Here is a 143,479-nt window from a genome sequence, read left to right as displayed (position 1 = left end):
TTATTCAATCTCATGGCCTCCAATATCATCTGTACGCCGATGATACACAACTATATCTGTCATCTCCGGAACTTTCTCCTGATGTTCACGATCGTATCTCGGCATGTCTTTCAGATATCTCAGCTTGGCTGCTTCATCGTCGCTTGAAGCTTAACATGGCAAAGACTGAATTGCTTGTTTTTCCTCCTAAACCTTCTCCTCATCTCTCATTCTCTCTTACTGTCAATGATGTTACGCTTACTCCGGTCAAGGAAGCTCGTAGCCTTGGCTTTATCTTCGACTCCTCGCTCTCCTTTATTCCTCATATTGAGGCAGTAGCTAAATCTTGTCGATTTTTCCTGTATAATATTGCCAGGATTCAATCATTTCTGTCTGTCTCTTCTGCCAAGACGCTTGTTCATGCACTGGTTATTTCACGGTTGGACTACTGCAACCTTCTTCTCTCTGGCCTTCCTTCTTCTCACATCAGTCCGTTGGTTTCTGTTCACCACTCTGCCGCAAAGATCATCTTCTTGGCTCGCCGCTCCGACCATGTTACTCCGCTTCTGAAATCTCTTCATTGGCTTCCAATTCACTTCAGAATCCAATATAAACTTCTCCTGTTAACCTTCAAAGCTTTTCACGGTCTAGCTCCTTCCTATCTCTCCTCTCTCATCTCACACTATTGCCCCGCTCGTGCTCTTCGCTCCTCTGATGCCATGTTTCTCGCCTGCCCAAGGGCCTCTACTTCCCTTGCTCGGCTTCGTCCATTTTCATCTGCTGCCCCTTACGCCTGGAACGCTCTTCCAGAACATTTGAGAACTACAAGTTCAACCACAGCTTTTAAAGCTCAACTAAAAACTTTTCTTTTTCCTAAAGCTTTTAAAACTTGATGTTGTGCAGACTTCTACTGTTACTTTCTACTGTTAGTTTTTCCCTACCCTGTGCCTGCTTACCCTACCCTGTACCTGTTTGCATTCTCTTCCCCTCCTTATTGTTTTACTATGATTTTATTAGATTGTAAGCCTATGCGGCAGGGTCTTGCTATTTACTGTTTTACTCTGTACAGCACCATGTACATTGATGGTGCTATATAAATAAATAATAATAATAATAATAATAATAATAATAATAATAATAATAATAGTCTGCGTCCATTTAGACCTAGCAGGGGACACGGGTGTCTCCTACTTAAAACAGCAGATCAGGGGCCTTGAAGTTGCCCATCCATGGACAGCAGACTGAGCAGACACACAGGTTGGCCTTGATGTTTGCACACAACATGCTTGCCCACACTCAGTGGTTGAGTGTAGGTTGTTGTTGAATTGTGGGTTATTTGCTGAACCTCGGATTAGCACATCGTCCAAACCCAAGGCATTTTCCGCAGGGTGGCTTGTTAACCACCCTGAACAACCCAACAACAAACTATGGGTCCTCAAGGTGGCTTGTTTGAGAAAAATAAGCCACACTGCAGGCTTAACAAGCCACTTTGTGGAAAATGTCCTGGGTTCTGAAAACATGCTAAACCACAGTTCAACAACCAACTCAGCCATTGAACGTGTTGTGTGAACCCAGCTAGAGTCTTCCCCACTCTGGGGAGTTGAACTGTTTTTCTGTTTAAGTGGCAGGAATTATTTCTAAAGTAGCATTTATACATATACATCAGCATACACATATTTGATGCAAATTAAGAGTCCTCCTTGGCCCTTTTTGGTGATGCATTTCCTCTTTTTTGCAGGTGCTTAAGTGGCCACCCTAATCAGATAGGTATTCCTATGGATATTACTTTATTTATTTATTTAAGCATTTTTATGCTTAAGCATTTTTAAGCATTGTACATTGATGGTGCTATATAAATAAATAATAATAATAATAATAATAATAATTTTATGCCGCCATTCAGCCAAAAAAAGCTCTCATGGTGGCTTACAAGACTTGTGGGGTGTAACGCCACATATTCCCCCCCCCTTTTTAAAAAAACCCGAGTATGGGGCTGGTTTAATACCTGGACCTGTACATAGGGTTTGGGGAAATAAAATGGTTAAACATTTATATATACAATTAATAACAATATATATACACATACAAACCTTTTGGAAAATCAAACACTAAAAGAACCACATTTTTATTTGTCTACTTTTTGGCTCCAATTTTAAAGTCCTGGAGCATCACAATGTCCACAACAAAGTCTCACTTTACCTTGAGTTCCATAGTAGAACAAGAGTGAAATACAAGTCAATAAATACATATTCCAGTAGTGAAGGTAATCGCTCTCACTCTGTGTAGCATTCCTACCCAGCCTTCATTTCCCACAATGCCCCAGAGTGATGCTACATCAGACAATGTGGAGCACTGTAGGGAATTTAAAATAGTAGCTCATATTATCCCCTGCCTGGTAAGCCATAGGCAGGGCCTCACAGAAGGGATTTTGTTGAGGGACCCTTCAGGCTTGGAGCTCGCTGCCCAGGTGCAAGTTATGCTCAGGAGGGAAGAGCACTTGTTTATTATGGGATTGTCTTTCTCATAGGAGAGAAATACTCCGATATGTTACCTCGAAAGTAGAAAGCTGCAGCAAGATCTTCCAGTTTACTTGGAGGGAAGGAATGGTAATGTGTGTAATAAACAATCCAGACAATAAAATAATAAATACAATTAAATAGTAAATAAATAAATATCCCTGGATGTTCAGGGATGTCTCCGATATGTGCCAACTTTTTTTTTTAAAGTTCTCCTTCTGTCCCTTATTCTTGGTGGAAAGTCTACGGCTCAACAGCTGTCCCTCAAATCTGTCTGAATTATTTGGAATTTGCTTGCAGCTGTGTCTAATAGCTGTTAGATAGAAACCATTGTAGCAACCACGAAACTTAACAGTGAAGGGGGCGGGGGTCTTCTCGGCTCAGCTGCATGGCTTGCTCAGATCTAGCGTGAGGAGCAGGGCTGAGAGAAATAGCGCTACTAGTCAAAAAATCACCAACAACAATGGTTTCATTAGCCTGATTCAGACAGTGCAAGACTCTGTGCTCGGTTCTCATTTTATTATGGATCAACCAGCCATCCCCCTCTCCTAATACTACACTGGGAGACACCATTGTATCCCTTGATTCAAGGTCATTAGTCTCCAACTGACCCTCATTTGGGCAGCTTTTTGTAGAGTCCAGAGTTTGAGAGCTAAGAGCACAGGCTCAGGATAGAAGACTATAGCATGGCTAACACAGGGATCACTTGTGGTCTAAGCAGAAGATTCTGAAAAGGAAGTAATAATCTATGCAAATTCTTGGAGGGGGGTATTTGCAATATAATGTAGGAGGTGGGGAACCTCCAGGCCATGGGCCAAATGTGGACCTCCCAGGCCTCTCCCACAGGACCTCTGAACCTCCCCAGGCCCCACCCCATTTTCCAAGCCCCTCCCCTCTAAGTTGCCGATATTAATTACTCAGGCCTACCCTGTCCCCCACCTGCAAAGCTGATGGAGGGTTCCTTGTACAAAATGGGGAAGAAGAATGCCTAGTTGAAAAGTCTCCCCACATCCCTGCATTGCATATTGAACAAAGGGAACAGAATCCTCAATAACTCCACCCACTTTGGGCTCTGGCCCCGCCTGCTTTTGGTTCTCGCCACACCTACTGCTGGAACATGGACCCTGAAAGATTTCAACTGCGGTTAGGCAGACCTCAACCAGAAAAATGTACTTTACCCGACATAAACCAACAATCATATCTGCCAACCGAAGTATTTATCAGGTACAGGACTCCCACAGTCATAGAATCATAGAATAGTAGAGTTGGAAGGGGCCTATAAGGCCATCGAGTCCAACCCCCTGCTCAATGCAGGAATCCACCCTAAAGCATCCCTGACAGATGGCTGTCCAGCTGCCTCTTGAAGGCCTCTAGTGTGGGAGAGCCCACGACCTCCCTAGGTCATTGGTTCCATTGTCGTACTGCTCTAACAGTCAGAAAGTTTTTCCTGCTGTCCAGCCGGAATCTGGCTTCCTGTAACTAGAGCCCGTTATTCCACATACTGCACTCTGGGATGATCGAGAAGAGATCCTGGCCTTCCTCTGTGTGACAACCTTTTAAGCATTTGAAGAGTGCTATCATGTCTCCCCTCAATCTTCTCTTCTCCAGTCCCTAATTTGTCTTTTGTGGACGCCTTTAAAAAATGTTTAGGATGAACTAGCTTTCTTTCCACTGTTTATTAATTCACCTTGTTTCAGAAGTTGGTACATAACAGCCTACTATTATAGGGTGCATGGTTTTTGGTTTTTTAAACTTTACATCCTGGGTTGCCAACAGCTCAGTTGACCCCTGAAGCTGCACCTTTAATAGTGACATGTTCTGCAGCAAGAATGAGCAGATCTCCATGGTTAAAAAAAAGTTGGCAATCCTACATATAGCATGCAGAGGTGAGCTTCCAGCACTTCATAATAGTGGAAGGCATGTTGGTGAGTGAGTAATCTTTGGTTGGAGATTAATAGGGGTGTCCCTTGTTTTTTCTGAGAAATGTTGGAGTATATGAAATTTCGAGCAATGGGTGCACAATCGTGACTTAGTAACTACAGGGCATCCAGGAAATGCCTCTCTTGTAGCCCCTCCATTGAGGGAAAGTCCCATTTTGCCCAAACCCATTCTATAATATTCTTCTCAGATTGGAGGGTTGGACAAGGCAGAGGCAATGGAACCAAGGATGGTGACTTCCTTTATAATCCTAGCACAGTTGCCAAGTACTTTCCTTTTGTTAGGGAGATTGGCTGATTGCCTGTGGTGTAGTGTAGCCATAATTCCCAGGGTTGGGAGTGCCAGTGCTGCCACTGCCACCACCCTCAGAATTCCCTGTTCCCTCTTCGCTTAGCTGCAATTCCTAGAGTAGTTGGAGGGGCAGCGAATGGATTTTTTTCCAGCAACAGTAGACTGCTGCCAACTCTCCCCCGTTGCAATGCAAAGTATTTTGGTCTTGAATGGGCAATTAAGACCCATTAGCTTCAGAAGCCTCCAGCAAAGGAGATCGTTACCTTGTCGTGGTGCTGGAGCTTGAGCACTTCAAGGATGCCATGAGCTAAACCGGGAAGGGACACCCAAGACGGGAAGGTCATGGCAGAGAGGTCAGACTAAATACGATCCCTGGGGAAGGTAATGGCAACCCACCGCAGTATTCTTGCCATGAAAACTAAATGGATCAGTACAACCAGAGATATGTCGGTATACCATCGGAAGATGGGACCCCCAGGTCGGAAGATGGTCAAAATGCTACTGGGGAGGAACAGAGGATAAGTTCAACTAGCCCCAGATGTGATGACACAGCTAGCTCAAAGCCGAAAGGACGGCTAGCGGCCGACGGTGCTGGTGGTGAACAACGAATTCGATGTTCTAAAGATCAACACACCATAGGAACCTGGAATGTAAGATCTATGAGCCAGGGCAAACTGGATGTGGTTATTGGTGAGATGTCAAGATTAAATATAGATATATTGGGTGTCAGTGAACTGAAATGGACTGGAATAGGCCACTTCACATCAGATCACCACCAGATCTACTACTGTGGACAAGAGGATCACAGAAGAAATGGAGTAGCCTTCATAATTAATAATAAAGTGGCTAAAGCAGGGCTTGGATACAATCCAAAAAATGATAGAATGATCTCAATTCGAATTCAGGGTAAGCCATTTAACATCACAGTGATCCAAATATATGCCCCAACCACAGATGCTGAAGAAGCAGAAGTAGATCAGTTCTATGAGGATCTGCAGCACCTACTGGATAATACACCAAAAAGAGATGTTATTTTCATTACAGGAGACTGAAACGCTAAGGTGGGCAGTCAAATGACATCTGGAATTACAGGTAAGCATGGTCTAGGAGAACAAAATGAAGCGGGACATAGGCTGATAGAATTCTGCCAGGGCAACTCACTGTGCATAACAAACACTCTCTTCCAACAACCGAAAAGACGGCTTTATACATGGACTTCACCAGATGGCCGACACCGAAATCAGATTGACTACATCCTTTGCAGCCAAAGGTGGCGGACATCTATACAGACGGTAAAAACAAGACCTGGAGCTGACTGTAGTTCAGATCACGAACTTCTTATTGCACAAATTAGAATCAAACTAAAGAGAATAGGGAAGACCCACAGATCAGTTAGATATGAGCTCACTAATATTCCTAATGAATATGCAGTGGAAGTGAAGAATAGATTTAAGGGACTAGATTTAGTAGATAGGGTCCCGGAAGAACTATGGACAGAAGTTTGCAACATTGTCCAAGAGGTGGCAACAAAAAACATCCCAAAGAAAAAGAAAACCAAGAAGGCAAGATGGCTGTCTGCTGAGACACTGGAAGTAGCCCAAGAAAGAAGGAAAGCAAAAGGCAACAGTGATAGGGGTAGATATGCCCAATTAAATGCAAAATTCCAGAGGTTAGCCAGAAGAGATAAGGAATTATTTTTAAACAAGCAATGTGCGGAAGTAGAAGAAGACAATAGAATAGGAAGGACAAGAGACCTCTTCCAGAAAATTAGAAACATCGGAGGTAAATTCCAGGCAAAAATGGGTATGATCAAAAACAAAGATGGCAAGGACCTAACAGAAACAGAAGAGATCAAGAAAAGGTGGCAAGAATATATGGAAGATCTGTATAGGAAGGATAATAATATCGGGGATAGGTCAGACGGTGTGGTCAGTGAGTTAGAGCCAGATATCCTGAAGAGTGAGGTTGAATGGGCCTTAAGAAGCATTGCTAATAACAAGGCAGCAGGAGACGACGGTATCCCAGCTGAACTGTTTAAAATATTGCAAGGTGATGCATGCCATATGCCAGCAAATTTGGAAAACACAAGAATGGCCATCAGACTGGAAAAAATCAACTTATATCTCCATACCAAAAAAGGGAAACACTAAAGAATGTTCCAACTATCGGACAGTGGCACTTACTTCACATGCCAGCAAGGAAATGCTCAAGATCCTGCAAGGTAGACTCCAGCAATTCATGGAGCGAGAATTGCCAGATGTACAAGCTGGGTTTAGAAAAGGCAGAGGAACTAGAGACCAAATTGCCAATATCCGCTGGATAATGGAGAAAGCCAGGGAGTTCCAGAAAAACATCTATTTCTGTTTTATTGACTATTCGAAAGCCTTTGACTGTGTGGATCACAACAAACTGTGGCAAGTTCTTGGTGGTATGGGGATACCAAGTCATCTTGTCTGCCTCCTGAGGAATCTGTATAACGAACAAGTTGCAACGGTAAGAACAGACCACGGAACAACGGCCTGGTTTAAGATTGGGAAAGGAGTAAGGCAGGGTTGTATACTCTCACCTTACCTATTCAACTTGTATGCAGAACACATCATGCGACGTGCTGGGCTTGACGAATCCAAGGCTGGAGTTAAAATCACAGGAAGAAACATTAACAATCTCAGATATGCAGATGACACCACTTTGACGGCTGAAAGCAAGGAGGAGCTGAGGAGCCTTATGACGAAGGTGAAAGAAGAAAGTGCAAAAGCTGGGTTGCAGTTAAACCTCAAAAAAAACCCAAGATTATGGCAACCAGCTTGATTGATAACTGGCAAATAGAGGGAGAAAACGTGGAGGCAGTGACAGACTTTGTATTTCTGGGCGCAAAGATTACTGCAGACGCTGACTGCAGCCAGGAAATCAGAAGACGTTTACTTCTTGGGAGGAGAGCAATGACAAATCTTGATAAAATAGTTAAGAGCAGAGACACCACACTGACAACAAAGGTCCGCATAGTTAAAGCAATGGTATTCCCCGTAGTAACCTATGGCTGCGAGAGCTGGACCATAAGGAAGGCTGAGCGAAGGAAGATAGATGCTTTTGAACTGTGGTGTTGGAGGAAAATTCTGAGAGTGCCATGGACTGCAAGAAGATCAAACCAGTCCATACTCCAGGAAATAAAGCCAGACTGCTCACTTGAGGGAAGGGTATTAAAGGCAAAACTGAAGTACTTTGGCCACATAATGAGAAGACAGGATACCCTGGAGAAGAGGCTGATGCTAGGGAAAGTGGAAGGCAAAAGGAAGAGGGGCCGACCAAGGGCAAGATGGAGGGATGATATTCTGGAGGTGACAGACTTGACCTTGGGGGAGCTAGGGGTGGCGACGGCCGACAGAAAGCTCTGGCGTGGGCTGGTCCATGAAGTCACGAAGAGTCGGAAGCGACTGAACGAATAAACAACAACAACAAAGTAGAGTTCGATAAATTCCTAGCTATTAATGAGTACTAGTCCTGACGGCTATGTGCTACCGCCAGTATCAGAGACAGTAAGTTTATGTACACTAGTTGCTGGGGAACATAGGCAGAAGAGTGCTGTTGCATTCATGTCCTATATATGAGCTTCCCATTTATGCATGGTGTGAAGAAAATGGAACACGGATAAGGAGACATTTTTCTCCCTCACCTATAATACTAGAACCCAATGGGGTCATCCCATGAAGTTGATTGGTGGTAGATTCAGGACAGATAAAAGGAAGTCCTTTTTCACACAGCACATACTTAAACTATGGAAATCACTTCCACAAGATGTAATAATGTCCACCACTTTGGAGGGTTTTAAAAGGGCATTGGACAAATTCCTGGAGGAGGAAGCCTATCAATGGGTACTTGTCTGATGGCTCTAGGGCTAGGCTACTTCCAGTGGTGTTTTGTTTTAACATTTTTACTGCATTGGGAACATTAGAATATGGCTTAGGTGCAACACACACACACACAGAGGTATTCTTCTAAAAGAAAACAGCACGAGATTATATGACCAACAGGGATTCTTTTTTATCTCCCAGATTCCTTCCCTCTCTGGTTGAAATAAAACAAAATAAGGAGAAGCAAAGTTGCTCAGTTTTTTAAAAAGCTAGGCCCTTGATTTAATTGCTTGACTGAGTTTTTTTTTTTAAGTGGTGGGGGGGGTATCCAGATGACTATGGAGGAAGAACCCTATTTAGAGTGTGCCAGGGCTGGAACCATTTCTCACTTGTCTATAGCATCATTTCCTTGGTTGCAAAGCTGCCAGCAACCCTTAGATTCTGGAGCCTTGAGAAATCCCTCTCTTCCCCCCCCCCACCCCGCAAGCCACTATCCTTTTCCAAGAAGTTGAGGTTAGACTGGTATGATCAACATGTGCTGAAGATATGTACTCCCACTTTGCTGCCCATATCTTATTGTCTTCCATTTTCCATTCCTAACCTGCCTTCCAAGATTCTAAAAAGGGGAAGGGGGGGCACAGAGGGGGAAAAACACAACACAAACTATTATTGCATTTGGAATATTGCTGTCTCAGATGTGTTCATATCCTGCCACCTCCATTACTTTGCTTTTAAACACTTTGGGATGTTCTTAAAAAAATAAAATAACAGTCTGCTTCATAATACAAGGCCCCAGCTGGTTCTTTACAAGTACATTAAAAAGAAGAAGTAATAATTCCCATAGAGGGGCATATTATTACCGAACAGACTACTTCTTCTTTAGAGGCATAACAGACTTAGGTGGAGGTGGGGGCAGCGAGGAAGGAGACCAGGTCACGCTGTTTTAGGTTTAGGAAGGCGACAGAGGTCCATGAAAAAACATACTGATTTGAGAATCTGCTGGAGAAAAAACTTGATTGGGAGACAACACAAAAAGCAGCAGGGGAGAATGGCTTGTTCAAAACTGGTTTCAAGACAAGTCACGGATCTTAAAAGGCTTTTAAAACGCACGGCCGCACGAGCCAGGCTCAGCTGAACCCATGAGCGTTGGAGGGAGACGGGGGAGGGGGAATATCATTCTCATTTCGAAAGCCAAGTTCGTGGCTTCTAACTGGCCTAAATCTGCAAGTGATAAATGATATTCACATTCTGTTATCTGATTTGAGAGAGAGAGAGAGGGGGGGGGATTTTTGGCTTTGGAGGGGGACGCATTCCCAGAAAATAAGTCCAGAAATGATTCTTCATGGCCCCAACGGATTGTCTAGGTTTTTGTTTTGTTTTTTTAAAGCAGCAAAAAATAAAATGAAACCCGTCTTCCCCACAAAGCACCAACCGTAGGCAAGATCCCCTCCCTCCTTCTCGCCCCATCTGAAGATCCCAACGCAAAGTTTCTTCTATTCCTCCCGCGAAGCCCCGCCCACGTCGACCCTGGAAGCCTCGCCCAGGCCTCTTCTCATTGGACGTCCGGCGAAGGTTCCCGCTCGGTGGCCATGGCGGCGGAAAGGTTGCCTTGGCCACGCATCCCTGTGTGAATGCATGACGTTCGCAAGGCTGGCGCCAGGCTGTCTGGAGCTGCGAGTTAGATCAACACAGCTGGAGGGACAGGGACACAGCTGGGCAAAGGGAGCAGATTCCTCAACAAAAAATAGGATTGTGAGAAAAGTACTTAAACAAAAACAGTTCAAACAAAAGCCTTAATGACATCCTTTCATAAAAAAGAAAAAAAGGGGGGGGATGCTAGCAGGACTGGGGGAAAAGGGAGCAGGCAGTGGGAACAGAAAGTTCAGAGATGGGCTGGAAACTGCTTTGCTAAACAGCCAAACAAGCGCTCTCGCTCTCTCTCTGTCTCTCTCTCTCACACACACAAACACACACACGAGATTAATCGGGGGGAGAGAGAAGTGTGTGTGAGTTCAGCCTCGGGGAAAGTTTAAGGCTGCGCAATCCGATGTACACACATGCTCGCGAGTAAGCCCATTGAACACAGTGGGACCTGTTTTCCCAGTAAAACATTGCCTACTCGGATTGGGGCTGTGTGTCGGCTTGCAATCCGATCCGCGCTGATTGGGCAGTGAGGCCTCATTGCTGCACGCAGCCTTACTTGCTTGCGAGTAAACATCTCTAGGACTGGGCTGTATTTTTATTTATTTTTAAATGGGAAAAGTTTGCCTGTGCGAAACCGTATTTTATGGATATTCCGAGTGGAATGTGGCTGTGGTGTGTTCATTAGCACATTCCTCTACAGGTCTACTCGGAAGTAAGTCCCATTGATTTCAATGGAATTTACTCCCGGATATAGGATTGCAGCCTAAGGGTAGATTGGGGCCTGGGGCAGGGTGTGTGCAACGAATAGTGATCTAGGATCATCCAGTTTGGATTTGGTTTTTGTTATTGTTTCTAAACTACCTTCTTTTGAAAAGCCCTAAGGCTTGAAATTCCACGTGCCCTTACTTGCGAGTAAGCCCCCGTTGAAATCTGTGGCACTTCCTTCCAAGGAAAGACGGTGGATCGTATTTGTGCCGGAAAAGATTTGCCTTCACAACAAGCAAGAGGGCGGGTAGAAGTCAGTTCTGTTAAAAGTTAACAAACCAAGCGAGAGCTTTTAGAACTGGCCGCTTATTTTCCCTGGAAAGGAACGGAGGGCACCTTGGAATCAATCTCGGATAAGGCTGGCTCTTTGGTTAGAAGTGAAAATGGGCATTGGTCTAAAGAGGAAAACGATGGAAGGAGGAACCGGGCGGGCTACCCCCAAACCATTCCCTACTTTGAATAACAAGTTTGCATGCTAAACATTCTTTGAGAAGGTTTTCGGTAACACAGACTGGAATAATTTAAGGAGTGTGTGTGTGTCTGTTTTCTACTGCACCAAAGCACCCACAAAGCAAAGCAAGATTTTTAAAACTGCAATGTAAACAGTGTAAATAGATGGAAATTGACAGTGATTAATTGTATACACAATGTGGTGAGTGAGTGAAAGACAGTGTAAGCCTAGCTAAAAGTGACGGGTGGGGCGTGTACAAAAAGAGGAAAAGGGGGCAAAAAAAGAGAGCTTTGGTTTTAAACACACACATATACCAGTGGGATTGGAGAGGAGTTGGGAAATTAAAATTGAACTTAGGTATTCTGGAGCGCACTGTATTTGTGGTCAAGGGTCATTTATACCTCTTCTTTCCCAGAATAAAACACCTTTTCTACATAGTCCTCCAAGAGCAAGCTACAGATCTGAGGAATGACCAATAAGCTGATCATGCAATTAAATGGCACACGTGAATGCGATCATCCATAACATCATAGACAAACCTTTGTAGGCATCATGCAATATAATTCTGTACATGTCTACTCAGAAGCAGGCCGCACTGAATTCAATGGGATTCACTCTCAGAATGATAGGATAGCAGCCTTATTTTCCTCATTTCACTCCCAGATAAGACAAACTCTAATACTTAAATTGTGGTTTGGGGGCAATAGCCATAACTTTTTGATGCCTTGTCTATTTCTTAGTTATAACTTGCCATTCAGTGTCTCCCTCCCCCTAGGAGTGTTTACAAAGTGACATTTCCTTGAATGCCCTCTTCTTCTGAATCCTGGAACCCCAAACTACTTTTAAATTGACTGGGGGATACTGGGAGGCAGACCTGTAGGACTTTCTTCTGTCTAAAAGTACAAAGGATTGCCCTCTTACCCATTCATGTTCTGGGGCCTCTTAAATCCTATCAACAGCACAGGCCCCCACAATCCCTGGTTTATTATGGTGTTCCTTCCTGCTGCCAGTTGGATACCATCCTGTTAGCTCTGGCTGCTGCTGTATAAGAAACCCCCCCACACACACACACCCTCAGCAGACATGAAAGAATTCTGGGAAGTGTGGTCCTTGAATGAGCAAGTTACATAGGGAGGCACATATATCATTGTCTCTCAAACTACAAGTCCTATAGTTTATTGCACCTGGGTCTTTCTCCCACACATTCTCCATGTCTAAATAGATGAGGACTTAGGCCAAGAACTGTTAACTGTGCAAAACCATGCTTGTTATGTTCTAATCATGTGGTTTATGCTATGTTACTTCTGATTAGGCCACCCATATAAACATAGGGAAATATATTTACATAAACATCCTTAACCATGACCTATGATTATTTAGCCTCATTCCTTGTCTACCACCACTCGTGATCGTGAGCACTAACTTGGAAGCAAGTCCCATTGGTCTCAATGGTGTCTAATTCTAAGTAAATATGTATAGGATTGGACTGCATTCCTCATGGATTCCAATGCGAGAAGTTAATATGCACCTGGTTGGATTGCACCTATTGCTTGAAAGTAAATCCCCACATGTTTCAGTGGATCTTCCCTTCAAGTAATGCAGTTATTGCAGTGTATGCAATATTACAATTTTTCATCAACAATTATTCTATCTCAAATAAGTCACACTCCTTGTGCTATAGTCAACATTAGAACCACAGCACTTACATGAATCCGTAACAGAATGTGCATGAGCTCTAAAAACGTGTACCAAGTGGTGGTGGTTCCAGTATGTCATGAGGTCTGTATTAAATGGCCACGTACCCTATCTTGATCACTCTTGCGTACATGTCCCATTTAATAGGTACATCAAATACACATTGGGACTTTGGCTTGGAATCCTTGGACCTAAATAGTTTGCCTAAGTTGAAGTAAATGATCGAAAGATTGCAGTTTATAGGGGTGAATTATTAAACAATACCCAGCAAATCAATTATGATGGAAAGTGGATCCAATTAAAGCCAATAAGATTAGCTGTTTAGGGATCAATGAATCTACATAGGTCTATTTGATAACAATTGTAGTTTCTTTAACACTCATATACAACTCCTAGATGATTTTTGGTGCCATTTGTATTAAAAAGAGATTGCCATCTGTTTGATTATTTTAACCCAGGCTGCCTTGATGGTGAATCAGAAATAGCACTAGGAATACTACTAACACATTTAATACCCCCATCCCAAAGCTGTGTTTTAAAAAGAGTAAAGAAGTCTTCAGCAATGGAGTCTTCACCTTCTCCTCCACCATGATCTGGAAGTCAAAGCTGTTGTCTTATCACATGCTATAATATTTCACGTGGTTCCCCTGCCTTCTAGGATGAATACCCTTCATCAGCTCACACAACTTAGAATTGCAATTATTGCGCTTTCCCATGTAGGCTGTATGTAACTATGAGCTTGATCCTGAACAGCTTTGTCACACTTAAGCCCAGTTAAAAACCCCATAGGACTTCATTTAGTCATGACTAAAGTCACATTGATTTCCAGGGTGGACCTAAGTTTAACTTACTTGCTCAGGATCCAACTCAGTATATTCACATGACTAACTGTGCATGCATTCACAACCATATCTATTATTATTTCATTTATTATTACATTTATATCCCATCTTTTTTCCTCTTGCAAGGGTTGGTGGTGACATCTAAAGCCTTGGGAAATTCTCTGCTGTGATGGGCAATTCATGCTTCTGAACATTTAAAGGCTGAGCAAAGGAGAAAAAGCTATAGTTGAAATTTTATTTTTTCCGCACGATTGCTTACATGGCTCCCCTCCTATTCATTTTATCCTCATAACAACCCTGTGAGGTAGGCTAGGCTGAAAGTCAGTGACTGGGCCAATATCATCCAGTCAGCCTCATGACCCAGTGGAGACTAGAACCAAGATTTCTAGAATCCCAGTCCAACACACCACTACGCCATACTGGCTCTTTTTATTCCGGTATATATGCCAGGGATCCAGATTGGCTCAAAGATCTTTGTATCACATTCTTTTTGTGCCACCAGGACATTTGTGAGTTTACTTTGCTTTACTCAGTGTCTTTTCAGGGAGAGAATAATCCTATAGTCCCTAAAGGTCTTATCAATTCCTTCATCTCTTTTTGTTGCTCGTTATTTACTGGCTTATCAAATAAAAGATGTTTTGTATCTAATTTCTACCCTCACTCCACTCCTAGGCACACACAAATTCATGTTTCCACTACCAGTGTTGGCTGGCCCAAATCTGTTTTCTCCATCATAACCTCAGCTTTCCCGCAATTAATTTTTTTTTTTTTAAAAAAAAAAACTTGGTCACAAGATAATTCCTGACGCCAGAAAGTCTGGAGGTCATATGAGTAGCAAATTGAGGAACAAGGCGGCACTAAGTCCATACAAGATTTCCCTCCCCCGCCAACCTTGAGGGGGAAAGAAAAAAAAATCTAAAACCTTGGGAAATTTCTCTGCCGTTATGGGGATTTATGGCTTGTGATCGTTTAAAGCTGAGCGAAGGGAGAAAGGCCGTAGTCGAAATTTCCTTTTTCTTTTCCCTACCCAAGACCTTTCCCCTCCCCAACTCAGAATCAGAATTATCAAAATTAAAATGGAAAAGGGTAAGAAAGAACGCGCCACCGATGTGTATTAGAGCTTGAATTTTAACTCGGCTGAATTGAATGGAAAGGGAGAAGGAGGGAAAGGAAGCGCCGTTTGATAGCTGAAGCCCCTCCCTCTCTCTGTAATCAGAGCTTCCTCATTCCTTTGATGTCCTCTGCAATTTGGTGTCAGCCGAAGCCAATAGAAACCTGTTTTGCCGTTTAACCATCTTGTAAACGTTCCATTCCAACATTTTCGCTGTCATCGGAGCGAGAGCGCGGGTGGGAGGGAGCGAGAGCGGGTGATTTGCATAAAGGGGTGCGGCCAGGCGCGCTGGTTCGCTCCGCTATATAAGGAGCGGAGGCGGCGACAGTGCTGGCTTTTTGCAAGAGAAAGGCCGGTGCGTGTGTGTGTGTGCGCGCGCGCAATAGCTCATCCACCCAGCACGTACTGTACCCATCTGTTCCTCGCCGGTCTTCTTTCTCTCCCTTTCAGAAATCGCTTTGTCTGTCGGTGAGTCTTTTTTTCTATTATTATTATTTATCGCCATCATTATTATTATTTGGGTCATCATGAAAGCCATCAGCCCGGTGAGATCGGTCAGGAGCTGCTACGAAGCCGTGTGCTGCCTCTCGGATCAGAGCCTCGCCATCGCCCGGGGAAGCAGCAAGAGCCCGGCGCTGGAGGAACCCATGAGCCTCCTCTACGACATGAACGACTGTTACTCCAAACTCCGCGAACTCGTGCCGGGCATCCCGCAAGGCAGCAAAGTGAGCCAGGTGGAGATCTTGCAGCACGTCATCGACTACATTTTCGACCTCCAGATCGTGTTGGAGGAGCAGGCGAAGAAGGGCCAAGAGCCGTCGGCGGAGGAGGCGTCGCTCCTCTCTTTCAAAGTAAGCGAGAGTCGGATCCGGGTGGGCGAGAGAACGTGGGGAAGGGAAGCGGATGCGGGTTGGACAGGCGGCGCTGCCGCGGCGGCGGCGCCCAGCAGCCAGCCCTCCTCGCGGACGCCAGTGGGGAGCCGCCGTGTCTCCTTGGAGGGCGGGACGCGGCGGCAGTGGTCGCGGGCTGGTGGCTGCCTTCCACGCCGTCCTTTGCGGTCTCTCGCCTTAAGCAACACCCGCGCCGCGAAGTCTGAAGCCGTCTTTCATGGACGGCTGCGAAATGCCGCGGGGGGAGCGGGGCCTTCCTCGGTTGCTCTAGAGTAAGAACGTAGATCTGAATTTGCCTAGAGCAGGGAGCAATCCCCACGCCACCTTGACCGAGGGGCAGAGATCCGGAGGCGCTTCTGGTGGTCCCCGTGGACTGCTCTGGCTTGGAATCCGGGTGTACGCCGCCGTCCTGAAAGGGGTTACCCGGAATTCAGATCCAATGAAGTCCAAACGTGATTTAAAAACACACACACACACAAAACAACCCCCACCCCCCGCAGAACTTCCAGTTCAGTGCTAGGATCGCGGTGTAAGGTTGGGATACAGCCAGAGCCCTACGTAGAGTAGATCCATTGAGATGAATGGGGCTGAAGTTGGTCATAAGCCCCATTCATTTCTATGGGTTTATAAGTAGGACTTTAATTGGATTCTACTTGTAGTCTCCACTGGGTCATGTCTCTGGGCTTATGTGCCTGTGTGTGAAGGGATTTGTTTTCGGTTTTGTTGGACTTCTGCTCAGGAAAGGAAGAGATCCACAAATCCACTACAGCTCTGGAGTGATCTTGGCGGTGGGTGGGCGTTGAAGCTGCCACTCTTAGGTTAAAGATCCGAAGCCAGTGTGGTGCATTGGTTAATGAGTTAGATTGGGACTCGAAGTCTTGATTAAAGTCCCCACTGGGACCTGAAGCCCACAGGATGACTTTGAGCCAGTCACTGACTCTTAACCTACCCTACCTCACAGGGTTGTTGTGGGGATAAAATGGAGAGGAGTAAACTGCCTTGGGTTACTTGCAAGGGAAGAAAAGAAGGCATATAAATGTAGCAATGCAATAAAAATCCATAATCCTAAACCCCTTAAAATTGAAAGGGGCTAAAAGCGAAACAAAAAAAAACCCCAACAACATTGAAAGTCAGTAAACCTATATTGGATGGGGCTGCATCTGAACTTCCTTGGAAGTTAAGCCCCAGGGAAATGAACAGAGGCTTGTTTCCAAGTAAAACTAATTACAGTGTACAGGTCTCCTTAAAAGTAAGCTCTATTGAGGTTAATGGGCCTTACTGCCAGGAAAGTGAATAGGTGTATGGGGGGGGGAGTCTTGTTGAACTAAATGGGGCTTACTTTTGTGTAAGCATGCATGGGGTAGGAGGATCCCCCCATTTTCTGTGGTGCAGTCCTAAAGAACTCTGTCTAGTTCTATTTAGTGAGCAAGGATTTCGGTTGCAAAGGGAGGGGGGAGGTTTTTGCAAACCAAATCCTAGGCATTTCTCAAAAAACATACCCACTGATTTCGGCAGGGCTTAATCTCAGGTAAATGCGCATAGGAGGATCGATTTAGTCTGTGTGGGGTGCAGCCACAACAAAACACCACTTAATGTTCTCTTCTATTGTGGGGTGGCTATGTGGGGCCTATATATCAAATCCGCAACTCATGATCTCCTTAACCTTTCTGTTCTCCCCCTTTTCTTTCCACAGGCGGCAGACCTTGCATCAGAACTCTGCTCAAAGGATGAGAGAAACCTCTGCCACTAACCTCTCAGGTATGGCTCCTTCTCATTCCCAAACCCCTATCCCGTCCTGCTCCTATGGAGTAACCCTATTCTGTTCCCCGCCCCTGTAACAGAATGTGGCTTGGAGCCCCTTGTCATTGCTGCCAATACAGCAGGAGCCTCGAATGCCTCTTTGCCTTTTGCCTGTAAATGGAGTCATTATTTTTACAATGTCATTCTTTTAATAGCTTTAAGTCTCTGCAGCTGCTTAAACAGCCCTGTTGAAATCAGTGAATCAAGAGGCACTCTTCTCTCTCCCTCCCTCTCTTCCCCCTCCCCTTTTTGAGTCAGGAAGACACCACTAAACAGTTGTGTGTGTGTGCCTGTGCGTGTGTGCATGTATTTGTATTCCCCCCACTTTAGAATCTGTAATTTTAGATCCATCTGCAGAGAGTTAGAAGCAGAAAGGCTTGCAACAGGGCCCAGCAAAAGCCCCAAACCCACCTTCCTTAGGGGATTCCTCCCCCACCCTTGTCTCCTGCCAATTAGCAAACCTCCAGCTTTCAGCGTTGGCTCCCGATTCCTTATCAGCTGGAGGTAAATAGAAGTTTCCTCTCTGGCGCCAGGTTGTCTGCAGACCAGCTTCTGATCTGTTGCTGTAACTGACATGTCTTTCTCTGCTGCTTCCCCTCCCTTGCCTTCCCTATTCAGACTGCAGGTGTGAGATCCTGACACTTCGCTCTCTCCAGTAAAAGAGAGAGAGAGACAGACAGAGAAGATAGAAGAAAAAGACCTTGACTGGAGAAAGGATCAGATGTTTAAACCCGGTGCATCCAGCAATGGAGGGGGCTACTGCCTTTATCTTCCAGATAAACCGTGTCTGTGGATTGTGGTCGCACAAGGCAATTTCAAATGCCTTGACCGGGACTTCCAAAAACAGTTTCTTCTTCTTCTTTGTGTTTTATCTTCCATCTGCCTGAAAACAAAACTCTGTGCAGGCCAGGAAAAAAAAAACTTTATCCATTCTCGAATTAACTGTCGGATTGCAGCATTGCAGGAGAAAAAACTTGGGTGCCTAAAGCAAGTTTTGGGGTGGCTATTTGGGGGGTGGGTGGGTAAAAGAAGATGCTAAAACACCCTCAGTTCTGAGCCATCAGATTTTGTACTGCGCATAGTTCATGGACAGGAGGTCTCCCAGTGAAATGTCGACTGCATACTTCCACCGTGGCAACAGTTCTATGAAAGTACGGGACAGATCTGTGTTTTGCTTTTTTAAAACGGAAAAGCAAAGAAAAAGCGGGGGCATGGCAAACAGAACTCTTGCAGATAATGCAGCCTGTGTGTATATTTTGGATTATAGTTTTTTAACATTGATTTGGGGCGGGGTGGAAAGTTCTTTTAAGATTTATGAAAACTGAACAGTCTTGGGGCTGTTTTGCCTCGTGGCTTTTATTGTTGAACTCTATAATAGAGCTGAACGTGTATTTTTGTTTTGTTTTGCAGGAAGGTGAATTTCTGCATCTATTAATTGTACTTGCTTTGTAAAAAAAACTTTTTATAAAAGTTTCTTACATAATAAATTTAAGCTGTTTTTTTTAATTTCCTGGGATCCTGTTTTGGGGGGGGGGGTTGGAAGAAAGAAAGGAATATTTCCCAGCACACATGCACACACATTCCATTCAAAACATACAAAAAGCTGCCTTCTATAGAGCCAGGCCATCATCCTCAGAAGTCACCATGATGCCTGGGGGTGATGGGAATTGCAGTTCTACACATCTGGATAGGTGTCAGGTTGGGGAAGACTGATCTAACAGTGTTTCTCCTGGTTTCCTAGCATACTTGGACATGTGCCAGGTACTGAACCTTGGCCCTTCCTGTGTACAGAGCAGGTGCTCTGCCATTGAGTGACAGCCCTCCTTCATGTATAGTCAAAGGAGTTATTTGTATGGTGCAATGATCTGGTCCAGCCTGATCCTAAAGAAGGGATCTTAAACCTCCTAACCCCCACAGAATATCAGAGGCTTCATTTCCTAGAATGCAGGTTCCTAGAATGGATACCACAATTGCAGAGTTTAATTTTAATTTTTTTTGGTTGGAGGTGGGGGGGAGTTCAATAGTTTTAACAAAATGTCATTCAAATGTGAATTTTTAAGTGACAGGACTAATGTCATCTTGATCAGGAAAGAAATGTTTAGAAGGCAGGTATACATGATGGTGAAATCACTTTGGTTGCATGCTGTAAGTACTTAGGCCAAACTAGCAGCCAGAATTTTGTAATGTTCCTATCTCAGTGTTGGGGCTTTCAACTCTTTTAAGTTTGCATTCTCCTTTACCAAAGCAACTGGTCCAGTATGTTAGAAATGCCAGCGTGCAGCTATTCGCCATCTTAGCAATGAAGGAAGCCACTGCGTTCCAGCCCATGGCCTTCTAATTGAAAGCCCTACTAGGTGTTTTGATCATCCATGCTTGGTTGGATGATAAAATATGTACTTTAGGATAAGGGCAGTGGTGGGTTGCACTACAACTCCCATCTCCCCCACCCACTGGCCAGTATGCAGGGATAATGGGAATTGTAGTCCAAAATAGGAGGATGCTGAGTTACCTACCCGTGGTACAAGGCTGGGCAGGGAGAAGGTGTATATCAGGAAACAATGTTTCTCTTGGCTGTTGGAATGTGTATTACAAACCAACAGCTAGTGGCCAGTGATACTGGGCTATTCTGTCCCCTCCATAACTAGGGGCTGATGTCTTTTTCTCCCCAGCCATTCTTAATGCTCCTGTTAAGTAGGACAGCAATGTTAGCTGGGTAAGTGCAAGCGAGGGTGGGAGTGAGGTGAGGAGAGCCGACTGCCTAAGGCCACCTACTGATTTTCCTGCTAAGGATTTATATACACGCTGCAGAAGCGCTCCAACTAGAGTAAAATATGTAAATGCATACCACACAAGAGGCAGGGCTGATATCGTATGCAGCTCTTAACCTATAAATCATCACATCACATGGAATGGAATGAAATACAACATCCAACTAACGTTGGATGTTGTATCAGGACTGTATATGTATCAGGTTGGGGGATGGGGGAAAATGCATTCAAAGCCTTGAAGGAAGTGCCCAGTAACCTTCATTTTTGTTTTGTGGCATTGCTATGGGTGGCTTTGCCTGTACCAACCATTTAAACAACGTCACTGCAAATGGCATCTCTGCGATACTTGCTTCTAAGTCTTACAGCCCCTGTGAAGGTGAACTGTACCCCAAATATCTAGGATTATGGTATAGACACCGTCGAAGCCCATACAGATGCCTCTTTAGTAGTGCTGCATGGAACCGGGACAAATTCAGGATTAGAGCAGCTGCAATATGCCACCCACAGAGTTGCTTACTGCACCAATGTTTTAGGGGTGCATTTATGGAGCAGTGTCTGATCCAGGAGCAGATCCCTGCAGATCATGGAGCAGTGGCTTGGGGCTAGCAAAATCTTTTGGACCAGCTCCAGGAACATTTCTTTGCTACAATTCAATCCAATCCAAAAATGTCTTCTCGATAGAACACCCAGATTAATTCAAGAATGTCAGTCACCAAGGCTGAGCTGAACGGGGGATTTTTTTTGGGGGGGGGAGTTTAAACAAGGGAAGCATGAAAAAGAAGCAACCTAGAACCTGGTGTAGGGTAATGGCTAAGAGAACAGGCTATGGGGCTGTTCACACAACATGCTAACTCACACTTAGTGGTTGAACCTGGGTAGTTTGTTAAAGCGCAGTTGAGTGAGTTGTCTGAACACAGCACGTTTCCCACAGGGTGGGTTATGTTCTCTGAATACAGCCAGGGTGGCTTATTTACCATGCAGTGTGGCTTGCTACCCACCCTAAACAACTCCGCAACAAACCACAGGTCCAGGGTTAACAAGCCACCCTGGCTGCATTCAGACATGCTAACCCAGGGTTCAACAAACAACCCACAGTTCAAGACAACCCACACACAACCTCTGAGTGTGGGTTTGTGTGTTGTATAAACAGCCTATGAATCAGGTAGTCCCCAGTCTGATTTTCATCTCTGCCATGAACTTGGTAGGTGGCCTTATGCAATCCACTCTCTCTTTGCCTCAGTTCCTCCATCTGCAGTGTGGAGGAGAATCCTACTAGGTCACTGTAATGATTATAACTAGACAGTGCACAGGAAGTGCTTGGAACACTTAAGAGCACCATCCTCAAGCCTTCCCCAACATAGCACCCTCCAGGCGTATTGGACAGCACCAGTTGCTGGGGAACATGGGCGGGAGGGTGCTGTTGCACCATGTCCTGTTTGTTCATCCCTGGCCGATGGCTGGTTGGCCACTGTGTGAACAGAGTGCTGAACTAGATGGACCCTTGGTCTGATCCAGCATGTTCTTATGTTCTTAACAACTCCCATTATCCCCAGCCAGCTTGACCAATGAGCAGGGGTGATGGGAGTTGTAGTCCAGCACACCTATCGGGCACCATGTTGGGGAAGGCTGTACTATACATATGTGAAATATTATTTTGTTTCTCTATATCATTTGCCTGTTGATACTGGGTAAAATTGAATTCAGGGGCTAGCATAAACACGATAAAAGAACGTAGTTTCCCTGGTTGGGTGTTTGTGTGTGTAGGTCTGAGTCTCCCACCTCACATTCTCACATGCTCAACACTAAAGCTGAGCAGGATCCCAAGGAGGCTGCCAGTCACCGGCTGGGCATCTTTGCACAGTTGAAAGTTGTTTAAAGAAGTTGGGAGCAGGCACTGATCTATTGCAGTCCTTCAGCCTCTCATCTGCCAGTCCCAGCCTGACTGCCTTGCTGGCACAAGCTGATGCACAGCGCTCCACTCTCTGCCTTTGCAACACTGTTTCGGTCATGAGAATGCCCAGTGAAGCAATCTTGAGAACAGCAAGGCAAACCTTTCCCTGCTGTCACAATGTGCATGATTGATTAATCCATCTGGGTTGATTGGTTTCTCCGTTCATCAAGCCGGTATTTGTACTTGATGGATTTATTGCTGAATCCCTGATATTGCAGAATACATCACCAAGGGAGGGGACTCTGTTGCGCTGACCGAGCTTGCTTCCAATCTCAGCTTGGCTTGGTTCAAATCTCTGCTCAGCTAACATTCTGTGAGCTTTGCTGGGCAAATCGCTAACTTCCTGTTTCAGTGGGGACTGTATACATCAGGGGTGGGTGGCTTTGAATGGTCAGAGGGCCAATTTCCACCTGCCCCCCACCAGAAACTACTGGGGTCCACAACCCCCTCACACTACCATTGGGTAGCATGCCCCTTTTTTAAATACAAAATTACACCCCTGAAACCTTGGGGTAGTGTGATTTTGCATTAAAACAAAGTGTGTGCTTTGCAAGTGGCATGATTTCAGGGGTGGCGAGGGCTACAGAAAAGGATGGGGGCTGCAGGTGATGCATGGGTCATGTGTTGCCCACCCCGGATGAAGCTGCTTTATGTTGAGTCAAATGGTTGCTCCATCTGATCCACTACTATCTATTCTGACTGGTCTAGATTATCTAAAATCACAGACAGAGGTTTTTTTTCCAGTTTTGCTGGCTGAGATCACTTAAATTGGAGATGCCCAGTGCTGAATCTGGGACTTCTCACATGCACAGTTGGCCTGTACCACTGAGCTATAACTCTTCTCCAGTCTAGTGGGAGTGCAGAGGATGTGAAGTACCATCAGTCTCTATCTCAATGGTGTCCCAAAACTTTGCTCTGCATGATGGCAGAGGGTCCATATTGGTAAAGAATGACCCTGTTCAGATGACATGGTAAACCATGGTGGTTAAGCATTTTGAGCTAAACATCATGGCTTAAAGTGTTGTGCAAATCATGACTTAGCGTGTTGTATGAACCACCATTCCTAACCATGATGGCTACCGAACCACAGTTTAAACACTCTCATTAACCTTTTGCTGCAAAAAGGTTAGCGGCCTAACCACGGCGTAGTGTATTGTCCAAACACGCTCAATGATACTTTTGCTACAGTGGAAGAAAGGCTAACTGTTCTTCTGGAACAAAGATGCACAGACCTAGAACTAGGGTGGATGCATGCCTATTTAACACATTTTAACCCCACTTGTCTGAATTGATGGTTCTTCTGAATCATCCAAAATGAAGAAATGCAAGGCCAAAGAAAGAGGACAAAAGAGAACACAGATTTGCATAAAATCTGGATGTGCTGATGTATATGTTAAGATGCAAATTGAGAAATACAGTATATCTCACTATCGTGTCCTGTGCACCTGCCTATTCAGTCTGCTGTCCAGGTGCTTACTGGCAATGGGAACAGAGGTCTAATGGGTCTGTCTTTAAAACCAGAATTGGACAGAGCAGTCTTTCCAATGGAGGATACCATCACCTAGAGGTTAGTCTTCCATTTGATGGATTGTCCTCTGTAAAAGAGGACACATGGCCACCCTATCTCCTGATATTTTGGACACAAAGTCCCATCAGCCCCAGCCTCCATGACCAATGGTCAAGAATGATGGGAGTTGTAGTCAAATCCTCTGGAAGGCTCAGGATTGGGAAGGACTGGGATAGGATGATGAAAAGGCTAAATTGGCACAATTCTGCCCAGGCTCCTCCATGTATCCTCTGTATGGTAATACAGGCAAATTGCTGATTTTTTCTTTTAACAGACTGCTTGCCCCATGACAAAGACAGAAAAGGCCAGGGCTGACTTAGGCGGGCCCTTCATCTCTTCGGAAGGACCCCTGTTGCAGAGGTCTGCAGAAGCAGAGGTTTCCTCCAGTCACCTGTTTGAGAGAAGAGATTTAAGAGCAATGTTCCCTTTCCAGCCCGGCAGGCATCCGACTGATGACAGGAAGAAAAAGTTCAAAGTTGCAAACATCTGCGCCCGAGAAACAAATGACAGCTTTCATGCCTCCGTTTGCGGGGCTGGGGAGCGGGTGTGGGGAGCGTGGGTGGAACAAGCCATCTCCACTACTCAAGTGAACTGCAGTTGCTTCAGCTTCAACCAGTTTGATTCTCAGCAGGCTTTGTTCCCACGTGGCTCTGTTCACATGTAATAGCATCAGAAGATCCCGGCTGGATCAGACCAAAAATCTGTCAAGTCCAGCATGTGGTTTCCCAACATGGCCAATAGCTTAAGCTATTGGGCGGTATTGAAATGCAATCAATCAATCAATCAATCAATCAAATAAACCAGATGACTTTGGCAAGCCCAGGAGCTGGGCGTGATGGCATCAGCCCTACGGTGCTGTTGCTTCACATCAGCTGGCTCTTCAGGGCAGATTGACTCCCACTGAACATGTCTCATAGAGTCATAGAATAGCAGAGTTGGAAGGCCATCGAGTCCAACCCCCTGCTCAATGCAGGAATCCACCCTAAAGCATCCCTGACAGATGTCCAGCTGTCTCTTGAAGGCCTCTAGTGTGGAAGAGCCTACAACCTCCCTAGGTAACTGATTCTATTGTTGTACTGCTCTAACAGTCAGGAAGTTTTTCCTGCTGTCCAGCTGGAATCTGGCTTCCTTTAACTTGAGCCCATTATTCCGTGTAGCTTGCAGATGGAGGGCTCCTAAGCGCTACCCATCAAAAGGGATTGTGCAGTTACTTTGCCTTTCCCTCCTTAACGGATTTTCAGAGGCATGGACAAAGACAGAAGAATCAGTGAGAAAACATGGGATGATTCCAAATGTCTGGACTCAGCATGAAATGTAGGCAGGGTGATTGCACAACAACAGCCTCATATGGAAGTACCCAGGATGCCATTGACAAAGTGGGCCCTGCAGTGAAGAAGTACTCCTGTTCTGTGTTCTGATCAGCCAGCCATGCCCTCCACCACTGTATTCCATTCCATTCCTTCTCCCATCTGGTGTTCCATTCCCCCCACCAACAGTGAGTTAGCATTCTGTTGCCTTTGACCATGTTCACTTGTCTTTGGGCTGTTGGGTTCCTCCTTAGGTTCCCCTCCCCTAAAGATTTTTTGTACTTCTGCAAATCATGTAGTTTTCCCCAGGCATCATCATCATCATCATCATCATCATCATCATCATCATCATCATCATCTAGCAAAGTGTCTCAGCTGTGGATTGGAAAAGTATGGCCTTAGCTAGACCAGCGTTTATCCTGGGGCGAACCCTGGGATCATCCCTGTGCGTCCAGATGAAGCACAGGGGATCCCGGGATCAGGCAGGGATCAACCTGCCCTGGTCCCGGGATACAGCCCTACACTTTGGGCCCACTTTTTCCACAGTCCCAGGCTCAGCCCGGGACCGTGGAAGGTGTGGCCCATTGCCGCAGCTTGTCCCGGCTCCGCGCGATTACTCAGGAGTGTTGCACCCATCGGGGGTAGGGTGGGGGAAGCAGAGAAATGAAGTTAAAAAAACTCCTTACCTTTGCGCATGAGCGTTCGTGCGCTCCGTTCCTTAAAAAAAATGGCGGGTGCGACATCTCTCTTCCTGAGGTCGTCGCACCTTACATGTAAACGAGGGCGAGATCTCGCATTAATCGCAGTGCGAGATCACCCCTCCTCCATCCAGGATTATCCGGTAGGTCTAGCTAAGGCCTATGTCAGAATGCACAGTCATGGTAGGGGAAAGGAAGCATCAGAAGTAAGGTTGCAAACTATCCTAGTTTGTCCCTCTTTTGACAGCTCTTTTTGAGCAGCTCTTTATATGAAAGACAACATATATCCTGACGGATTTTGAGGGTGATTTCTCAAAGAGGCATTCACCCTCCCCCCCTCCAAAAAAACCAAAAACAAATCAAGAGTGTAGCTTTGAATAGGGCTTTGGGGGGGGGGGAATGAATCATAACTGTGTGTGGCGGAGAAGCAGTCCTGACACTTTTTTTTAGAAAAGAAAACATGGGGGGGAGGAGGAGTTTGCAGGGAAGCAGCAGCAGGGGAAGATGCTTCACTTTTTCTCCACTAACTAATTCATTGCTTCTCCTTTCTAAATCCTCCCTCCCCAGCTCCTTTTCTCCCGGGGCCAGCCTAAGACATTTTGCTGCCTGAAGTGAAGAATGAGATGGTGCCCCCTTCCATCCCACGTATGAAAGGCCATGAATCTGACTTCGACACTGATGACGGGGCAGTGTCCTCCAGTGCCCCTGAAGGCAGCAGGCTAGCCTAGTAGATGCAGAGCAGATCATACGGTGCACAGTTCTCTCCTCCAACACCTGACCGCCACCTCCCGGCATGTACCGCCTGAGGTGACTGCCTCACTCTGCCTAATGGTAGGGCTGGTCCCATGGCAGGTCTCACCCACAGTTGAGATCCACAAGCTCCAGATCCATACCCACTGACCAAACTACACTATTACCCATTGCTGGAAGCTCATTGCTGTCAGATTTTTTTCACTTGCTCTTGCTACTGTGCCTTTCAGCATGGAGAGAAATATGATCACCTGCTTGTTGATGCAGGTCACTCCTGCCAAAGGCATAGGTACAGACAGGTGTACCTGAGCGGTAGGTGATAGATCTATTGGGAAACAGCCTGTTGCGCATTGGCGTTGGAAGCAAGGCCTCTTAGTAAACCAGCTGTAACGGTTCCCCCCTTTTTATGAACAGTTTGTTAATGCAGTGGGAAGAAAGATAGTGCATCTTTACATTTCAAGAACAGGCATCCCCCCCAATGGTTAAAGAAGGGCCATGATGAATGAGAACCGGAAGGAAGGGACTGTCCCCTGATGACTAAGGACAGTCAAGAGGTATGCAGATGACCCTTGTGGGTGAGATTCACAAGTCAAATGTGGTACTTTTCAATAAGGAGCATGACTCACCTGGGCTTCTGATTCATGCTAATAATTTCTTAGAAACCTGGGTCCAGAGACAGACAGCTGAACAGAGCATATGCTTCAACACAAAAACCAATAGGATGGCCTGTGGGCCACATAGACATGGTTCAAATTGGGTGCCATTTCAGAGGTTCTTTCAAAGATGTCTTCCATTGTGGCTTTTTTTTTTTTGAGGTAGGCAGGAACTGGCCTCCCTAAAAAAGACTTCAGAAGTTGGCTTTGTTTGGATGTTGATCAGGTTGGAGTGGGGACCATGCATCATTGCATCATGCTACTTGTTCAGTTGATTAATTGATGGTACATTGTAAGGTTAATGATGGAGACAAGGAGGGACACTTGGAAATTTTGTTAATGAATTAATAACTTATTTACAGCATTTTTATACTGTCCTTTTACAATATGTTCTCTGAAGAGTGTGCAGGAAAAACATAGAGAAAAAGATGGATGAAGTTTTTAATGGGTGGAAAGGTAGGGTGACCACTTATGAATTGCCAGAAAAAGAAGAAGCACATCACTAAAAAGGGGAAATGAAAGAGGTCACCAATTTGCATATATATGCAAATTTAGAAAAATATTAGAATTTAAATAGAAGTGCAGTCCATCTCACCATATTGTGGACTACTGTGACCAGGTGAACTGCATGACTGCCTGTTCAGCCTGCTGTCCAGGTACTAACAGGCGATGGAATGCAGTTCATATGGTTCTTTCTCTTTAAACCAGAATTGAAAAGGTCAGCCCTTCAAACGGAGGAATGTCTTCTGTAAACAAGGACACACGGCTACCCTATGGTAGGTCCAGAGAGATAGAATGATGCTTAGCTGTGTGTGTTGTTTTATGTAGAAAGCATTATAGGTAAGTCCTCCTTATGTACCTAACCAACAATTAATTGTACTCACCTGTCCTTTGCCATGCTTCCTGTGGCAGCCATTTTGTGGCGGTGCTCAGGACAGCTTCTCAAATGGCCAAATGTGCCCACAGCCCAGAAAAGTAGCCTACCCGTGGTCTTGAATCTCTTACAACTCAGTTTCATTGAATGACCCGAGGTTCCAGTATTATGGGTGAAGGAGAAAACGTTTTCCATCCATTTTCTAAACACTATGTATAATTCCATGTATTTCTATAGTGTCTCCCCTTTACTCACTTTTTGCTAAACTAAAGAGCCCCAAATGTTGTAACTCTTTTTTGGGTTGTGGGATGTGGGGGGGGGGGGCAGAGTTGATCCAGCACAGCCATTTCGGTTGTCCTTTTCCACACTTAACTCCGGATCCACAAGACCCTTTCTGAAGTGCGGCACTCAGAAGGACACCTGGTATTCCCAGTTTGGTGGTGCCGCTCCCTCTCGGTCGCCAGATGGATTGGGCCCAGAGGGCAGACAAAGGGGGGCAGCGAGAAGGAACGGAGGTGAGGAGAACCACTGTTGTAACTCGAAAGCCGACTGACTCCTACCCTGAAAGAATGTGGTTCAGGCGAAGACGTCACCTGGCCTGTTTTGTGTAACTTTAGCTTCCAGGCTTAAGTGACTTAGTCAAGGTGAGTCAGTGAGTCGGGTGCCCAGGTGGAACTAGAACCTCGAAGTCTTGGCTGGTCTCCTGCCAGAACCAGTATGGCTGGTCTTGGAATGGCCCCTCCTCCCGCAAAATAACCTGCCTTTAGCTAAGAGACTAAATCCGCCCACTGTGACTTTTAAATCACCTTCACCTCTGGTTTTTATGCTATCTGTGCAGGGAAGCTGGTGTGTGTGTGTGTGTGTTTGTGTGTGTGTATGTGTGTGTGTGTGTGTGGTGGGGGCAAGAGGTGTGTGCAACCCACTTTCTCTTTATAGGACAGCAGCCTCCCAAAGTGTGGGAGTGAAAAATGTGCGCAACGACGAAGCGGGGAGATGGGGTTGCGTGGGATGGCGCGTGCATCAGACGGCAGCGGTGACGCAAAGAGAATGCACGTCCTCTCTTTGCACTTGTGGCGGGGAAGGTGGGGAGAGTACAGGAACAGCGGTTACCTTGATCTCGTTTGCGCCGAGACAGCTTAGACCCCAGAGAGTAACAATAAATCATTTGCACCCTGCAGGATGGGGGCTGGTGAGGAGAGAGCTGCGTGAAGAACACAGTTGTGATTTCTGACAGGTTTACTTCCACCCCCCTGCCAAGGAGTTCAGGGCGGCAAACATGAGCCATCTCTTTAGTCTCACAACAACCCTGCAAGGTAGGTTTGGCTGAGTGGCCTGAGGTTTGTGGCTGAGCAGGGATTTAAACACTCGTCTCTCACCCTGCACACTCTGGTCTGCAGAGGAAGTTCTGTTGTTAGTCTCTCTGGAGCCGAGGCCAGGGTTTTGGGATTTGTTTTAGTGTTTTAGTGTTTTTGATATTTTGTTGATTATGGATTTCTGAGGATTGTTGATAGCACCAAGCAAGGTCCCTCTTTTAGGACAGATGAATACATATTGATTTAGAGGGCACACTCTAGCCACTACCCCACACTGACTTTTAGTAGATCTACTCCAGCTTCCAGAATTTCTCTCATCAAAGGGCCTGCAGAGGTAAATCTCTAGCTCAACACAAAGAACCACGAGATATTACAGGAACGTAGGACGTTGCATTATACTGAGTCAAATCATTGGTCCATCTAGCTCAATATTGTCTACATCTTGGGTTCACACAACACATTAACCCACACTCAGTGGTTGAGTGTGGGTTGTTGTTGAACTGTGTATTACTGTGTTGTCTGAATGCAGTTTGTTTCCCACACGATAGCTTGTTAACCATTCAGTGTGGGTTATTTTTCTCACCTTAAGAATCCATGGTTTGTTGTTGGGTTGTTCAGACAACATGATAACCCACCCTGCAGAAAATGTGCTGCTTTCAGACAACACAATAACCCACGGTTCAACAACAACCCACACTCAACCAGTGAGTGTGGGCTAGTGTGTTGTGTGAATCCAGTGAAGCTCTCCAGGGTTTCAGGCAGGATTCTGTGCTAGTCTTGCCTGTAGATGCCAGGGATTGAAGTGGGACCTTTGGTATGCATTAGCTCTGCCACTGAGCTACATTACTTTGAGTGAACCATAGGGCACTATATGCAGAGTTAACATAATTTGAGTATACCAGGGGTAGGAAATGTGTGGCCTTCCAGATGCAGTTGGATTGCCACTCCCATCAGCCCCAGCCAGCATGGACAATGGTGATGGATGATGGGAGTTTTAGTTCAACAACATCTGGAAGAAAAACCTGGATAGGTGAAATCTAGCAGATCCTGAGATCCTCTTCAGTGCAACTTTCCATTGCAAAACAAGCCGCAGCAGTTCCAAGTTTTGCAGCTCTGATGAGATCCTCAAGCAAAGTGAGCTGCAAGTTCAACATTCATTGAGGATGGAGCATTCCAATGGAACCTTCCTCCTTTGATAGTGTATGTAGCTTTCTCCAATCCCCCACCCCACCCTACACCACCCCCACCCCCATTTCAGGAAACAAAACTTTTTTCTTTTGGGGGGGGCATGTTACGAGCTGCATTAAATTCTTTCTCCAGCTTTGAGTTTGCATGACTGAAAAGAAACCGCAGGTCTTAGAATTACAGACTCATCTATGTGCCCTACTGTATGTTAAGGGGACACTGGTCCATCTGAAGAGCTGCCTGGTTTAAGTCCTGTTTAAAGATAAAGAACTGTGACGTGGTAGAGCAGCAGCAGGGGTCTTGAAGTGGCCCATCCATAGTTAGCACCTGGAGAGGGGACGGAGCAGGTACACAGATCACCTGGTCCCAGTCCTCTTCACTATAAGATGCATAGGATTTCTATATAAATTATAGTAATTACATTCGAATTTGCATCTATACAGATACATTAGTGCATGCAAATTTTATGCAAATCTCTGCCCTCATTTGTCCTCCTTTTTGTTTTTGTTTTTTGGTGCTTTGCATGTCTGTCAATGATAGGGTGACCATATGAAAAGGAGGACAGGACTCCTGTATCTTTAACAGTTGCACTGAAAAAGGGATTTTCAGCAGGTGTTATTTCTATGCATGCAGCACCTGGTGAAATTCCCTCTTCATCACAACAGTTAAAGCTGCAGGAGCCTTGCACTTTTAAGCTAGTGACCAGATATAAAAGAGGGCAGGGCTCCTGCAGCTTGAACTGTTGTGATGAAGAGGGAATTTCACCAGGTTCTCCATATATACAAATGATGACACCTGCTGAAATTCCTTTTTCAATACAACTGTTAAAGATACAGGAGCCCTGCCCTCCTTTTCATACGGTCACCCTAGTCAATGAGTGTTTATTTATTATTTATTTATTTAGAATATTTATATACCGCTCCTCATTGAAAAATTTCGGAGCGGTGTACAAGGTAAAATGAAAAAAAAAAAAAAACCAGAATAAAAACAGTTAAAACAAAATTTAAAAGAAGCAATAACAGTAATCCAAGGCTGCATGTTAAAGAAAGGCTTCTTGGAATAAAGATGTTTTTGGGAGGCGCCGAAAGGAGTGCAAGGTTGGCACCTGCCTGACCTCCAGAGGCAGGGACTTCCACGCTGAAGGCTCTTCCCCTGGTGGATTCCAATCGGAGGATGGATCTAGGTGGAACCACCAGGAGCAGGCCCTCGGATGACCTCAGTGACCGGGCAGGTTGGTAAGGGAGAAGGCGCTCTCTCAGGTATCCTGGTCCCAAGTTGTTTGCCATAGAGCCGTCAAGTGGAGCTCCTCTGAGGCTCCAAAGCCTCTGATATATCTAATGGACTTCAAGAGATTTGAGTTGAGTTCAAATGTGAGTTCAACAGCAAACTCTCCAGGTAGCCATTGTGCAAATCGCTGCCTCTCGGTCTCACCGGCCTATCTGTCACATGGAACTATTGACCTACCTCGCAGGGGAGAAACAAGAGATAAGAATTGTAAAAGAGCCCTGTGTAATTAATAAGCCCTATTCCCAGGAGCCAGCAGCGAAATGGCAGGAGTGAACTCAACCACCTACACACACCCAGCTGCACAGCTGCCTTGTGCTTGTTGTGAAACAATTCTTTATAGATGTCACAAGTCAGCCTCCGGCATCCTGAGACTGGGCAGTCATCTGCAATGCAAAAGAAACAACAGCAGGGATAAAGACATCAGAGCAGTATCTCAGATGATAAAGATTGGTGGTCTAATCAGCACCCAGTTTAATCCTGGTTAGCAAATACACATATATATGCTAATATGCACACACACACACATATGTGTGTGAAATATCCAACAAAATACATACAATAAATTTTGTTGAATGTGTACTTATGATTTAATGCACAATAAAAAAATGTGTGTGTGTGTTTGTGTATGCACATGCGCACGCACGCACACACACACACACACACACACACACACACACACACACAGAGTTTCCTTTACATGTATAATGACATGCACCAGCAGTTTCTTTTTAATAAATAAATAAATAAATCTAGGCATGTGGTTGATTGACTTTGCGGCCATCTAAAACTTACAGAATCTGTCTACCAAGATTTGTTTTAAAAATGTGCATCAGCCCTAATTTTTACATCCGTATTTTTCGTTGTGATGCTTTTTGACACATCTCTAAAGTGATCTAGATGTAAAAGTATGGCAATTACCTTGTTGGACCAGACTCATGCTGGGCCTTAAATGCCCATCTTCTTTTGTGGGGCCATCCGTCTTCCATGAGAATGTGTTTTGGGGGAGTCTTTTGGAAGGGAAGACCGTATTCTCCCTTATCTGAAAGACCATATTCTCCCTTACGAGCCTGCCCGTCCTTTGAGATCTTCAGGGCAGGCCCTTATCTCGGTCCCACCACCATCGCAGGCACGCCTAGTGGGAACACAGGAGAGGGCCTTCTCCGTGGCTGCCCCGGGGCTCTGGAATTCCCTTCCCAGGGAACCTAGACTGGCTCCCTCCTTGGTGTGTTTCCAGAGGCAAGCTAAAACTTGTTTTGTTCCAGCTGGCCTTTGGGGAGTAGTCTGGACCTCTGTTAAAGTGCTGTTTGTAGATTGGATTTTTTTTTTTTAAAAAATCATATTTTAAATGTTTTAATATTGTAGCTTGTTTATTTGTGGTTTACATTTTTGTATATCTCTATTTGTTTTAACTGTACATGTTTTAATTTGTAAAACCGCCTTCAGTCCCAGTTTTGGGAAAAAGACGGGAAATAATAATAATAATAATAATAATAATAATAATAATAATAATAATGGAAAGTGCAAAATTTCAAGTAATTTTCATGGGGGCAGGGGTGATACCTTGAGACAAGGCAGTGGAGTGTATCTACGGGCTCATCTACACCAAGCAGGATATTCCACTATAAAAGTGGTATGAAAGTGGTATATAAAAGGCAGGAGCCACACTACTGCTTTATAGAGGTATTGAAGTGCACTGTTGGGGCCCATTGACACATATCATAGACCACTTTCATACCACTTTCATAGTGGAATATCCTGCTTGGTGTAGATGTGTCATGGGCCACAACAGTTGTCAGTGCACTTTATTAGTACGATTATAAAGCAGTAGTGTGGCTCCTGCCTTTTATATACCACTTCCATAGTGGAATATCCTGCTCAGTGTAGATGAGCCCTAAGTTTTTCTCTCTCTCTCCTTTTCTAACAAAGCTTTGCCATTGGTACATTACAGAGGTTACTCTTGCATTTGAACAGCTGTCAGAGAACTGTCCTCTATTTGAAGGTGTCCTTTATTTGATGGGCTGCTTTGTTCAGATCTGATTTAAAGTGTAATAAGTGGGGGAAGACGGCTGCCCACACTGGCTTGTCATCCTCACATCTGGTTTCTTTAGACATTTTTCCGTCATCATCACCACCACTGCAGGCTCAACTGCCATCAGCCTTATGTGAACTCACAGGTTCCTATCAGGAAGTATAATAATAATAATAATAATAATAATAATAATAATAATAATAATAATATTTTAATTTACAAAACATATGAACTTCTGCATACATAGGGCATCTCGTGACATGAATATATAGAACTGCTACTTTATTTTTAGGTGGCCTCATTTTGCTTGTAAACAAACAGGCATTTAACCACCTGCTTTCCCTATTAGAGGGATCAAGTGGGACTTGAAATAAAGTGGTGCAGAAGGAGTGTTCCTGTTCAGGGTTCCAGCCAGCCATTCCCTCCAAGCAGAACATTCCATTTCATGGCTGCTGAGCATGCTCAATAGTCCTTGAGCTGCTTTCTTCCTTTCTTTCTTTTTTGCAGGGGGGTGGGAGAGCTGCCCCCTTAGGTGTTTTTAAAAAATGCACTTCTGAAAAACTCAGGGCTTCCTTGAGCATTCTGCCACCTCCTCTTTGTTTACAATCCTGTTGGCACTCAACCGTCGGAGTTTGCTATTGGAAGACATGTTCTTTGCCAAAATCCCATAAATCTCCATTGCTTTCTCCAATGAAGACAACCCAATCTGGGTGGTACGCTGCCCCTGGATCACTCCTCACTGTTCAGGAAAGTGGGGAAAAGAGCAGCAGCGTGTTGCCACGTTCTGCAGTTCTTCTTATACGGACGTTATCGTGGCTTTGGGAAAAGGTATGCCGAGAAGACGAGTGTTAAGGATGGCACTGCCTCCCATAAACTCTTGCGTGGGCCTTTCCCCAGCTTCAGAGAAACTCCCCATTAGAATACAACAGGAAGAACCCATGGGGATTCTCTTAGATTATCACACCCTCTCAGCTCATGGTAGTGATGTATGTGTACAGGTGTCTCTTTCTCAACTCCTATATAGCCAATTGAAGAGGAGTCTGGTTTAGCACAACATGTGGGAGATATTAACTGGGGCTATGGGGGGAGAGGGTCCTACAGGGATGCATGCCATGATGGCTGGGAAACTGAAGCCAAGCGAACGCAAAGGCCTCTCCTTCCCTGCCCCGCCACCACCAGCTCCAGGGCAGGAGCTGATCCTGCTTCTGTGTACATAATCGCTGGCTACAAGGCTCATGATTGATGGCAAACAGTAGAAACACTCCCTATAGTGCACCTGGCTTATCAGACAACTTCCAAGCATCTTCACTGAAAGCTGTGAGACTGTTTGGTGCACCAAGGTGTGAATGTTCAAGAGAGGAATGAGCAGGAGTGGCATGAATGCTTGGCTCGCTTCCCTTTTTGATGAACACCAGGTTTCCCACGAGGGATTACATTCCCACTGGTGATGTACCGTACCTGAACATGCCCGTCCCCCCCCTGCTTCACGCCAATTACATTTAACACCCCCAAACAGTCATACAATTTGTGAAGGACAGTTGCCAGATCTTCAACCGGAGACGGCACCTGTACCTTTCAATCCACTGAGGCACTGATTTGGAATGCGTGCTGTCATTGTACAGTCTGGAGGAAATGGCCTGACGAGATGGAGAAAGGGAGCTCTTCATTTTTTCATGGAAACAAAAAAGGCAGGTGAAGCAACAGGAGGGATACGAGTGGAAGACAGCAATGTCTGGACACCCTGAAATTCTGTGAAGGAGGCAGCGTGATGAATTCCATATGTGGAAGCATCCATCGGTCTCTTTACTCTGTATAGAGCAAGGCTGTTGAGCCTATCTCTGCCTGAGGGCCAACTTTAATTCTGAAGAAGCTCTTGGGATCTACCTTCCAGTGGTGGGTCCAAAGGGGTGGAGCCAAAATATCAATAATATTGGCATATTTGAGCTTCAGGCTCTTCCTGCCATTAACAAAGTCTTTGGAGAGGCATCTCAACCTTCTAGAATGGGAAACCGCACAAAAGACAGGAAACCACGAATTGGTGGCCAGTGGAAAGGAAATCCTCAGAGGGATGGATTTGGCTCACAGGCCTGAAATTCTGTACCCCTGGTGTAGAAGAACAATCTGACCTTATATTGTGTTTTAAATATTCCTGCAAACAATTTTCATAAGCTGCCTTCAGCCCCAGAATGGTAGCATAGAAACAGTGTTCAGGACATCATGGTTAAGAACCAGTGTAGTGTAGTGGTTATCATGTTGGACTGGGCCAACTTGGTCAATAGTCAGGGACAATAACAATAACAATAATAATAATAATAATAATTTTGTTACCCGCCACTTCCTCTGGATCAATGCGGGGTACAACACAAATACAGACACCATAAAATACATATAATTGATTAAAGCATTTAAAACTAATACATTATGAAAAGCAGCACATTATTAAAAAGGCATCTTAAAATTCAACTGGGTAGGCCTGCCGGAAGAGATCAGTCTTTATGGCTTTCTTAAATTCCGGAAGACTGTTAAGTTGACAAATCTCTCCCGGCAAGCCATTCCACAAACTGGGAGCGGCAGAAGAAAAGGTCCTCTGGGTAATAATTGTCAACCTTGTTTTTGTTGGCTGGAGTAAATTCTTCCCAGAGGACCTGAGTGTGCGGGGCAGATTGTACGGGAGAAGGCGATCCCGCAGGTAGCCTGGATCCAAACCATGTAGGGCTTTAAAGGTGATAATCTACACATTATGCTTCGCCTGGAAACTAATTGGCAGCCAGTGAAGAGATTTTAAAACTGGTGTAATGTGGTCACCCCTAGATGTACCGGTGACCAGCCTGGCTGCCATATTTTGAACTAGTTGAAGTTTCCGGACTAGGCACACAGGTAGCCCTGTGTAGAGCGTATTGCAGAATCGAGCCTCAAAGTTACCAGCGCGTGCACTACCGTCTTTAGATCTTCTGACTCTAGGAAGGGGCGCCGCAGCTGGCATATCAGCTGAAGCTGATAGTAGGCACTCCTACCAAGAATTGTAGTCCAAAACATCTGGAAGCCAGCTCTTGAGTGTGGTCTTTTCCCTGAGCTGCCATAGTTTAAAATTAATTGTGTGTGCATGTGCAGGGCACTTCTAGGGGTGGAATCAATGTCACTGAAGGCTCAATTGCTCCCTGTTCTCTCCTGCCTGGCATTTTTCCCATACCCACATTACTGTAGGGGTGAGGTCACTGTCATTTAAAAATGCACTGTGTCATTTTAAATGTGGCATTGTGGCAGGGGTTTGGGATTGTTGTTGTTTATTTTAAATCTCTCTCAATCTCTCTCTCTCTCTCTCTCTCTCCCTCTCTCTCTCTCTCTCTCTCTCTCTGAAGGATGGTGAGAAGGTAGGTTTGGTTTTGTATGCATGGATGACTCACATTTTGTGGCCAGCATTTCCTGTTGGTGCTCTGTTGGCTGGAATAAGACTGACCACACACACAAACACACACACACACACACACACTTTCCCCAGGTTGGAGCAATAACTTGTGACTCTTCTCTACTGCACTTACACAATGAAGCAGGGTTCTAAATGGCATCGCTGTTTACCATGTATCTCTCAGCATCCATTCAAAGCTTCCAGCTCACAAAACCTCTGAATGTAGATTGTGATTTCCTGCATTGTTGAGCTGGGAAACTGGATCCAGGCCCCAGTTGAGAGAACGGTTCACTAACCCGTAACATTGTGGAGAGAGAGAGAGAGAGAGAGAGAGAGAGAGAGAGAGAGAGAGAGAGAGAGAGAGAGAGAGAGATTGAGATTCTCTCTCTCTCCCCACCCCTCTCTGCCTCTGTGAATGATGCATGAAGCTTTGTAGCTCTCTGTCCTCTACAGTTACGGAGAAAGCAGACGTCCACCATAACAGCATCAATTGGCCTTTGTCGGAACAGCGGTACGGCTTTATGTTTAGAGGGATGGATGGTAGAGGTGGCCAGGATTTCTCTATTGAATAGGGAGACATTTTTCCTCCCTCTCCCATAATACTAGAGCACAATGGGGTCATCCCATGAAGTTGATGGGTGGGAGCTTCAGGAGAGATAAAAGCAAGGACTTCTTCACATAGCACATTGTTAAACTGTGGAATTCACTTCCACAAGGTTTAGCGATGGCCACCAATTTGGATGGATTAAAAAAGGGGATTGGACAAATTCCTGGAGACAGCTGTGAATGGCTACTAGTCCTGATGGCTTTGTGTTACCTCCAGTATCAGAGGTAGTATGCCTCTGTACACTAGATGCTGGGGAACATGGGTGGGAGGGTGCTGTTGCACTCTTGTCCTGCTGCTGGTCGACAGCTGGTTGGCCAGTGTGAACAGAATGCTGGACTAGATAGACCTTTAGTCTGATCCAGTACAGTTCTTCTTAAGCTATTAAGACTAATCAATTACATATGGCTTTTTGAAGCCTCAAGATGCAGGGTTAACATGAGGGCACACATTGATTGGTGGGGTAATGGTTAAGAGAATAGGCTTGGACTGAGAAATATGGATTCATAAGAATGTAAGAGGAGTTGTGCTAATCCCACCAAAGGCCTATCTGTAGTCCAGCATTCTGTTCATGTGGTGGCCAACTAGATGCGCCAATGGGAAGCCCACGAGCAGGACATGAGCACAATCGCACCCTACAGCTCATGTTTCCTAACAAATGGAATCCAGAGGCCTTTTCCCTCTGATCCTGGGGGTAATATATAGTCATCGTGACTAGCAGCCTTATCCTCCATAAATATATCTGATCCTCTTTTAAAGCCATCCAGGTTGGTGGCCGTCAAATCTTCTGGGAGCAAATTCTATAGTTTAACCACATGCTCCATAAAGAAATGCATACTTCCTTCAGTCTGTCAATTCTCTGGTCAGCCCTAAAGCTGAGTAGGGCTGACCATAAGGTCAAGCACTCTTTCTGCTCCAGGTGAGCAGAACCCTCACGTAAGCTGCCCTTCAGCCCTTTGGAGGAACAGCAGGATAGACACATGAGAAATAAATCAAAACGACAGCCATACTTTTAGGATTCAGTAATGATGCTCGTAAGTGGTTTGGCATTGGGGGAAGTTGGTTAAAGACGTGACAGATCTCTACAGCCAGATCCTATGGGTTCCTTCAAAGATTTGCAACATCAGCATTTGCTAGAGTGAACAACAGTCAGTATTGTCTTCCTGGTTAGCATCCAGTGCTTAATTCTGGGCTGTAGGCCTTGACGTTTGGCACAGTGAGAGTCTGACTCATGTTGTTTTCACTTGTAACACTGAATGGGTTTAAGAGTTTGGGTCAATCCTTTTCATATGGACAGGACGGCTTTTGGGGTTGCCTCTTTGCATATTTCAGGTCATGCTGGGATATGTTCTAGAATGCGCAGTCCAATGAGGGCACCAGTGAGGCCTGCTGATCTTCACTTTAGCCCCCATGTTAACTGAGATGGTACTCTATAATGTGCCCGGCATTCCCGTGCAACTCCAAATTGCAGAGGAAGACCAATAATGGAAGGATGACCATCAGTGGTGACCAACAGTCTTCTGTGACTCCAAATTGCAGGGCATGACCACTGGCACTATTGGGACAACCATTAATGGTGGGTAACTGTGGCACTCCGCCTTTATATCCTGATGTAATACAACAGTACCTGCTATGCCTGTACCAGCAGCATTTCCCTGCAACTCTGAATTGCAGGGCAAAACCAGAAATGGCTGGATAACTTGTGTTTATTTATATGTTTATATTTTATTGCACTTCAGGCCTTCCAGTTCACTGAAGTTCTCTGGGCAGTATACAGGTGAAATAACATAAAATACAACAACAAACAATGATAAAAACACATAATAAAACCAAGAAAAAACCTAACACAAAGGGTTAAAAATGTCACACATAAAACCAAAGTCAAACTGGCAGCATAAGAAAACAGTGTGAAGATCTAAAAACACTAAAAACAGTTTTTAAATTGTCTGGGACAATAAAAAGGTCTTCACCTGGTGTCAAAAACACGGTAGCAGATACACCAAGCAAATCTCTTCAGGGTGGGCATTCAACAGATGGTGCACCACCACTAAAAAGGGCTTCTCTCTTGTAGCCACTCTCCTTGCCTATGGTGGCAGGGGCACCTGGAAGAGGCAATGACCTTAGGGTCCAGGTACGTAGACATAGGAGGAAATGATCATTCAGGTAACCTGGCCCCAAGCTCTTTAGGGCTATAAAACCAGAGTGAGCAACTTGTGGCACTCCAGATGTTTTGGCCTAGAACTTCCATGAGCCCTGGTCCACATAGTCAGTGGTGAGGGCTGATGGGAGTTGTAGGCTAAAACATCTGGAGGGCCACAACTTGCCCACCCCTGCCTTAAAGGTTAAAACCAGCACTTTGAATTGGGTCCTGCTGGGTGACATTCCCTGCAACTCTGGATTGCAGGGCCAGCCCATAATGATGGGATGACTGGCAGTGGTGTGTGACACTCCCCCACAGCTCTGGATTGCAGGGCAAGACGAGTAGTGATGGCTAATAGAAGCACAGTAATGGCTGGAAACAATCCCCCTGCCACCCCAGGTTGCAGGAGAAGATCACCAGTCACAGGGAGAGACTTTCGGGGGGGGGGGGGAAGTGTTCACCCATTCCTGATCCTGATCTCTGAGGAACCCCTGATAAACTTCTAAAGAAGGACACCCCACCTTAAGTTCCCCCAAAATGCAGATTAACAACCACCACCCTACTTCTCAGAAAGAAGAAAAAAAGAAAGAAGCCTGTATTTCAAAAGTGTAAATGGAAGTTGGTACAAAGCGACAGTCTTTGTTTTCTCACTCATGGCTGGCTCCAGCTTGGGGGAAGGGGCATCAAAGCAAAATGAACTCTGATGGCTCCTCTCCACCAGCCACACCAGGTGTCTGACCCTTTGGACTACCAGCAGCACCAGGTGTCCGACCAGTTATTGTAGTGTCACTATTCAGGATTGAGACACATTTCCTGTCTTGTTTGGTCTGATTCTGGCCACCATTTTAATTTCCCACCATCCCCAGCAGCAATGCCATGCCAAGAGCATTGTGGGAAACTAATAGGGCAGCTGGGGGCCAGGCCGGTACACCCCTGCCCCCCCCACTTCAAACAGGCCAGATTTTCTTTCCTCTTTTTTTTTAAATGGGGGACCAGGACACGCATCAGCCCCGCTCATGGGCTTAGCTGACCCGACCCCTTCTTTCTCAGAACTTCTGCCCTGGAAATGAAGGCAGAGTATGAGGTGGGGGTTGGTTATGCCTTGGCTTTTATTCTTTCAGTTTGAGTCCCCAGGACTCTTAATCTGAAGCATCCCCCCACCTGTTTCCAACCCCTTCCTTTTCTGTGTGTCCTGAAAAGGAGGGGGGGGGAATTAATGCAAAGTTGCTTTAAATTAGCGCGCACACAAAATAATAATAATAATAATAATATATGAAAAAGAACTCCTGACACAGAGAGAACAACTCTGGCCGGCTGCTGCTGGTGGGTCTTGGCAGCCTCTGGAAACTGATGCAATCAGCCGTGATTAACAGTGGGGAGAGGCCTGGTTTGACAGCACTCCCCCACCTGTGTTTGCCATTGTGTTCCTGTTAGCTGTTTGCAGGTGTTTGCTGGCGCCAGGCTGTCTGAGCTCCCAGTCTCCGCTCCTTCCCCCGCCCCTCCCTGCCTGCTGATCTCTGCCTCTCCATTTCCAAGTCCATTCAATGCGTCTCTCTCTCTCTCTCTCTCTCTCTCTCTCTCTCTCGTCTGCAAACAAGGCTCAAACAGAAAGGCCGAGCGAGGAAGCCCCCCCACACACACCCCAACTCCCCCCTTCTCTCTCTCTCTAGCACTTAGTAGCTTCATTCCAAAGGCCATCAATTACTCTTGAAACACAAAATCCTTAGCAAATTCCTGCCTCTTTTGGTATTTGATTTCTCTGCAAGGGCTTTTTTTTTTTTTTTTTTTTGAGGAGGGGGGAATGCAGAGGCGTCTTCCCTTTGGTCTCCCCCTTCTTTCTTTCTTTCTTTCTTTCTTTCTTTCTTTCTTTCTTTCTTTCTTTCTTTCTTTCTTTCTTTCTTTCTTTCTCTATTGGGCAAAAGGAACTTTTTTGTGAACGTGAAATAATTGAAAGAATCTCATCTCCTTCCCCCCCCAACCCCCCCTCCAGTCGACATCCCACCCTTTTCCTTCTTCCTTTTCCCTTCCCATCAAATCTTTAGAGAGGAAGGGGGTGGGGGATCCAGTTTCCATGTGCATCAGGATCTGCTTAATCGCTCTTTAAAGGTTGCTGGAAGGAGGAGAAAGGGGTGGGGTGGGGGGATGTGACTGAGCCCAGCCCTTAAGTGATTTTAAATCATTTCCAAGAAAATCGAAAGGGGGGGGGTGCATGTAAAACAGTGTTGCTAATATGATTTCCCCCCCTTCTTGGCAGGGCTGCTGTGCCTTTAACAGCTGCAAAAGTGAACTTCCAACACATAAATGGCCTCCCCCCCATCATTACATCTCCACGTATGGCGTGTGTGGGTCACTTCTTAAGACTCTTGCTTGAAGGGGGAAGTAATGGCAACCCTTACTGAACAGAAACATTGACTGTAGTGGTTAGAAAGGGGCAAGTACCCTGATGTCTGGCAGATGTTTTGGACCACAAGTGCTATATAAATAAATAAATAATAATAATGATAATAATAATAATAATAAGAAGAAGAAGAAGAAGAAGAAGAAGAAGAAGTCCCATCAGCCCCAGCCAGTGCAGCCAGCGGGTAGGAGTTATTGGATTTGTAATCCAAAACATCTGGAGGGCATCAGATTCCCACTGAGTTAGAGCGTTGCACTTGGAATGCAGAGACCTGGGTTCAAATCTCCCAACGGGCCACAAAACACACTGGGTGACATTGGGCCATCACGTTCTCTCAGTTGAATCTATTTCATAGGGCTCTTGGCTGGATGGGGGTGGGAGGGGTGGGAGTGTCCTAATCACACTAGAGACACTCAAGAGGCAGCAGGAGAACCATCTGTCAGGTATGCTTTAGGGTGGATTCCTGCACTGAGCGGGGGTTGGACTCGATGGCCTTGTAGGCCCCTTCCAGCTCTACTATTCTATGATTCTATATAAAATTCCCAGGAGTTCCTTAGAGGAAAGTTGGGATAGAACCGCGAGTAATAATAAGAGAAAAATCGTTATCCCTGTCAACAGTCTGTCAAATACAAAAAATAAAAAATAAAAATTCTTTTGTTTCCAGAAGATACTGAGCCTCAGCAGACCGGTGTGTGTGTGTGCAGATGTGCCCAGTCTTCCTAGTTATTATCTTGCCGTCGCAAGCTATTCAAACTTTTATTTGTGTTAGCTTAACAGGAAACAATAGAAATCTTTAAAAACAATAATTTTACTAGTGCATTCCATCTGTCAAACTATTATTTAATAATAATAATAATAATAATAATAATAATAATAATAATAATAATAAATGTACCTTTTAAACAGATGCTTAATTCCTCAGTAATATGCTAGGTATTTGTGTGTTATGTGTTTTGTGACTTGATGTATAATCTGTGGGTGTGAATGAGATCATGTGCTTGAGTCATGGGATCTGGTTGTTTTAAACTCAGGTCTGCCTCAGTCAGATCTAAAGTGAGTTTCAGTGGTGGTGAGAGGTATGATATTGATTGATTGACTGATTTAAAATCAATAAGAAATGCTTGGGAAATAAACGGGGAATAAACAGGGAAATGTCATAATAATTTAGGACGTCTTCAGACATTATCTTTAGAGCAGAGATGTGTGTGGGTGCTAAATAGTCCTCCCACCTACAGCATATTCCTCCGTTTTATTCTGTCATTGTACACCCCCTTCACTGCCGACCACACACATACTCCAACCTGGGACCTTCCAAATGCAAAGCATGTACCTCTACTACTTTATGGTCCCTCCCCTTGACAGTCTTAGGTTGGAAAGATGGGAGATCAAGAGACCGATTCAACGAGGGGTGCAGAACTTGAGGCCTGTGGTTCCAATCCCGCCCTCGGAGGTTGTGCAGATGGTCACGCACTCTTCCCATGGCTCCACCCCATTTCAAGTCCATTCGGTTCCCCAGTTCAAACAGGCTCTGTACCCTTGGATCAAGTGGCGGCTGGTGCTCATTGGGGCTGGTGGGGCAGAGGTTAGGGCAGGAACTCGATATTCTGCTGAGATTGTCGGAGCAGGGCAGGAGAAGATCACGTGTGCAATTGGCAATTGCATGCCATGCACTGGAGCAAATGAATAAATGGTGGTAGTGGTGCCACAAGTGGATGGGGGAGATAGAATCATAGAATAGTAGAGTTGGAAGGGGCCTATAAGGCCATCGAGTCCAACCCCCCCCCCCCCGGCTCAGTACAGGAATCCACCCTAAAGCATCCCTGACAGATGGTTGTCCAGCTGCCTCTTGAATGCCTCTAGTGTGGGAGAGTCCACAACCTCCCTAGGTAACTGATTCCATTGTCGTACTGCTCTAACAGTCAGGAAGTTTTTCCTGATGTCCAGCTGGAATCTGGCTTCCTTTAACTTGAGCCCATTTCTCTGTGTCCTGCACTCTGGGAGGATTGAGAAGAGATCCTGGCCCTCCTCTGTGTGACAACCTTTTAAGTATTTGAAGAGTGCTCTCATGTCTCCCCTCAATCTTCTCTTGTCCAGGCTAAACATGCCCAGTTCTTTCAGTCTCTCTTCATAGGGCTTTCCTTCCAGACCCCTGATCATCCTGGTTGCCCTCCTCTGAACACGTAAGGGTGTAAAGGGTGGCCACCCCATTCACCCAGAATATAGATTCGCCTCTTGCCCCAGATTAACCTCTACTTTCTTCTTCTTGAAGTTTGAATCGGCATAAAGAATAATCCTCTGGTCCATGCGGCAAACCACTGCATGCAGTTGTGGTGTGCGGACACCTTCCATAGGGAGCCATTTAAGATACCTTCTCTGGGGCTCTGTTTTAGGACATTTATTTATTTAATTATTTATTTATTACATTTTTATATCGCCCAATAGCCGAAGCTCTCTGGGCGGTTCACAAAAATTAAAACCATAATAAAACAACCAACAGGTTAAAAGCACAAATACAAAATACAGTATAAAAAGCACAACCAGGATAAAAACCACGCAGTAAAATTGATATAAAATTAAAATACAGAGTTAAAACAGTAAAGTTTAAATTTAAGTTAAAATCAAGTGTTAAAATACAGAGAGAATAAAAAGGTCTTCAGCTAACGACGAAAGGAGTACAGTGTAGGCGCCAGGCGGACCTCTCTGGGGAGCTCATTCCACAACCGACATGCCACAGCTTGAGCCTTCAGGCCTCAGTGTGGATTGACCTAGGCCATAGCTAGACCTAAGGTTTCTCCCTAGATCATCCAGGGGTCAAACCTGTTCATTTAGGTGACACACAGGGGATCCAGTGCTCAGGCAGGGGCAAATCCTGGATGATCCCAGGGTAAACCTTAGGTCTGGCTGTGGCCCAAATCTGATCAAGACCAGATTTGGGAACAGGGGTTCAGGTAGCATAAGAAAGCTGCCTCTTTTGTAGCTACCGGACAATTCTTTCCCCCACTACTTCAGTTCCACACACACACACACACACACACACACACACACACACACACATTCCCTACATTCCCACTGAACTGCAGATAACTCAGATAATCTGCTCTCCCTGCCTTCTTCTTCTTTTTTTTAAAGTTGCCAGATGTTGACTGTCATTAGGAGATGGACATGATTTCCAAACACCTTCAAAACAGTCAACCCTAATCTTATCTTAATAGAGATCTGTAGCCGACAGAAAAACACACACACACACACACACACACACACACACACACACACGCATCTCCATAAAGGACCAGGCCCTATGAAATGGACACTTCCATTCAGTTCCTCTAAAGCATGGATAGACAAGTTGTTTGATGCTGAAAAGGCAAACAGGACTAAGAGGGCTACATGGAATTGGCGTGTTTGGAACCCATGTAATTCAAGGCACAATCTAACACATGTTTAGAAAGAAGAAGGAAAATCCCTTCAGCTCCCAGCATCTTCTAGCTAACAGCAGTCAAAATACAAACTCTTCTTAGGAAAAAAAAAACACCAGCTCAGATCTTGATTTATGCATAAGGCTCATTCAGCCATGGGAATCCTTTCTGAGAAATAAAAGAGGGTGTGTGTGTGTGTGTGCGCGCGCGTGTGTGTGTGTTTAAAGGAAACGAGAGGTCCAAATAGTTTTAGGAAACGATTTCGTCCACATTAGGAAATGTGATAAATCTCACCAGCTGAATCTCCCATCCTGCTGGGATGGCCCGTTGTTGCAGAATCGCTAACCCTGAACGTTGAAAAACCTCCTGAGCCAGAACAAATGAGATGTGGAAGATCCATGAGTAGGTCTCCCATTTTTTTAAAAAAATTGTCCTTAAAGCAGCAATGGCAGGAGGAAGGGGGAGTCTTAGGCTTTATCTGGAACAGTGACAAAGGGATTAAAAATATAGAATAGAATTGTACACATCTCTGCATATTTTTCTCAATAAGGTGAAGAGCAGCTGTGTGTGGCAATTTAGATTGGGGAAACAGAAAGAGTGTGGGTGAAAATTCTTCACTCCCACCAAGGGCCGGCCCAACCATTAGGCAGAACGAAGCAGTTGCCTCAGGCAGCAGATGCTGAGAGGTGGCAGCAAGGAGATGGTGGGGAGAATTGTGTGCCATGCAGCCTGCCGCCTGCTCCCTAGGCTGTTCTGCTGCCTTCAGGTGTTGCAGAAGACACTGTCCCATCACCAGTGTTGAAGAAAGCTTTGAATGTCAGTCCCGTCAGCTTTTGTACATGGAATGGGAGAGGGTGCCATTTCAAAACATCTTGATCCAACCTTGCACCCACTTCTACCCCAGCCTCAGCATTACTCCTCCAATCGGATTCTGAGCCCACCAAGATAATTCTAGCTAAAAAGTAAATTATCAGGAGTTCCGATTATAACACCTAGACATAGATCCCCTCTAGTTTATGAAGTTTTCATAGAGAACTGCCAGCATATTCTGTATTTCCCCCTCTACCACCTACAAAACATAAAGGCTAGAAACTTACTATTTTAAAATTAAAAAAACCCCAACACAGCTGGCTTCTGATTCAAGGGATCCCTCAGCAATGTACTCTTTGGTGCACCCCCATGTAAACTTTGGTGACCCACCCCCACCCCCAGTGGGCTTTCTTGTCAGCAGCAGAAGCCACCATTTCAATGCCCCACCATGCTCCAGAGTCATGTTATGCTGTTGCGAATTAGGACTGGTTTTACTCTGTGCCACTTTTAAGTGCTGTGATTGTGGCTGATATAGTTTATTAGTCTTTGTACTGTGGGCCAATGTTCCATCCATTTCTTGTTAACCACTTTGGGTCCACTTCTGATGGAGAAGGGCTGGATGTAAATTATTCAAAGTGTGTGTGTGTGTGTACTAGTCCTGATGGCTGTGTGCTACTTCCAGTAGCAGAGGCAATTGCTGGGGAACATGGGTGGAAGGGTGCTGTTGCACCTGTGTCCTACTTGTAAGTTCTTGGTCAACAGCTGGTTGGCCATGTGTGAACAGAATGCTGGACTATCTGGACCCTTGATCTGATCCAGCATGGTTCTTCTTATGGGCAATATCCAATGGTACTCCTACATGGAGTAGTCCCGTTGAACTGAATGGGCCTAGTTTATGTAGAACCACCATTGGATACTGCCCATATATACACATCCATGGCAGCTGTCCAGCAGTGTTCACAGTGCTTGGTTTCAAAGCGGAGCCCAAGGGAAGCATCCGCAGTGGGCCCTGGGATCCTGGCAGCTGTCCAAGGTGCCAGTCTTGGGGCCAGGGCCTGGCTGCCAGGTTCCATTTGGGAGAGTTCAGTGCCGCATTGTTTGGCATAAGTGCCAGCATGTGGAGTCCCACATTGCTTTTCATGGGAAAGACTGTGAATGATGACTAGGTTAGAATATAGTCTGGGCTACTCAGAGAAGCAACAGAGGCCATCGCTCATCAAAGCAGCTGATGGCATTCTGTTCTGCGAAACAGAGAAACGGCTCTCTTTAAGCTTTGGTTTGGACTGGTCGTTGATTGGTGGTGGGAACAATGGCTACCATATTTTATATATCTATTTATTACACTGTATCCCACCCTCTTTCAGAGGAATGCAGGACAGCATCCATGGTTCCATCCCTCGTTGTATCCTCACAACAACCCTGCGAGGTAGGTTAGGCAGTATGACCGGTCCAAGGGCTCTGAGTCCTCTTCAAGGCTGAAGGATGATTTGAACATGGGCCTCCCCAGACTCTACCCACTACACCATGCAGGATCTTCAGCCAGGGGCTGTTCCGAGGACCTAAGGTATGAATCACCCACATTTGTTGAGTTGGAAAACACAACGGGGTGTGTGCAAGGAGAGTCAAAAAGCAGGCAGTCTCTGTGTTATCTCCTCCAAAAGAAACACATGTGTTCATGTGATCTTGGGGCATGAAACCAATCATTTCTTTTTATGATTTACTATATATAACAGCCTTCCGCCAAGCTTCTAGGGCAATTTACAAAAGACGCAATGAAACAAACAGATATAGACAGATACAATGCAATCAGGGATGGAGAGTGTGTGGGCCTTCAGATGATGTTGGAATGCAAGTCCCATCATCTCTCACCATGGGCCATGCTCACTGAGGCTGATGGGAATTGCAGTCCCATGATATTTGGAAGGCCACACGGTCCCCACTCCTTGGAATACACAGATAAAATATAACGTATAACAGCCTGCAAAGCCGATATATTATGCTGCTTGTGCTGACACACTGGTGTCCTCTGGCAGGCAATAACATCTTGCAGGTTGTCCAATCCAGCCTCGTTTAGCCAGTCATCCAGTCTTGGAGCCCTGGGAGCTGAGGCTTTAGTTATTTCACCAGGCATGTTATTTGCTCGAAAAGCCAAATTGGCGCCGCACAGAGGGATGGGCGCAGACCTCTGGAATATTGCCTTGATCTGTGAGTAGCTCACGTTGTCTGTGCAACTTCCAGATCAGTCCTGGAAGCGTGTCTTGCCACGCGTACTGGTTGCAAACTCTGGCTCAGACAGAAAGCTTTGTAGGGACTAACCCCAAAGAGTAACTTACGGGTGCAACTTCCTCCTTTTGAAAAGCTGAAAGGTCACCTTAATATGAAATTAGCACATTCAAATTCAGCATTTGGGGGTGGAGTAGGTGTGCATCCTGCTTTTTGATTTTCCCACCAGGACATGCAAATATCTAATCTCAAAGATGTTATTTTAATGGCACCACTGAAATCAAAGGTTGCTGCTACCTACATTCCGTGACTGAACCCTCCCCTTGATTTTGGTGATTGATTTCACCAAAAACAGATGTAGGCCATGACTAGATGGCGCACAGGGGATCTCGGGGGCAAGGAGGGATGATCCCTCCATTTCCCCAGGATTTTGCCCTACCCTTCTAGCCCGTTTTTTCCACAGTCCCAGGCTGATCCCGAGGCCGCAGAACGTGTGGCCGGGCGTCGCGGTTTGTCTTGGCTCCTCGTGAGTAACCGGGAGGAGCCGGGAGCTGGGCATGGCGCACAGAGCTCCTCAGGAGCTCTGTGCCCATCGGGGGTGGTGTGGGACGAGCGGGAAAATTATTTTTTTAAAAAAAACAACAACGTATTGTTTTGCAGACGAGCGCTCGTGCGCATCTTTAAAAACTAAAACAAAATGGCGGCCGCGATGTCACGCGCCACATGTAAGCGAGGGCGACGATCTCACAATCATAAAATCACAAGATCGTCGCCCTTTCACCCCCTCGTCTAGTTGAGGCCATAAATTCAGGAGGCAGCACTTTGTAAGGTTTGCATTCTGACTGAATTGGTGCTGTCCATCTTTTTTTTCTTTTTTTCCCTTACTGGATTTCACCATGAGCTTTGAGTTCTGGATTATGGATTTGGATGAAAATATGCAGACAGGAATTTGAAACAATTTTCAAAAGGGTAGCTGTGTCAGCCTACTGCAGCAAAGGCAAGGAAGACTCTTGTGGCACCTTAAAGACTAACGAATTTATTCTGGCATAGGCTTCAAGGACTACAGTCTACTTCACCAGAACTTTATGCCGGAATAAATTTGTTAGTTTTTAAGGTGCCACAATATTTTTTGAGGAATTTAAAAAATAACTTTTGGTGGGGGGGCGGTTTGACATAGCTCCTTCCTATCTCTCCTCTCTCATCTCACACTATTGCCCCGCTCGTGCTCTTCGCTCCTCTGATGCCATGTTTCTCGCCTGCCCAAGGGTCTCTACTTCCCTTGCTCGGCTTCGTCCATTTTCTTCTGCTGCCCCTTATGCCTGGAACGCTCTTCCAGAACATTTGAGAACTACAAGTTCAACCGCAGCTTTTAAAGCTCAGCTAAAAACTTTTCTTTTTCCTAAAGCTTTTAAAACTTGATTTTGTTCTGACTTTATACTGTTAGTTTTACCCTACCCAGTGCCTGTTTACCCTACCCTGTGCCTGTTTGCATTCTCTTCCCCTCCTATTGTTTCATTATGATTTTATTAGAATGTAAGCCTATGCGGCAGGGTCTTGCTATTTACTGTTCTACTCTGTACAGCACCATGTACATTGATGGTGCTATATAAATAAATAAATAAATAAATAAATAATAATAATAATAATTTTCAGCTGGGATTTGAAATTCATATTCAAAACTGAATTGGGACATTCAGAAGTTTTTCTTTGTCTTTCATTTCAAGTTCCACCTCTTCCTTGACATAAAAATGGCCTGGTTCAGACAACACACCAAACCATGCTGCTTAACCACAAAATGGTTAACAGAATGCATGCATTTTGTGGTTAAGCAGCATAGTTTAGCGTGTTGCCTGAACCAAACCAAGCCAGATCAGACCAAAGTAGAATCATAGAATCATAGAATAGTAAAGCTGGAAGGGGCCTATAAGGCCACCGAGTCCAACCAATGGAACTTTTGAACATTTATGGAACTTTCAGAGGCATGTAACATTTTGCATATTTTTCTTAGCTCAGTATACAATTAATGAGCAGAACACACACAAAAAAGATTGCTGTACAGCAGAGGCTGATGAGAGATTGTTGTTTCAAAGTGGCATAGATAGTAGCATCTTTCTCAGCAAAAAAAATATTTTTGTGCAACTAAATTTGTGTACAATTCCATGAAGTAAAACAAAACAAAACAAAACAGCAGCTTGCCAACCTGCAGAACCCACACAACTGAGAAAAAGATGGCCCGCTGCAGAATTTACGGGTTGAATGAATAGAAATCCAAACTCATTGGAATCGGTTGCGCATTTCTCCAAAATCCCTAGACCAAAGGCCTGTCATGTCCAACATCCTCTTTCCTGTGGTGGCCAACCAGAATCTCCAGTGAGATGTCTTGAAGCAGGACTTTAATGCAATAGCATCTCCTGCTTGGGTTCCCCCAGCAAATGCTAGAAGTAATACATAGCCATCACAACTAGTAGCCATTGCTAGCCTTATTCTCCATTAATTGGTCAGAATGGTCTTCACCTGTTACCTTCTAATCCAACCTTCCCCAACCTGGAGTTCTAGCTCCAGATGTATTGGGCTAGAACTACAAGCCACTTCTCTGATCCATAGATTCATTGACTTTCACGTGAGCTCAATTACCCCTACATGCTTCTTTCACCCTGGAGGTGGATGTGATGGCCACACTGCAGACGTGGGCCTAATCTGCACCTGCTATTTATCCCAGGGTGGTCACGAGGTTGTCCCTGCACATCCAAATGACACACAATTGATCCTGGGGTGAACCAGGATGAGCACTCAGTTCTCCTGGGATAACTGGAACTTCTTTTTCCCCGTTTTTTCCCACCATCTTGGGATCACCCTGAGCTCCACAGGTGGTGTGGCTCTCCTCTAGGGGTCCTTCCTCTTCCCTGCAACTAGTGGGGGTCAGGAAATGGGCACGGAGCTCTGTGTGGGGAGTCTGTGGGCACCGGGGGTGAGGGGAAGAGAATTTTCACCATCTTTGGGATGGCACTCGGCATCTTCCAGCACCAAGTTTCTGGTCTGTTTATTTTTTAAAACAATCTTTTGCAAAGGACCACACCTGCGCAATTGTGCAAATGTCTCCTCCTCCTCCTCCTCCTCCTCCTCCTCCTCCTCCTCCTCCTCCTCCTCCTCCTCCTCCTCCTCCTCCTCCTCCTCCTCCTCCTCCTCCTCTTCTTCTTCTTCTTCTTCTTCTTCTTCTTCTTCTTCTTCTTCTTCTTCTTCTTCTTCTTCTTCTAAAAAAACTGGGAACCCAGAACATCTCTCTTTACTTTTGGGACAACCTCCTGGCATGTGGCCCCTGAGGGATGATCCTGGAAGTGGAAAACTCTGTCATCGTTCCTCACCACTCCCCAAAGGGCTGCAGGTGTAGATGAGCCCTTACTCATTTCCAGAACCAATGCTGGCTGTTTTCCATATGTCATCACCCCCTCCCCTGCAGCCCCCTGCCTATCTGGAATCCTGCCTCTCCCCTCCCCCCCCCCCCCCCCCGTGTAGCATATCTCCTTCTCCTGCAGATGTCCACCCCATTGTCTGTCCCAGAGAGGCTTGCTTTGGTCTAAGAGGCATATTTGATGGATGAGATGGGAAGGATCAGGAAAAAAAACGTTAAAATAAAGGGTTCTACCTGCTCGCTTCTTTCCCATTTTCGGCATTGATACTCATCAGAGGGAGAAAGCCCCGCTTCTTCTCAACTCTTCACCCAGATCAGAATATCTTTGGAGGAGGCTGAACTCCCTGCCTTTCTAACATGGGTCAGCTGAGCAGGGATCAAAGCAGCGCTTGGTAGTCAAGCACATGCCTTGCGTGTGCAAAGTCTCAGGTTCAATCCCCAGTATCCCCATTTATTTATTTTTAAAAGACCAGGTAACACATTTGCATCGATACATGTAAATTAGCATGCGTAACTTACATGCAAATCACAGCCCTCTTTTTTGGTGGTTCTTAAGTGGCCATCCTATCAGGGGCTTTGGACTTAGTGGTCTCATGCTGTGTGTGTGTGTGTGTGTGTGTGTGTGTTTGTTTGTTGCACAGGGCATCTTTAGATGGTCACAATGTATATAACTTCACTTAGTTCAACATTGGTAAACCAGTCCTGTTGCATTTGGGGACTCTGTCCTGCTCATTCCACTGAGTGAGGGCCCTGGACCTTTGCTCTCAAGACCTGCCCTCCCAACGCCACTGTCTGTACCTGCTTTACAGGACTCAAAAGGCTTTCCAAATCCAGGGATAATTGAAGTGTTGAGAAACATCTTTCCTCTTGAGAGGGTTTTAAGCCAGATCTACACAACTTCAGGTACTGGGCTCACTTGGAAAGTTCTCCACTTTGGTTCAGACATGGTGAACTGGAAGCCAATAGACCTTGGGGAAAATGTGGGGGAATTTCCCCCCAAGGCCTGTTGACTACAATCATCAATCTACTTTGGGCCCCTTGGATCTTTGCATCCAATACAAAGCATAATTCTTTGTCCCCATCTAGTGGATGAACTAAATAGTTGCCTCAAGGTCTCTATCTTGCAAAGGGAGATTTTCTTTAAATACCATCCCATCTCCAAAGCCAGATGTCAACTTTGAAGCTCCAATTCTTGCTGACATCATGCCTAAGGGCATCATTTTTATAGTCCAAGGGCGGATATAGGCCGATTGACAGAGTGTCCCCTGCAGTCGCACTGGGTAGCCTTTGACAGACTCTCTCTCTCTCTCTCTCTCTGTTTGCCATCTGTAAAATGGGAATAAAAACTGGAAGTGGTTTTCATGGTGCAACCAGTAATTCAATTCTGCACTCTTTTTCAGCATCAGCCCCCAGTCGGCAAAGTCGAAAACTGTGACAGACTAGACATTGTTGAGGGGGTAAATAAAAGCAGTAATAGTTTTCTTCTTTTAAATTATATATCATTTAAACTTGGTTTATGGTTTAATTTGTTTTTAGCTGTGTATATTTACTGTTTTATACTGTGTGCTTTTATCTGTATGCCGCCTTGAGATCTTATTGATATAGGGCGGGATATAAATGTTTTAAATAAATAAATAAAACAAATGCAATAAAAATTGTACAAAAATTGTATGAAGAAAAATTAAATAAGGGTGCAATCCTATGTTATGTTTAGACAGGAAAATAGTCTTACAATTTCCAGCATTCAACAGCCAGAATGAGGTTGGTGGAAAGAGCCACCAAATTGGTCCAGCTTTATGTCATCCAATTGATGCTGTTAGTCAGGTCATCTCTCCCTATCCAATAATATTGGAAGCTACTGGGGGCTTGAACCCTGGATTCTGGAAACCCGACCCAGGCGGATGAAGAATAAGAGACTAGCTCTGGTGCTGTTGAGTTTAGTTAAAATCTTTAATAATTCTTGTCCGTATGCAAAATGCTCAACGTTTCGGATTAGTTGTAAAAGTTATTAAAGATATTAAAGATTTTAACTAAACTCAACAGCACCAGCGCTAGTCTCTTAGGCCATAGCTAGACCTAAGGTTTATCCCTGGATCATCCAGGGGTCAAACCTGTTCATCCAGGTGACACACAGGGGATCCAGTGCTCAGGCAGGGGCGAACCCTGGATGATCCCAGGATAAACCTTAGGTCTAGCTGTGGCCTTATTCTTCATCTGTTCAGTGGTGCCTCTTTTCCCTGCCAACCACACAAACCCGACCCAGGCACCTTACTTTGCAAGGTAAATTGGAACCCTATTGGTCTGATGTCAATTGACAGCTGCTGAACGAGTAGTGGGGCCTCTGTGCCCCTTTGCAAGAAGGCAGAACCAGCACTACTCCTTCAGCAGGTGTCAGCTGACACCAGGGGACCAATAGGGTTCTAGCTTACCCGATAAGGTCTCTGATTTGGGAATGGAGTCCAGGGCTAAATGGCTTAAAAACTGCAGCAGCTTAGCAAGGTTTTCTGGCTCTCAATTGTTTTAACACAGGGGTGCACAACCTCTTTCAGGGTCAAATTCTACTCTGGGAGCCCGACTTCCAGTGGTGGGTGGAGCCAAAGCCAAAAGTATTAACACTACCAGATTATTTTTGCTTAAAGCTGTAACTGCCAGGAATGTAGCCTTAGGAGAGACATTTAGACCTCAGCTAGATGAGGGGATGAAAGAGAGATGCTCTCACAATTTTATGATCGCGAAAGAGTCACCCTCGTTTACACGCAGCGCGCTACATCGCAGCCACCATTTTGTTTTAGATTTTAAAGGAGATGGAGTGCATAAGTGCTCATCTGCGAAACAGTAAGTTTTGTTTTAAGAAATAATAATTTCCCTGCTCCCCCCACCCCACCCTCCGATGTGCCTGGCTCCCAGTTCCTCGCGGTTACTCGCAAGGAGCCGGGACAAACCGTGATGCCCAGCCACACATTCCACGGTCTTGGGATCAGCCCGGAACCATGGAAAAACTGGGCTAGAAGGGTAGGGCAAAATCCCGGGGAAATGGCGGAATCATCCCTCCCTGCCTCCGGGATCCCCTGTGCATCATCTGGACTCACAGGGATGATCCCGGGGCAATCCCCGGGATAAGCCCTCATCTAGCCATGGCCCTAGAATAGGGGAGGAAAAAGAGAGAAAAAGCACCATGAAATAACTATGAGCAAAAGAGGCTACTAGCTCTGGTGCTAAGAAATGTCAATAGAAATTTCTTTATTTTTATCTGAAATATAAAAATTTTTAAATGTTCAAAACAACTTTCAGTCAAGCTTGTACAGCGCTCCACGTTTCAGATCCGAAGATCCTTCGTCAGGAGCTATAAGACATTCAAGTAATATATATATAAAGTAAGATTACATTGTAAACAAGTTCATCCAACTTAAAATTAAATAAAAGGAACAACACTCATAGTCTAATACAATATATGGACCTTTACACTAAGTTTTGAGGGACTGAGCATCTGATTGGGACCCTAGGAGGTTTAGATTTGGCCCATGGCCTTAAAGTTGTGCAACCCTGGCTCACCAGGTACAGTAGGTAACCGCCCCTTCCTTCTGAGCTACCATTTTGTATCAGGGTCTGCCTTCCCCTCCATCTTCCCTTTTGCCCCAGCTCTGACTGGTGGACCACAAGCTTCTAGAAAAAAGCAAAAAGTAGATCCCACAAGCCTGATGCCTCACCGTTGCCTCACCCCAAGACGGTAGCTCATGGTGGCCAGCTCTTGCCCACAACTCTTGTCCACTGACAATTGTTTTTTTTTAAGTCCCAAGATTCACTCGTGGCCTCTATGCCGGAGTCGGCTCTTTCCCACCGCAGCTTCTGATCAAACCGACTTCCATCTTTCCCCACCGGCTGGCTGCATCCCTCTCTCGTAACCACGGTTACGTGGGCCAGGCAATTAATTGCCCCTTCAGCCTGCAGCTGCGGGCATCGTTAACACAGCGGCATCAGCGGGAGAGGAATTAGAGATAATTATAAGCCTGGGCGGTGCCCCAGCTGCAGAGGGCTGCACCACCCAAGTTAACAGCCTTTCCAACTCACTTCAAAAAGGGTTTCCAAAGTTCCTTTGAAAAACGTTATTCCTTCCCCGCCCCCTTTTCCCACCCTGGTGGCTGGAAGAGCCATTTCCAAGCGGAGACTCCTTGTCTGGGTGGGACGCAAACGGGGTTTCATGTGCAATAAAATCATTTTGGGGAGGATGGGTCCAAACCACTGGAAGCTTTGTTACAGCTGCTGCATCTGTTTCAGCCTTCCCCATCTTGGTACCAACCAGGTGGGTTGGACTACAACCCCTATCATCCTTAGCTGGTGCTGGTTGGGGGCAATGGAGGTTCCTCACCCACCTCAGGAAGGCAGGGCTATTTTTATGAATTCTGGAGGAGACCAACTGTTGGAAGCTGGTGGTGCTGATGTCAATGGGGTATTGAATCCGCTCCAGGTTTCAGTCAGAACACTAAAGGACCTTGGATAGCTCCTTTAAGAGTTCTGACTGAAACCCGGAGCGGATTCACCATCCTAATAACATCGGAGCCACCATTGGCATTGAGAGATAAAGAGTTGTTTACGAGGCAGATCTGGCCCCAGCATGGCTAGAGCTAGCAAACAGGAAGACGCACTGGAGCCCTTGAAGAGGCTTACGATGGAATGTACACAATGGATCCCACCCTGATTAATAACAATCAAATATCATCCCAGATAATAATGATAATAATAAGTAGAATCTGCAGGAGATATTGCTGGGGTCGAAATGGCTGCTCTCACTGCCTCTCTAGGGACAGCCATTTGCCCCCCCCCCAAATCAATGCCCTTGGAAGGATGACATGTCATAGAATCATAGAATCATAGACTAGCAGAGTTGGAAGGGGCCTACAAGGCCATCAAGTCCAACCCCCTGCTCAATGCAGGAATCCACCCTAAAGCATCCCTGACAGATGGTTGTCCAGCTGCCTCTTGAAGGCCTCTAGTGTGGGAGAGCCCACAACCTCACCAGGCAACTGATTCCATTGTCGTACTGCTCTAACAGTCAGGAAGTTTTTCCTGATGTCCAGCTGGAATCTGGCTTCCTTTAACTTGAGCCCGTTATTCCGTGTCCTGAACTCTGGGAGGATCGAGAAGAGATCCTGGCCCTCCTCTGAGTGACAACCTTTTAAGTATTTGAAGAATGCTATCATGTCTCCCCTCAATCTTCTCTTCTCCAGGCTAAACATGCCCAGTTCTTTCAGTCTCTCTTCATAGGGCTTTGTTTCCAGACCCCTGATCATCCTGGTTGCCCTCCTCTGAACACGCTCCAGCTTGTCTGCGTCCTTCTTGAATTGTGGAGCCCAGAACTGGACGCAATACTCTAGATGAGGCCTAACCAGGGCCGAATAGAGAGGAACCAGTACCTCACGTGATTTGGAAGCTATACGTCTATTAATGGAGCCCAAAATAGCATTTGCCTTTCTTGCAGCCATATCGCACTGTTGTGATTGTCCTGATGTAATGTCCTTACACAGAGGCCGGGTGTGTGTGGTGGGGTGGCACAATGGGCCCAGAGTGGTCTAGAAGCACTACCCTGCTACCCTGCTTGATGAGGTGGCAAAAAAAGGGGGGGAAGGAAACTATCCAACATTAAACATAAAACAAGAGACCTGTGCCTACACAAGGTTTGCACATTTCTTCACTCCATTCAGTGTTGTTGGAGTGGCGTTCCACACCCCTTCTGGTCTTTTCTCATCCACCCAGGCCCCCTCAAATACGCTGATAAAGTTTCTAGCTGAACTTTCAGCACAGGGCTAAACTTTTAGCACAGTCAATTTGAGTTTCTGGAAGAGGAGAAGCCTTACTGCAGCGGTGAGAAGCAGGTAGGTTAAGTTAGGGGGCAGATCAATGTCAGACACCCTCCCCTATGCACTCCACTAGCTTCTCTCCTCACCTCCAGCGTCTTCACTTTGACTATGCAGAGGCGTCCCACCTATGGTTCCTCCATGATTGTTCATCATGTTTTAATGTGGCATTTTAGTTGCTGTTTAAAATGTTCGTAAGGTTTTATAATGCAATTTTATTTGCAGCCCCTGAGGAAGGAAATATCCTTCCGAGGCACTTTTGCTTCCTGAATGCAATCTATCAATGCACAATGAGTGGTGGTGGTAGTGGGTCACTTCTGAACCCCCCCCAAAGAGGAAATGCATCACCACCACCACCCAAAAAGGATGAAAGAGGGCAGCAATGTGCATCACATTTGCATGTGCTAATGTATATGCAGAGATGCAGAGATGGGAAGAATTGTTATAATTTATTTATTTATTACATTTATATACCGCCCCACAGCCGAAGCTCTCTGGGAGGTTCACAAAAGTTAAAACAGTAAACATTAAAAAGTATACAAAATTTAAAAACCATCAGAAACATAAAAGCAACAGTATAAAAACAACAGTATCCATTTAAAAAACAATAGTTCTGGGGTCCATTAGAAAACAAACTTAGCATTGTTAAATGCTGTTAAATGCCTGGGAGAAGAGAAAAGTCTTGACCTAATTTACATTGAAATGCAGCCCAACTCATCAGTGTGGAAGACTGTGACCTGTGTGACTGCCAGTGACCAGGTGACCTGAGTGACTGTCAGTTCAGCCAGGTGGTAACTACTGATGGGTAACAGTTCTGATGTTTCTTTATCTTTAAACCAGAATTAGACAGGGCAGAGGGCTGCACTCCGTAAAAGAGGACACATGGCCACCCTTGGTTGTTGCTGTATGCACAACCGGTTTAGCCTATGGCAGCATGGGTTCTGCAACCCTTGAGCCTTTTAATTTGCGAGTTAAAGATTAATCTTTAATGGTTAAAGATTATATCAGCTGTTTTATTGCGTTGTGACAGAACTGATGGTACACCACGTTGAAATCCTGATTGGATAAAGAGCGGAATGCAATGTGTACATGTGTGCGCGTACACAGACACTGCTCTTCATCCTATTAGGATTTCAGGATGCACACACGAATAAAACCAGCAAGGACTGACTATGAAATGTGGTTGCTCTTGGCTCAATGCAGTTGACCCTAAACCAGAGGTGTGGAAACCTGGGGCTCTCCAGATGTTGTTGGAGTCCAACTCCCATCAGCCCCAGCCAGCATGGCCAACGGTCAGGGATGCTGGGAGTTGTCATCCAACAACACCCAGAGGGCCACGGGTTCCTCACCCCTGTACCTAAACGGGGATTTAGCAATCATTGGTTCTGCACAAACGGACCAGATCCCAAGTTCTTATGTTGATGCACCATCATGGCACCATTGCTCAAAGTAGGCACAGAGGGCTTCTTAGGCATTCATATCCCTTTGTGCAGATTGGCAACAGAAGAGATCATCAGTGCCAGCTCCACGTTCTTGAAGGCCGCTGAGCAAGGTAACCTTCATGGGGGCCCTCTCTTTGTGAGTCTACCTTCTCACCCCATCATTCCCAGCTGCTATTGCTCCTCATCTTCTTCTTCTTCATCACAGCTACTACTTGCTTGCAGAGAGCCAGTGAGCAAGTAGGGGACCAATTCCAGCTGGACAACCATCTGTCAGGGATGCTTTAGGGTGGATTCCTGCATTGAGCAGGAGGTTGGACTCAATGGCCTTGTAGGCCCCTTCCAACTCTGCTATTCTATGATTCTATGATTCAGTGGGGAGGGTTTTGTGTGTGCCCTTGCTGAGGTTTGGGCCCTCAGCAGGAGCCCAACCCTGTCGATCCTTGAGGCTGACCCTGGCCCTCATTCACACAGGTTTTTGTGTGTGTTACTGGGATGAGATGGGCTCGTCTACCAAGGCCCAGGCATGGTCAGAACAGTTGCTTGCAATGCATACTATTTCTCGGCCTCCTGCTCCACTCTGTGGTCAAAAAGCGCGAGTGCAGAGCCAGCAAAATGCAGAAGATGCTCATGGCAAGAAATTATACTTCAGCAAAGTGTGCCGAACATCTAACTACAAAGAAGAGGCATTCATACATTTCAAAAGGGTGGCAAAGCATAACTTTATAGGCACTCGCTCACAGGGTAGTTCAGAGGACAATAGAAGAAATATGGTAATTCAGTTCTATTTCTCATGTACTAATGTGTAATTACATGCAATTACATAAGCTGTATTACAAGAGACAGACTAGAGCAGCCTTCCTGGAGCCCTCCTTATTTTAGGACTATGACTCCCGGCATCCACACCCACCAGCCATGCTGGCTTGGGTTGATGGGAGTTGTAGTCCCACACCTTTGGAGGCCACCGGGTTGGGGAAAGCTGGATTAACTTGTGTGGTCACTACTCACTAGATGCTACACTGAATCATTTCTTATTAAAAAGAGGGGTTCAGGGGAGCCCCACTAATGCCTTGAAGGAACATGGGAGGGTGGTTGCAGGGCCTCCTGGGGGTTAGCCCCACCAACATTGCAGCCAACGGACCGTCCCCACCACCCCATTCATTCCTTATTCTCACCATTCCGCTGCTCTTGCTACTTGCCAGCTTCTCTTCCCTCCCCATATAGTTACATACTGCACAACTCTACAGCCCAGCCTTCCCCAACCAGAGGCCCTCTGGACATTTGGGACTACAACTCCCAGCATTCCTGACCATTTGTCATGCTGGCTGGGAGTTGATGGGAGCTGGAAGTCCATCTGCATCTGGAGGAGGCCAGGTTGGGGGAAAGGTCGCCATCACTGCTCGACAGGAGAGAGCCTTGCCTTCTGTGATGTCATGCTCACAGGATTCCACAAGGTTAGAATACTGATGGCACAATGCAACACAGTGCTACAGTTTTGTAGGTAGTGGGCTCCACACTGCAAGAGCCATGGATACTGCTCGCAAGAGCTCAGTGGTGAGATCATGGTTTCTCAGAACTTCAGGAAGTCCCTGGGCCTTGCCTTCCTTCTCCTTGGGGAGCAAGCCACCCTTCATTTCTCCCACCCTTCCATTCTCCCATCCTTCCTTTCTCCTACTCCATTACAGATGTGCTGCACAGCTGGAAGCTGTATACTGTACTCCACCTTCTGGTCTTCCCCTTTCCGCAATTTTCACATTCCCCCAGATGACAAATACATTGTTATTGTTATTATTGTTACTATTATTGGCTGGAGCCCAAAAGTCCACCTGTTTTTTCATGTCTCCCAGTCACCAGATGCAGTTGGGCGGACACTAACTGAACACGAAGTAGTTGAGAATGAGATCAACTGCAAAGACATCACCTGTGTCCAGGTATGCTTCTCCTTTCCAGGGCTGAGCATCTTGTTTGCACATTGTCTTTGGCTTAGTCCACAGCTCTGAACTTTCCTTTGCTGGGGGAGTAGCCAAGATAGTTTTAGATGTTCTCTTGTGCTGCACAGAAGTGCAGTTCGTATCATGAGGGTGAGGCTGTGGTTAGAGTGTGAAACTAGGCGTGTGGGGTCAGACCCCATAGAAAAGGTTGTCCATCTAAAGCAGAGGTGTTGAACCTCAAGCCTGTGGGCCAAATCTTAGGGTCCCAATCCAGCCCTCCAGGCTTCCCCAGATGACCATGACTCCTTCCAATGCCCCCCAACCTCATCCCCCCCTGCACTGTTTATCGGTTACCCACCTTTTCTGCAGCCCCTCCTCCCCCAAGAGGTTGAAATGCCTCTTCCAATGCCTCTTCTATTTATGGCATTTCTATACTGCCCAACAGCCGAAGCTCTCTGGGCAGTTCACAAAAATTAAAACCATGGAGACAGTTCGAAGTATAAAACAAACAACAGTATAAAAACACAGTATAAAAGTACAATATAAAACCTCACCCAGGGTAAAATGGAACAGCAATGCAGAGGTTAATACAGATTTAAAATACAGATTTAAAACAGGGAAGTTAAAAAACTAAGACGATAAACTGTTAAAATACTGAGAGAATGAAAAGATCTTCACCTAGCACTGAAAAGAGTATAATATAAGTGCCAGGCAAACCTCTCTAGGGAGCTCATTCCACAGCTGGGGTGCCACAGCAGAGAAGGCCCTCCTCCTGGTAGCCACCTGCCTCACTACCTTTGGCAGGGGTTCATGGAGAAAGACCACTGAGGATGACCTTATGGTCTGAGCAGGTACATAGGGGAGGAGGTGTTCCTTCCCAAGCCGTTTAGGGCTTTAAATGTTAATACCAGCACTTTGAATCAGGCCCGGACCTGAACTGGCAGCCAGTGAAGCAGGGAAAGAACTGGCGTGATGTGGTCTCGTTGGCCAGTCCCTGTTAACAAACATGCTGCCCTGTTTTGTACCAGCTCAGTTACTAGCAATAGCCCCCTTGCCTTTGGCTCCACTCACTCCTGGAGTGCAGTCCCTGAGACTTTTTCTGAAATTGAATTCGGCCCTTGGGCTGAAAGAGGTTCAGCACCCCTGATTAAAGTGTGCCGCTTTCGTACGTACTTGCAGGTCCCTGGCTGCCAAGTTCCACCATGACGCCACCGTCATTTGACTGAACACAATCCAGACTTTAGCTCTGCATCGTAACTAAGAATGAATTGTGTGTAACTCAAAAGAGAGCAGCTCGGCCCCAGATTCTATATTCCACATACAGGCAGCCTATGATGAAGTAGGAGTGAAACATTTAGAACAGTGTTGTGCTGAAAATTTCTCCCAAATTGGTCTTTTTTCGGGGGGGGGGGGGAACCATTCTCATTCAATTTGTTAGAGAAGAAATTGCTTTCGAAAAGAAATTCAATGGAGAAATTTCAGAGAAGTTCTCATGGGTTGGGTTTGGGGTTCTTGTGATTACCTTACTTAGGTTAGGCTCAAGCCTGGTCTCCATGTTGTATACACCAAATTGGACTCAGAGCTAGAAGAAGAAAAGGAGGAGGAGGAGGAGGAGGAGGAGGAGCTAAGATAGGAAGTGGTGGAGGAAATTCTCCAAGACTGTGCAGGAGTCAAGGAGTAATCTTCCCCAGAGCTTCTCAGGCAGGAGGTCTACGCTCAGAGATCACCCTCCCCTGGGAACTCAGTCTTTGCCGGTGGAGGAGTGAATGTCAGAATTGACAGATCCCAGGGTCAAGTGAGCAGCATTGAGAGGGGGGGGCAATCTGCTATGTTAGCCACTCACCAGAGGTTACAACTTGAAGACCCTCCCTGAGGGAGGGGCTTGGTAAAAGCCTGTCAGTCACAGTAGGAGAATGTCTACTTAGTTGATAGGCAACTCCCTTGCTTTGTGAGGATAATTAAACTTAGAGGATTCACACTTCCTTCAGGTGTGAAGAGATGTCTATTTGCTGAATAAAGCTCTGTGGGCTGCACAGCAGACCTCTTTATTGTTTCATATCTCAGTGGGAGGGCTTAAAATCACGACACCAAAAAGTGTGTGCAAGTATCCTGTTTTATGCTCTTCAGCCATCTCTCTAGCAGCCTGTAGCCTCCTCAGCTTCCCACATTTCCAAGGTCAGATCTACACCAATTAGGATACACCACTTTGAAATGGTTTGAAAACTGTATGTGGAGTGTGCCCTGGGCCCCAACAGTTGTCACTACGGTTATAAACCATTTTAAAGCAGTAGTGTAGATCCTGCCCATCGTTCAACTAAAGCCCAAGAGAAGATATTGTGAACTAATTCCTCCTATAGAGCTTTTTCAGTAGGGGTGTGCATGGACCCCCCGCTCCGCCCCGCAGGCCGATCCGAAAATTTCGGGTCGGCCCGCTCCGCGCCGCTCTGCCCATACTCCGTTCCTCTTCGCCGCGGAGCTCCAGCTCCAAATCGGAGCTCCACAGTGGAGGGGAGTGGTGCCAGGTAAGGCCGGGAGAGGAGGGCGGGAGGTTTACCGGGCCCTGCCACCATCACCACCCATGTGGCGACGGCGGCAGAGCCCGGTAAGGGACCAAGGGGGAGGGGGAGCCTTACCTGCCTCCGTCCGCAGTCCTTTGGCGTCTTCAATTGAGCCCGCGGTTCAACCAGGAAGTCTGGGCCGCAAGCGGCCCAGACTTCCTGGTTCAACCACGGGCTCAATTGAAGACGCCGACGGACCGCTGATGGAGGCAGGTAAGGGAGAGGAGGGGGGGGGGCTTACCAGGCCTTGCCGCTATCACCGCATGGGCGACAGCGACAGCGGCAGGGCCCGGTAAACCCCACTTACCTTTCCGGCAGAGCTCCAGATCGAGGCGAAGGATCTGCCTTCACCTCGATCCTCTTCGCCACGCTCCGCCGGCCCCCCAATCCTCTTCGCTTCCGCCTTAAGGGCAGGCGAAGCCCCCCGCTCCGCTTCTAATTCGCCGGTCCAATTAGAAGCGGAGCACATCCCTATTTTTCAGGTCAAGAAATGCAGGCAGCTTGGGAGGCTGCAGAGCAAGAGAGATGCGTAATAGAATGAAACACATACACACAGCACCCCTTGCCCCATCACAGTTTAAAATTTCTTATGAATTAGGTAGAATGACAAGTCTTGGCCATAGAGGAAGAAAACTTTCAGGAAATTAGAGGTCAGATTTGGGCTAAGTGCTAGCTCCAGCTCTTCCCTGGAGCAAGGCACAAAACTGCGTCCCTCCCACCTGCATTGTGCAGGATGCAAAGTGGTGGCCGCAATTGATATTGTTTCAGCAGAAAAGACAAAATCAACAGCCTTTACGAAGGATGAAAAGAAGCTGAGTGACAAGCCCTGCCAGTGACAAGCCCTACCTATGAGAAACTGTTGGGGAATTTCTCTTCCCCCTGGAGAAATTGGGTGAATTCTTTCTCCCAATTTTCTCTGCCCACAAATAGGATGGAAGCCATTTGTGCAGAGCTCTAGTTTAGAAGAAAAAAGGAAAGGAACCTCTCGTGCAAGCACTGAGTCATTACTGACTCTTGGGGGGACGCCAGCTTTCGCTGACATTTTCTTGGCAGGCCTTATAGCGGGGTGGTTTGCCGTTGCCTTCCCCGGCCATTATTACCTTTCCCCCAGCTAACTGGGTACTCATTTTACCGACCTCGGGAGGATGGAAGGCTGAGTCGACCTGAGCCGGCTGCCTGAAACCAGCTTCCGCTGGGATCGAACTCAGGACGTGGGGAGAGTTTCAGCAGCAGAAACTGCTGCTTTAGATATTCTAAAAACAACAACACTTGCCCATTTTGTGGATGGGGAACATTTAGGCTACGACTACCCCCAAAGTCAGAAATTTGAGAGACGGGAATGCAAACAAAGGCATAGCAGGTAACTCAGGAAAGTGAGCCAAGCCTCAGATCCAGCCATGTATAGGCATGATATGGTCAAGGAATGAAGCATCTAGAAAACATTGACCCATTTTATAGATGGGGAGTACTGAGACCAAGCAACAACTTGCCCAGTGCAAGCCAGGCAACTGATCCATGGCAATGCACTTAAGCATAACCAACTCAAAGCACCAGAGAGGAGCCAACTTACAAAAGAAAGGAAGACATAGATGCAGCAGTTGAGTTCCTTCAGTCTAACCTGATAGCTCCACAATTCTTCTTTCTCTCTCACAACAGGATGACTGGGACGTGGAGGAGTTTGTCTCGAAGACATGCATGGGAATGTTCCTCCACCACCCGGCTTTCAAGATATTGTTGGGCACCTTCATAATTGTCAATGCAATCACCATCGCTGTGCGAACAGAGCCAGCATTAGAAGAGGTTGATTTACTATGCCAGTCAGGGGCAGGGCTATTGGACCATTTGCTGCAGAAGGGATCCAGCAAACCTTTGATTTTGACCCAGTAGTCCCTTACTATTATGTTTCTTCTTCTTCTCTGTATCTCTTGGGCACCTGTTTACTGCATGTTTGCATACAAGCATCTGCAGGGCCGGCCCTACCATTAGGCAAAGTGAAGCAGCTGCCTCAGGTGGCAGATGCTGGGAGGTGGCAGAAAGGGGTATTGGAGGAGAAATCAGTGTATTATTAGGCCTGCTCTGCTACTCCCTAAGTTAGTTAGCTTGATGTCTCCAGGTGCAGTGGAGGATGTTATCCCAACATCAGTGTTGAAGACAGATTCATCTCTCAACCCTCTTGGCTTCTGTACATGGAATGGGAGGGGGTGCCATCTTGTTCTTTGCTGAGACAGCAAAATGTCTTGGGCTGGCCCTGGGCATCTGTCCTTGAAAGACCAAGGCATTCATCACAGCATGATTTAGGGGGCAGCTGTGCAGAATTCATCTTACAATGAAGATCAGGACTATATTACAAATAAGGATGCATGCAAAGGCCTCTAGGAGATTGCCTAGCTTGTTCTGTTCTTTTCTTCTCCATTGCAGAAATATTTTGGGCTGTTCTCTGCCATAGATACCATTGTCCTGGCTTTCCTCGTCTGCGAGGTCATTCTCAACTGGTATTATGGATTTTTGTTGTACTGGAAGGTGAGAATTACTGTGGATGCCTTGTTAATCTCTTTAAAAAGCCATGCATGTCTCTTGTGTTGCACCTTCCAATTCTAGAGTTCCTAAGTAGCCACAGAGGCCATAACTTGGTGACAATGCATCCATGAGCATCATCAGGAAGGCACAAGAGCATGCAGTTGTCCCCTTCCTTAATAAACCATAATATCCAAATTCCAATTTTCCAAAACAAACAAACAAACAAACAAAAAACCAAGTTTCCCTTGTAGAACCAGAGATAGGAGGCAAAATGAGCAGCCATTATTCTGCAAGTTCATTTTGTTAGAAAATAGCCTGCTTCCACCTTTTAACATTTTTAGTCAATGAATGAAGTCTACACCGGACTTTAATGAATGAAGTCTACCATGAATGAAGTCCACATTTTTAGTCAATGAATGAAGTCCAATGAATGGTTACCATGCGCTCTATCGGGGTGTGTTAACCCTTCTGGGTATGTTAAGCCTTTTGGGGGGTCTTCTTTGTTAGCAAGTAATTGCAACCTTTTAAAAAAGCAATGTACAAATCCAGGTGTTTTGTATACCTAAGTTTGGGTAATAGCATGTCTTCCAAAAAAAGAAAAAGAAAGAAAGGTAGCAGCAAAGATAGGAGTTCATGATCTTCCTAACTCAGGTCTTTTTTTAAAAAAAAATTCCTGATTTTAAAGATTTTTTAAAATGATGTGTGCAGATAAAGTTCATAATAATTATATTATACCCATATTTCAGGAAGAAGGGTTGTAACTGAGAAAGTGTGGGTTACACCAGTCCCACAAAGTAGCCCAATGTTATTATTCCGATTTTTTTTTTTGGGGGGGGGCAGGGGTTAAAGTAGTGTAAGACAAATCTGCCGTGTACACCAGTATTGTCTCTTGGTGTGTCGGTGTTTCAGGGGAATGCAGTTGGGTCTGTGAAGTTGAATGTTGGCTGCGGATTACAACCACAAATTGCTGTTCACTGTACCTCCCCTCTCCCCCCACACGTGAAAATTCCCAGAAACACTCGTAATATCATCTGCTTTGCATACAAATAGTATTTTTGGATCTCCATTAGGAAGTGAGTTGTGGAAACTTATCTCCTTCCACTGTACCCTTCTCCACCCCTATTGCAATTCTTTGCTTTCCCACCTGAGACTTATTTTAGTTTATTTTGCTTGGGACACAAAGTTTCCACAAAGAGACAGATGGAGCAGGGTTGAAGGCTGCCAAAGTGCCCCCGGACCAAGGCCTTGTAGCATTACCTGTCACTAGTTCTTCCCCTGCTAGCTATGTTCAGAATTAGAACTGACTTCTTACCATTTGGGAAAAATAGCACTTTTTGTGCAGGTTCATCCCGCTATGTTCCATGCACACTGGGGATGTGACAATTCACCAGAGCACAGTATTTTAGCAGCATGTAGTTGTTTTTTTAATTAAATAAATTGTTTATTTGGTCAAGACTGGGTTGGATCCAGATTAAGGCACATGCAACTTGGGGCTTTGCTAGACCAGGTTTTAGCCCGGACTGATACCCGGGCTCGCCCCTGTGTGTCCAGATGAAGCACAGGGGATCCCGGGGTCAGGCAGGGGTCAACCCTCCCTTGCCCTGGGTTAACGGGGTCCACTTTTGGCCTGATATTTCTGCAGCCCTGGGCTGAGCCCGGGACCGCGGAAGGTCTAGCCCATTCCGTGGCTTTTCCCGGCTATGTGGCTTACTTGCACGTAGCTGGGAGAAGCCACACATGGGGCAGGGGGAGAGATCGCAGCTGGGGGGAGATCGTGGCCAGTGGGGGAGATCGGGGGCAGGGGGAGCAGGGAAACCTTTTTTTAAAAAAACCCTTACGTTGGGCGCTCGTGCGCTCCTGTGCACCTGGCCCTTTAAAAATTAAAAAAATGGTGGACGTGACGGGGCTTTCCTTTAGCCCGTCACGTCTGACATATGGATTAGAGCGACAGCCTGTGCTAGTTGCAGCGCGGGCTCGCCCCTCCACACGCCTGGATTTTAAGGTAGGTCTAGCAAAGCCCTTGGTTGGTACAAGTGGACCGCCTCACTCTCTCCTGCACTTGGCAGCCTACAACCTCAGGAAACTGCTACCCAGAGGGTCAGGGAAGCCCTGCTGAATTGGGTGACCTGTGGGCAGAGAGGGGAATCCCTGAAAATTGGGTTGGAGGCACCTTCTGTGAGTAAAGCCCCCCTTTTAAAGTATGGCCTATGGTCAGAGATGATGGACATTTGTAGTCCAACGACATTCCAAGACAGACAAGCTGCTTTAAGTTTGAGATAATAGCTGCATTTCTCACAGTCCTTCTTTCCATGCAGGATGGCTGGAATATCATCAACTTTTCTATTGTGTTTTTTCTGTTTATTGGCTTGATCGTTCCCACGCTGAATGACAAGACACTTTTCTACGTGCTCAGGTAGGAAGGGGAGACTGGTGCCCTCAAATGTGCTTTTGTTCCCAAAAGATGAATGGCTGCATAGGTTCTTGAAGAGGTGTGAGCCAGGCCTACACTCCACACATGATGTGCTCCACTAAGCAAAAGGCTGATCGCAAGATGAGACGGGGGCTTAACTCCGAGCAGAAAGCAATAGATTCAACCCCTGCTCTCTCCAGTTAAAAAGAATCAAGCAGCACATGATGGGCCTGTTCAGACAGTACACTAAGCCATGGTTAGGTTGCTAACCCTTTTGAAGCAAGTAGTTAGAGAATGTATTTTAACTGTGGTTATATAGCCACCATGGTTACGAATAGTTCACATGACACGCAAAGTCATGATGTTTAGCTCACAAAGCTTAATCATCATGGTTTAGCGTGTTGTCTGAACAGGGCTGATGTGTGAAAGACCTCGGCTTGCGACCCTGAAGAATCACTGCTGGTTAGAGTAAATAATATAGAACTCTAGAGAGCCAGACAGCCAGGCCTGACCTATGTCTCTACCAGTGTAGACTGGTGGCTCTAATGTCAGGCCACAGCTAGACCTAAGGTTTATCCTGGGATCATCCAGGGTTCGCCCCTGCCTGAGCACTGGATCCCCTGTGTGTCACCTAGATGAATAGGTTTGACCCCTGGACGATCCAGGGATAAACCTTAGGTCTAGCTATGGCCTCAGTGGGGTGGTGCGTCCGCTCTGGGTTTCCAAACTCTAAAGGAGCTATCGAAGGTGGTTCAGCCCTGCTGAGGTCCCAATGGGAATCCCTCCTCCAAGCTGCTATTTGCATCTGGAGGGAATCCTTTACAGGGGATAAGGGAGCAGGGAGGGTCCCAAGCAAATTGGGGAGACTGGAGAAGCTAAATTTTGGAGTGCAGGAATAGGTAAAGGCAGCAAGCAAAAGATGGAGATGGTTTGGGGTGCATGCGGAGCTCAGGCAAATGTTTGATTGCTGCAATCTTAATTCAAAAGCTTCTTTTTTTTCTTTTACTACATCTTCTTCCAACTTGGGGCATGAAAGCACAGAACCAGATGGGCAGCAAACCCTCGCGCACTGAGGTTTCTGAGTTTCTTCTTCCTGTGGGATCCTTTCCTCCACATGGTGTGGAGAATGTGGCATGTGGACGGGGAATGTGAGTAGGGAGAATGTGGATAGGGAGACATTTTTCTCCTTCTCCCATAATGCTAGAACCCAGAGGGGTCATCCCATGAAGCTGAGGGGTGGGAGATTCAGGACAGATAAAAGGACGGACTTCTTCACACAGTGCATAGTTAAACTATGGAATTCACTACTGCAAGATGCAATGATGGCCACCAATTTGAATGGCTTTAAAAGGGGTTTGGATGAGTTCTTGGAAGAGAAGACTATCAATGGCTTCTGATTACTGTGTGCTATCTCCAGTACCAGAGGCAGTAACCCTATAAGAACATCAGAAGAGCCATGCTGGATCAAACCAAGGGTCCATCTAGTCTAGCACTCTGTTCACACAGTGGCCAACCAGCCATTGGCCAGGGATGAACAAGCAGGACATGGTGCAACAGCACCATCCCACTCATGTTCCCCAGCAGCTGGTATACACCTCTTGCTGGAGAACATGGGTGAGAGGTCCATGTTGCAACCGTGTCCTGCTTGTGGGTTCCTGATCAACAGCTGGTTGGCCACTGTGTGAACAGAATGCTGGACTAGATTGACCCTTGGTCTGACCCAGCATGGCTCTTCTGATGTTCTTAAGAGGTGATGTGCTCCATAGCAGCTTAGGAAGTGGCTGCCCTGGTATCTGCCCCCTTTACAAACATATACATTCCCCCCCCTCCTGTTCCTTCCAGAGTCATGAGGTTGGTGCAAGTTTGTACCTTGGTGAGCGGCCTGGCAAGGATGATCCAGGTGATCCTGCAATCCATCCCCGACATGGCGAACATTATGATCCTACTTTTCGCCATCATGCTGGTGAGATGACTTCAAATTCCAGTGCTTGGAAATGAACCAGGATCTTTCCCATCTCCATTTCGTTTTACTAGGGATGTTGGAGGAATCTGTTTTGGGGTGGGGGTGGAGCTCAATGGGCTTTTGTTGGTTGCCTCCCTCTGAACTTCAGTCTCTTTGCCACTAACTGGCCTGAGTTGCTGTGCAGTGAGATGGGTCAGATGAAAATAAGCTGATTTTCCATGTATTTGTAATTTGCACAAATTATGGCAGAATTTGCACAAAATGTGAACGCCACTTGAGTGAATTACACAAATTTACGCAAATCTCTGCTGCAATTGGCACACATCTCTACATGCATAAATTGAGGCCTGACATACAAAAATATTAGGGATGTGCTCCGCTTCTAATCGGACTGGAGAAGCAGTAGCGGAGCGGGGGGGCTTCGCCTGCCCTTAAGGCGGAGGCGAAGAGGATTGGGGGGCCGGCGGAGTGTGGCGAAGAGGATCGAGGTGAAGGCGGATCCTTCGCCTCGATCCGGAGCTCCGCCGGAAAGGTAAGTGGGGTTTACCGGGCCCTGCCGCTGTCGCCCATGCGGCGACAGCGGCAGGGCCTGGTAACACCCCCCACCCTCCTCTCCCTTACCTGCCTCCGTCCGTGGTCCGTCAGCGTCTCCAATTGAGCCCGTGGTTCCAGCAGGAAGTCTGGGCCGCACTTGCGGCCCAGACTTCCTGGTGGAACTACGGGCTCAATTGAAGACGGCGACGGACCACGGACGGAGGCAGGTAAGGCCCCCCTCCTCCTTACCGGGCTCTGCCGCCGTCGCCGCATGGGCGGCGATGGCGGCAGGGCCCGGTAACCCCCCCTATGGGGGGGGACCGGAGCTCCGATCCGGATCCGGAGCTCCGAGTGGAGTGGGCACAGGCGGAGTGGGGGCGGGGCGGAGCGGGCCGATCCGAAAATGGCGGATCTTAAAGTGAAGCGGAGTGGGGGGTCCGTGCACACCCCTAAAAAATATTATGCAAAAAAAGGGAAAACCTGTGGCTTGTGTTGCAAATGCAAACCAATTCGAACTTACTGCAAAACTCCATCGAGCCCCAAAAGGGTCATTTTTCCAAGTGATGGACATCTCTACCTTCTACACCTCCAGGTCTCACTTCTATGGCTTTCTTTGTTTCTCCTGCCATGTATACAGAAGTCCCAGGTTCTATCCCTGTATCTCCCAGTTAAAGGATCGAAGTAGCAGCTGATGTGGAAGGCACTCCTGGATAATGGGCTAGATGAGATAGCTCCTTGTATTTCATGGGAATTGTGTTGGCCATTTTCAAACACTGAGGATGACCATCAATTATTTATTTATTAAATTTATGTACTGTCCCATAGCCGAAGCTCTCTGGGTGGTTTACAAAAGTTAAAAACAGTGAACAGTAAAAAGTATACAAAATTTAAAACCATCAAAAATATAAAAACAACAGTATAAAATAACAGTATTGATTTAAACAACAACAGTTCTGGGGTCCATTAAAACAAAAAATAAACTTAGCATATGTTGTTAAATGCTGTTAAATGCCTGGGAGAAGAGAAAAGTCTTGACCTGGCGCCGAAAAGATAACAATGTTGGTGCCAGGAGACCCTCATCAGGGAGATCATTCCATAATTTTTGGGCCACCACTGAAAAGGCCCTCTCCCAAGGCAGATGGGGACTAGGGTGGGTCCTGCAAACTTCACTTGCTTCACCCCATCTTTCATTTGTCCTTCTGCAGGTCTTCTCTGTGTTTGGTGTGACACTTTTTGGCAGTCTCGTCCCAAAGCATTTTGGGAATCTGGGGACTGCTTTGTACTCCCTTTTCATCTGCATAACTCAGGATGGGTGGATTAACATATACGATGACTTTGAGTGAGTACATTGCTTCCCACATTTGGCTACAGTAAATAAAATTCTCCGGAGCTTTGTTCCAAACAGGAAGGAAGACAAGTTACAAATAATGAAGTTCTGAATGTGATGCATGTTAGGCAGGTAGGACTATTTACCTCACTGTCATGGCCTCTGTGTGGTCAGTGTTTTCATACATATCTGTTCCAATCTATGACAGTGGACAGCCATTTCATGTCAAGTAGCAAGAAGAGGCCAACAGGTGGGATCCATATGAAGGCAGCGATCCTGTGATCTACTAATGTGAAATCAATGGGGCTAACTTTTCATAGAATCATAGAATCATAGAATAGCAGAGTTGGAAGGGGCCTACAAGGCCATTGAGTCCAACCCCCTGCTCAATGCAGGAATCCACCCTAAAGCATCCCTGACAGATGGTTGTCCAGCTGCCTCTTGAAGGCCTCTAGTGTGGGAGAAGCCACAACCTCACCAGGCAACTGATTCCATTGTCGTACTGCTCTAACAGTCAGGAAGTTTTTTCTGATGTCCAGCTGGAATCTGGCTTCCTTTAACTTGAGCCCGTTATTCTATGTCCTGCACTCTGGGAGGATCGAGAAGAGATCCTGGCCCTCCTCTGTGTGACAACCTTTTAAGTATTTGAAGAGTGCTATCACGTCTCCCCTCAATCTTCTCTTCTCCAGACTAAACATGCCCAGTTCTTTCAGTCTCTCTTCATAGGGCTTTGTTTCCAGGCCCCTGATCTTCCTGGTTGCCCTCCTCTGAACACGCTCCAGCTTGTCTGCATCCTTCTTGAATTGTGGAGCCCAGAACTGGATGCAAAGTAGACTTTAAGTAGACTTGTATAGGATTGTTCTGTAGGTTAGTTGGACTTGGGCACCATTGAAATCCATGACAAGTTAGTTGACTTGAATCCCATTGGCTGCAATGGGAATCAAATGCAATTAACTTAAGCTGCAGTCCCATACACACACACTTCCTAGGAAGTAAACCTAATGGAATAGAATGGGACTTAGCTCACACCTAGCAGGGCACTGTCAGCCTTGATCCAACCCAGGTTCTTATAGGCTGCTTTGTGAGCCAGCTTGGCTGAAAGGTCGGGTCAGTGGTGTAATGGAGCCAGAGACCGCAGGGATGCAGCCTCAGCACTTTTTAAATTATTAGCAGGGACTCTTGAGATCATCTGCCACCCCCCTCAGACCTCCGTCTTCCCTCTGAGCTTAGCTAAAATCCTCACAGTACTACATATTGCTGCAGAAATCCATTTTGCTTCAGCTACTGAACAGGCAGTCTCTCCTGTTCCCATGCCTGGCTCCCATGCCCAGGTCTGAGGAAGGACAGTCTCAGAGCCAGGCATTTCAGCCTGGCAGGTTCACTGAAAAGCCACACTAGCGGCTTCTTTCAGCCATTTGGCTTGACCGGAAAGATCGGGGAAACGGGGTGGGTGGCACAATGGGGTAAAAGTGAGGGGTGGGGGAGGTGATGCAGGATGGGGGTGGGAGGGGTGGAACGTGGGAAGGGTGATCCGGCAGCAGGAAGGAGAAGGGGGGGCGCAACGTGGGGAAGGGAAGGGGTGAATGCAATATGGGAAAGATATGCAGTAAAGGGTTAGGGGCACAACATGCTGGCAGGAAGGGAAAGGGTGGGGCATGGCATGGCAGTGGGAGGGCTTGTGCCAAGCCTGACTGTGAACTGAGTTCTGGTACTAAAAGCAACTTCCTTGGCTGAGCGTATGTTCAAAGGTACCCTGTTCCTTCATTCTAAGCGTATGTCAACTTCCAGCCCCCACTACTCTTTTGCCCCTAGCTTTGGTTGGACCTTGAGGTTCTACTAAAATACAAAAACAAAGGAGATCTCACAGTTATTGAGGCCCAAGGATGTGGACAAGGTGCTTGGCCAAGTCCGGTCGACCACCTGTGTGCTTGACCCTTGCCCTTCGTGGCTCATTACATCAAGTAAAGAGGGGATCGCCGGCTGGGTCCAGGAGGCTGTGAATGCCTCCTTGAGAGAGGGAGTGGTGCTGGCCTCTTTAAAAGAGGCGGTAATTAGACCACTCCTGAAGAAGCCTAATCTGGACCCGGAGGATGTTAACAACTACAGGCCGGTGGCTAATATCCCTTTCCTGGGCAAGGTGCTTGAGCGGGTGGTTGCAGGACAACTCCAGGCACTCTTGAATGAAACGGATTATCTAGATCCATTTCAATCGGGTTTCAGGCCTTGTTTTGGAACGGAAACTGTCTTGGTCGCCCTGTGGGATGAATTATTATTATTATATTATTAGATAATTCCATATTTTAACTATGTGCTGTGTGAAGAAGTCCTTCCTTTTGCCTATCCTGAATCTCCCACTTCATGGGATGACCCCAAGTCCTAGTATTATTTTTATTTATTTATTTATTACATTTTTATACCACCCAATAGCCGGAGCTCTCTGGGTGGTTCACAAAAATTAAAACCACAATAAAACAACCAAAAATAAATAAGCCTAAAACCTGCTCACCCCAGAGCTACAGGGGCTGATTCAGAAGTCACCTTCTCCTGCATATCTATCTGACCCTTCAGACTCTCTTCAGAGGCCCTGCTTCAAATGCTCCCAATAAGTAGAATGAGATGGGGGGGGGCTAAAAGGTATCACACAGCACGTAGTTAAAATATGGAATTCACTTCCACAAGATGTAGTGATGACCACCCATTTGGATGGCTTTACAGGGGGTTGGGCAAATTCCTGGAGGAGAAGGCTATCCATGGCTACTAGTCCTGATGGCTATGTGCTACCTCGAGTATCAGAGGCAATGTGCCTATGTACACCAGTTGCTGGGGAACATGGGTGGGAGAGTGCTGTTGCATTCATGTCCAGCTTGTGGGTTCCTGGTCAACAGCTGATTGGCCATTGTGTGAACATAATGCTGGACCAGGTGGATCCTTGGCCTGATCCAGCAGGGCTCTTCTTAGGTTCTTATTCTTATGGTTATTTACTTTATTTCTATGCTGCCCAATAGCCAAAGCTCTCTGGACGGTTCACAAAGATTGACTGGAATCTCTTGTTTCTCTGCAGCAATGAAGGCCTTGCCCTGAAAATAGGTGGCGCCATCTACTTCTTCATCTTCATCACCTTTGGGGGCTTCATCTTTGCAAATCTGCTTGTAGCCGTGATTACAACAAACCTGGAGCAGTCCATGACGGCATATAATGAGGAGAAGCGGATGCAAGCTCAGGCCCCTTCCACATCGGCCTATGCTGGACTGGATGTGAGTTATTGATTCAAGGGCGGAAGAGGGGTGCAAAATGGGAGAAAAATAGGGTGGTCACTTATAAATTGTCTGCACCCAAAAGCAAAAAAGGAAGAAGAGAAATGCATCCACCACCCAAAAAGAGTACAGTGATGTACATAAAAACTGCATGTGCTAATTTAGATGACTCCGTGCAAATGTATACATAATGATTATAATTTAACTAGAAATACAGTACAGCTCACCGTAATGCAGAAGGTTGTCACCAGGTGATCCGTGTCAGGCAACAGTAATTCTGGTTCTTTATCTTGAAACTAGAGTTGGACAGGACAGGCCTACGAAGAGAGGACTGTCCTCTGCAAAAGAAGGCACAGAGCCACCCCCGCGGAAAAATGCACAGCTTTCTCAAAAAGCATGTCATTGACAAAGCGGAATCTCTGGCCCCTGTGAATGTTTGGGAACATTAGTGGATGCTCCATTGGATTGGAGGCCAATGGGAATAGGGCATAGGATTTTGTGTGTGTGTGTGTGTGCAAACCTTTAAAAGCAACATTCTCACACTGATGGGCAAATGGGATGAACCAAAATTAAGACTTGAAATTTTGGAAATCACCATCAGCACATATAATTCACAGCGCTTTGACTTATTACTTAAATCCTTCCAATTTAACCCCTTTCTCCACATAGTTTGGAGAAAGGCGGTGGTTGTCCCTCGCCTCAGGCTTCTCAAGTGGTGGGGTTTAGCTTGAGCAGGGAATGTCCGTGGCCAGGCCTGTTGTTCAGAGCCTGTGCCGTGGCCAACGGTGGTCTCTGCCGTTTTATGAGACTCACACTGGGCCCCTCCTAATTGTATTTGTCCCTGAGCAGGACGGCACGGATGATGATTACCCACCTGGTCTGCAAGAACCTGTGCACTTGAAAGAGGTCATGCATATCACACCCATGACCCATCGTCAGGAACTGCTCAGCTATGGTAATCTGGGCAACCTGAATGACGCCACGTGTGAAGAGCTCTGCGTTGTCCTGGAAGCCATTCATGAGAACCTCAAGGAATACCGGGTGATCCGGGATGAGCTGAACCAGTAAGTCAAGCACTCCTTTTTGCTTGTTCTCCTTAGAGCGAGAGGCATGCAGCGGAGGCTGGTGGCTCCCATGTCAGTGGTGCTGTGAATCCATTCTGGGTTTTAGTCAGAACTAGCCAGAACTCTAAAGGAGCTATCCAAGGTCCTGAACTCTATCCCTGAAATAGGTTTGGCCCCTTGGACAGCTCCTTTAGGGTTCTGGATAAAGGACAAAAACACTGATTGGAATCACAGCCCCACTGAAATGGAGCCACCAGTGGAAGCATGAAAGTGACCCTGTTCAGATGACATGCTAAACCACGGTGGTTAAGCATTCTGAGCTGAACATTATGTCTTAACATGTTGTGTGAAGCGTTCCTTCCTAACCATGGTGGCTACATAACCACCTTGAGGCCCAGTATTGGGCAAAAGGCGGGATGCAAATAAGTATAATAATATAACAACAACAACAACAACAACAACAACAACAACAACAACAACAACAACAAGAAGCACAGTTTAAACACACTGACTAAGTAGGGAGGCTATATGAAAAGGAGGACTGGGCTCCTGTATCTTTAACAGTTGTATAGAAAAGGGAATTTCAGCAGGTGTCATTTGTATGCATGCAACATCTGGTGACATTCCCTCTTCATCACGACAGTTAAAGCTGCAAGAGCCCTGCCCTCTTTTCTATCTGGTCATGCTAGCAGCTTTAACGGTTGTGATGAAAAGGGAATTTCACCAGGTGCTGCATGCATACAAATGACACCTGCTGAAATTCCCTTTTCTATACAACTGTTAAAGATACAGGAGCCCTGTCCATATGCACAATATGCATGCATATTGTGAACCGCCCAGAGAGCTCCGCCTATTGGGCGGTATAGAAATGTAATAAATAAATAAATAAATAAATGGTATCTGCTGAAATCCCTTTTTCTATGCAACTGTTAAAGATACAGGGGCCTTGTCCTTCTTTCCATACAGTTATTCTATCACTAAGCATTTGCTGCAAAAGTGTTGGTGGCCTAATCAGCGCTTAGCATGCCATCCAAACAGGCCCAGTTATAACTTCCCAATGCAAAATATGTCCTGACTCTAATCCTCAAAGGCCTAGAGGAAAAGGAAGGGTGCTTTGTGGGGTTCTACCTTTTGTGCTTCAGACGGAATACACTGGTCTGTTCTAGGAATCTCTGATGACAAGGGTTGGATGAATGGCACCTGCAACAAAATGTTGCAGGTGCAACATCGTTCCTCTTCAGGGTTCCAGCCAGGCAAACCCTCTTCCAAGATACTCTCCCTCAGTTTCCTGGTTAATAACGGGCAAGCCCCTCCCCTATGGCAGCCGTTTTGCGAGAGCAGCCACACCAGTTTTCTCAAAAATTCCAAATTTGCCCTGTGACCGAAAAAAGATTGGGCGCGCCTGCCATAGCTCACACACGGCTGGAGAGGGGAATCCTCAGAGCCTGGGGCCTTCCCTGCTGCTCAGTTACACATTGCAATTGCAGCCCAAACCCTGACCCATTACAAAGAGTCTCCAAGGCAGGACTCAGTTGACTTGCAAGCTGGATGTTGCTCACAGGGACCTGCATCTCCATTTTTTACTGACTGCCAGTAAAAGCCCAGGCTGTAATCAATGACCCCAAAATGCCAGGAGAGCTTGAATACGCTGGCAATTTTGGTATTATTGGCTTTGCCCCTTTTGCCTTTGGGTCACCCATCCCCAAAAGCTCCTCTGAAAGGGAATTTGATCCTCGGGTTGAAAGTGCTTCTGCACCCCCATTGTATCAGTTTCGCTGTCTCAGTCCCAACTCCGCAACGTGAAATGTCCAAAGGCTGGCCAAGGTGTGAGATGCTACCTGCTGGCAGAGAATATGGTGAACGGAAGAAATCTCCATCCATCTTTCTTCTTGGCTGTGATCCCTGCAGGATCATCCAAGAAGTGAGGTCCATCAGATTCAATATAGAGCAGGAACAAGAGATTGTCCTGCGAAACATCCGCGGGGCCAACATCTCGGAAACCATGCTTCCCACTGAGATCCTGCAAGGGAAGCCTACCGACGTTCTGACTGCGTTGATGAACCTGGAGAAGGTAAGGTTGCATCACTGTATCTTGGAAGGCGATGGAGGCATGTCATTCCACTGAGGCCTTAGCTAGACTTACCGTAAAGTCCGGGGGAGAGGAGGGGAGACCTCACATTGTGAATAACGCGAGATCTCTCCCCCATTTACACGTAAGGCACGAGGACCTCAAGAAGAGGGGCATGGCACCCGCCGTTTTTTTAATTTTTAAAGAGCCGGCAGTGCATGAGCACTCAAGTGATTCAAAGTAAGTTTTTTTTTTTTAAAAAAAAATTGATTTCCCCGCTCCCCCGCTCCTGATTTCCCCGATTTCCCTGATTTCCCCGCTTCCCCCGCAGCTGAGGAGTGCTGCGCCCTGTGTGCAGTTCCCGGCTCCGTGGCAACGGGCCACACCTTCCGTGGAAAAAATGGCCCCAAAGTGTAGGGCTGTATCCTGGGGCCAGGGAGGGATGATCCCTCCCTGATCCCGGGATCCCCTGTGCGTCATCTGGACACACAGGGTTGATCCCAGGGTTCGCCCCGGGATAATGGCTGGTCTAGCTAAGGTCTGAGAGAGAGAGAGAGAGAGAGAGAGAGAGAGAATTTTCCCCATAGACCAGCGGTTCTCAGCCTGTGGGTCGGGACCCCTTTGGGGGTCGAACGACCCTTTCACAGGGGTCGCCTAAGACCATTGGAAAACACATATTTCCGATGGTCTTAGGAACCGAGACATTTCATTTATTTGTAATTAGAAATAAATATTTCACAATATATAATTACATATTGTTTTTGTGATCACTATGCTTTAATTATGTTCAATTTGTAACAATGAAAATACATCCTGTATATCAGATATTCACATTACGATTCATAACAGTAGCAAAATTACAGTTATGAAGTAGCAACGAAAATAATTTTATGGTTGGGGGTCACCACAACATGAGGAACTGTATTAAAGGGTCGCGGCATTAGGAAGGTTGAGAACCACGGCCATAGACTAAAGTGTGAAAATGCACATTGGTGGTGGTGGGGAGTCCCATGTTTTGGAGGACAATGTACATTTTCACATGTGCAAATTTTCAAAATTCACATGTGTACAAATTCGTATTTGCATCAATTTGAAAACTCTCTCTCCCCCCCCTCTGATTCCGTCAATGGGTAAAAAACAGAATGAAAAGGTGCCTGACAATCAATGTAACACAATTTTTTACACAACCCCCACATCCCAAATACCTACTCTTGTCACACCTACTCTTCCCCTCTTCTACACACATATATGTATACACACATATGTGTACAGTCCAGACACACATCCACTCCCGGCACCTCCACAGTCCCAGCCAGGAACGGCACACACATCCCTCCTGGATCCCATGCTCATTCTTGTCCTTCCATCTTCCTTTGGCAGTTGAGCATGATTGATGCAGAATACCAAAAGGGAGCGATGAAACAGGCAGCCATGAGAGCACGGCGGCAATCGTTACCGGTACGTACTACAATGCTAGCTTATACACACCTCCAGCCTAATTCACACATCCCTCGGCACATGTGGACAGGCGCACTGCAGATGTGGCTGTGGGATTGTTTTGCCATTTTCCGAGGTTGATGCTCAGAGGCTCTTGAGGCCTCTTCACCTTCTCTTCTTCACCCAAGGTCCACAATGTGGATTGGGAGAACCCCAAATGAGTAAGGACACCTCTGTTGCATTGCATGCTTTAATGCAGAGGCAGGCAAAACAATCTCCAGACGTTTTGGACTTGAACACCCAGCATTCCTGACCATTGGTCATGTTGAAAGCGGATTCCAGGAATTGAAGTCCAAAACATCTGGAGATCTCCCTTCTGCCCACTCCTAACATCATGTTTCTCTGTCTGTCTGTCTTTATCGCACTTCGCAGGCAGAAATACCTCCTGAAAGGTCTCGCCGACAAAGTCTGGTAAGCACCTGGTGGTTCTGAATCAATATAGGTTGTTTTCCCCATCTGCTGGACCACCCTAAAAGCCCAGTGAAGCATTTTGTTTTAACACCTGATATGACCCATGATGAATGGCAACCCAACTGCGGAAAGGTAATCCCAAAAGTGTTGGGTATCTAGCTTGATACTATGAGAAGGTAAGTTTTTCTAAAAAATTGTCCAGCCATTTTGATTTATTTTAGAGCTGCCTTTTGACAGGGCTGGCCCATGACATTTTGCTTTCTGAGGCAAAGAAAAAGATGGCACCCTTCCCATTCCATGTACAAAAGGCAAATGGACTGGCAGCTGAATATTTCTTCATTGCTGAGAATCGTGCAGTATGTCCCACCATAGCTGAAGGCTGCAGGCTAGCTTAGCAGTGCAGGACACACTGTTTGACTCACAGCTCTCTCCTCCAACACCTTGCAACACTTCCCAGCACCTGCCGCCTGAGACTAGGGGTGTGATCCACTCCTAAACCCGGTTCCGGAGCGGATTGGGGGAGGTCCGGATCAATCCGAAGCGGTTTGGACCATTCCAAAGCTTTGGAGCCAGGTAACTGGGGAGGGGGGCTTACCTGGCTCCCCCATCCGCTGCCGCCACTGTGGTCCATGTGGCAATGATGGTGGAGACAGGTAAGTGGGGAGGGGGTCTTACCTGGCTCTGCCGTCCACTGCCGCTGCGGTCCATGCGGCAGTGGACGCAGGAACCAGGTAAGGAGGGGAGGGGGGCTTATTCGGATGCCATTTTGTTCCCCTTCCCCACTTACCTGCCTCTGCCATCTGCCGTGGAGGCAGGTAAGTGGGGAAGGGGGGAATGGTGTCCAAATATCAACCTGGACCTCCAGATCTCGCTCTGGGTCTAGAGCAGGTCGGGGGAGTCCGGACCGACCTGAACCAGTTCGGGCCCGATCCAGAAGGTCTGGATCAGGATCCAAAGCAGTTCAGGGGGTCATGCACAGCCCTACCTGAGACAACCATCTTGCTCTGCTTAATGGTAGAGCCAGCCCTGCCGTTTGATAGTATTTTGTGCTGTTGCACTGATTTAATTTTATTTGCGTGTTTCTGCCTCTGTGATCTTGTTTCCTTGTTTGGTAAGATGCTTTTTAAATCTGAATATCCACAGCAAGATTCAAACAATCCTCTTCCCCCCGTCCTTCTCATCCTCCTCTTTCTCATCACCATCAACAACATTATCAAACCATCAAACAAATACCAGTTCACTGTGATACAGGGTTGGCCAAGGCTTATTGTAGGGGTTGTTGTGAGGCTAGGAAGCCACCCCACTGTGCACCATACCGGGTTCAGACAACACGAAAACCCATGCTGCATTGTGGGTAATTATGCAGGCCCAGTGTAGCTTCAACCCCACTCTGTTTATTTATTTATTACATTTCTATACCGCCCAATAGCCGGAGCTCTCTGGGCGGTTCACAAAAATTAAAAACATTCAAAGTATAAAACAACAGTATAAAACTATAATGTAAAATACAATATAAAAGCTCAACCAGATAAAAACAGCAGCAATGAAAAATTACAAATTTAAAACACCAAGTTAAAAAAATTTATAGACTGTTAAAATGCTGGGAGAATAAAAAGGTTTTCACCTGGCGTCTAAAAGCATATAATGTAGGTGCCAAGCGAACCTCCTTAGGGAACTCATTCCACAGCCGGAATGCCACAGCAGAGAAGGCCTTCCTCCTGGTAGCCACCTGCCTCACTTCCTTTGGCAGGGGCTCGTGGAGAAGGACCCCTGAGGATGACCTTAGGGTCCAGGCAGGTACATACGTGAGGAGCCATTCCTTCAGATAGCCTGGCCCCAAGCCGTTTAGGGCTTTAAATGTTAATACCAGCACTTTGAATCGGGCCCGGACCTGGACTGGCAGCCAATGAAGCTGGAAAAGGACTGGCATGATGTGGTCTCGTCGGCCAGTCCCTGTTAGTAACTGTGCTGCCCTGTTTTGTACCAGTTGAAATTTCCGGACCGTTTTCAAAGGCAGCCCCACGTATAACGCATTGCAGTAATCCAAACGAGAGGTTATCAGAGCATGGATAACTGTAGCTAGGCTATCTCTGACCGGATAAGGGTGCAGTTGGTATATCAACCTAAGCTGATAAAAGGTGCTCTTTGCCACTGAGTTCACCTGTGCCTCAAGTGACAGTCCTGGATCCAAGAGCACCCCCAAACTACGGACCCGATCCTTTAGGGAGAGTGGAACCCCGTCCACTTTACATGTGGATCCCACCCACCACTAGTCCAAGAAGGGTTCTGTTTCTGTCTATGCACTTTTACTTGGTAACATGAGCCTTTTCTTAATTGTTTCTCCACCCTCTAGGCCGCAGGAAGTGCAGACAGGAGTCACAGACGCCAGGAGACCTTGGTAAGGTAGTAGAGAGGCATGTACTGAGCAGGGCATACCATTGGTTCCTTTCTAGCACGAGCACTCCTGAGCAAACTTTCAATGATTATGACGAATGACATAGGGAGATTGAATTCAGTTGACTAAAGTGGAGAATACACAAGAGCTACCTTCCCAAGTCTGGTGCCCTACAGTTGTTATGAACTATAATTCCCAGCATTGTAGGCCATTGGCCATTTTGGCTGGGGCTGATGGGAGTTGAAGTGCAAACCACCTGGACGACACCAGCTTGGGGCAGGCTGCTTTAAAGCAGTGGTGGGGAACATGTGATCCTGTTGGATTGCAATGCCCATTGGCTGTAGCTAGCATAGCCAAGGTGAGGAATGATGGGAGTTGCAGTCCAACAATATCAGGAAGGTCACACGTTCCCCATCCCTCTTCCAGAGGAATATATAAGGAAGGTTATCAAGTATCGATAGCACATATTTTCCCATAGGCAGGGGTGGCCCGCTCATATAGGTGAACTATATGAATTAAATGGGGCACCAAATACGAGGGGGTAGGGAATACATTTTTAAAAAATACAAATAAAACAATGAAGAGGTCATTATTTCATATTACCTATTCTGAAAATGTTGTGTCTCTATTTTATCTGATCTTGGAAACATTGGTTGGACAGATGGATGGACAGAAAAACCAAAGAATTATGACTCTGTTTAAATAGATATGCTTAAAAAAAACATTAAAAGGAAAATAGGGGTAAAATGTTTCCCAGTTTAGCAAAATGCTCAGCCCTTGGGGGTTTTTTTTTGGTGGGTAGGTGGGTGGGTGGGCACTGATTGGCTTACCATGGCTTACCTAGGATGCCTTGAATCCAATTGCTGGCAGCTAGTTAGGGCTACTCCCCCTTCACATAGGTGGCAGGAAAGGATCAAAGGGAAGGGATTCAAAGTACAAGGGAGGAATCCCAAGTCAACAGAGGGGCAGATGATAACCTCAAACTTGGGAATCAATGGATCCTGCTAAGCCCAATTAAACGTCCCACATATTAGATCTACGTAGAAAAGTGTGTGGAGGGGAAGGCTGGAAGGGAAGAAAGTTTGCTTGCTGCTCCTGCGATACAATTGATTTTTTAAAGAGAAAGTAGACTCTACCATCAATTAGAGCAGGGGTAGACAGAAAACAGATCTCCAGAGTTTTGGACTTCAACCACCACCATTCCTGTCCATTGGCCATGCTGGCGGGGAGCATCTGGAACTTGAAGTCCAAAACATTTGGAGATCTCCTTTCCACTCACCCCTGAGTTAAATACCCTCTCTTGCATTGCCTGACCTGCTTCAACCCTATTCCAGGCTTGGACCTCTTCCCCAGCCCATACGTTGCACACGAGGAACCAGAATGGGGTTTGTTTGTTTGTGCCTGCATACTGTTTCCTTGTTGTTTATTCGTTCAGTCGTTTCCGACTCTTCGTGACTTCATGGACCAGCCCACGCCAGAGCTTTCTGTCGGCCGTTGCCACCCCTAGCTCCCCCAAGGTCAAGTCTGTCACCTCCAGAATATCATCCATCCATCTTGCCCTTGGTCGGCCCTTCTTCCTTTTGCCTTCCACTTTCCCTAGCATTCTCCAGGGTATCCTGTCTTCTCATTATGTGACCAAAGTACTTCAGTTTTGCCTTTAATACCCTTCCCTCAAGTGAGCAGTCTGGCTTTATTTCCTGGAGTATGGACTGGTTTGATCTTCTTGCAGTCCACGGCATTTTATTTTTTCTTCTTTGTTTTTCCATGCCCACCCTCCTGCCTTCTCGCAAGCCGGCAGGTGCACCTCCGGAAAAGAGCCAAGGAAAGCGTCGGGAAAGTTTGGTAAGATGTGAAAGCCTTATGCTCCAAATGATGTTAGCCACCCCTTCCTACGCAGCCTTTTGGCGGATGCTTAGGTTATGAGTGAGACGATGCATAAGCTGTTTTAGTTGGTCTGTAGCTTGTCCTACACTTCAGGGCGTAGCATCTGGTGGTAGAATGCAGAAGTGTAGGTTGGCCGGTTAAGGCTTTACTAAAAAAAGCATGTACTGAGCAGGGCATACCATTGATTCCTTTCTAGCACGAGCACTCCTGAGCAAACTTTCAATGATTATGACGAATGACATAGGGAGATTGAATTCAGTTGACTAAAGTGGAGAACACACAAGAGCTACCTTCCCAAGTCTGGTGCCCTACAGTTGTTATGAACTATAATTCCCAGCATTGTAGGCCATTGGCCATTTTGGCTGGGGCTGATGGGAGTTGAAGTGCAAACCACCTGGACGACACCAGCTTGGGGCAGGCTGCTTTAAAGCAGTGGTGGGGAACATGTGGTCCTGTTGGATTGCAATGCCCATTGGCTGTAGCTAGCATAGCCAAGGTGAGGAATGATGGGAGTTGCAGTCCAACAATATCAGGAAGGTCACACATTCCCCATCCCTCTTCCAGAGGAATATATAAGGAAGGTTATCAAGTATTGATAGCACATATTTTCCCATAGGCAGGGGTGGCCCGCTCATATAGGTGAACTATATGAATTAAATGGGGCACCAAATACGAGGGGGTAGGGAATACATTTTTAAAAAATACATTTAAAACAATGAAGAGGTCATTATTTCATATTACCTATTCTGAAAATGTTGTGTCTCTATTTTATCTGATCTTGGAAACATTGGTTGGACAGATGGATGGACAGAAAAACCAAAGAATTATGACTCTGTTTAAATAGATAAGCTTAAAAAAACATTAAAAGGAAAATAGGGGTAAAATGTTTCCCAGTTTAGCAAAATGCTCAGTCCTTGGGGTTTTTTGGGGTGGGTAGGTGAGCTCCGGCTGTTGGGCAGTATAGAAATGCAATAAATAAATAAACAGAGTGGGGTTGAAGCTACACTGGGCCTGCTCAGACAACACACTAAACCATGGCTAGGCCGCTAACCCATTTGCAGCAAATGGTTAGTGAGTCTGTTTAAAACCATGATTATGTAGCCACCATGGTTAGGAACGGTTCCCATGAGATCTTAAGTCATGGTTCACATGACACACTAAGCCATGATGTTTAGCTCAGAATGCTTAACCACTGTGGCCTAGCGTGTCATCTGAACAGGGTCTTTGTATTCTGCCTCTTTTATGCATTTGTAGACATTTGCATCCAATCTGGCTCCTGTTGCCAAAAGGCATCACAGATTGAGAGGGGGGGGCAGTCTGTCTTATGCAGGGACCCCCCTCTCCTACAGCTTTTGCCCCAGAGCCCCACCACCGCCACCATGAAGTTAGGGGGAACAGATGCTTCAGGAAGTCAATTTCCAGTCTCCAATCTCCATCTCTGTGTGATATTTTTTAAAGAGGGAGAGAGAGAGGGAGAGAGAGAGAGATCCTATCCAAAGCAAGGTGATATTATTCTGACTTTTCAAGGCAGCTGAGAAAGAATTTTTCAATGGCACTGCCATATCCAGGCACTCACCTCTCCTTCCTTCTCCTCTGCTGCTCCATTCTTATATTACCACTCCTGCATAGTTATTGCCAAACACCCATTTCAGTGGGGTGGAGCCAGGGCTGGTGTCAAGGATTGGCATAGTTGGGCAGCTGCTAAGGGCCCACATCCCAGCAGGGGCCCACAGACAAGAGCTACCCACCCACCCCGGGACTTGCTCTTCCTCTTCACCATGGCAACCCGCTTGTTCACCTGCCTCTCTCTCTGGCCCAGGCAACGGTGGTAATGATGAAAAGGAGGAGCAGGAGATACCACTGCCGACTTGCTGAGTGGTTCTCTGCCGGTCAAGGAAGCGAGTGGTAGCTATGATGAGAGAAAGGATGGAGAGCAAGAACAGCTAGCGACCATGGTAGTGAGAATGGTGGTAGACCAAGGGACCTCCAAAACCTGGAGCCAACATCAAGTGCAGCCCCATACTCCACCCTTAACCAGTCTAGCCCAGTAAGAGGGAAGAGCAAGTAGGATGTCTCTTGGCTTACAATGCACCTCCCTGGGGTTTGCTACTGATGATGTGGGGACATCTTGCAAGATCCTTCTTCTTGACATGATTAGTGCTGTGATGTGGGTGGGGGCGGCATCAGGGGTCGGCAGTGTTGGGCACCCGCTGAGGCCCACCCTGCCAATCCCTGGAGCCTTTTGGCCCTGCCACTCTTCTTCCTTGCTGTTGCTGTGTGTTCACTTGCCTTCTCTGGCTATCTTTGGACGATCACAGGGGCAAAAGAAACCATTGTGGTTTTCCCCCCTTCCCCACTTACTTGCCTCTGCAGCGGACGGCGGACGCAGGTAAGTGGGGACAAAATGGGGGCTGAATAAGTCCCCCTCCCCCCTTACCTGGCTCTGCTGTCCGCTGCTGCATGGACTGCGCCGATGCTAGTTGCGCCAGGTAAGCCCTCCACCCCCCACTTACCTGCATCCGTAGCGGTCCGGATGGCAGCTTCAGCTGCGGCCCAGGCCTCAAGCTGGGTCTGTTTCCGGCCTAAGGCCTGGGCTGCGGTTGAAGCCGCCGCCCGGACTGCTACGGACACAGGTATGTCCCCCTGCCCCCTTACCTGGCTCCATCGCCGTTGCCACATGGACTGCAGCAGCGGCGGTGGCACCAGGTAAGCCCCCCTCCCCCCACTTACCTGGGTCTGGAGCTTCGGAACAGTCCAAATCACTTCGGACCATTCTGAACCGTCTTCTCATTATGTGGCCAAAGTACTTCAGTTTTGCCTTTAATACCATTCCCTCAAGTGAGCAGTCTGGCTTTATTTCCTGGAGTATGGACTGGTTTGATCTTCCTGCAGTCCAAGACATTTTATTTTTTCTTCTTTGTTTTTCCATGCCCACCCTCCTGCCTTCTCGCAAGCCGGCAGGTGCACCTCCGGAAAAGAGCCAAGGAAAGCGTCGGGAAAGTTTGGTAAGATGTGAAAGCCTTATGCTCCAAATGATGTTAGCCACCCCTTCCTACGCAGCCTTTTGGCAGATGCTTAGGTTATGAGTGAGACGATGCATAAGCTGTTTTAGTTGGTCTGTAGCTTGTCCTACACTTCAGGGTGTAGCATCTGGTGGTAGAATGCAGAAGTGTAGGTTGGCCGGTTAAGGCTTTACTAAAAAAAAAAAGGGGGGACTTTGGGTCAAACTCTCAGGCCTTAGCTAGACCTAAGGTTTATCCCGGGGTCATCCCTGCCTGCTCCCGGGATATGTTTCTCGCCTGCCCAAGGGCCTCTACTTCCCTTGCTCGGCTTCGTCCATTCTCTTCTGCTGCCCCTTACGCCTGGAACGCTCTTCCAGAACATTTGAGAACTACAAGTTCAACCGCAGCTTTTAAAGCTCAACTAAAAACTTTTCTTTTTCCTAAAGCTTTTAAAACTTGATGTTGTGCAGACTTCTACTGTTACTTTCTACTGTTAGTTTTACCCTAGCCTGTGCCTGCTTACCCTACCCTGTACCTGTTTGCATTCTCTTCCCCTCCTTATTGTTTTACTATGATTTTATTAGATTGTAAGCCTATGCGGCAGGATCTTGCTATTTACTGTTTTACTCTGTACAGCACCATGTACACTGATGGTGCTATATAAATAAATAATAATAATAATAATAATAATTTACATGGACAGGGATGATCCCGGGATAAACCTTAGGTCTAGCTAAGGCCTTAGTTTAACCTACCTCACTGGCTGGAATTCACTACCACGAGATGTGGTGAGGGCCACCAATTTGGATGGCTTTAAAAGAGTTTTGGATGGTCACCCACTTGCTGGTTGCAGCCAGGTGGGAAATTGCCCACTTCTGGAAAAGCGACAGACCTTTTGACCATCAATGCTGGTTTGATAATATTTGGAAACTAGCTTTAAATGATAAGTTGACTCAACATAGCAGGTTAGCAAGAGGAAATAACATCAGACACATTTTTGGAAAACTGGTTGGACTTTTTCTCATTTATTAATATGAATCCTGGTTCCCTGGTTGACAGCTGGTTGGCCATTAAGTGAACAGGGTTCTGGGCTAGATGGACCCTTGGTCTGATCCAGCAGGGCTCTTTTTATGTTCTTACGAGGATAAAAATGAAGGCTCATGTATGCTGCTTTGAGCTTCTTGGAGGAAAGGCGAGCTATACACGTAACAAATAAATAAAATAAATTTTAAAAAGTACCTTTGAGAGATCACAGAGAGCCTCGGTAGCTTCAACACCATTTCAGTGCTGGATTAATTTTTGTTCAGTGTTTGTGATGTTTCCCATAACTCATATTTTGGGTCTTCTTCTTTATTTCACACCCCCTAGCCGGGAACTTTGGAGAAGAGTCGCTTGACAAATTTGGTCAGACTCTAGATGGAAGCATAAGGTGCAGATGACATAATATAATGACTACAGCACACTGGGTGGGAATATCAATGGCCATACTGACTGGGAGGTGATGGGAACTGTAGTCCAACACATCCAGAGGACATCAGGTTAGGGAAGGCTCCTTTCAGTCAGGGGTGAACAGAAGGTAGATCTCCAGATGCTTTGGACTTCAACTCCCAGAAGCCCCTGCTCAGGGCCAGCGACAGACTATTTTGCTGCCTAGTTGGCCTAATTGTAGCGCCGGCCATGCCCAGCATGACCAATGGTCAAGAATTCTGGGAGATGAAGTCCAAAACACCAGATGATCTGTTTTCCATCCAGCTATTGCTTTAAATGGAGCGGAGCAGAAGGAAAATGACTTCTGGTAACATCTGTTTTTCATAGTTTTGTGGTAGGGTTGTCTGGGGCACAAATTGAGCTGCAGGGTACGATGGCCCTTCAAGTCTTTGATGGGCTCTGGTCACAGGTGGAGAAAAGGGGAGAAAAAGCACTGCAATACTGATGCAGAAAGAGCTAATTAAAGAAGAATGTATTAAAAGATTGTTTTGACCAGCACCAGAACTTGTCTCTCTTTCTGCCTTGGGTCATGGGTACCAGATTTGGGGTGGGGGAGGAATGCAAAGACTGAGAAATAGATTTGACAGGATGGCCTCTGTAGCTGAAAGCCTCATCCACCCACCCCCAGTGTTGCAGGTAATGATCCAGAAAGGGCTTCACTTGCAATTCCACCGTTTCTTACTCACATTTTATATTTTCTTCTTTTCTTTTTCTACTCCCAAGCCAGGAGACAAGGCCAACAAACGTCGTGGAAGCTTGGTAAGACTCTAGAGGCCTCTTCTGCAGATGACATAATATTAAATATGTTAAGTTTTTAGGGTTAGATTATTTAGGGTGACCATATGAAAAGAAGGACAAGGCTCTTGTATCTTTAACAGTTGTGTAGAAATGGGGATTTCAGCAGGTGTCATTTGTAAGCATGAAGCACCTGGTGAAATTATCTCTTCATCACCACAGTTAAAGCTTCAGGAACCCTGCCCTATTGACCAGATACAAAAGAGGACAGGGCTCCTGTAGCTTTAACTGTTGTGATGAAGAGGGGATTTCAGCAGGTGCTGGATGCATACAAATGGCATCTGCTGAAATTCCCTTTTCTATGTAACTGCTAAAGATAAAAGAGCGCTGTCCTCCTTTTCATATGGTCACCCTAGGTTATTTAGGGTGATGGTATGAAAAGGAGGACAGGGCTCCTGTATCTTTAACAGTTGTATTGAAAAGGAAATTTCAGCAGGTGTCATTGATATGCATGCAGCACCTGGTGAAATTCCCTCTTCATCACAACCAGTTAAAGCTGCAGGTGCCCTGCTGTCTTTTAAATCTGGTCACTCTAGGATAGCTTCTGCAGCTTTAACTGCTGTGATGAAGAGGGAATTGCAGCAGGTTCTCCATATATACAAATGACACCTGCAGAAATTCCCTTTACTATGCAACTGTTAAAGACACAGGAGCCCTGTCCTCCTTTTCATATGGTCACCTTATTTTACAGTGTACTCCTATCTCTTTCTACTCAGAAATAAGCCACATTGACTTCAATGGGACTGACTCCCAGGTACTTAGAGGACTGCAGCTTTTCAGTGCATTTCTGTCCATATTTACCCAGAAGTATTATTATTATTATTTTTATTATTATTATTATTGATTTATATAGCACCATCAATGTACATGGTGCTGTACAGAGTAATTCTATTGTGCTCAATGGTTCTGTCTCCAGGTAACTGGGATATAGTCACATTGACTTCAATGGGTCGTACCCCCACGTATTTAGAGGACTGCAGTTTTGCAGTGCAATTCTGTCCATATTTACTCAGAAGTAATCCTATTATGCCTAATGGGACTTTCTCCCAGGTAACTCGGTATAAAGGACCGTAGCCTCAGCCAGTATGAGGCTTGGCCTATACAGTGACCAGGATAAGGTGAGAAAATGTGAACCGCCCAGAGAGCTTCGGCTATTGGGCGGTATAAAAATGTAATAAATAAATAATAAATAAATAAATAAAATGGTGGTAAAATGATAGAATAGGCTGACCATATGAAAAGGAGGACAGGGCTCCTGTATCTTTAACAGTTGTATTTAACAGGTGTCATTTGTATGCATGCAGCACCTGGTGAAATTTCCTCTTCATCACAACAGTTAAAGCTGCAGATGCCCTGCCCTCTTTTAAATCTGGTCACTCTAGTATAGCCCCTACAGCTTTAACTGTGGTGATGAAGAGGGAATTTCACCAGGTTCCCTATATATACAAATGACACCTGCTGAAATGCCCTTTTCTATACAACTGTTAAAGATACAGGAGCCCTGTCCTCCTTTTCATAGGGTCACCCTATGATAGAACCAATGGCAAACTGCAACTATCATTTCAGTTCATTCATGCAGGGCAGAACATTCTCCATAATGGCAAATGCTCCAGCAAATTTGCTAACACTATATTGTTCTAGGTGAAATGTTCCATTTAGGAAAGTTTGTTTTCCAAAGAAAATTCACTGCAAATAGAAAACTAGCTGATCAGGAAGCTGGCCACCCTTGAGCCTTTCTCCACGCCATGTTAATTTCATTTAGTCATGTATTTATTTGCAAAGAGACTTTGTTGTGGCTTTTGTCTTTCAAAAGATAGGGGCACATTTAATGGTGGCATCCCCATTTAGTCTACTGCATCAGGATTCGACCACCCTGTTTTGATGAATTCACTAGCCAGGCCTCAAACTCTGATTGCCGGCCGCTGATCTCAGAAGCCACACTAGGGGGGCAAACGCCAACAAGCTAGACCCAACATTGAATACAAAGACCGCAACTATCTTCAACCTCATTCCTAACTTGGACCTTTTCCCCACCCGTTACATTGCCCCCATGAGGCAGTGTGACGACAAGAGTTTTTCCCGGTTCGAGATCTTCATTTCCTTCTTTGTTTCTCCACCCCACAGCCTGCAGCACTTTTTTCAGACAAGAGCCAAAGCCGTCGTGGGAGTCTGGTAAGGCTGCTGGGGCAAATACTGAAAATGACAATGCTTAGATGCCCTCTGGCACCCTTTCACTGTATACTTATGGGTGACCCAGGTCAGTGACCCTGTTCAGACAACATACTAAGCCATCGTGGTTAATAAGGGTGTGCTCCGCTCTGTTAAGGATCCCCGGATCCGAAGCGGAGCGGGCTGATCCGGACCTCCGAAGCCCGGTTCCAGATCGGATCGGGGAAGGTCTGGATCGGTTCGAAGCAGTTCAGAATGGTCCGAAGCGATTCGGACTGTTCCGAAGCTCCGGACCCAGGTAAGTGGGGGCAGGGGGGCATACCTGTGTCCGTAGCAGTCCGGGCGGCGGCTTCAACCGCAGCCCAGGCCTTAGGCCGGAAACAGACCCAGCTTGAGGCCTGGGCCGCAGCTGAAGCTGCCATCCGGACCGCTACGGATGCAGGTAAGTGGGGGGTGGGGGGCTTACCTGGCGCAACTAGCATCGGCGCAGTCCATGCAGCAGCGGACAGCAGAGCCAGGTAAGGGGGGAGGGGGACTTATTTGGCCCCCATTTTGTCCCCACTTACCTGCCTCTGCCGTCTGCTGCAGAGGCAAGTAAGTGGGGAAGGGGGGGAAATGGGGGCCGAATATTGATCCGGCCCTCCGGATCTTGCTCCAGATCCAGAGCGGATTAGGGGAGGTCCGGATCAACCCAAACCGGTTCGGGCCCAATCCAGAAGGTCTGGATTGGGATCCGAAGCGTTCAGGGAGGGGGTGCACAGCCCTAGTGGTTAAACATTTTGAGCTAAACATTATGGCTTAGTGTGCCATGTGAACCATGACTTAGCATGTCATGTGAATCGTTCCTAACCATTGTGGCTACATAACCGTGGTTTAAACATTTGCTGCAAAAGGATTAGTGGTGTAACCATGGCTTGGCGTGTCATCTAAACAGGCCCAGTGTGAGGCTTCATGTGTGATCTTTCACATGCAGGAAGTTGTGGCAGTAGCATGGATTGTACCATTGCAAGCTTTCAGAGCAAGGGCAATAATTTTTTTGTTTTCCCTAAAGAATAGAGAAAAAACTCACTCAGATTCTACCCTAGTTGGCTCCCTATAGTTTTCTTAAAACATGGGAAAGCAGAAATATATAGTAGGCATGTTTTAATTAATTGATGGATCAGGATAGCTCTACTCAGCCTTCCCCAACCTGGTGCCCACCATATGTGTTGGACTAGAAGTCCCATCGTCCTCAAACAGCATGGTCAGTGGTTACTTTAGACACTTTCTCAATCATCCTATAAATCCAAATGATAGCTCTTTGCTCTGGACAGCTGCTCATTGGTTTGAAATGTACTGCAGAGATATGGCCCTTTCTACACCTTGGATTTTTCCCAGGATCGTCCCTGGACCTTGAGCAGTGTGGGCACCCGCCCCACCTTCTTCCCTCCTCCCCGCGAGTAGTGTGGGACAGCAGAGGGAAGGAGCCGGGCTTGGGGGAGTCCAGGGACATCGAGGGGGGAGCAGGGTCGGGACTTTTCCCCCTTTTTCTTTTTACTTACTTTTCACTGGAGTGCAATTGCGCTCTGGCTCCTTCCCCCCCCCTTTTTTTTTAAATGGCAGGTGCGATGTGCCTCTTCCCTTCTGGGATGTCGCACTTCTGTTTGGATGCCTAGGGACGACCTCAGAAGCAGGTAAGTCTGGGATCATCCCTCCTCCCTCCCAAAGGCCCTTTGGTGTTAGAAAGGGCCATAGATCAGAGGCAGGAAAATGGGTTGCTGGAAGCGTCCTCATATATATGTCTACTCAGAAGCAAGTCCATTGGGTTTGATGGGACTTACTCTCAGCAGGTTAAGTGGGTAATGGGATTGCAACCTGAAGGAACTGTTTTCCATAGTTTTATGGAAACTCAACTTGAGATGCAGTGACATCTATAGGGCCCTCCAGAGGTTTTTGAGTACAACTCCCATCAACCCCAGTCAGGAATGATGGGAATTGCAATCTGAAACACCTGGACCATACCTTGGGGATTCAGTAGCTTCCATCCCATGCCAGGCCTTGAAACAATCTCTTCCCCCCATTTCGCACCTGAGGATCCTGAAAAGGTTCCATTTGTGACTACTGACCTGAACCAACCTGGACACTATGATCAACATTTGAGGCCTTCCTCTGACTGCCACCTCCAAGGGAGGCTCAGAAGATGGCAACAAGAGAGAGGGACTTTTCAGTGGTGGCTCACCGATTATGGAATTATCTCCTCACTGAGGCCTGCCTGGCGCCAACACTGTCATCTTTTTTGTGCCAGGTTAAGATTGCTCTCTACTCCCAGGTATTTAATGGCATATGATGGGGGCAATTATGCCAGCTGTTTGAAGGGTCAAGTATTTTTATTTTTTTAAAAAAGAAGTTTTTGCCTCTTTAAATTGTTTTTAAGTTTGTATATTTAAATTTTTATGCTGCATTTTATCTTGCAGTGGTTGTGAGCAGGGAGGCACTGGGCACAGGAGCAGGAAGTATCAGGACAGCTTGGTTAGACTCTCTAAAGGCATAGATTGCACCTGAGATAACTTGTGATTAGTTTCTCCTATGCACCCTTTCACCCTGATGCTTGCCAGTAACACCGTGGAATCAAATGGCAGTGAAGTGCAAAAAGTACTACTTGGGAGTGGCAATTCAAAGCTTAAATGGATGTAAAAACTGCACAGGGACCATTTACAACAGCAGTCAATTGGTGATATGACATTCTAGCATTACTGAGATAATGTACACCTGGACAAGGATAGGGCATTATCATCTTTATTCATGCCCAAGTCAATTAGAAATAAAACTTAATTATTCCAATTTGGCTCTTTCATACTGGAGCCTCTCCTTTGAAATATTTCCTATTTCTTTTGACCTGAGCTACAGTCCTCAAAGTACCTTGGGGTGGAAGCGTGCGTAGATAGATTTCTCCAGGGGCAATACATTGTTGTAAGCTATACCACTGTTGTGGGGCATTGTTCTGAGCTATGTCAGCTCTTGCAAAGTGTTTTGGGGTGGTGCGGTCTTGAGTGGGTGATGAAGACTCATTAGCTTTGCAAAAGATCTGCTCCTGGTAGAGATGAAAACAGATAGAACTGGTTTGTGGATAGGGATTAATCAATACACCTGTCTCCATGTTTGGATTCCCTTCGGGGTCATGACGAGCACCTGTGCTTCAAAAATGTACCACTATACCATTAGGATCCAAGCAGGTTCATGGAAGGCTCTGAACGTAACCAGTCATTTATTCCTTACTACCAACAGCACCCAGGAAAATCAGGAGAATGAGAAGAGACAAGCCCACAATCAGATCTCCAGAGACCATGTATTGTGGGGAAACAGTGACCCTGCAGAGAATACCAGAAGAAGGAAGCTGTCAGTGGATGGCAGGAAAGGCTAAATCATGTGAACGGCGGCAATGTGGTTAGGATAGTCTCCTATATGGAGGTCATGTCCAAAGACGCTGCAGCACTTGGGCATCTCATATTAGTAAAATAAACATATTCTTTTACTATGGTTTCTCCTGCTATAATTGATGTTGTTGCTGGTTTTTCTGGATTATTATTATTATTATTATTATTATTATTGCTGTTTTTGTTGTTCACAGTTTTCATTGCTGTTTTACTGTGTTTTATCACTCATCATAATATCTAGGTTTTATATGTTTTATTGTTATGCACTGCCTTGGGAGGTCTGCTGCCCTGAAAGGCGGCTAAGAAATATTTAAAATAAATAAATACATAGATTAAATCAGAAAGATGCATGGGGAAATGATAATTGTCCGGGGAAAGAAAGAGATTTTGCCGTACACATTGAGTGATGTCACAACAAAGGAACTCCCATTTGTACAGATGGCCGTCCCAGTGAGTGGCCCTTTCCACACTGGCAGAGGTAAAAATTACACCCAAGACATGCCTTTTAATGTCCTGGTTCATAATGTTGAGCTGGCGACTGTAATCATATCCAGGGACAACATGTGTGGTTTGGCTCTGGCCCAAAAGAACCCAGGAAAAGCACTGTTGCCTTTGCCCACAGCCATCACCGGGTTCTAGATCAGCTTGATCTGTTGTTTACTTATGTTCTAAGAGAGACATGTGGACAGGTCTTCTTGGGGAGTCCATCAATTTCACGGTCTCCTCCTCCAAAGCCACTGGATGCTACACTCTTGCTCTAGCTGCATCCATCACACTTAGGATTGCTTTATATGCAGAAAAAGGAAGAGCATGCTTTGCTTCATGTTCTCGGGGGGGGGGGCACTGTATAGTTAATTGCACATTAAAATTAGCTGTGCCTGGAGAACTTTATGGATGTTATGCAAAGGAGTGATAAGAGTTATGGTCCAGCACACCTGGGTGACACCAGAGCCAGATCTACACCAAGCAAGATATAGCACTATGGAAGCGGTATGAAAACAGTATATAAGAGGCAGGAGCCACATGACTGCTTTATAGAGGTATTGAAGTGCACTGACAACTGTTGGGGCCCATGACACATACCATATACCACCTTCATAATGCTATATCCTGCTTGGTGTGGCTCCTGTCTCATATATACCACTTTCATAATGCTATAAAGACTGATCTCTTCCGACAGGCCTATCCAGTGGAATTTTAAGATGTTTTAGAATGTTTTTTAGGATGTTTTAACAATGTATATTAGGTTTTATTTATTTATTACATTTTTATATCGCCCAATAGCCGAAGCTCTCTGGGCGGTTCACAAAAATTAAAAACATCATAAAACAACCAACAAGTTAAAAATACAAATACAAAATACAATATAAAAAGCACAACCAGGATAAAACCATGCAGCACAATTGATATAAGGTTAAAATACCGAGTTAAAACAGTATAATTTAAATTTAAGTTAAAATTAAGTGTTAAAATACTGAGTGAATAAAAAGGTCTTCAGCTGGCGACAAAAGGAGTACAGTGTAGGAGCCAGGCGGACCTCTCTGGGGAGCTCATTCCACAACCGGGGTGCCACAGCGGAGAAAGCCCTCCTCCTAGTAGCCACCTGCCTCACTTCCTTTGGCAGGGGCTCATGGAGAAGGGCCCCTGTAGATGATCTTAAGGTCCGGGTAGGTACATATGGGAGGAGGCGTTCCTTCAAATAACCTGGCCCCAAACCGTTTAGGGCTTTAAATGTCAATACCAGCACTTTGAATCGGGCCCGGACCCGGACTGGCAGCCAATGAAGTTGTAAAAGGACTGGCGTAATGTGATCTCGCCAGCCAGTCCCTGTTAGTAAACGGGCTGCCCTGTTTTGTACCAGCTGAAGCTTCCGGACCATTTTCAAAGGCAGCCCCACGTATAATGCATTGCAGTAATCCAAATGAGAGGTTATCAGAGCATGGATCACTGTAGCTAGGCTATCTCTGTCCAGATAAGGGCGCAGTTGGTATATCAACATAAGCTGATCAAAGGTGCTCTTTGCCACTGAGTTCACCTGTGCCTCAGGTGACAGTTCTGGATCCAAGAGCACCCCCAAACTACATTTAATTCCGTTTTATGTATTTTACTGTTTACTGTTGTTCCCCGCCTCGATCAAAATGGAGAGGTAGGATAATAATAATAATAATAATAATAATAATAATAATAATTTTCCTGCTTGGTGTAGATCTGGCCCAGGTTGCTGAAGCCTGACTTATTCTGTCAAGTATGGGGACCTTTTTTCTGTTGAGAGATGCATTATTTCAGGTGTCATCTGTTGGGAGCTGCCTTCATTTCTCTCTCTTTTTGCCATCAATAATAATAATGAGAATAATAATAATAATAGTTTGTATCCCGACTTTTGCCCAATGCTGGGCCTCAAGGCGGCATTATTCTCTCCCCACACTCTTCTTTCCTGCCCAGTCGACTTCCAAGAGAGAAACAGGTTGGTCTCCCCAGATATGTTAAGGGTGGACAACTTGGGGTTCTCCAGATTTTTTGGGACTGCAACTCCCACCGGTTCTAGCCAGTAGAGCCAATAGTGAGGAAGGCTGGGAGCTGCTGTCTACATCTGGAGAGCCACAAATGGCCAATCCCACCGTAAGCCATGACTTGCAGGTTTGTCCATTTATCATTTAAATTCCAAGCCATGGTTGGTGTTCCAGGTGTCCAGGCGGCTTGTGTGGTTTTCTTCTCTCCCCGACCCCTTTTCTTTGAGAATTCCTGGATGTTCTCCAATGTGACACTCTGTATGTCAGAACACCAGCCTCCACTGCATTTGGAGAACCCTGGACTGGGATTTCAGGTCAACTGGATTTGGCTTGTAGCCCTGAGGTTCAACAGCCCTACTCTAAATAGGATATAGACACCAAGGCTTGAAAGTCAGCCACTTTGTCCTTCTGCTACTCTTTTTAAAAATTGTATGTCACTTTGCCTGATAAAGGATTCTGGAGTGTTCAAAAGCGCACAATATTTTGTAACATTTAGTTGGTCTAATAAAGTTATCACCCAAACATACATTTTGGAATATTGTACCTAATCTTTGCAACCAGTAGAGGGTGGTGATGTCATATTAGTCAGTAAGCAGCTCTCTGCTGTTAAGGGATGTTTTTTGTCCCATTGAATTGGATGGTGCTCTTACATTTCTATTGGGACACCCCATGGGGTGAATTCCATAAACACCATCTTAAGATGGAAGGCAAGGATGTATTATTATTATTATTATTATTATTATTATTATTATTATTATTATTATTATTTATTTATTTATATAGCACCATCAATGTACATGGTGCTGTACAGAGTAAAACAGTAAATAGCAAGACTCTGCCGCATAGGCTTACAATCTAATAAGGCAGGAATTAGCTATATGGCTATTTATTTCAGGATGTCCATCCCATCTTTTTACAAATGCATCAAGGCTGCTGGCAATAAGATAAAATAATGTAATAAGGAGAAACATTGTTTTAAAAAGCAACAGATGGCCAGTTTATACTCAGGTATCATTAAAAATAAAATAAACAAACTAAAGAGCCATTAAAACCACTACGAGAATTTGAAAAAGGGAACGAATACTATAAAAAGCAGATCATAGTCTATTTAGGGTGACCATATGAAAAGGAGGACAGGGCTCCTGTATCTTTAACAGTTGTAAAGAAAAGGTAATTTCAGCAGGTGACATTTGTAGGCATGCAGCATCTGGTGAAATTCCCTCTTCCTCACAACAATCAAAGCTGCAGGTACAAAGAGGGGCAGGGCTCCTGCAGTTTTAGCTGTTGTGATGCAGAGGGAATATCACCAGGTGCTGCATGCATACAAATGACACCTGCTGAAATTCTGTTTTCTATAGAACTATTAAAGATAAAGGAGCCCTCTCCTTCTTTCCATATAGTCACCATAAGTCTATTAAAGGCATGAGAGCACCTGGTGCTTGATAGCAAGGATTGTGCTAGGTGCACATGCTTAATGTGGGAATTCTAGCATTTGGGTGCCACCACTGAAAAGTCTCCCTCTCTCTCTCTCTCTGGTAGCCACCTGACTCACCTTGAAAGTTGAGGAACCAGGTGAAGGGCCATTGAGCAGACAGGTTTATGTGGGAAAACGGAGACCTTCAGATACCCGTCTCCCAGCCCAATCGAGTCTTTAAGGGCCAGAACCAGCACCTTGAATTTGGCTGGGAAACAAACCACTAGCCAATGAGAGTCTTGTAATATCAGCCTGCCCACACTTTAAGATCAGTAAGAAAGTCCCTTCTCGTTTGCCCACCTGTGAAAGCAATTAGGCGGATGTCCACATGGGAGAGGGCCTTTTCAACAGAGGCCCCACACCTGTGGAACAAACACCCATTGGAGGTCCACCATACACCATCCTTGTAGGCTTTTAAGAATGCCTTAAAAACATTTTATTTTACTGGTTGACCACATGGGAACAGAATGCTGGACTAGACACACCTTTAGTCTAATCCAGCAGCTCTTTTCTTGTGCTCCGATGTAGCCTGCATAAGCACCTTTCTTCCCCAAAAGGGAGATTGATGACTGAGTGAACAGTCCTCACAACTCTCTCTTTCGAAGAAGCATGGGCTACATCCTGGACCCAACCAGCTTTTCATTGCGCCGAGCTGCAAATCGATTTAAATATATTTTAGCATTTAACGTAAGTTTAGTTATAAACAGCAGTTGCCACTGTGTGTGTGGATTTGAAATAGGACCACGGCATGTTTGTGTGTGTGTGTGTGTGTGCGTGTGTGTGCTGGATGTAACCCTTCCCTCCACTGCTGCTATCCCGTGGGGCAGCAAGCAAGAAAGAGCAGTATCTTTTGAAAGAGATCACAGGCAGGAATGCATCTTATAACATCATATAAAAGTGGAGAGATAAGGGTGGGAGGAGATCATAGGAACGTTGGAAGCTGCTTTATACTGAGTCCATCTAGCTCAGTATTGTCAACACTGACTGGCAGCAATGGCTCTCCAGGGTTTCAGGCAGGAATTATTCCTAGCCCTACCTGGAGATGTCAGAAATCGAACCAGGGACCTTCGGCATGCAAAGCCCTTACTGTTTGCAGCCACAAGGGGGCAGTGGCAAGAGAGAGGGGGGTTGAAACCCCCCTCCCCATATGCTACTGTTCTGATTTAAATCCCTCCTCCCACCCCAGCTGAGATCTAAATTCCACCACTACAAATGCTGATTAAAACTACACTTACATTCAATGCTAAAATGCCATGTTGTGCATTTCTGTAAAACAGAGGTGGGCAGCTTGTGGTCCTCCAGATGTTGGACTGCAACTCCCATCAGCCCTTAGCCAGCAGAGCCAATGCAGAGGGATTCTGGGAGTTACCGCTCAAGAACATCTGGAGGACCACAAGTTCCCCACCCCAGTGCAAAAACATGCACACAGTCTCATGTTCCTCGGAGGAAAGAAGAAATTTCAATGTCATGATGTTATGCTGCTGTAAGATGGTTAAAACAACCTACACAGCAGTTGCGATAGCTACATCCATGTAAGATACGTCTGTGTACAGCAGAGGTGAACAGACTTCTGGCTCTACAATGCCCCAATTCAAAACTAGAGTATTCAAAACTAGAGTGCCTCTGAGCATGCGTTTAGCCCAGGGATTTATTTTCCAGAATCAGAATAGAGTCCAAAGCCCTTTCCCACAAAAATCAATTCCCTCCCCCCCCCCATTTCTTTTTCATTTCAGCAGCCTAGTAAAGGACACTTCCTTGTCGTTGCTGTTGTTAAAACAAACAGGATCAGAAACCTTTGCCGATCTACTCCAACTAACTCAAGAGATGTAATCATTAGATCCTGATCTACAGAATCCACGCAGCAGCATGGACATTGCAGGACAACTTGTTTAGCGCTAAGCACAGAAGGGGAAAGAAACATTCCACACCAACTTTAATCAAAAGGAGGTTTGTTATGAGTAGATGTCTGCATATATACACATAAAAGCAAAGACATTTCCCAGCCCGACCCCGGGGAAAAACGGTCCAAAAAGGAGAACTGGAAGGCGAGGACCAAGGCACTGGGGAGTGATCTATCCTATCTATCATATTTATACCCCGCTCCTCAGCCAAAAAAGGCTCTCTGAGCGGCTTACACTTGGCAAAAGACAGTCCCTGCCCTCAGGCTTGCAGTCTAATAAAGACATGACACACAAGGAAAAGGCCTCTTGTGGGGCCTCTGCTGAGAAGGCCTTCTCCCATGTGGACATCCGCCTAATTGCTTTCACAGGTGGGCAAACAAGAAAGGACTTTCTTTCTGATCTTAAAAATGTGGGCAGGCTGATATTACAAGACCTTCATTGGCTAATGGTTTGTTTCCTGGCCAAATTCAAGGTGCTGGTTATCATAGGGTGACCCTATGAAAAGGAGGACAGGGCTCCTGTGTCTTTAACAGTTGCATAGAAAAGGGAATTTCAGCAGGTGTCATTTGTATATATGGAGAACCTGGTGAAATTTCTACTTCATCACACCAGTTAAAGCTGCAGGTGCCCTGCCCTCTTTTAAATCTGGTCACTTTAGTATAGCTCCTGCACTGTTGTGATGAAGAGGAAATTTCACCAGGCACAGAGCGGTAAAGCAGCAGTTTCTGCAGCTGAAACTATCCCCAAGGCCTGAGTTCGATCCCAGCAGAAGCTGGTTTCAGGCAGCAGGCTTGGGTCGACACAGCCTTCCTTCCTCCCGAGATAGGTAAAATGAGTACACAGTTAGCTGGGGGAAAGGTAATCACCGCTGGGGAAGGCAACGGCAAACCACCCAGCTATAAGGCTTGCCAAGAAAACGTCATCCCTCCAAGAGTCAGTAATGACTCAGTGCTTGCATGAGAGGTTCCTTTCCTTTCTTCTCCATATATACACAAATGACACCTGCTGAAATTCCCTTTTCTATGCAACTGTTAAAGATACAGGAGCCCTGTCCTCCTTTTCATAGGGTCACCCTAGTTATCAGCCTCTTCTTTGTTCAGAATGCAGAATGCTCCCCCCGCTCATATGATCGTCTTGCTTCGGTGGCTTTGCGGGAGGGCAGAAGAACCCATTTTCCTCCAAATCCGCGCAATCAACGCGGGCCGCCGCCTGCTAGCCAGGCAGAGGGCTCGAGGAGCGCGACCCCCGCTCCCATCAGCATCCTCGCCGCCGCAGCCGCCCAGGGGACTTGCCAAGGGAGAGCCTGGCAGAAAACTCTCCGCCGTCCGCTTTAAGCGAGAGCAGCAAAGCGTGCGAGGAGGACCATCCTAGGGTCAACATTTGCATGGCCACGCCCACGTCCCGCGACGGGAGGGGCCGGGCGAGGGCGGAGGCCCATGGAAGCCTAGCGCGGCGTGCCAGCCGCCGTGCGCTTCCCCTTTAAGAAGAGAACCTCCGGTCTTGCTCCTCGCTTTGCAAAATGTATCAAATCCGGTGGGCGGGGACGGGCTGGCCCCGCGCGGGCCAATGAGAGCGCGGGGTTTTCCGCGGGAGATCCGAATTTCGCGGCACGTAGTTTGGCGCTTAAATAAAAAAAAAAAAAAAAAGCGAGAGAAGGAGGAACGGAAAGAGAAAGGGCTGGGCAGCCATCGGGTCCTCTCTTGTCCCAATCCGGATCCATCCTTGCCCTAGGCGGCTCCGGCAGCGCCCGGGAGCCTTGCAGCAGCCCAGCTGGGAGCCCCAAGGAGCAGCGGGTGCCAGCATTGCAAGGTCGAAGAGCTTCATGCAGGGCGCCGGCAGGGCCCCAGCGGAATCCAGGGCCCGAGCTCGGTGCTCGAGAGCTCGCCGGGTGGCTCTGCCGAAGCCCTCCGCCCTTGGGATCTAGGCACTGGGAAGGCGGAGCGGGGCGCCCTCCGGAGCGAAATCTCCCGCGTGCCGTTTTGCAAAAGAAAGAAAAGGCACCCTAGGCTTTTGTTTAAAATTCTCCGGCTGCAGTTTTCCCAGCCACAAAAGCTTGGAGTGGGGACGGGGACCGGCGCGGGGGAGGGGATGTGCCAAGCCGGTTTGTAACCTTGCAGCCCAACTGTCTGGGAAGCTTCTTTCCTCTTAAAAAGAAAAAATGCAAAGTTCGTATGCTTTGTATTTTAAGATCCGTGCAAAGCGTGCTTCAGTTTGAAAAAAAAAAAGAGAGAGAAAAGGACCCCGGGGACATTCGCTGGCTTGGGGGCGTAAAAAAAAAATATGGGTTGCCCACCCTATAGCTCACACTTGGAGAAGAACAGGCTCTGAAAAGTTGCTTTGATGAAAAAGAGACTGGGGGGTGTACGGACCGTTCCTACCATCTTGTCGCATTGCTGCTTCCTTTTTCTTTCTTTTTTTGAAGGATGGATTTGTAAGACCCCCTTCTTTTTTTTTAAGTTGCATTGGGGACTGATGGTCCCTGGGGTCATGCCCATGGCCGTTCTCAATGGCTAAGTGCCTCCTTTGCAATCTCTCTCTCGAGGCCCCAGCAAATCGCTGGGTTTTTACGCTCTTCCTAGCCCTCCTTGGCCTTTTGAAGACATCTCGGCCATGTTGAGGATCCCCAAGGTTGGACCTTCGGCCCCTGGTCGGGGGCCTCCCTCGCTTCTTCAACCACAGCAGCAGAAGAAAGTCCTGCCTGTACTCAGCTCTGCAGACCTGGTGACCTCTGACCTCGGCAGCCCTCAGATGCGGGCTCTCCCGGCTACCTACTTCACTCAGGTGTACCCCCAGACTGCTGTGGTCGCCCCGCTGCCTCGGGGCAGCTGCCTTTACGCCACCCCCCACGGACCTGAGGTCAAAACCTTGCGATCTGCCTCTACGGGAAAACTGCCGGTAATCTCTCTCCTTTGCCATTATTTCTCCTGTTGACATTTTGCCTTCTGACACCAAGCGTTGCTCCTTTGATACCTGGGCTTCTTTCTGAGTTGCTTTTGTGGGGTAGCCCTGGGTTGTATCTTGCCGGGCAGATCCAGAAACAGTGTGTGGTTCTGTAATGAGCTTCCTAGCAGAGGGCTCCACAGCCATGGCTACCTTTTGAAAACCTGAGTTGGTGGGCAGGCTAGCATCTTATTGGGGGTTTATGCTGCAGCGTGAGGGAGGGGTGCAGAGGGAGGTGTCCCGTGTTTAATGGTCTGAAGATGTGAATCTCAACTCATGGTGGCTCATGGGTTTCTCAACTTCCCTGTACTTTACCCCACAAAGCTGGTATCTGCTTCTGCTTTTCTTGCAGAAATCGTGACTCTTCATCTTAAGAAATGCCATCTGCAGAATTATAAAAAGGCCCTTAATTCTGGTGGATGCTAAGGATTTCGCATTTCCCCAGTATGCGATCCAGGTTCAGCCCTGTCCTCAACGTTATCCATTTTCACAGGTCTTATTTTGGGTCAAGCACCACTCTTTCCTTCCATCCCCCCCAAAAGTCCTGCTTTAGGTTGACATAGCCTTTATGTGATCTGGGAGCCTTTGGGAATGAGTCAAGAGCCGCACTGGGCTTGGTGCTTCCTCTGGCAGAGGAAAACGACCCCACTGGCCCAAGAGTACTTGTGGATGGGTGCTTCAAAACGTGGGAGTACTCCATGCTTTGGTGTGAAGGAGAAAGATGCCCTGCAAGAAAAGAACCGGTGATTTCCCGTCTGTGTTGGTTCGCCCATATTTTTCTCTCTCGCCTCGTTTCCCAGTCTACTGCAGCATGTGTCCATTGATCAGAATTAAAATCGGAAACCTGGATGGGATTGGCGGCACCACCTGGCATGATAGGGCAGCTGCCAAGGGCCAGTTGGTGCTTGAGCTGGGCTGTCCCACCCATCCACCCCTTGAACTTGGCCGGTAGGCAGACGGGAAACCGTTGTTTTGCTGTCCCCACAATATCCTGGAGTGATGGTATACTGGGGCATCATAGGAACATCAAAATGGTTGGCAGCTCACAAGACCTGCCACAGTCACAGTTTGATGGGTGGAGAGGGGGCATAAGAGCCCTATCTAGGCCAGCAGTGTTTCCCACCATGGCCATCCAGACGCACCAACGTGCATCCCACAAGCAGGTCCTAAGGGCAGCTGTCCTCTCCTGGTCCATCTTTCCCAGTAACTGGTATTCAGAGGCGTACTGTCTCTGATCCTGGAAGTATATAGGAATGTCAGAAGCCATCTTTTACTGAGTGAGACCCTTGGTCCATCTAGCCCAATATTGTCAGCACTGACTGGGAGCAATGGCTCTCCAGGATTTCAGGTTTTTCCAGCCATTCTTGGAGATGGCAGGGACTGAACCTGGGGTCTTCTGCATGCAAAGTGTATGCTCTACCTCTCAGCTGCAGCCCACGTGGCTCAGTGGCTATACCCACGAGCTAAGTCTACATCTAGTTCTTCCTCTGGCAGAGAAAGCCATTGCAGCTGCTGGTATGGCACTTTCTTGGGGCACAGAGGGAGACTTTTTGCCTGGTTGCCGCACTTGCCTGGACAGCTTTTCTTTACCCCAGTGGGTGGATGACCCTTGGCTTTCCAGATGTTGGGCAGCTCCCATCATCCCTGACCATTGGCATGCTGGCTGGGGCTGATGGGAATTGGACCCTAACAACATCTGGCGTGACCCAGATTCCCCACCTCTGCTTTAGACTCCTTTCAGAATCAGAGTATCCACCCACCCCTTCAGAGGTGCCCGTTCTCTGGCTTTCTCCCCGAGTCCCTGTTCTGAATGCCCCCAACTGGAAAAAGACCAACCCAAAGCAGTAACTCATCCAGCAAAGGGGGTGGAGGTGGGAGAATGACAGGCTGCCCTACTCTGGTGATGGTGCATTGACTCTGCATTGGGGGTGACTGAGCGATCTGGTTGCACCTGAGGCAGAGATGGTCCAAGATTACCCAAGCGTAGACTTGGTGCAGAACTTCAGGCCCCAGGGCCAAATCTGGCCCTTTGGGAGTCCCCTGCCCCCCCCCCCCCCGTTTGTTGGGAGATTTCCTAGCTTTCCCATTCCCCCCCCCCCCCATCTGAAAGTTTGAAATGCCCCTCCTAAGGCTTAAGTAGCAGGCAGTAAGCGCTTTAAGAGAAAACATGCTGTTATTTTGTGTGTGTCTTTTGGCCCCTCCCTGTTGCCTTCAGCCCCGCCCACCTGGAACACGGCCCTCGGGAGCTTCTCTGAAATGAAATGTGGCCCTCGGGCTGAAAGAGGTCCCACATGCTTGCTTTAATGGCTAAACAGGTGTGTTCCTTGCAGCCTAATAATGTGACATGGGCGTGGTTTGGGGATTCCCATTCTATTGCTTATTGCCTGGCTGATGGTGTCCAGGGTCCTGTGTAACGGACGGCCATCATCTGGCAACTGCAAAGTGTTTCTTGCAGTGCCAACTGCAGGGATGGTTGCCAAATTGGACTCTTCCAGGCCCTGGAAGAGTCCCATTTGGCAACCATTTCTGCAATTGGCACTGCAAGAAACACTTTGCAGTTGCCAGATAGGGCCGTCCATTACACAGGACTTTGGACACCATCAGCCAGGCGATAAACAATAGAATGGCTCAACTGTCGTGATGAAGGGCTGGAGGTTAGTAAGAATGCATACTTTTCACGCAGAAGGGCCTAGGTTCAGTCTCTGGCATCTCCAGCCTGGAGAGCTGCTGCAGTGTAGTGGTTAGAGTGTCGGGCTGTGACACAGGAGATCCGGGTTCTATTCCCCAAACTCTCTGGGTCATTCACCGGCTCTCAGCTTAACCTACCTCACATGGTTGCTGTTAGCCCTGGGTTCCTTGGAAGAGGAAAAAAGTGGGATGCAAATGTAATGATGAATAAAAATAAAAATAAAACCAGTGTAGACAAGATGGAACTAGATGGGCCATCTTCCTGACTGTATAAAACAACTTCCTGTGTTCCTAAACCAGAAAACCTGGTTTGTTGTTACATCTGAATTGGGCAAACTGTAGTTACAGCAAGCCATAGATTACCTCCGAATCAGAATTGGAATCTCTGCATAGACCATGTTTTCCCAGTTCTCGGTTGGAGGCATACTATCAATCTGACTTCCCCAACCTGCTCTATTCTAGAAGTGTTGGACTACAGCTCCCATAGCCATTCTGGCTGTGGATGGCGGGTGAGCAGTAGTCCCAACAGATCTGGAGGGCATCAGGTTGGGGAAGGCTGCAGTAGATTGCCATGGCATCTGAATTGGACAATCCAGTACTGTGAACCATTAACTCAGGGAGGGGGAGTCAGGAAGCCATTGACGCATGGGAGGGTGTGTCCAAATCCGAGGTTATGTCTGAACAGGGCTGCAGTGTATAAACTGGTCCCAGGTGTATGGCTAGTCATAGAAATGAGCAATGCTGGTTACTTTTTTGACATGACATACAGTTCTAACCTGCTGTACTTAGGGGCAATGTAGTTCTGTTATATTCCAAGTCCTGACAGCACTGGAAGGATGGAAGGTGACATATGGGCCTGAGTTCACTAGGGCTGAGTCCCCCAAACTGACTCCTGCCCCCAGCTCAGCTGTGGGACATGTGAAATAAGAGTACCTCTGAGCATATACTGAGTATCCATTTCACTTGGATTAACTGCATTTGCTTTCCACGTGTATAATTAGGTGTAAAGGCTTCCAGGAGAGTGAGGATCTGATCCTTGAATAGGCTTTCAGCCAGCCACTTTTTGTCTTATAAAAAAAATAAAATTAAAGCAGTGGGCTGCAAGGATACATTTCACATTGGCAACTTTCACTATGCCTAAACTTTAAAAATGGGCTTTTTATAGATCATGGTTTTTAAACCACATTGCAAAAATGTGTAGCTGTCACTTGGGTTTTTTGTGTGAACAAGAGCCAGACCAAAGATGGGTTGGGGATCTCAGGCCTGGCATAAACTGGCCCTCTGCAGTTTTTCTCCATTCTAAAAAGTTGAAAATTATTTACTGCATTTATATCCTGGCTTTCCCCCAAGGAGTACATGATTCCCCTCCTCGGCCTTATATCCTCACAACAACCCTGCGAGGTAGCTTACTCTGAGAATCAAGAGTAAGCCATCCAGTAAGCCATCAAGCCATCCAGTAAGCTTCATGGGAGCGTGGAGACTAGAACCCGGTTCTTCCAAGTCCTAGTCCGAAACTGTAACCACTGCACCCCAATGCATCTCTGCTAAGAACCATCTCCCGTGGGAGGGGGGGAGGCCGTGCCCTTCTCTTAGTTTTATCTAAACTTCTCTTAGTTTGTGCTTGCTTAACAATGTGCAAAAAAGACTTTTTTATTACTTACATGGGAATGCAAGACAAAATACTACTCTTTACCTGCAACGTGGTACAGTCCTCCCACTTTACCTTGCAGATTGGCTCTTGGCTCCTGTGCATTTTCCCAGCACTAAAACAGTGGTTGTGGAAAGGCTGTAGCTCTGGATTAGAGCCTGTACCTTGCTCATATAGAAGATTCAGTCCCCAGTATCCCCAATGCGGAGCTGGGGAAACTTGCAAGAACCCTTGGTATGCTGCTAGATGGACCAACTTCCAGAGTTCCCAAAATTTAGTTGGTTGGAAAACATGATTCCCCCTTTCAGCTAGCGCTGTGGTTGCGGATATGTCACAGGCTCCGATTGGATAGTTCCCATGGCATCACTTGCGATGAGCATCACGGCTTTTCTTCCCACCGCCTCCCCATTTAATCTTTACAGGTTTCTTTTCTGTGCCGGCCAAGTTGGCCAAAGGTTCTTTTTAAACACAAGGAAGTGGTGAACGTGGGCAAAGCTACTGCCACAGTTTCGCAGCCTTCTTCCTTAATTTTAAGGAGACGGCAGGCTTCCCCTGTAGAGATCATCCTGCGAGAGCTGTTCTAGCGTAGCGGCTAAGAGATGGAGCAATGAATCAGGAAATCCCCAATTTCAATCTTGAAGGGCCGGCCCTCCCATTTGCCGGAGTGAGGTGGTGGATGTTGGAGTGGGGCTAGGAGTAGTGATGAGAGGTTGAGGGTAGTGTGCCACATGGCCTGTCCAGGGCCCCCTAAACTAGCCTGCTGCTTTCATGTGTAGTGGAGAATGCTGTCTGGTCCTCAGTGTTGAAATAAGATCCAACTGCAGGTGTGGTATGTGTGATGGGAGACACCATCTTTATCTCAGCTGGGAAAATCTCTTGGGCCAGCCCTGGAATCTTGTCTCTGTTGAGAAGGTCCTGGGTGAACGTAAGAGGATCCTTGCTGGATTGGATCAAAGCCTGTCTACTTTGGCATCCTGTTTCCCATGATGGCCAACCAGATGCCCAAATGGGAGGCCTTCAAGTAGGCCGTAGAATCATAGAGCTGGAAGGGGCCATTTAAGCCATCGAGTCCAACCCTCTGCTTCCATCCCTGGGAGACAGCTGTCCAGTCCTTGCTTGAATACCTCCAGAGACCACATCCCCACAGCTCCCACAACCTGTCCGTCGGCCATGCTGGGTGGGGCTGATGGGGGGATGTAGTCTGAAACATCTGAAGAACAGGGTGCCTATCCACCTGCAAAACAAGGACCCATAAGTCTGAGCCTTCTCTAGCGCGTGTACCATCTTTTAACATCTCAGATAATTTGTGTGTGTGTGTATGTTAAAATATTTGCCATCCCGGTGATGTGTGATTCTTAATCTCTCGACCTTCTGATAGCCTTGCAAATAGCTAAAGAGAACCTGCCCACCTGCCCCACCTTCTCTTGGACATTTCTAGGAAACTGCTTTATGCCCAGTTGGACTATTTCCATCTAGCCTATGATTATCTCTGCCCTCCGTGAACCTGGCACCTTCCAGATGTTTGGGGGCTGGTCTATTCAGACTGGCAGTGGCTTTCCCAGGTCTCAGGGAGAGGTCTTTCCCATCATCTGATGGCTAGAATGTTGGACCGGGAGTTGGGAGATCCGGGTTCTAGTCCCCACTCGGCCATGGAAGCAGACTGGGTGACTTTGGGCCAGTCACTGACTCTCAGCCCAACCTACCTCACAGGGTGGCTGTTGTGAGGATCAAACAGAGAGAAGGACTATGCATGCCACTTTTGGAGGAAAATGGTGGGATATAAATGAAATAAATAAATATAAATGGAGATGACTGCGATTGAACCTGGGATCTTGTCCATGCAAAGTATGTGCTCTACTAGGGTGGCCATGTGAAAAGGAGGACAGGGCTCCTGTATCTTTAACAATTGCATAGAAAAGGGAATTTCAGCAGGTGTCATTTGTATATATGGAGAACCCGGTGAAATTCCCCCTTCATCACAACAGTTAGAGGTGCAGGAGCTATACTAGAGTGACCAGCTTTAAAAGAGGGCAGGGCACCTGCAGCTTTAACTGTTGTGATGAAGAGGAAATTTCACCAGGTGCTGCATGCATACAAATGACACCTGCTGAAATTCCCTTTTCAATACAACTGTTAAAAATACAGGAGCCCAGTCCTCCTTTTCATATGGTCACCCTATGCTCTACCACTGAGCTATGGTCTCTTTCCCCCCAACTTTTCCACTGAGATACGGGCCAGATCTACACCAAGCAGGATATAGCACTATGAAAGAGGTATGAAAGCAGTATATAAGAGGCAGGAGACACACTACTGCTTTATGGCGGTGTTGAAGTGCACGGACAACTGTTGGGGCCCATGACACATACCATATACCGCTTTCATACCGGTTTCATAGTGATATATCCTGCTTGGTGTAGATCTGACCATGGTCTCTTCTCCCTGCTTAGAACAGCAGTCTTAGTTGACTCTCAGACAGCAACTGGGATGTCCCTGTGTTGCTGTTTCCCAAAGCCAGAAGGAGCACCATGAAGCCTCTCTCTTTCTCGAACCCAAAAGGCCAGAAACTCAGCTCTGTTTGCCTTGGAACAGTCTGTCTCCGTGATAGAGTTGGTGGTGTCACTTCTGGGGCTAGATGGACCAAGGATCTGAGGCTTCCTATGTTCTTACAGCCTTGCCCTACCCCACCCCTGGCTTATCTCTCCAGTTTTCTACCCTGGGAGATAACCCTGCCTGAACCCCTGGACAGTGCTGAGTTAGACGGACCGGTGATCTCACTTGGAAAAAGGCAGTACACTCTGGTGTGTCTCCTAAAAGTCTTTCCCAGCGCAGCCGTGCTCTGCTGTTTTGCACCTGCCATGGAGAGGCCCCTGTGGTGTGTCTGCGGAAGACTTTGGCCGATGTTCCGAACTGGCAGGGAAGATTGGAGTCAGGCCCCTGCCCCTGTCCCACCTCCTGCCCTGAGTCTTGGGATCGATTCCAACTTCTGCTGTAACCCTCTGTCCTCCCAAGGGCTGAACTGAATCTCAGATTTCTGTATCTTCCTTGGTGTGCATTTGACGCTTCCCAGCAGGTGTGGACTTTGGTATGGACGCCCTGGTGTGGGTGCATGTAACTTTCCCTTCCCGCTCACACGCTTTCTCTTTCTCGTTCTTGGAATTCCTTATCTGGCTCAGCAGCTAGGACCTTCTGCGGGCCAAAGAGGGAGTGAAATGCTAGTTTCTCCAGACAGCCTCGCTCTTATGTCACTGTACCTTCACCTGTTTTCTCTTCCTTGCTGTGTGACTGCACTTTAAATTGCATTCAGACCGTCTTGCCTCAACCCTGGCAGTGGGGTAGGGGCATTGTTTTAAACCAGGGGTAGGTGGCCCTTGTGGCCCCTTGGTGCCCCTTGGTGCAGCCCCCGCTGAAATCCATAGCAGCCAAACATCACCAGTTTGCTGCGGTTCGAAACTGCTTACAGTAGCCTAAAAGAACCAGATATCACATGAAAACATATACGATTTGGAAGCTTTAGGTCTCCTTCTCCTTCTCCTCCTCCTCCTCCTCCTCCTCATTTCTATACCACCCCATAACTGAAGCTCTCTGGGCGGTATACATAAGATTAAAACAGTTAAAAGTCATATACAAGATTTTAAACCATAAAAACATACAGTATACACAAAAACGTGCATCTAAAAACAACTATAAGCTGTCAGCTGAACCTAAAAACAGATCTGGGATTGGTTATGGTCATCATATATTGCTAAATGCCTGGAAGAAAAGTCTTGACCTGGCACCGAAAAGATAGCAATGTCAACGCCAGGCAGGCCTCATCTGAGAGATCAATCCATAATTGGGGGGCCACCACAGAGAAGACCATTTCCCTTGTTGCCGTTCTCTGAGCCTCCCGAAGTAGGCACCCAGAAGAGGACCTTAGATGTTGGGTGTAGTGTATGGGTAGGTTCATGTTGGGAAACGCATTCCGTCAGGTATTCTTAGTCGGTTTGCTGCCTATTATTTTTTCCGGAGTCTTGCAGAATGCAGCCTGCCTGGAGTGCTGGTGGTGGTGGTGGAAGAATCTAGGGAGCCAAAAATGAACCCCGGACCCGTCCACCCCAAACTGTCTGCCCAGGATCTAAAACTGTCCTCTTTTTGGGTGCTCAATGATGCCATTTGAACACATGGGTGTGTGTTTTAATCATGGGGATGCTGCCCCTGGTATCCCGATGTCTCTGCAGTTATCTGCGCAGAACAGAAGCCCTGATTAAGTTGACCTTCTAGCTTCTTTTTGCATTTTAAGGCACAAAATCTTTCTGCAGTCTCATGACCTGTATTGTTCTGTGAAGGCATTCGCCCAGCCAGTGCTAAAGCTCTTCCATGCCTGGGGCTGCCTTCCATTTCAGACAAGCTTCCGGGATCTGGATTCCAGCGGTGGGCAGGGCCAAAAGTGAGAGGTGTGGGATGCCAAGAGGGCCAGAGTTGACGCCCAGACCTGAGATTGGACTCCCCTATTAGCCTCTTATTTCCAGTGGGCATTCTGTGATCTGGTTGGGCCATGTGCCTAGGCCAGGAGTAAGCAATCTAGTGCCCTCCAGATGTTTTGGATTACAATTCACACAACCCCTGGCCATTGGCCAAGCTGGTTGGGGCTGATGGGAGTTGTAGTCGAAGACCATCTGAAGGGCACCATGTTGCTACCCATGGCCTTGGGCATAGACCGTTGATATTTTCACAGATGGTCCATCGCCAGTGAAATGGTCAGGGAGCAGGTGGATTCCAATGGAGACACTTTTTTTATACACCCTCCCTCCTTGGTGGGTAGGTTGAATTTTGGAACAAAAACAAGTTGTGGGATGGAGAGAGAGGCTTCAACTCTTCTCTCCCGAAGCATCATGGTCCTGATTTGAATCGGGGCTGTGCGCACTTGCAGGAGAGTAGGGAAGACAATTAAAGGAACATACTGTTTGGCCCATAGTCACTCCCTTCTAATCTAAATGGGTGTGTCATTTTAAAGTTCAGACCTGCTGTTTAGCTCGGCGTTCGCTTCGTTGCTTGATTGTGGCAGGCTGGTTTTCTCTGGCCTTCTCAAACAGAACCACAGTCCTAGTCTGCCTCTCAGTCAAGGCTTGGAAGATTTCAGCAGTGTGGTATCTGCTTTATTTTTAACTAGAACCTGAGATTCGCCAGCTGGAGGCTGGTGCAAAAGACACACGTGTAGAATTAAAGAACTGTAAATCCAGGAATTTGTTTTGAGGACCAGAACTGAATAGAGTTCGAAATCCTTCCACACCAAAACCCACTCCCTAGTTACCACAAGCTTTCTTCATGTCAGTAGTATGTGTGTGTGTGGTGGGGGTCATTTTGTGACTCAGTTGGGTATCAGAAATCCAGAGCAATCTATTGGAAATAACCCAGAGATCTACTAATAGATCCAGTTCTTTTTTTCTGCTTAGCCCTGCTCTAAATAAACTACTCCCTTTTTATTTTGCTAGACCTCTGAAGACTGCCTCATGTGACGCATTGAAAAGCAAACCATGTGCCTGAGCATAGGATACATGGACACTGCATCTGTTGCATAGGGGGCATTTGTGTGTCACGGCCTTGGAAATGAAATTCACACCAGCTGCAAGCCCACACGCACACATATATACTAGTTTCTTTCATCATACACATCTTTTGCAAATCATTTGGAGACATTAAATGCCAGAAAGGTGTGGGACCCCACTCTTTTATTTAAGGAGCTCCCTTGCCTGGTTACCTGGGGTGATCCTCCATTACCACAGGTAACAAACAAGTGACTATTGAAAAGTCGGGTATATTACAGGCCACTTTTTTTTAAAAAAATCCTTTCTAGACTACAGAGCTCCATACGTTTTGGCTTGGGTTACTAGCCAGGCAGTATCTGTAGTAGCCACAGGTTCCTCTCCTCAACAAGTCCTCTTCGCATGCCAAAGGAGGGGGGCAGAGGAGGCTGAGATTTCTTTTGGCACAGACGGACCTCCTCTCCCCAGAGTTCCTATCCATGTCAAAGGACTTGGGGAGGAGGTGCTGAGACCACTTTTTCAAAAGTGTGAAGCCAAGTGGAACGAAACCCACCCCCACCCTGAGTGCTCCGTGTATGGTAGAGGGTTTGCAGACAAGCCTCCTTTCCCAGTTAACTGAGAATTTGGGGAACAGACTGTCAGTGCTGGCATCCCTGACAAGTGGATTTGTGGAGCCTTGATGTAACAGCTGGGGAAAGCCTCGAACTGCTGGTGCTTCCAAAGGGATGCGTATCTAACCATTCACAAATGGGCCTTCACCGATAGCAGAAACCCAATTATTCAGCAAATGTTGCCCCCCCCTCCCATTTTCAAGCACAGCTGTGTAGTCATAAGGGCTTGAGATTTGCTGCTTCTTTTTTAAAGCACGAAGCAACAAGAAGACTTGTTTTCCTTAGGAAGTACTCTTGCATCTGATGCCACATTCTGTGTGTGTTTTTTTACGGAGGGGTGTGTGCACACTGAAGAATTGCAGCACACACATAGCCTTGCACTTGACGCAATCCATTGGTCTTCCAAGAAGATGTGCTTTGGACCACCTGCTGTTCTTTTTCCTAGCTTTCCCCAATTTTAACATCCTTTCTTTTGAACCACCTGTTTGTCTCTTGTCCAGTTTCCCTCTATTTTAACATCCTTTCTTCCTTGAGGTGTCACGGAAGGAAACGGTTGGTTTGTTTTTAGATGAAATTGACAGAAATGGAAGCACTTTTGAGGAAGTTACTTGGAGATGGAGGAGATCTTAAAAGCCATGAGACAGAAAGACTGAAATGTAGGTGTTTCTGCCATTACCACCTGTTGATCTGCTTTCTCCTTCTGGCCTGCAGAAAGAGCGTGCGGTGTGTGTGTGTGATAGCTGCTGGTGCCTGCTCGCTTAGCTGCCCTTTCTCTCTTGGGTAATAATGAGGGTTGGGAGCCCGAGTGAGTGCTTGCATTGGCGACTGCAAAAGGGAAGAGCGGGGGTTTTCGAGGGCATCTTGCCCAAAGAACCCCTTCCTCCCCCAAAAGTAACCTGGAGCCTGCAACTGCTTCCTTCTATGTTCTTGCTTTTACTTCAGAGCTCGAAGTCTTGCACAAGTGAAACCGGAGTGTGTGTTTGCGTGTTGGATTTTGGCCCTTCTTTATTGCAGTTGGTGTGTGATGACAGGATGGGGTGGGGATGGTGGTGGTGGTGGAACGAATCGAAGTGCACCCATAAGTTTTTGTTTTTTTTTCTTTTGATGGCTGGGTGATTTTGCCTTCAAACGAAAGGCAAACACGATGCTATGCTTTTTTTTTGACCCTCCTAAGATACATCCCGTTTGGGGTTTGAACTTTGAAACTGCTCCTCGGCAAGAAGGAAGTCAGTGGAGAGGGCAGGTTGCAGTGCTGCAGAAATGCATCATTGGGTGCATGGGGGAGTTTTAAATGCAGTGCATTTTGGGGAAAGGATGTGGCTCAGTGCGGACACCAGCGCTTCATGTGCCAAAAAGCCCAGGATCAATCCCTGCCCTCTCCGGGACAGTCTGGGAAACACATCTGTGAGACCCCAAGCGCCATTGCCCGTCAGTGTAGACAATACTGAACTAGGCAGACACAGGGCCTGGCTCTTTATCAGGTAGCTGCCTATGTTCCTGACGTAGCTTCAGGCGCATGACAGCGGCTTGGGGCATACCAAGAAGTTTGCACTTGGATGCTGAAAACCTCCGGGGCGTGCGCTGTTGTTGTTTAAAAACCAGTGCTGGTGCGGTGTGTTAGGAGAGCCTTTTCTCGACCTGACACTCTGCAGATGTGTTGGACTACAATTCCTAGCATCCCCTACCCAGCTCGAGAAAATGCTGGTGTTAATGCCAAGTTCCTGAATACGATTTGCATGTTTGGAGCTGTTCCTTGAAGAGGGCCCCTGTGAGAGCAGAACAGAGGTGCGGGGTTTCTCCCTTTTCCAAAGGCACCTCAATGGATAACAGGTTTATTCTGGCACAAGCTTTTGTGGGTCCTGTCTGCTTCATCAGACGCATGAAGTGTTGATGTGAAATTTTCGGATCTATGTATAGATGTGGGGGTGTGGGGCAGGGAAGAGGTGTAAATTGTGTTGTTGGAGGCAATAGAAATGCAAAGAAGTCCAGGAAGTGATCATTACTTTAAGAGGTTCGATTTATCCCTGCAAAATCTGGCACACAATTCAAAGGCTGAACGTTGTGTGCTTGTGTAGTTCATTGTGCCCTTTTGTCCTGCTGCTTCCCATCCCGTCTCCTCCTCCTGGATCTAGGCTTATGCTGTGTTGCCCTGCACTATGCTGGACTCAGGGCTAGCATCAAGAGTAGCCATAATTGGGCAGCTGCCCAGGGTCCACATCCCCGCAGGGGCCCTCTCACAGGAGCCCCCTGGAGTTGCTCCTCCTCTTCACCATGGCAACTTGCTTGTTCACCTGCCTCTCGCTCTGGCCCAGGCAATGGTGGCGGTAAGGAGCAGGAGCAGGAGAGGCCACCAGCCACTTAACTTCCTGGCTCTCTGGCTGTTGGGCAAGCAATTGATATCAATGATGAGAAAGAGGATGAGGAATGAGAGCAGACAGTGACAATAGCGGTGAGAAGGCCGGGGGTGGGCTGGGCTATTGAGGGCCTCTTGCCCAAGTGCCCTCAAAAACCTGCAGCTGGCACTGGCTGAATTGCTTGGCATCTGGGGACCCAGAACAGTATCAGTTCAGCAACTTAAGAACATAAGCCAAGAGCCGTGCTGAATCAGACCAAGAGTCCATCTAGTCCAGCACTCTGTTCACACAGTGGCCAACCAGCTGTCGACTAGGGACCCACAAAGCAGGATATGGTGCAACAGTACCCTCCCATCCATGTTCCCCAGCAACTGCTGCATATAGGTTTACTATCTCTGATACCGGAGGTAGCACATAGCCATCAGGGCTAGTAGCCATTGATAGCCTTCTCCTCCAGGAATTTATCCACACACCCCTTTTAAATCCATTCAAATGGGTGGTCATCACCATATCTTGTGGTAGTCAATTCTAGTGTTTAACTGCGCTGTGTGAAGGACTTTCCTTTTATCTGTCCTGAGTCTCTCACCATCCAGTTGGGATCCTGTAGCTAAAGCAGCCTTGTAAATAAGCCCAGAAACATTACTAGACTACTGCAGGCTGGCAGAGATAGGATGGAGAGCTTGTCCCTCCATTGCCAGCCCTCTCACTCGCCTCCAATCAATTCCTGGTCAACTGTGGTAACTAGGCTAGTGCTTAAATGCAAGGCTGCCCCAATATTTTTTCAGTGACTCTTAGAAGTTAGACCCGGGCAGCAATCTTATCACCTCGGCTTTTTTCCACTGCTGCTCTGTTCTGTTCTGTTCACTTGCATTCTGGGCTTCCCTCCTCTGTGATGATTCAGAGGATTTGACACTGCAGAGTTCTTACAGGAAACAGTTTGGTCAGCATTTGAAGTGCAAGTCACTTAACTTTAATTGCACAAAGATCTGGTGGCAGGATGGGTGTGGGTTGGAGGGTGGCAAGTTCACTCTGATGGGCTCTTGCTCTCGCAATGGTGGCTGCTACACCTCTTTCTCAGGGCCATGTATTTTGCATATCTACAGGATGGGCTTGCAGGCAGGACTCTGGTAAAAGACACAGAGCGTCGGTATCCTTGGGTCTTGGTTTTAGAAGGGAGTTTCTAGTTGCAGGTTGCAGAAACATTTGTGAGCCTCTGATGTTGGGGTGGAGGTGGGGCAGAATGCGAAGTCAGCTTTCCCCAGACCACAACCAATAACTTCTTACCGCTGGGATCCTAAATCCATGCAGAGCCTACAAATAGAATTGTTCTTACTATTGCAACTTACTACTACTACATCGTGCCGTGTGCAGGGGTAGAAAACCCGGTACCTTCCAGGTGTTTTGGCCAACAACTCCCATCAGCCCTAGGAAACATGGGTAATAGGGGATCATGGGCAGCACTGCAGAGATGGGAGAGGGTTCAGAGCATGAAAAACGACTGCTGCCTTCCTTCAGTTTGCAACGTGTGGGATGCACAGTGGGACCTGCCTTTCGCAGAGAGGCTAGGAGTTTTCTGACTCTGCAAATTGTGTTCCTCCAAAGGAAGGAGAGGAAGCTGTGGGTTGGGCAAGCAACATCCTAGTGAGGTTGGATGAAGGGTAAGGAAAAGCCACCTGAGGACATTCAAAGCATTCACTGTGGCAACTTCTCTGTCTCTGTGGGATCAATGGCTTTGATATTGACTTGGGTATCTGTGGTCATAAGACCAGGGGCAGCTGCTCAGTCCTTTGGACTTAGGCTAGAGTATGCGGTTTATGTGGGCTTTCTAGTGATTTTCCTCTGAAATTTCATCACTGATCATCTTTCCTGAGCATAGGGAAGGAAGCAAACTCCTAAATTAGCCTTTCCCAACCTGGTGCCCTCCAGTTGTCTTCAATTCCCATCAGCCCCAGTTAGCATGGCCAATGATTAGGAAGGCTGGGAGTTGTAGTCCAAAACATCTGGGTGGTAGGTTGTGGGAGGTTGTCCTAGATATTTGCAAAGAATTTCAGGAATGGAGAGAGGATTTTCTCAGATTCTAGTGTAAACCGCCCAGAGAGCTTTGGCTATTGGGCGGTATAGAAATGCAATAAATAAATAAATAATAGTGGCGGGTGTATTTTGGGCTGACTGTGTTCAAAAGCAGCAGCACGTACAGTGCATTGTGGTAGTCTAACCTGGAGGTTCCCAGTGCATGGATAATGGTGGCAAGGTGGTCTTGATCTAGATCAAAGAGGGTCCGGAGCTGTGAAAGGTGCTCCATGCACTGGGGCTTCAGTGACGATGCTGAAGTTGTGAGCGATCTCAAACCATGAAGCTGATCTTAAGAGGGACTTCAAATCCCTCTAGAATAATCTGTATATCTCCAAACTAAGAGATGAACCAGCAATACCTCTGACTTGTCAGGATTGAGCTTCAGTTTATCGATTCTCATGTAGTCCGTTCCGGATCCCAAGCACTGGTTTAGCACTTGGGCTGCTTTCCCTAAATCAAATGTAAAATGTGGTGGTGATGGTGAAAGAAATGGGTGTCACCTTGATACTAATGATATCCCACTCCAGTACCCTGTATACTTCTCTTAACAGCTTCATGTACAGAACTGGGGAGGCATAGCATAAATCCCACAGGACCAAGCAGTAGACCGTCAGCACCACCTTCTGGAATTAGTCTTCCAGGTAGAAACAGTTCTCAAAACATTGTGCCCCCAATTCCAGAGTGCATATCTAGAAGACTGCTGGGACTGATGGTATCGAAACCTTCCAAAAGGTCCAGGGGAATTAGCAGGTTTACAGTTCCCAGGTCCTTCTTCCTGCATAGATCATCTGCCAGGGCAACCAAGGCAGTTCTGGTCCAAACCAAGCTGAGACAGATCCAGATAATCATTTGTATCCAAGAGTGCCTTCACTTGCATGGCAACCACCCACTCGAGCATCTTACCCAAGAGAAGATATTGCTTCAGTTCTTGGGGTCCAAGAAATCTTCTCTCTCTCTCTTTCCATGATTGTCACAAAAACTGCCTCCTTTATGACAGTGGGGATCTCCGCTCCTTTCATAAAGAAACACTTTATCTCCTGGACCCTGCTGGTCAATTCTCCTCTGCTGGTCATTATAGTCCAAGAAACTGTACAGCTAGAACCGCAATGTGTGAGTTGAACTTCTCCATCGTTTTTCAAGGGGTATGAAGGTTTTGCGTGGGATTGGCTTGTCTCAGAATCTGTTGAGAGGGTTCTTGCTCTTTCATCATGGAGCTGTTCATGCGCATGTGTGTATATGAGAAAGGGTGTGTACCATAAAGGCTGTGGTATTCTGTGATAATCTAGCAGAAGGGTTCCCACGCCCTGGGGAGGGTGTGTATGTGTTTCGGGGGAAGGAGGGGGGGTTGAGTTAAGGGAAGGACATGTCTGCCCAGGCAAGGTTGGAGCATGGCGGGGCCCTGTGGCAGCCTCCAGTGTGTGTGTGTGTGTGTGTGTGTGTGTGTATGTGTGTGTGTGTGTGTGTGTGTGTTACCTCAGGGCTGGGGTTTGCCTTCATTTTAAAAAAATGGAGGTTTTTTTTTTTTTTTGGTGCTGTGAATTAAGGGAACAAATCTCATTCCCTCCTGAGAGCCGACAAGGGGCTTTCACCTGTGTGAGGTTCCGCCATCCTTTGCCCCCCGCCCCAAGGGATTATGGGAGAGTTGCCAAGGAACGCCTGCATGGCTGAGGCCTTCTCAAATAAGCATTTGTTGATAATGCCTTTGTTGATGATGAAAGGAAAGGGAGCCAAGGCCGTCCTTGTTTCCCACACCTTTAAAACAAAATTGCTTCTGCCAAAAAGTAAACGAAATCCCTCATTCTCCCATCAACATTTTAATAAATAAATATAAATGAAGAATAAACAATGGGGCCTGCTGGCTGTCTACTCCTACCTGCCAGCAACTTCCTTTGCCTCATCCTTCCTCACCCCTCCGAGAAAACATGGTAGCTTTTACCTTCCCTCCCACACTAGCCCCTGCCCCCCCACCCCATTGTCATTCCTTTTTGGCTGTGGGCCTGCTGAGTTGAGGGGCTGGCCAGGGAAGAGCAGGGGAGGCTTCTGTTCCATTATCAACGCAGCAGCTTGGCTGGCCAGCTGTCGAGCGACTAATCCTGACGGCGCTGGGGGAACGACAGGATCGCGCTATGTTGGCCAGACGAGACAGCTGCTCCCGGGGCTGCTCCGAGGATTTCCTTTTGTCCTTACCCATCATCCCCCCCCTCCACCCCAGGGCTGGGGGTTGTGGTCTTGAATGCACCCATCTCCCTGTGTGGAGTTGAGGGGTTGCGTGCTGAAGACCCTTGTCTCCTGTGCACATGGTCTGCCGGAGGGGGATTTTTGCCTCGCCGCCCCCCCTCTTGCAGATGTGGGGAATGGAGAAATGGAAATTTCCTGCTCCCCCCCCACTTTTTGTCCTTTTTCCTGAAGCTGCCCAGGAGAAGTGCAAGCTCTCCACTTGGAATGCTTGTGCTGACAGACCAGGGGCCTCTGGTTAGGGAGGCCGTAAAAGTAGGTCAGCCCTGCTTGCTGTAGGGTTGCTAAGTGCATGTCTGCGTCACCAGCACGAATTTGGGAACCCCAAGTTCATCTCACTCCCCCTCCCTGCATCCACAAACCACAAGTAAGTGCCCTACGCTGTGTGGTGAGGAGGGTGCCACGCAAAACCCCTTTCCAGAGCAGACCCTTCATTTTTATTTTTGGAGGGAGGGAGCGTAAGAAAGGGAGCACAAGCCTTGGCTATCATGGCTAGGGTGTCCATATGGAAAGGAGGACAGGGCTCCTGTATCTTTAACAGTTGTATAGAAAAGGGAATTTCAACAGGTGTCATTTGTAGGCATGCAGCACCTGGTGAAATTCCCTCCATCACAACAGTTAAAGCTGCAAGAGCCCTGCCCCCTTTTATATCTGGTCACTAGCTTAAAAGGGCAAGGCTCCTGCAGCTTTAACTGTTGTGATGAAGAGGGAGTTTCACCAGGTGCTGCATGCCTACAAATGACACTTGTTGAAATTCCCTTTTCTATACAGTTGTTAAAGATACAGGAGCCCTGTCCTCCTTTCCATATGGTCACCCTAGCCATGATAGCCAAGGCTTGTGCTCCCTTTCTTGCCCTCCCCACTCCAAAAATAAAAAGTCTGCTCTGGAAAGGGATTTTGCATGGCACCCTCCTCACCACACAGTCTAGGTCACCCTAATCATGGCTCCAAACGTATCACCCACTGCAGAGTGAATTCAGATAGCCAGCTGTCCCACAGTGACCGCTGCAGTGCGCCAATGACTACATGTGGGAGGCTGTCTTCTGTAAACTCTGGCCATGTGGTCATGCTCACATGGCCATTTCCAGAAGCATTCAGTAATCCAGGGCAGCAGAGAGGTAGAAAGGTTTGGTTTTAACTATATGCCTGAAGCCGTGTCCTCCTTCAGTTTCGGGCCAGTCACTGACTCTCAGCCTAACCTACCTCACAGGATTGTTGTGAGGATAGCGAGGAGGAGGAGTGTGAAAGTGTAATAAATAAATAAATAGCCCCCATCCATCATTTATCTCTGCTTTTGTTCTCTCTCCTCTAGTATCTAATTGTTCCTGCTCCACCCCTTGCAAATCTTAAGGAAAATTAGCTAGTAAAGGCTACTTTTTTCATGTGACAAATGTAACATGTATCCAGGATCTTAAAGGCTCCCGCCTTTTCAAATTGTGTTAAAGCTGTACCTGCAGGAGCATGTTAAAGTCCAAAGGAAGACTCTCTTCTGGTCTTTTCTTTTACAATACAGCCGTATCGGTGTTCTGCTTGAACATAGAGATGTTAAATGTCCAGAAATTTTGGAGCCATGGGGAAAAATGGATTTTTCCAGTGGAGTTTTAAGGGAAAATGGGGGAAAATATACACTTACTTTTTTTGCACTCCTTGTAGATCTAAAGTCACTTTGTTACTTTAGAAACATAAATATTATGTGTAACTTTGTTTGCTCATAAAATTATCATTAAAACTAAAAACATTTAAAAGTAAGCACAGTGCATTTGAAACTGTTATCTGAATGAACTATACTTTTAAGTTGGATATATCAAACATGATAATTTTATGAGCAAACCAAATTACACATAATACATTTTAAGTTTATTTTATGTCTGACCAGTGAGAACTTCAGCAAGCAGTCCATGAAACATGAATAATCCTGGAAGCCAGAAGAAGCAGGAAGAACTGGAGGTAGAGGAAGACTGGTGTACAGCATCTGTTCCTCTGTGTGTGTGTGGGGGGGGGAGTATTGGTTAGAATGGAGTTTAGGGAATTCCGAAGGAAAGGCTATTGAGAACTTATTTAGCGGGGAAGTCTCTTCTATATTAGGAATGGTAACCAAGGCTATTTAATTTAAGAAACTAAGAAATCTTAACCTGTTATTTGAAGAGTGACATTTTATTCACTTCTGTAAATATTTCTCCAAAATTTTAATATATATCTCTGTGGTGGTGTCAGTCCCATGCTACTGAGTTTCTTTTAGGTATAGAGGGTTTATTTTTGTGGCAGTGGTTGGAGGTTTCATAGCTGAAGCAGCATTCCCTAATGGAGAGGTTTAATTAGGAACTTTATTAAAAACTGTGGCAGTGGGTTCCATAGACCCAAGCCTCAAGGTTTTATTCTGTTTTAAAGAAACATATGTGGGATAAACCACACATTGCATCATATGTGGTAGCAGCACCAGGATAACCCACAGTCTGCATTTGGAAGAACTCCGTCTGTTGTATTTCTTTTATTTATTTAAGAAATGTTCATGTGTTTTTGGAGAACTAAAAGGGTGGTCCCCAAGCAGCTGATGATAAAAAACAATGATAAGCAATCACACAATGAAACTTCCAATGGCTAAACCAAAAACAGTTTACAAATAAACCATAACCCCCAATGGCTTAAAGAAAGGCCCTGTTCAGACAAAATGCTAAACCAAGAATGATTAAGCGTTTTGAGCTAAATATTATGGCTTAGCGTGTTGTGTGAACCATGACTTATGCGTCGTGTGAATCTTTCCTAACCATGGTAGCTACTTAACCACGGTTTAAACATGCTCAGTTACCTTTTGCTTCAAAAGGGTTAGCGGCCTAACCATGGCTTAGTGTGTAGTCTGAACAGGCCCATTGAGTTTACTGAGGTTTCTTCCCCAGATTAGGGTTTGTGTGGGCTTGCAACCTTCATGCAACTGGTGATCCAGATGGGAATGGGGTGGCCGGAAACATATCCAGGCCTGTCTTGTATAGTCCAGATTTCCCTGACTTGGAGCCCTCTAAATCTTTTGGACTGCAATTCCCAGCATTCCTGACCATTGGCTATGCTGGCTGGAGTTGCTGGGAGTTGAAGTCCGAAACACCTGGAGGGCTCCAGGTATAGTCCTTCCCCACGCAAACAGAAGAATGTGCAGCATGTGTAGAGCAGGGGTTCAGCCTCTTTTCAGACTGAGGGTTGAATTCCATTTCAGAGATGCTGGGGGGGGGGGGGCCCGTTGCAATGGTGGGCGTGGCCAAAGGCAAAAGGGGTGGGGCCAGAATACCAGCCTATTTTAGCTGAAAGCTCTTACTGCCAGCAGCTAAACCTTAAGAGAGGCATTTTGACCTTTCAGGATGGGTGGGGGGACCTGCATAAAAGCTTGGAATCCATCAAACGCTTGGTGGATGAGGGGAAGATGGTGGGGCCAAGGAAAAGAAGCATGGCCTTCTGGGAATCCCAGAGGGCCGGATTAGGAGCCCAGGAGGGTCGGATTTGGCCCCTGGGCCTGAGGTTCCCCACCCTTGGAATGAATGGATGGATGGATGGATAGATAACCAGTTCCGGATCTACACCTTGTGTCAGATCGTTATGTAACACTATATCCCACTATATACCTCCTAGGACACACAATGGCATTTGTTGCAGTATTTTGGATAACGTGGAATAAAAAGCAGGAAGTAACACCATGAAAGCAGAAATATGGAGTGTGTCATGTGCCCCAACAGTTATCAGTGCACTTCAATTCCACTATAAAGCAGTAGCATAGATCTAGCCCAGATGACCAAGAAATTTCTGCCTATGCTGAATGGAAGCAGCAGGATCTGAAAGAAAATAACTTTGTACTATATATTTAGATAGAGATATCTCTGAGTACAAGGGAGAGAAGACTGGATTACTGCAATGCGCTCTATGTGGGGCTGCCCTTAAAGCTGGTCCGGAAGCGGGAGCTAGTGCAGAATGCAGCAGCTTGGCTGTTGTCAGGAGGTGCCCCATTTCAGCATGTAAATCCTTTGCTGGGGGAAGTACACTGGCTGCCTATTTATTACCAGGACAGGTTCTAGTACTAGTGTACAAAGCCCTAAACAACTTGAGACCAGGATACCTGAGAGAGCGCCTTCTCCCTTACCAACCTGCCCAGTCACTGAGGTCATCTGAGGGCATGTTCCTGGTAGTTCCACATGGACTTATGGTCCGACTGCAATTCACCAGGAGAAGAGCCTTCAATGTGGTGGCCCCCTTCCTATGGAATTCTCTGCCTTTGAAGGTCAGGCAGGCGGCCACGTTGTGTTGCTTCCAGTGCCTCATGAAAATGTAGTTTCAGGAAGCTGTGGTTTTCCCAGAACCTGGATTTTGTCAGAACTCTGATCTTTTAAAAAATAGTAAATTTTGATATGGTATTTTTATTCTTTTATTCTGCCTGTTGTTCACAGCTCTGAAATCTTTGGATCTGGAGCAGTATATAAATATTTGTAAATAAATAATTTATTTACAAATAATTTGTAAATAAATAAATAAGACGAGAGAGCACACAACCCACTTGTCTTGCCTGGCATTGTGGCAGGAGGGTTGGCAACTTGACTTTGGCGGGCTGCTGAGCCCTTCCTTAGATTGTCTGAACTTATGAAGCCACCTGTTACAGGCCTCCTCTGAATTTTGTGGCTGACAGATGCACTAGATGGGCAGGGGAGGGGTAGAAAGCACGAGCCCCCCAGAGAATCGTCCGAGTGTACGATCTGCTGTGCTGAGCCTAAAAAAAGGCTGGAGGCAGGTATAGCAGATCTGTGCGGATGGTGTTCGTTTTGGCAGGTGTTTCCTGTGGCTGGATTTAACCATACGGGTGCCAAAACAGACCACTAAATGGGGGGGCGGGGCGGGTTTGAGTTCAAGTCTGCTGTCTTCAAAGCCTCCCATTTGTTTCATGTTCAAGCTGAGCTGTATAAAGAAATCTGCAGACCTAGTTTTGCAGCAAGTCTGCCTCTACCCATTTGCTTTGTTGGTTAGGCGTGTGTTTGCAGAATTTAAAGAGAAGGGCTAAAGATCGGGGTTATGGGCTGGCGAAGTTGTTGGGTACGTGTGAATATGGAAGACGGTGACCTGGCTCACACAATCGCCACAGCGCCTGTAGGCACTGGGTTGGCAACCTCCCGCTGTCTCTTTACATGTGAACCCAGCGAGAGAGGACTGTTGGGGTGATTGACTAACCCATGGGCCGTTTTAGGGTTGTGGATGGCTGGTTAGTCAACTGCTGCCGCGCCACAAATTTTCAGAATGGCAGCTGCCGCAACAGTAAGCCCTGTAGGCAAATCCACCCACGGTGGCTTCTTGTTACATGCGAACTGGGGCAATGTAACTGAAAGCCACAGTGCTGTGCAGAATATACAAGCCTGTCCTTGTGAACGCTGGCCGCTCTTCCGTCTATGTACTACCCTACATGGCTTCCGGCATTTCTCCGCAAACGTGAAGGCTAGAAATTTGTTGCTTCTCCCCCACCCCCAAAGAAAGAAAGCTGTAAATCAGATTCTGCACCGTTGCTAGTTTCTCTGTGAAACTGCAAAACAAAATTGCTATGAATATGCCCCCCCCTCTTGAAATTTGAAGAGCCGATTCAAAGGAGGGTTGAGATCCTAGTAGTCTTTTAAGACTTGTATAAGGGTTAATTTCAGCTGATGCCACTTGTCACATAGGCTTGGGGGAAGCTGTGCTCAGTTCAATCCCATCTTTGACACAGTGGTTAAAAATATGGGTGCCTCTTCCTATTTTGCATCTGGTCACCCTATCAGACAAGTTCTTGTTTGCTCCAGACAAGTGTCTTGCGGTTGCTTCTCTTAACTGCCAAAGAGGGACCCCCGGGGACAGGGGCTCATCCTGTGAGTGTTTCATGCTTGGTTGTCTGTATTTTCTGTATTTCTTGTAAGCCATCCAGAATATTGCTATTGCACTATAAGGGTGGGGTATAAATTCTCTTAAGTATGTTTTTGTTTTCCGTTCCTGAAATGGTGGCAGCTACCTGATATTTCTAACATGAAAAATAACTTTTTAAAAACTGTTTCCTGATTAAACAGATTTTAACTGGTTAATCAAATAAAGGTATAGGTTGCAGCTGTGGATCAATTTTATACTCGTGTACACATACCAGTTGCTTGGCCTTCAGTGCCTCCATAGGGGGTTGGACTCGATGGCCTTTTAGGCCCCTTCCAACTCTACTATTCTATGATCCTATGGTCCAAGTGCTGAAAGGACGGTGGAGGCCATAATTAATAGGATTTCCTTCTAGGCAACACAAGCTCTTGGTGCCGCCGCCTCTATTTAATATTTATCAAATTTGTGTTTCTCATTCCATAGCCTTCTCTGCACCCTTCCACTTTGCCTCTTGATATTCTCTTCTTGGGACTCCTGCCTAGTCCTCAGCCTGTCCCACAAAACTGCTCCTGTCTCTAGGTCCAGTGTTGAGGTTCTAAGTCCAGCCCAATTGACAACTTTTGCTTCTTTTACAGAAAGTGGACTGTAGGACATTCTGAAGCTTCGTAATCTTAGATGTTGAAATGTTTTTTAACATTCCGCGCCATCCCATCAGTTTCTCTGATTAGTGTCAAGAGGCTTCACTGCCAATACAGCAGTACAATATAGACCTGACTGTCTTGCTGCTGCTTCTTCTACTTCTTTTGAACCCTTCAATCCTGGAATAATTTAAAGACACGAATAAAATCCCAGAATTCCTGAGCATTGGCCATGCTGATCAGGGCTTCTGGGTATTGCAGACCAAAACATCTGGCGATCTACCTTTTGACCACCCTTGAGCTAATCAAACCAGAAATAGTTTTAGTGTGTTATCCAAACCCAGAATCCTGGCTTGTTGCCCTGTTTACAAACCAGGATTGTAAACCAGGTTTTGTTCTTGGTTTATCAATCCTAGCAACTAACAGGCATCTTTGGTTCAGTCGACATGCTGAAACCAGCCTTCCCCAACTTGGTGTTCTCCAGACATGTTGGACTCCAAATCCCATCATTCCCAGCCAGCACGGCCAAGGGCCATTTCTGGTTTGCTTAGCCACTCACAGTGGGAAGAACCAACAGGCGCAAGCTGGCTGCATGCACAGTAAGCCAGGATTCTGACACTGATTTCTGAAACGGCTCTTGGGCCCTGCATACATACGGAGCAGCTTTCTGCAAAAACGAGGCAAACGTCTATCTGTATCATTTGTTACTTAGCACACAGAATATAAAAAGTCTCACTGGCAGTACACACTCTAGGCAGCTGCTTTTTACTAAGCCATGATTGTTGGTCCCTTGAATTCAGTATTGTCTACCATGAGCATTTTTCCTAGACCTACCTAGAGTTGCCAGAGATTGGACCTGGGACATTTTTGCATGCAAACTATGTGCTCTACTGACTTCCTTTCAATAGTCTGGCCTGAATCCTGATGGTTAAGTCCACATGTTTTTATGCTGCCTCCACCCGTCTCGCACAGATTCAGACCTCAAGTAGAGGCTGGGGCAACCGGTGCCCTCTTGCCTTCCCTCCCTCCACCTCTTCCTGGGGACTCAGCCACCCAGTTCGCTGCCACCGCTGGCGTTCGCCTGAGTGATCCAGTAGCGGGGAGAGGAAGCACTTGAGGAGGATGGCAGGCGGCATGGGAGCGGTTTGGCCACCAGGCAGGAAGTGGGCAGGAAGCGATAGGGGAGCTGGTTGCTTTTGTGCTGCTGTATTATTTTTTTCTTATTTTCCCTGTTGGTTGTTTTCCGTACGTTGCGCCAGCTAGCAGTTGGAAAGGGCTAGGACAGGTGCCCTTCCATGAGTCCACACACACACATGGCAGCATCCCCCTTCTCTGTATGGTCACCCCTGGCCGAACAGCTGCAAGGTCTCAGAATCCGCTGTTCCTAACAGACCGTGACTTGTGTAAACTCTCTGGCTTGATTCTCTCTGTCTCTCGCTTTCTCTCTGAGACACTGGACAAGGCACTTCGTTGGCAGGAGGGCATTGCTGCAAACCTGATCCTGAAACGCAGCAGCAGTGCCACGAGCTTCCTGCAAACCGGCTGCTGCCTTGGACAAGCGCTCCGTTTCTGCAACTGCTTATGGAAGGGGAAGTCGGGGCTTGGGGAATTTTGCTTAAAGCAAAAGAAAAGCCTGGGCGTTCTGCACCGCATCAGCCGTGTTTTGTGTCCTGGATGGAGCGTGCAAGTTAAATGAATTTGCATCATCTGCAGAAATGCTTAAGATGGCAGAGCAGAACGTGCGTCTTGAATCTAAAGAAATGAAATAAAAGTCAGACCGCTGACTTGTTTGGCCTTAATATTTTCTATGAGAAAAAGAGGAGACTAGCTCTGGTGCTATGAAATGTCAAAAGAGGTTTCTTTATTTTTCTTATCCGAAATGTAAAAAATGTTCAAAAAACTTTCAACCAAACTTGTAGAAACTCTCAACGTTTCGGATCTGGAAATCCTTCGTCAGGCGCTTTACACTAAAATGAATGACTTTTTGAAGTGATTGTCAATTGGAAACCTTTTAGATATTTTTTTACAAGTCTGCAGTCGTGTTCGTTCTGTCTCCGTCAGCAGTCAAACTGTTCTGTGAATGTGGAAAACGGTGACAGTTTGACTGCTGATGGAGGCAGAATGAACACGACTGCGGTCTTGTAAAAAATATCTAAAAGGTTTCCAATTGATAATCACTTCAAAAAGTAATTCATTTCGGTGTAAAGCTCCTGACGAAGGATCTCCAGATCCGAAATGTTGAGCGTTTCTACAAGTTCGGTTGAAAGTTTTTTGAACATTTTTTACAATTCAGATGAGAAAAATAAACCTCTTTTGACATTTCATAGCACCAGAGCTAGTCTCCTCTTTTTCTCATAGCCTTTTCATGGTGCTTTTCCCCTCTTTTTCCACAACTTAATATTTTCTAGGGTTGTGCTCCGCTTCTAATCGGACCGGAGAAGCAGTAGCGGAGCGGGGGGCTTCGCCTGCCCTTAAGGCGGAGGCGAAGAGGATTGGGGGGGCCGGCGGAGCGTGGCGAAGAGGATCGAGGTGAAGGCGGATCCTTCGCCTCGATCCGGAGCTCCGCCGGAAAGGTAAGTGGGGTTTACCGGGCCCTGCCGCTGTCGCTGTCGCCCATGCGGCGACGGCAGCAAGGCCCGGTAACGCCCCCGCCCTCCTCTCCCTTACCTGCCTCCGTCCGCGGTCCATCAGCGTCTCCAATTGAGCCCATGGTTCCAGCAGGAAGTCTGGGCCGCACTTGCGGCCCAGACTTCCTGGTGGAACCACGGGCTCAATTGAAGACGGCGAAGGACCATGGACGGAGGCAGGTAAGGCCCCCCTCCCCCTTGGTCCCTTACCGGGCTCTGCCGCTGTCGCCGCATGGGCGGCGATGGCGGCAGGGCCCGGTAACCCCCCCGCCCTCCTCTCCCTTACCTGCCTCCGTCCGCGGTCCGTCAGCGTCTCCAATTGAGCCCGTGGTTCCAGCAGGAAGTCTGGGCCGCACTTGCGGCCCAGACTTCCTGGGGGAACCACGGGCTCAATTGAAGACGGTGACGGACCACGGACGGAGGCAGGTAAGGCCCCCCTCCTCCTTACCGGGCTCTGCCGCCGTCGCCGCATGGGCGGCGAGGCCCGGTAACCCCCCCTATAGGGGGGGGACCGGAGCTCCGATCCAGATCCGGAGCTCCGAGCGGAGCGGAGTGGGGGCGGGGCGGAGTGGGCCGATCCGAAAATGGCGGATCTTAAAGTGAAGCGGAGTGGGGGGTCCGTGCACACCCCTAATATTTTCTACTCTAGGGTCTCAGGCAAAAATGATGATTCTTATTATTAACATTTGTATACCACCCCATAGGCGAAGCTCTCTGGACAGTTTACATAAGATTAAAACACTTAAAAACAATATACAAAATTTAAAACTTCAAAAACGTACAACATACACATTTAAAACAACTATAAACAGCTTTAAAAACAAATCTGGGATCAGTAAAGCTCATTACATATTGCTAAATGCCTGGGAAAAGAGAAAAGTTTTAACCTGGCACCGAAAAAATATCAATGTTGGCACCAGGCAGGCCTCGTTGGGGAGGTCAATCCATAATTGGGGGGCCACCACAGAAAAGGCCCTCTCCCTTGTTGCCGTCCTCCAAGCTTCCCTCAGAGTAGGCACCCAGAGAAGGGCCTTAAATGTTGAACGTAGTATATGGGTAGGTTCATGATGGGAAAGGCGTTACGTCGGTATTGTGGTCCCAAGCCATGTAAAGATCTTCTGTTTAGAATGTATGATGTGCTACTAGCAACTTGCTTTAAAAACAAAACACAACAGCGCTTGATCATGGGCATTGCTCACTCTTTAAACTGGTCTTGGGGATAATCTTTTGTCCATGCCAATTCTCAGCATGCCCCGCCCCTGTGGAAATGCATATAGCAAGCGAATGGATGTCACCTGCATATTGGTGACATCTCACCCCAAGTGTCCAGATGATCTCCCTCTAACCGTTTCATGGATATCTTTAAAAGCATGGGAGGGGGGAGAGAAAAGCCCACGGGTGCCCTATAAGACAGGTACAGAAACTCAGGCCTGTGTGCTCAATCCAGCCCACCTGGGGTTAAACTCCAGCCCTTCCCAGTTCCCCAGATGGCCACACCCCCTTCCTTTAGCTCCACCCCTTCCCGCTCCTTTACTGGTGATCATTTGGTGGTTTTCCTGGTTTTGCACGGCAGCCAGAGCTTTAATCTAAAAATATGCTGCTATCATCATCATCGTCATCTTGTATTTTGGGCCTGGCTATTTTCCTTGGGCCTTACCCTATTTTGCCTTTGGCTTCACCCACTACTGGAATGCAGCTCCCAAGAGCTGCTCCCAGGTGTATTTCAAAATATCTGGAGGGCATCAGGTTGTCCCCATCACCGAAATAGCAGCAGAACACAGCAAACGTTGAGGATAAAAAAGCCTACTGGAAGAAGAAACAGCTTGCCGAAAGCAATTGGTGCATATGCCCAGGAAGGGGGTTCTACGGTTCAGGGGCTACCACAAACAAGGCCCTGTTTTGCATGCCCATCATCCATACCTCTGACGATGATGGAATATTAGAGAAGGGCCTCTGATACAGTTCTTAATGGTTTATATGGGAAAAGGCCATCCTTCGAGTGTCATGGTCCTAAATTATTGCGGCTGGAATCCAGAGCATGCGTACAAGGGAGTAAGCTTCACTGAACACACTAGGACACTTCTGAGTAAACATGCAAAGAACTGGTTAAGACCAGGACTCTTGAGGTGAGCCTGGAAAACAACCACTAAACCTGGAAACTGACGTGACTTTGCCTTGTTGGTTAAATGAGAAAAACCTTTCTACTTCTCTGATTTGAAACTAGAAGGCTGGTTTTTCAATAATTCTCAAGCAGAGGCCCAAGACTGCGGTAGCAAGGATGTAATTTAATTATACAAAACCCATTTCCCCCTTACTGAGTTGTGGGAGAGATTTCTGCCACTCAAGGAGATTATGATATATCTTGATTTCCCCCCAAATTTTGAGTGGTCGTCCAGTTTTTTTATTCTGATTTGCCCCTCCTCCCCCTGCTTTAATATTTTTTTAAGTCATGAAAAAATACTAACCTGAAAAATGAAAAATCTGCTATGCAAATCTTAATAACCAATTGTGAGCTGTTCTGTTCTTTGAGCTCATTTCAGTAACCTAACCATGGTGGTCTCTCTCTCTCTCTCTCTCTCTCTCTCTCTCTCTCTCTCTTTCTCTCTCTCCCTCCCTCCCACCTTTCTAGGCCAAAAGGAAGCTAGATCTAGAAGGAACAGGGCAGCAGGGCATCCCAGAATTTCGGACGCCAAAGGGCAAGGGAAGGACACTCCCCCACATCCCTAGTCCCAAAAGTAAGTGGAACCAGAAGTACTAAATGGGGTGCATGTGGAAATACTTCGTTTTTATTTATTTTTTAAATTAAATCAAGTTTCTAGTCCAGTTGATGTGGAGCCTTTTCTTAGCCCAAGCACGGCATCCCCTTGGGGGGAATTATCTAGGGGCCACACGACAGAGGTGGGAGCCCCCCTGCAAAAACTGGGATAAACTAGGGTAACCATTTGAAAAGAAGGACAAGGCCCCTGTATCTTTAACAGTTGCGTAGAAAAGAGGATTTCAGCAGATGTCATTGTTATGAATAAAGCACCTGGTGAAATCTCTTCATCACAACAGTTAAAGCTGCAGGAGCCCTTCCCTCTTTTGAGTGACCAGATGCACTCTAGGGCAGGGCTCCTGCAGCTTTAACTGTTGTGATGAAGAGGGAATTTCATCAGGTGCTGCATGCATACAAGTGACACCTGCTGAAATTCCCTTTTCTATACAACTGTTAAAGATACAGGAACCCTGTCCTCTTTTTCATATGGTTCATATGGTCAAACTAAAGTGTGTGTGTGTATGGGAAGCTCTCTCTCGTGTGTGTGTTTGTATATGTATGCATATATATCTGTATATACACACATCCCTCCCATACAGAGAGAGAGAGGCCTAGTCTACACCAAGCAAGATATTGCACTATGAAAGCGCTATATAAAAGGCAGGAGCCACACTACTGCTTTTTAGTGGTATTGAAGTGCACCGACAACTGTTGAGGCCCATTAACACATACCATAGACTGCTGTCATACCGCTGTATCCTTCTTGGTATGGTTCCTGTCTTTTATATACCACTTTCATAGTGCAATATTCTGCTTGGTGTAGATGAAGCCAGAGAAAGAGAGGAGATAGGTCTTCACTGCTCTCTATGGCTGCTTGCCCTGCCTAGCAGAAGTGGAATCAATCCAGCTTCTAAAAGGCTAGTTGTGTGGTCGCCTGTGGGAGCTTGAATTGTCCTTTGAGGCGACCACCCAGTGTCTTGTGCAATTTGGCTCTTTTTCCTTTCAGGCCACAAGCAGCTTGCATATTAGCTGATCTTAGGAAACTGCGTTACACAGATTTGGGGCATTGCATGGTGGGGGTGGCCAACTTTCTTGGTTACCTTACAGTGCCTCTGGGAACAACACAATATCATGATGTTGTGACATTCCCATGGGGGCATTTTTTAGTAGTGAAGAATAGGACGGGGGTGTTCGTTGCTGCCCCATCCGCGGCCACTTGAAGGGGCAGCAAAGCTTGTTGTATATTTTTAAAAAGGAGCTGAAGTTTTACCCTCTGCTTCCTTGTCTTGATAGTAAACTGCCCCCCTACGCCCAACTAAATGTATAGAAAGAAATCCTCTCTCCCCCGCCCCCCGTTTCGTGGGGATGTTCTTTTCAGACTGGCGCTATTACAGCTACATGCAGGGCAGTAAGAATAACTGGACTGGAACCAATCTGCCACTAGAGGGAGACACAAACCCAATTTTTGGCATAAGTAAGCTTCGAAAGAGCGTTATTGTTTAGGAGGAACAACCAAAACTATTGTAGCCCCCTTCAGAGACCAACAGGTCTTAGCCCTCTCCTCTCTCATGCACACTCACAGATGCCCCCCACCACCAATTGTCAACCTAGAGGTAGGAGTAGGTTGACCAGATGTAAAAGAGGACAGGAGCTCCTGCACCTTTAATAGTTATGGAGAAGAGGGAATTTCAGCCGCCTGCTAAAGGTGTAGGAGCCCCATCCTGTTTTGCATCTGGACACCTTAGGTCGGATGTATATTTAGAGCAGGGCTGGGCAACGCCTGCAACCCCCTGGCCTTTTTTCTTTTCTTTTTTTGGGGGCAGTTCCTACATCTGCCACTGGTGATAGAGCATTTGAGAGCCATTGTGGTGTGGTGAAAACGTTGGGCTGGAGCTCGGGAGAATGCAGTTTCAGGGGCCCATTTGGCCCTAAATCTCACTGGGAGCCTTTTGGGCCAGTCGCTGACTTTGGCCGCCTAATCTACCTAGTATGATTGTCGTGAGAACAAAACGGAGAGGAGGGGAGGATCATGCAGACCGTCTTGGGCTCCTTGGAGGAAATGCCAGGATAGAAAAGTTACAAAGAAACACCCAAACGCGACAGCAAAAAGGACGGGTTTTCCCTTTAAGATGAGGCACGAGAAAAACCACACGCCTCGTTTGAAAGCAGAATCACGCTCCTGGAAGTCAATTTGGTGGTGTGGAGGTGGCCGTTTTGGCAGGATGGGGTGTGTGACTCCCAGTGGGTTCTGGGAGAGAAATTTTCCCACTACTGTTTTTAAGTGAGGGTGCTGTGACCCACCCGTAAAAAGATGGTTGCTGATCAAGGCCTCTACAGCAATGAGGGATAGAAACTTTGGGTCCCAAATCAGCGTACTTCTCTACGAGCTCCGATGAATCTCCTACTTTGTTCTCCAGCTCCCAAGTCACCCGGAGAGAAGACCCGCTATGACACGTCTCTCGGCCTGCTGACCAAGAAGTTCATTCACCTGCTCAGCGAGTCCGAGGATGGGGTGCTGGACCTGAACCGGGCCGCTGAGGTGCTGGACGTCCAGAAGCGCCGCATCTATGACATCACCAACGTCCTGGAGGGGATCCAGCTCATCCGCAAGAAATCCAAGAACAACATCCAGTGGATGTAAGTATCTTGGGGATCCTGGGTGGTGCCTCATGGCATGGATTTTGCTAACAAGCGGCGAACATAAGAACGGCCCTGATGCTGGATCAGATCAAGGGTCCATCTAGTCTAGCACTCAGTTCACACAGTGGCCAGCCAGCCATCGGCCAGGGATGAACAAGCAGGACATGGTGCAACAGCACCCTCCCAGCCATGTTCCCCAGCAACTGGTGCACCCAGGCTTACTGCCTCGAATACCGGAGATAGCACACAACCATCAAGGCTAGTAGCCATTGTTAGCGTTTGCCTCCAGGAATTTATTCAACCCCCTTTTAAAGCCATCCAGATTGGTGGCCATCACCACATCCTGTGGTAGTGAGTTCCATAATTTAACTATGCGCTGTGTGAAGAAGTACTTCCTTTTATTTGTCCTGGATCTCCCACCGATCAGCTTCATGGGATGACCCCGGGTTCTAGTATTTTGAGAGAGGGAGGAAAATGTCCCCCTATCCACATTCTCCACACCGTGCATAATTTTGTACACCTCTATCAGGTCTCCCCTTAGCCTCTCTTTTTCCAAGCTAAACAATCCCAGTTGATGTAACCTTCCCTCATAGGGGAGATGCTCCTTAATCATTTTAGTTGCTCTTTTCTGCACTTTTTCCAGCTCTATAATATCCTTTTTTAGGTGTGGTGACTAGAACTGTACGCAGTATTCTAAGTGTGGTCGCACCATAGATTTGTATAAGGGTAGTATGATACTTGCTTTAAGGGAGGGGAGAAAGAGAACATAACAAGAGCTCCGATGCTGGATCAGACCAAGGGTCCATCTAGTCCAGCACTCTGCTCACACAGTGGTCAAGCAGCCATCGGCCAGGGATGAACAAGCAGGACATGGTGCAACAGCACCCTCCCAGCCATGTTCCCCAGCAACTGGTGCACCCAGGCTTACTGCCTCGAATACTGGAGATAGCACACAACCCTCAAGCCTGTGTGTTGGACTACAACCCAGTCGCCTCCTCTGAGGGAGGTTCGGAGGAGGGCCACAAGGGAGAGGAGGGCCTTCTCAGTGGTGGCCCTCCTGATTGTGAAACAATTGGAGATGTGGCACCAGGTTGGGCAAGGCTAACCTAGAAGAATGGTGGCTTCTTCCTTGCTGGAAGCCTCCAGGCAGAGGCTGGGTGGTCATGTGCTGGAGATGCTGTAGTTTTGGATGACCTGTGTTGAGCTGAGGGCTGGACTAGGTGGCCTTGAAAGCTCCCTCCAACTCTGTGGTTCCACCACTGAGCTCTGGTCCCTCTTCTTAAGGGGGAGACACAAATCTCCCATAAGAGTCTCATGGAGGGCTTATAAGCCTTGAATTGTATATGCTGTATTTCCTCCCCTTCTTCCTCTATCTTTTATAACGGGGGTAGGAAACTTGTGGTCCTCCAGACGTTTTGGCCTACAGCTCCCATCAGCCCTAGGCAGCATAGTCAATTCTGAGGGATTATGGGAGTCATAGGCCAAAACATTCAGAGGGCCACCCCTGTTATACAAGATAGTGTTCCAACACTATTTGGATCTGTTGTTTCTCTTGTTATTTTCTTTTAAAAAAACACCACCACCAGAACCCAACATTCTGGTTCCTTTACAAGGCAAAAGACATACAATCTCAGAATCAATGTCCTTAAATCTTCTTTTTATTATTATTTCCTGCCTCCTGAAAGAATAAGAAAAACCCAACCTTTGCTCTCTGCATAGGCTCAGAGACATCCTGCACAGCGCCAGGATTTTGAAACCCAAAGTTGGCTCAAGTGATATATATATATATATATATATATATATATATATATATATATATATATAATTTGCTGAACTTTCTACCCAGGGGCACGGGGATTTTTGAGGACTCCTCTGTGACGACGAAGCAGCAGACGCTGCGGCAGGACCTGGCGGACTTCTCCAGGACCGAGAGGGTGTTGGACAAACTCATTCATGAATGCACGCTTCAGTTGAAGCACCTGACGGACGACGAAACGAACCAGAGATATCCTTTTGAGCATGAGGATCTGAAGGAGCAGATGGGTGGGAGGTCTGCGAGCTGAGCTCTGTGTACAGAATAAACAGGCGCCAATAGCCCTTCCAGCCAGGATGGGAAGGAGAAGGCAATTCTTCTCCCTTTCCCCACTGGCTTTTTCCCTGCCAGATCTTCACCAGGTTCTGCTGTAATCCCTGCCTGTAGAAAGCTCTTTGGTTGCACTGTATAGAGACTGGTTCATTCCCTTGACATGCAACTTTTCTATATGAAAGGAAGGTGGCTGCTGTTGTATTTTAACATAAGGGAGCATGCAAACATGCAACACCCCTGCATGCTCCCTGGAATGGTACAATTTGCAAAGGGCTATAGTCCATGCTGTACTTCCAGAGGGACTTCAGTCTGCTGTGAGTCTCGTTTTTTCTGAATCTGAGCAGCCCTCAGTCAAAATCGTTTCTAATTCTGATCCAGATATGTAGGAGGTCTAGCTTAAATCTCTGGCTTTTGTTCGAGGTCATGGTTTAACTCACCCCCATATTTTGGTGCAGTGAGGAGGTCTGACATTAATTGGCCATGTGTAGTACCGTGGTCCTGCGAGCCAAATCCGACCTGCCCGGGGTCCCAATCCATCCCTTCGGGGTTCCCCAGATGGCCGAGCCCCCTTTCTCCACAGCCATGTGGTTGTTTGGTTGTTTCAAAGCTCTTGCCATTTTTTCCCCATTCTAAAAGCTCGAACAGCTCAGTTGCTGGTAGTAAGAGCTGGAAGCTAAAATACACGGGTATTTTGCCCCTGCCTCTTTCGCCTTCTGCCTTGCCCACCGCCAGAATGTCGCCTGAGAGCGTCTCCAAAATTGAATTCAGCCCGTGAGCTGAAAGAGATACAGAAATACTCAGCTGTGCATAATTATAGTGGAGGGGAGATACTTGAATAAATACCTTGTCTGTCTGCTTGATTCTCATGCTCCCCCACCCCACCCCAAATTCCTCAAAGGAGATACAAAGATCAGACACGCTATTTTATTCCCAGATAGTAAAAGCTTCCCCCAGTAGTTCTGCGACTTGGGTACTTGCGTCTCTGCCTGGTGTTTCCTTTAACTTCACCCCCTCGCGTCTTACGCTAGCCTACGTCACATATCAGGATATCCGTGCCATCAGCAACTTCAACGAACAGACGGTGATTGTGGTCAGAGCCCCGCCGGAAACTCGGCTGGAGGTGCCAGACGTATGCGAGGTGAGCGGAGCTGGGCAAAGGGTGCGGGCAGATTGCCCTTCGCCCTCCCCGTGGGAGCGTGTGTAAGTAAGTGAGCCATTCCTGATTTGCACCCAGCTCTTCTACACCTAGGGCATTCGGCGTGACTTCACAGCAGAAGAGATGGGGGAGAGGCGATGGCTGCGTTCGTACAATTGTAGCTCAGCTTAATAAGCCCAGATATGGATGTGCCTCTTTCCCAGGGACTCCGTGGGGTAAACAGAGAGGAGAAGGGCCGGGCGTGAGCAGAGCAAGGGGAGCATTCAGAGTTGGCAGCATTGGGCAGCTGCTAAGGCCTACAGCCCTGCAGGGGACCCTTCACTGACACCTACCCTGTGCCTCCCTTGGACGAAGTGACCTGGTCTGGGAGCTGCCATTTTAATTCCCTACAGTGCTCCAGAGGGATGCTTCATGGAAAGGGCTAGGTCAGGTGCTCTGTCTTGAGTTGACACACACACACCTGGCAGGTATGATGAGAGTCAGGGAGCGTGCAGGAGAGTGACCGTTGTATTTTGACGTTAGGAAGCATGCAGACGTGCAACTCCCCTGCGTGCTCTCTGAAATATGTTAGGGTCAGAGAAGGGCAGTAAGGTGTAGTGGGTTAAGAGCGTTGGGCAAGGGCCATCGAGACCCAGGTTCAAATCCTTACAAAGCCGTGAAGCTCGCTGGGTATTTATTTATTTTTATTGCATTTCTATACCGCCCAATCGCCGAAGCTCCCTAGGCAGTTCACAAAACCTAAAACCGTTCAAAGTATAAAACAAACGGTATAAAAACATGATATAAAATACACATTAAAAAGTGATTAAAAACATACCACACTTGATTAAAACATCTTTAAAACATCCTTAAAGCATGCTAAAATTTCACCGGATAGGCCTGCCGGAATAGATCAGTCTTTATTGCTTTTTATCGCTGCTTTTTATCGCTGCCTCTCAGACAACCTCACAAGTGGTAGTAGGGATAAAATGGGGAACAGAGTGTGTTGGCGTGAGCTTCTTAGAGGGAAGACGAGACAGAAAAGTAAAAAAATAAACCGGAAACATTTGATGGTTCTACGTAGCCCTGTAAATAAGACCACAAAAGTTGCTAAGCCGAAAACAACTTCCTTGGACTGTTTGAGTAGGTGGGGGTGGGGAGGGATAGAGAACCCCAGAGGGCACCAGGTTGGAGAAGGCTAACGAATACCGTTTCCCATCTCACTTCTGCCCAGGAGAATGTCCAGCTCCACCTGAAAAGCAGCAACGGCCCCATCGAGGTGTACCTGTGCCCTGAAGAAATTCTGGAGGAGAGCCCAGCCAAGGAGGGCACCTTCCCTGCTTCTGCGCATCCGGAGAGCAGCAACCCACCGACAGTGAAAGGTAAAGCAGGAGGCTGTGCAGGGCTTGACTTCTGGGTGCCTATGGAGCTATTTGTTCGTTCTGGACGTTGCATGCAGGTCAGGCCTCATCTAGAGTATTGCGCCCTGTTCTGGGCACCACACTTCAAGAAGGACGCAGACAAGCTGGAGGGGGTTCAGAGGAGGGCAACCAGGATGATCAGGGGTCTGGAAACAAAGCCCTATGAAGAGAGACTGAAAGAACTGGGCATGTTTAGCCTGGAGAAGAGAAGATGGAGGGGAGACATGATAGCACTCTTCAAATACTTAAAAGGTTGTCACACAGAGGAGGGACAGGATCTCTTCTCGATCCTCCCAGAGTGCAGGACACGGAATAACGGGCTGAAGTTACAGGAAGCCAGATTCCAGCTGGACATCAGGAAAAACTTCCTGACTGTTAGAGCAGTACGACAATGGAACCAGTTACCTAGGGAGGTGGTGGGCTCTCCCACTCTAGAGGCATTCAAGAGGCAGCTGGACAACCATCTGTCAGGGATGCTTTACGGTGGATTCCTGCAATGAGCAGGGGTTGGACTCGATGGCCTTATAGGCCCCTTCCAACTCTACTATGATTCCACCCATGGTCTCCAAGCTGGCTTCCATCCAGGGCCGGCTCCAGATTGAGTCCTCCTGGGCCAAACACCCTCTGGAGGGTGGGGTGGGGTGGGGTGGGGGACTCCTGCTTACTTGCTAGTAGTGTCAAGCAGCTGGGCCAGTAAGCCGCTGTTTTAATTCCCCACAATGCCTTGCAGTGTGGCATCCTTATGGAGCATTGTGGGAGATTTAAAATGGCAGCTCCTGGGCCCAGCTTTTCAAAGAGAGGCACAGGACATGGGGTCAGGAGGAGGGCCCCTGCTGAGCTGTGTGCCTGTACTTGACAGGGCTGACCCTGAGCTCCCCCCTTTGCTCTGCTCACCCACGGCCTCTCTCCCCTGTTTCCCCAGCCGAGTCTGTGAAGACGGAACTGCCCAGCTGCCTGATGGAGGGGGAAGATGGCTTCCTGGAGCTGCCCCACCACCTCTTGCAGCAGACGGAGGACCAGCTCCCTTCCACATCCTACAGCGACGCGGGGCCCTTCATCAGCTTCTCCCCTCCCCTCGACCAAGAGGACTACCTGTGGGGCCTGGAGGAGGGCGAGGGCGTGAGCGACTTATTTGAGGCCTACGATTTGGGTGACCTGCTAAAGAATTGAGGCCAGGATTGCTAGTCTTCCTTCCGAGGCTAATAATTCACACACGCACGGACGCATTGCGGGCACTCCAAGCCTCAGGCTTTTGGGCCTGATAGAAGGTGGCCATGGAGGCCGCGCCAGTAGCTCCCCCTGACTCCAGGAGGCCCCTGTCCAACCCAGTCTTTTCCGAAACGGCAGAGGACTCTGTGTGCCCCTGCCCCATGCAATGAGGAGCACCCAGAGTTGCCATAGGGAAACCTCCTCCCATTCCCTGTCCTTTCCTCCCAATTTCCTTTAGGAATACTTGGCAGATACCATGAGTTTGAAGGACGATTCCCACCTGCGGGGTGGGTGGCTAACATCCTCAGGTGGCTGTGACTTTTCTAACGAGCCTTGAAACCTTCACTCTGTGCTACATTGTCGTTCCGCACACATTTCTCACCCCAGGCAGAAAGGGGCGATCTGTACAGCACCGTCAGCGCTTCGGTATGGTCTCCGGACATTGCAGGAATCGCCGTCCGGCACTGGGAGAGTGAGAGCAAACCATCTTCTCCGTTTCAGCGCCCTGAAGTTCTGGGTCCATCTGGACAGTGTGTGGAGTGGGTGGGTTTGAATTCTGAGCAACCACTTAGCAAAGGCCACGCTGTGGTTCCTGCCACTGTAGTTCCTCTCTGAAGAATCAGTGGGTGG

At 46.9% G+C, this 143,479-nt stretch overlaps 3 protein-coding genes across 3 annotated transcripts; all 3 read left to right on the top strand.

Annotated features, from left to right (window-relative positions):
• Positions 1–15,381: 15,381 nt before the first annotated feature.
• On the top strand, positions 15,382–19,276 carry ID3 (inhibitor of DNA binding 3). The gene is made up of 3 exons (XM_063140137.1): positions 15,382–15,931; positions 17,664–17,728; positions 18,389–19,276. The coding sequence occupies exons 1-2, from the start codon at positions 15,608–15,610 to the stop codon at positions 17,718–17,720; spliced, it is 381 nt and encodes a 126-aa protein (XP_062996207.1). The 5' UTR covers positions 15,382–15,607; the 3' UTR covers positions 17,721–17,728; positions 18,389–19,276.
• Positions 19,277–61,376: 42,100 nt separating this feature from the next.
• LOC134408331 (cation channel sperm-associated protein 4-like) lies at positions 61,377–104,338 on the top strand. The gene is made up of 14 exons (XM_063140584.1): positions 61,377–61,403; positions 61,697–61,780; positions 65,995–66,138; positions 66,757–66,858; positions 69,171–69,268; positions 71,108–71,228; positions 72,968–73,101; positions 76,151–76,343; positions 77,193–77,407; positions 79,316–79,478; positions 80,856–80,933; positions 81,349–81,383; positions 83,737–83,781; positions 104,146–104,338. The coding sequence occupies exons 1-14, from the start codon at positions 61,377–61,379 to the stop codon at positions 104,336–104,338; spliced, it is 1,632 nt and encodes a 543-aa protein (XP_062996654.1).
• A 630-nt stretch (positions 104,339–104,968) lies between these two features.
• Positions 104,969–142,810, top strand: E2F2 (E2F transcription factor 2). The gene is made up of 7 exons (XM_063139926.1): positions 104,969–105,309; positions 134,233–134,338; positions 136,776–136,995; positions 138,845–139,003; positions 140,108–140,222; positions 141,454–141,601; positions 142,563–142,810. Exons 1-7 carry the CDS (start codon positions 105,025–105,027, stop codon positions 142,808–142,810), a joined length of 1,281 nt encoding a protein of 426 aa, XP_062995996.1. The 5' UTR covers positions 104,969–105,024.
• Positions 142,811–143,479: the final 669 nt, after the last annotated feature.

Source organism: Elgaria multicarinata, chromosome 13 (assembly GCF_023053635.1).
Source record: "Elgaria multicarinata webbii isolate HBS135686 ecotype San Diego chromosome 13, rElgMul1.1.pri, whole genome shotgun sequence".
Taxonomy (NCBI): domain Eukaryota; kingdom Metazoa; phylum Chordata; class Lepidosauria; order Squamata; family Anguidae; genus Elgaria; species Elgaria multicarinata.
Note: the sequence above shows the minus strand (reverse complement) of the source record. Positions and strands in the feature narration are given on the sequence as shown.

What these genes read in the sequence shown, in the direction of transcription:
- ID3 (XM_063140137.1), top strand. Translation starts at nt 15,608, where the DNA reads ATGAAAGCCATCAGCCCGGTGAGATCGGTCAGGAGCTGCTACGAAGCC. An exon ending in CGTCGCTCCTCTCTTTCAAA is followed by an intron (nt 15,932 to 17,663) that starts GTAAGCGAGAGT and finishes TTCTTTCCACAG; the next exon opens with GCGGCAGACCTTGCATCAGA.
- LOC134408331 (XM_063140584.1), top strand. Translation starts at nt 61,377, where the DNA reads ATGGATACTGCTCGCAAGAGCTCAGTG. An exon ending in AACATATACGATGACTTTGA is followed by an intron (nt 73,102 to 76,150) that starts GTGAGTACATTG and finishes GTTTCTCTGCAG; the next exon opens with CAATGAAGGCCTTGCCCTGA. An exon ending in CACGGCGGCAATCGTTACCG is followed by an intron (nt 80,934 to 81,348) that starts GTACGTACTACA and finishes CTTCGCAGGCAG; the next exon opens with AAATACCTCCTGAAAGGTCT.
- E2F2 (XM_063139926.1), top strand. Translation starts at nt 105,025, where the DNA reads ATGTTGAGGATCCCCAAGGTTGGACCTTCGGCCCCTGGTCGGGGGCCT. An exon ending in CCTCTACGGGAAAACTGCCG is followed by an intron (nt 105,310 to 134,232) that starts GTAATCTCTCTC and finishes CCACCTTTCTAG; the next exon opens with GCCAAAAGGAAGCTAGATCT. An exon ending in CAACCCACCGACAGTGAAAG is followed by an intron (nt 141,602 to 142,562) that starts GTAAAGCAGGAG and finishes CTGTTTCCCCAG; the next exon opens with CCGAGTCTGTGAAGACGGAA.